The 125,148-nt window shown below is 42.3% G+C and overlaps 2 protein-coding genes across 2 annotated transcripts; one reads left to right on the forward strand and one right to left on the reverse strand.

Moving 5' to 3' along the window:
* Nucleotides 1-11,453: 11,453 nt before the first annotated feature.
* LOC130142043 (CDC42 small effector protein 2-like) lies at nt 11,454-72,318 on the reverse strand. Its single transcript, XM_056323457.1, has 5 exons — nt 71,739-72,318; nt 61,232-61,549; nt 24,102-24,203; nt 12,702-12,819; nt 11,454-12,262 (listed from the first exon to the last, which is right to left on the reverse strand). Exons 2-4 carry the CDS (start codon nt 61,283-61,285, stop codon nt 12,721-12,723), a joined length of 255 nt encoding a protein of 84 aa, XP_056179432.1. The 5' UTR covers nt 61,286-61,549; nt 71,739-72,318; the 3' UTR covers nt 11,454-12,262; nt 12,702-12,720.
* A 34,774-nt stretch (nt 72,319-107,092) lies between these two features.
* LOC130142101 (transitional endoplasmic reticulum ATPase-like) lies at nt 107,093-113,150 on the forward strand. The gene is made up of 5 exons (XM_056323552.1): nt 107,093-107,243; nt 110,049-110,383; nt 111,880-112,035; nt 112,400-112,554; nt 112,973-113,150. The coding sequence occupies exons 1-5, from the start codon at nt 107,093-107,095 to the stop codon at nt 113,076-113,078; spliced, it is 903 nt and encodes a 300-aa protein (XP_056179527.1). The 3' UTR covers nt 113,079-113,150.
* The last annotated feature ends 11,998 nt before the right edge of the window (nt 113,151-125,148 follow it).

Raw genomic sequence — 125,148 nt, forward strand, 5'->3', positions numbered from 1 at the left:
AAAGAATGTTACAGGTGGGAACAGATAACTACAGAAGAGAAACTAGGGGCGGGCTTGGTATTTAGGCAACTAACCAATAATGAGCTTAACTTTTGTAATATGTATGAGCTAATTATAACAAGGCATAAAAGATGACTGTAAGGGACAATAAACGAAGTCTGCTGATCACTCATATTGAGTGACTGTGTCTTTCTTCTGTCGCGACATGTGGGGACAGAGCGTGGCCAGGGGTTCCTTTGTATCCTGTCAGTGGACCATATTATTTAGGGCGTTTGACTATGTTTGCTCCACATATGAAAGACTTATTAAAAATGACTCAACAGTCTCACAGATCACAGAGGACACTGCGCACCTTTGATGAAACATGTAATGACCGAGTCGATCTACAGTCTGTAACAGCAAATGTCCTAGCCTCCATATTTATGCCGGGGGCAATAGCAGCATTAAATGCTAAGAATATACGAAGGTTAGTGTGCTGGGGAGAGAAACAATTTAATCTTACATCACAGATTTTAAATTCGTTATTGCTTGATGTAGATAGTGTTAGGCATGCTACGCTACAGAAAAGGGCTGCAATAGATTTTTTATTATTAGCACATGGACATGGTTGTGAGGATTTTGAAGGGATGTGTTGTATGAACCTTTCCGATCATTCCATATCGATGCACAAGAAGTTGTCACAACTGCAGGGAAACATGAAGCATATTCTTGCTGATGATAATCCCTTTGATGAATGGTTGAGAGGATTGGGGATAACAGGATGGTTAAAGACGTTATTGATGGAAGGAATACTCTTTGTTATAATCATTGTTGTAATGTTTTTAGGTTTTGGCTGTTTATTTTCTTGTTTGAAGAAAGGTTTAACATCTATTGTGAAACAGACAAGGGTTGTCCAAAAAGAAAAGGGGGATATGTAGAGGAATTTTTAAAGACCGAGGACATATGTTACCATTGTCCGGGTTGGACAACCCAGGCCTGTTAGTTAAAGCTGCAGAGCAACTTTAAATTGTCCTGGGAACACGCAGGGTGAGAAAGAAAACAAGCTATGCACAAACAAGAAGCCAGGTGCAGAGCAAGCCCTGGGAACCGTGAAATCAACACACTCTCATTGGCACACTCTGATCAGGCACCTGCAGCATGCTCACCGATCAGCAACACAGACACCTGCGTGACCAGAAACTTTTATGCAATCACCTGTGTGTAAAGTCGTGTGAGTGGTCGGTTTAAGTTATAAATATGACCTGTTTGTTTAATAAAGTGAGCACGGCATGTAGCCATATTGGTGTGATTGTCGTGACTTGGCCGACTCTCCACGGGGGACCCTCTTCAAATAACTATATAAACTATTTCTGAAACTTCTTCCTGCAAAGCCTTTATGGCATCTGCAGTGTTGCTGGCTCTCCCTTCCATTACTGCAGATATATTTATCATTCTCTTTTCCAATTCAGCAACCCTCAACCAAGGAATAAACCACTGTGGTGAAAACTTATTAAATTGATTGCTGCTTATGAAAAAGCCTTTGTTTTTAATTAGGGATTGCTTAACTTGGACAGTGAGCTTTAGGGAGCTCAAGGACAACCTTAATGAGCAGGTGGTGTTTGTCTTGAGCCCCCCGAACAAGCAAGATATGAACAGGACCATCCAGACAATAAATATTGTGTGCAGCTGTGCCATGACGGTAACTCCACCACGCTTGAGCGTCTGGCCAATATCCCTGGCATGTGTGAACCTTAAAAATCATAAGGTACTGCACGCCTGCACTTAGCCTAAACTTAAACGTTTGCATACACTAGGTGTGTAAACTATTTTTGTTTTTCACTGAGTATAAAGGCAGGCAAGCTCTGGGACTGGGCCAGAAGCCTCATCTACGGTTGAACACACCGTGTAGGAATTTTCCCAGTTACTGAGAAACTTATTTTCATAGTAGCCGCTTCTTCTGATTTCCACTTTACCTCAGAACTCCTTTTCATCCTGGTGTAATGGATCCAAGAATCAATTCCCATAAGTTTTACTGCATTATTAGTTATCAGTAATACTAAATATGGTCCTTTCCACTGCTCCTTCAAAGACTCGTCCTTCCAAGTTCAAAGATGCACTTGATCTCCAGGTGGGAAAGGATGCACCGGCATGTCCAATGGTACAGGTGCTCTCTGTTGAATATACCTGTACAATGAGGAAGGAGTCTTTCCCAAAGACAATATATTCAGTTAACACCTGATCACCAGTAACATGCATTTGGTCTTCCTTTCCTGTTAAATTTACAGCATAAGGTCTTCCGTATAATACTTTAAATGGACTCACCTTTTCCCTGACTTTTGGGGTGATTCTGATTCTTATTAAAGTGATAGGTAAAACATCTATCCTTTTTAAATTAGTTTCTTGATACAATTTAGCCAGTTGTTTCTTTAAAGATCTATTCATCCTTTCTACTTTCCCACTAGACTGGGGTCTCCGAGTTGTATGTAAATCCCATTTTATTCCTAAAAGGGCAGAAATTGTCTGTATTACTTCTGCTATAAAGTGTGGGCCTCTGTCTGATGAGATCCCACTTGGAACTCCAAATCTTGGTATAATCTCATTTAATAATCTCTTTGTTCCCTCTCTAGCTCGATTGGTCCGGTGCGGGAAAGCTTCAGGCCATCCTGAAAAGGTATCTACCAATACCAAAAGATATTTATAATTATTGCATTTTGGTAATTCAGAAAAATCAATTTGCCAATATTCTTCCAGAATATTACCTTTCTTTACCTCTCCAGGTGGAGGTCTTAATTCCACTTTAGGATTATTTTACAACATATTACTTATTGGTTTACTATTTGATCAGCATAGCTTTCCATCTTTGGCCCTACTGCGTATCTCCTAACACTTGTGATTGATTATAGCATCTGCTCCCATATGAGTTCCTTTGTGTGTCTGCTGTAGCAACTTCTGTGTTATGGGAGCTGTTACCAAACATTGTCCAGTAGATGTTACCCGCCATCTGTCTGAAGTCCTTTTACATTTTAGCATCTTAGCTAATTCATTCTCCTTTTCATTGTATTTGGGCACTTCAGTTCTCATTACATTTTGAGGAATCAAGGCTCCCATTATTGCTTCGTTGGCCGTTCTCTTTGCTGGTTCATCAGCCTTACGATTCCCTCGTATGACTTCAGTATGCCCAGGTTGGTGAGCCTTACAATTAATTCAGGCCACTTCCTTAGGTTTATGAATTGCTTCTACTAATAATTTCAATATTTCTGATCCATGCTTAATAGGTGACCCTTGTGAGGTTAAAAGTCCTCTTTCTTTCCACGTTGCCCCATGCGCATGTATCACTCCAAAGGCATATTTAGAGTCAGTATATAGATATTGGCTTGTTTATCCTGTGACAATGTCGGAGCTCTAGTCAAAGCAATTAATTCAGCTTTTTGTACTGAAGTATTTGATGGCAAGGGTTGTGATTCAATCACATCCTCCAGAGTTGCCACTGCATATCCGGATCGTCGCTCCCCATTCAGCACAAAACTGAGAGAATCTACTCCAGATTTTCCAGTCAAACATCCTTCAGATCTGGCCTATTGGAAAAGACTTGTTCAATAGTTAATATATAGTCATGCTCTAGGTTTGTATCATCAGATACCAGCAACAAAATAGCAGAATTCAAAGAGGTTGTTACCTTTAAACTGACATCGTCCAGTTCCAATAATACTGCTTGACATTGGATCATTCTACTAGGTGATAACCAGTGATGTCCTTGTTGTTCCAGCACTGAGGTCACAGCATGTGGTACAAATCAAAGTCTCTAATCCAATTTTTGCTCCCATTTTCATAGGATATTGTTTGCTTTTCTTTTGTTTGGTTGGGGTTTTTTGTTACCATTTTTGAGTTCTGTTTTAATTCTACTTTATTGGTATGGTGTTAGCTTTCCCCGGTACTTCAGTAGCCCATATCAACAGAAATACAGCATCCAGGATTTCTTAGGAGATTTCTGGTTCACTTCGTTGTTCCCCTTGCAGCAGATATAATTGCACCTTCCAGGCATTTTCCGGTGGGATATGCAACTGAATGGAATTCTCAAAACTGTTTTTGGGGCCTGTAGTTTACTAAGTAAATCCCAACCTGAGAGGTATAGGGCATTCCGACATATACAAGGATTCATGTATTAAAGTTTTACCTCCATTTTGTCATTCCATTGGTTTAAAAAATGGCCTTAATTCTCTCTTTCCAGTAACCCCAAAACCTGGAATATTAAATTTACTGAGAAGCCCCTTACAATTAGTTACTATGGAATAAGTTGCTCCTGTATCTATCAAGAAATCTATAGTTTTATTTCCCAGCTTTATTGGCACCAGGGGATCTGCTGGGGATGCCTCTAAGCTCACCCCTACTCCCTGTCAATCTGAATCTTCCATACCAATCATAAGTAGGTCTGCCTCTGGAATGGATGCAGACGAAGGGTATCCAATTAGTTGATTATTTCTTTAGACATTAATTTTTGCAATGTCCTTTTTCCTTGCAAAGCATACACTGATCTTTCCCCAGAGAGATTCTATTCCTTATTTTTCCTCTTATTCCTTGTCCTTTTCCACACCCTTGTCGTCTCAGGAAACCTCTTCCCTGAGATGAAGTTTGGGCTTGGGTAAATGTAGCTGCCAAAATTGCGGCATTTTTTTTCTTTTTCTTTCTGTTTATCCTCTTTTTTCCCTCTCTTCCCCCCCCCCCCCCCAATTCCTCTCTGTTATTATAAACCTTATAAGCAATTTCTGTCAACTAAGATATCAACATTCCAGACGTACCATCTACTTTTTGCAACTTTCTTCTTATATCTGGAGCAGACTGCCCCACAAACAAAGGAATATAAGTCATTTATCCTCTTCTTTTCCTGAGCTTTCTCCAATACCATTTTTTTTCTTTAAGCAAAAATCTCTTCCTATTATTAAGAATACTATCCTGAAACCATCAAGTGCACATTCTCTTCTTCATTTTTCGTTTTCAAACATCTTTTCCCAATACTACAAGCAGAACAACACCGAGGCAATTTCTTTTTATCCTCTATCATCATCAATACATTAGAATCAAATATCATCAATTTATATTTCCTTCTTCTTTCATAAATTCTCAAGGAAAAAAACAACCACTAAACCCACATATGGGACTTCATTTTCCTTCACATCTATAAACCACCATTAATTGCAATACTTTATTACAATTTATACTTCTGTTCTTAGGTCATTTCTCCTGATCATCTACAGGTATACAAGGGCCATCAATGATTACAATATTCTACCAATTTTTTTCTGAGTGAGGGGATCACCCCCAAACTTGCTCCAATATCTTAATATACAGCCCAATGGAGAACTCTTAAGAACACACCCCCCTTCAGTAGAATGTCCCCATGTTACAAAGTTTTCAAAATTACAGACACCCAACACTTAAACAAAATCTGGCAAACAAATCCAATAGAGACAAAATCTGGTAAACAAAATTCAAAAAAGTTTCACATTGCCAATAAAATTTCAAATTACCTATACACAAAATCTAGAAAACAATATTGAACAAAGTTTCAAATTCCAATAAAGTTTCAAATTACCAAAAACCAAAATCCAGACTCTGGGTGTATGTAAATCCATAAGTTTCAAATTCCAATAAAGTTTCAAATTACCAATACCCAAAATCCAGACTCTGGGCGTATGTAAATTCATAATAGTGTATGGATTTACACAGTTTTGCACATCAAATATCCTGGTGGGACCCTAACCTACAATACCAATAGCTCAACAATGTGTATATAATTTGAATATTCCGGGGGGACTCTAACCCACAGGGGGGACTCTAACCTACTCTCCAATACAAGTTATTTGTAAGCAACCTAATTATTTATGACCAAAGTTGTTAATATCCCAGAGACCTGTTGCAGAAACTCACCTGGTCAATGAATTGGAGAGCCTTCCCCAACATACTTCGATGCGTGCTTGGGGTCCTCACGATTCCTCTGGTCTTTCAAGATTCTGGAGAGCAAGTCCCACCTGGGTGTCGCGACGGAGGGAAGACGCAGTCACTCAATATGAGTGATCAGCAGACTTCGTTTATTGTCCCTTACAGTCACCTTTTATGCCTTGTTATAATTAACTCATACATATTACAAAAGTTAAGCTCATTATTGGTTAGTTGCCTAAATATCAAGCCCGCCCCTAGTTTCTCTTCTGTAGTTATCTGTTCCCACCTGCAACATTCTTTTCCCACCAAAATCTTCCTGTTACTGTGTAACAAGAACAGCCAAAGACAGTGTATTTTTGCTTCACTTCAGATAAGCTGAGAGCGATGTGCATTTTTGTCCAGCCAGCTGGACTATGTCTATGAGACCTTTTTCAGCTAGCCAGTTATCCACAATTCCCCCGTTTTTATTTTGGGCGACATAGGCCTGGTTGACCATTTTCAATAACAGCGTTTTAACACAGGAAAATACACAGCCAACTTATAAAATCTCAGTTCAGAAGTATAATTCCAGAAATACTTGAAAAATAAAGTTAGCTTGAAGCTTTAATTTAGATGCTCTTTCTGTTCCAGTGATATAAAAAGTTAAAAAAATTCAAAGGTAATTTTAAAGTTCTGAACATGGACTAATGCAAGCTCAAAACCCAAAAAGAAACCAAACTGATGTTTGACTAGGAATATTTGCAAATATTTTAGTGGAAAATCCCTGACCATTAACAATTTTCTGTCCAAATAACAACTGCCCTTATGCAACCAACCAGTCCATACATTTTCTAAAGAATACCTCATTGATATCAAAGAATTAACAAAGGGGAAAAATTAGTTCTAAGCTATATACATTCATAAGTGGATTTTTCAATAGTTACGTACAGATTTACACACTAAGCCATAATGGCTTGTAGGTGATACACACAAGAAGAGTACGTTGCTTATCTGTCTGAATGTCTATGCTAAATTTGACAACTATGCCACAAGCCAAGCCTACATGGGTGCTGTGTGTTATGCACGTTCCTTAACAAACAGAAGTATAATAGACATATTCCCAAGATCTAGTCCCCGAACTAATTATATTATTTTGTAGCCAATTAAGGAAAATAACACAAATGTGCATATCTACATGTGCACACACCTTTTAGTTCAGAACCGATCTGTGATAAAAGGCCTTAGCCTTATGGCATCATCGAATCTTAACGAGTACAGTAATTAAAAATGCAGTCTTACTGTAAGTGCGATTTATGCTGACATTCCCTCATGCTACACGTGAGTATTTCTCACTCAACTGCCTCAAGTTAAAATAGTAGTATTTGTTAATATGTATTAAAAAATCATTAATTCTCTACAATAGCAGTTGACTTCCATAACACTATGTAAGCAAAAGAGGCTTAAGATGGGTTTTCTGAATACTAACAATTTATTTTAGACTGTCTAAACTCAGGTCTTGAAAGATTTCACTCTGCCAGACATAGAAACACTGTTGCACTCCAGTTGTGATATCCCTTTTCCCAAGTTGTCACATGCACATCTCACTCAAGCAACATTATTGTTAAAGTTTCTCTCTGCTACATAAAAGCATATTGCACTTGTAGACTTAAAAGACAGCACCCTTACTTAGATTATTACCTTATTACCTCATAACTCTTAGGATATCTTGTATCTGTGATTTCATCACTTCAAAAATTCACCAGAAGCAGATAAAACCACAGCCTCAGACTAAACTACACCTTAAGTGCTGATTCAAATAAAGGCATTCTCTTCAGATATGCCTAATGCTTACAAATAATTTTGGCTGGTTTTGATCAAGAAACTATTATTACAATAATGATCAAAAATAATAATCCCGTTTGCAAAATGCCTTTAAGACAGCCTCCTAGTCCCAACCAATTTCCACATTCAGAATACAGCATAAATACAGAATACAGAATAAATTATCTCCATCAAGGCAAAAAGGCTTCTCTTTAAGCACAGAGATGATTGCTAGTTCAAGGCAGAAACCCAATTCTTGTAGGGGACATCTGAAGCACTTTTTTTGGTGGGTTTGTACTCAATTCCGTATTTTTCCTTGAGAAGCTTAAGCTGTTCCTCTTGTTTCAGGAGTGTCTCCAACTCTGATTTGTCGAATAGGTCCGTATTTCCCAAAGATATCATACATTTCCTCCGCTGTGATTTTATACGGCAGGTTCCGAATATAAAGGATCCGATTGACCTCTGGGGGCAGCCAGATGTCAGCTCGCTTGGCCGCTTGCATCGCCATGGCGCCGATCGGAGGGGGGGGGTGGGTGCCGCCTTGGAGAGAAACCGCGGCCGGGAAGGGGCCTGCCGGGCTGCGCGCCGCCACTCGCCGCTGCCGCGGGGGACCCGGATGCTATCCCATACGTTAATAACCCGGGTAATTCCTTTTTACAATCTATGTCCCGAACGCTCCGCTTTTCTAAAAAGCATTTGAGCGAATCGTACGTCGCTTGTCTCTCCATACCTTCGTCAGCGCTGTTGCAGCCTTTGCGAGACTTCGGCGACGCGTGGCCGGCGGGACCCTCTGTAGGTGCTCCCGGGCGCGGGGACTGTGCCCTTCCGCCTCCTGCGCTGCTTTCAGGACCGGTACCCGAATCTCCGTCGAACCGTGGCTCGCAGGTTCAGCCCTCTCTAGGGTCCCTGTTCGGGCGCCATTTGTCGCGATGGAGGTGTGAGAAACTATGGACTAGGGTATTGTTTATAAAGATTTATGTTAGGCCCAATGTAAAGGTCAGACAGCAAAAGATATAAACAGCCACAAGATACCGCTTGTGCAAGATAAGATAACCACCAGATGTCCAGGAACCGACAGAAACAGGACAAACTACCCCATATAAGGACATATGAGTGAGGGGTCAACTATGGGACAAAGGAGGAAGACTTCTTACTTCGGCCTCAACGACCACCAGAAGGCAGAAAACGACCCCCTAACAACAACCGAAGCATGCGCAGGGTACCTCCACTACCTCATGAACACGGGAGTAAAGATGTATAAAAAGGGACTGTTTGAACTGCTCAGGATGGCAGTTGGCGGAGCGCAGACTCCCCTGTCGTCCAGCGCTGTTTTTGCTCATATTCTACTTGCTATAATTAATAAAATTTTAATTGGATTATGATCCATTGTGGTCTCAATTTATAACAGAGGGAAGACACAGTCACTCAATATGAGTGATCAGCAGACTTCGTTTATTGAACCTTACAGTCACCTTTTATGCCTTTTTATAATTAGCTCATACATATTACAAAAGTTAAGCTCATTATTGGTTAGTTGCCTAAATACCAAGCCCGCCCCTTGTTTCTCTTCTGTAGTTATCTGTTTCCACCTGCAACATTCTTTTCCCACCGCAATCTTCCTGTTATTGTGTAACAAGAACAGCCAAGGACAGTGTATTTTTGCTTTACTTCAGATAAACTGAGAGCGATGTGCATTTTTGTCCAGCCAGCTGGACTATGTCTATGAGACCTTTTTCAGCTAGCCAGTTATCCACACCTGGGTTGCCAAATTCTGTTACCAAAAATCATAACCTGGAAAACTCTCCAAAGCAAATGATAGTTTAGAAAGCTGACATTGGTTTATTGCAGCACTGGGTACATGGGGGATCTTTCCTCCTAACATGCACACCAACATACTCGAGGGTACGCATTATATACAGTAGAGTATTTGCATATTCACATTACATATTCATTTCATTCACACAGAGGATTGTTTACAAGTTTCTCACTTCTAGTGCAAATTAGTGATTGCAACACCTTATCAGCTTGTCTTTTCTTGCAGCCAGAACTTTTTTCACTTGGAGACTTCTTTCTGCATAATTTACATAACAGTGTTATTATCATTATCTGTTCTTTCCCAAGATTGACTCCCTTGATTAGAAGTCCTTTCGGTCATTTAGCATGAAGTTTTAAGTAATAAATTAGTTCTTAAAGAATTAACTTTGAGAGTGTCAAACAAAAAGTACATTTGAGCAAAATACAGGAGTAGATGGTACTGTGCTTTGCACATCTATTTAATGGAGATGTACATATTGCTATGATGATGTATTTAATTGGTCTTCTGATCCCCAGAGTAAAAGAATATGAATCACTATCAAGGGTAAGCAAGGAAACACACATACTAGTTGTAGTCAAAAGTGAAGAAATCCTGTAGGAAGGTTTCCAATTTGTTTCTTAGTAAGAAAACTCTGAGATACTTGCAGAGGACTCTGGTAAACATATTAAATCAATGAAACAAAACAGCTAATAAAATTAAGGTTTAATCCCTTTGGCAACAAAAGGGTCAAGTGGAATGAAAAACTCAAGCCTGAAAATTACTTTCTTCTCACACTAACAGGTTACTCTTCAGAGAATTTTCACCACGCATTTGTCTGTAGGCTACAAGTTTTTTTCTGATGCAAATGTAACTAATGAAAAAGAAAAAGGGCAGGCCACCAACTGAAAGAAAAACATTTCATGAATCAAAGTCAATGCTTTCCTTTGAATATCTACAAGCCAGCACTGAACTGACTTTAATAAAGAATGAACACTGTACAAAAAAGTATGTCTTTTAAAAATGTCAGTTTTTTTCTGGCTATTGATCTGAAGACATGTTGAGGAATGCAAGATAGTTTTGGCAAGTAAATTTAAGCTGCAATTACTGATGACAAAGTTAAATAACTTTGTAATCATAGTATATTTAAGACTCATTGATCAAGTTGCATGAGAAATGCTGGCTCCTAAAAATGTCACTGCATTGCTATGTGTTTGTGCACCCCAGACAACTAAACATCTGATCTTGTGTCATCAAGAATCAGTACCTTTATCAGTGAAGACTATCCAACCTAACTGAATACACTGGAATACAACTTAGGGAAGGCCAGCTACCTCCGTAGCCCTTGATCTTTGTGAACTGAGGAGAAGAGTAGGTAGGTTCATAAATGTTTAAATCAGTTGGATAACTATTGCAATGTGAAATCAGGGAAAGCAGAGGGAGAGAATAAAGAGTAATTTATGAAGCAATCTTTATTTATAAACACATGGGTGTTTATGCATAAAAATTGAAACTATTAGGCTCAGTTATGCCTTAGGATAATTTTTTTCCATATAAAAATCTCAGTCAGGTTTCAAACCATCAACTTGTTTCAAACCACCAACAAGGAGAAAAAGGATGATTTACAGAGATAATTCAAAACCAGTGCAATATCAAAATACAGTTTTCACATGTGAAAGAGAAACATGCTTTGGAACCTGAGCAAAAGGCTTTTTGTCAACTTTGTAAAAAGTCACCCTGTATGTTGTTTTCACTGGCATTTGTTCTGCCAGATTATTATGTTGCTCTTAGCAACTTCCATGGCCCCTAAGTATTTAATACACAGAAACTGCTAACTACTTAGAGAGGGCTACTAAAATTTTCAGCTAATACTGCAGGCAGTCTGACATACTGCTACTGAAAATGACCATACAGCCTAAAATTAAGAAAAAATGTAAAAAAAAAAGAAGCAGCCAAACATGATTATTTTATTTTTTAAATATACTAAAACACTTCCACAATACTTAGATACTACACCAGTTTACAGTCTTGAGGTCAAGTCTTTCAAAATAAATACACTGAACATTTATAACAAATGTCTTATGAATGCAAGTTTTCTCTTTATTATTTCAAGACCAGTTGGATAAAACTTAAAATAAAAACCTAACTCTGAAGCAGATAAGATACAAGTCCTTTTTCAAAACCAGGCATGAGACATGCCACAGCTAAATTTTTCACCAACAACAGTATCATCAGTCTGCAGTAAGCAATTTAATTTTTTTCTGGCACCAAACAGGCCACCACACAAAACAGCTCCACAAAACATGTGGTCATCTGTTATGATGATTTTGTATGAAATAATAATTTGTGCTTGCAGGGAACTGGCCTTTCAAAAATGGATATGAACAATGAGAGATTAAAAATAGTAATGGACACTTACTTATTTTAAAATTACTTGACTGGAGAAAATATTTAAAGAATAAGGAGTAACAGAATGCTGTGCATTAGGTATTGATGATGGAAGCTAAGGTTGGTGCTTTAATTTGCTTTAATAAACAGCTAAAACTGATCCTAAACAGCTCTACATCCATGGTACTGGTAGGAGGCCAATGTGTGCATGTCACTGAAAGGCACAGTAGGACCAATCTCATAAATGGCATCATCAGAGCAGAACAGCAACTTTTCAGTGCAGTAATCACAAAGTGTGAACAATGAGCCATCACTTCTCTCATCATGAACATAAAGCAGTGACCAAGGTAAAAGAGGAAAATAAACCTGTAACACAAAAAACACATTAAACTGAGTTTTGAACATTTTGATAGTGATGATTTTCCTACCATAACATATTTACCACCACGCATATTTTGCTTAATTAAATGGTACTGTTGCAAAAATTATATCCTAATTATATCACAAAACTCTTTTGAAATTTGGTATACAACTAAGTTCTCTTGCAAAGATTTACCTACAATAAATTCTTGGACATAAAACAAGTTTAAGGACACCTTTGCAGTCAGGACTGAATTATTACTGTCTTGTTCATTATATAATAAAAATCAACATGCTCACATGCTATTGAATGTTGTACCCAGAAATACATTTTAATAGTGCCTCATAAGGACACAGCTGTTTATAGGGAGCTAATCACGATATGTGGCAGAATGTTCTTCCTCACTACTTTACTAGTGCCTGAAAAGCAGACAGTAATACTTACTGGAAAGGTTTCTCTAGGGTTATCCTGCCTGAGTGTCTACAAGCTGCATCTGAATGCTTGCAGATATGCCACTTCCATAGCCTCCCTTGGACTGCATTTGGTTCTGAATTGAGCTCACCTGGAGACAGAAGGGAAAGGGGGTCAGAGAAAACAAGGCAGACAAGCAGAAGTGAACTATGGATTCTTCTTGCTTTTGGTTTTATTTTTTGGTTTGTTTTTCAAGTGCACTCTCACCATTAAAGCTACATTACTTTTGCATGAGGATATACGCAGAGTAGGCTTTCTGGAATTTTCACTTCTGCAGGCAGCACAGCAGGAGAGACAGAAGAAGTGGTGCTGATGCAGAAGTTTTTCCTCTATCCCAAAGAAAACTGGCTGATTCAGGCTCTCATTGAGCTGCTTGATTAATCAAGAAAATTAATCCAATCTTATCAGTATCCATTCCACTCTACCTGACAAGCTGTATTTTAGCTTGTTATATGGAAAACATTCTTTGCCAAGCATGATAAACCAGTGAAGTTAATACCATTACATTAAAAATGCAATAATCAATTTATAAAATATCTACCTAGTAACTGAAGTGTGTCGACCACACCACTCAGCTCGGTGTCATCTGCAAACTTGTTGAGGGTGCACTCAATCCCACTATGTCATTGATGAAGATATTAAACAGTACTGGTCACAATACAGACCTCTGAGGGACACCACTTGTCACTGAGCTCCATCTGGACATTGAGCCGTTGACCACTACCCTCTGGATGCAACCATGCAGCCAATTCCTCATCCACCAAACAGTCCATCCATCAAATCCATATCTCTCCAATTTATAGAGAAGGATGTTGTGGGGGACTGTCTCAAAGGCCTTACAGAAGTCCAGGTAGATGACATCCATAGCTTTTCCCTTGTCCACTGATGTAGTCACTCCATTATAGAAGGCCACTAGGTTGGTCAGGCAAGACTTGCCCTTGGTGAAGACATGCTGGCTGTCTCGTATCACCTCCCTGTCCTCCATGTGCCTTAGCATAGTTTCTAGGAGGATCTGTTCCATGATCTTCCCAGGCACAGAGGTGAGGCTGACAGGTTGGTAGTTCCCAGGGTTCTCCTTTCTACCTGTTTTAAAAAGAGGTGCAATGTTTCTCTTTTTCCAGTCACTGGGGACTTCACCTGACTGCCGTGACTTTTCAAATATGATGGAGAGTGGCTTGGCAACTATATCAGCCAGTTCCCTCAGGACTTTGGGATGCATCTTGTCAGGCCCCATAGACTTATGTGTGTTCAGGTTCCTCAGGTGGTCATGAACCTGATCTTCTCCTACAGTGGGAGAGACTTTACTCCCCCAGTCCCTGCCTTGTGGTCCATCCACTTGAGAGGTGTGGGAAAAGAGGTTGCCAGTGAAGACTGAGGCAAAAAAGTTGTTGAGTACCTCGGCCTTCTCCTCATCTGTTGTTACAGTTTGCCAGTGTTGTTCATCAGAGGGGGTACACTTTCTTTGACCTTCCTTTTCTGGCTGACATACCTTCTTTGTGTCCCTTGCCAAGTTCAGCTTCAGCCGTGCCTTGGCCTTCCTGATCCCGTCCCTACACAACTGAGCAACATCCCTATACTTTTCCCAGGATACCTGTCCCTGCTTCCACTGCCTGTGCATTTCCTTCTTGCCTTTTAGTTTGACCAGCAGGTCTTGACTCATCCATGTTGATCTCTTGCCTTCCTTTCCTGATTTCTTACACATGGGGATTGAGAGTTCTTGCACTCTATGGAAAGCATCCTTAAAGATCTGCCAGCTCTGTTCTCCTCCCTTGTCCCTGAGGGCAGTTTCCCAGGGGGTGCTATCAACTAACTCCTTGAACAGCTGGAAGTTTGCTTTCCTAAAATTCAGGGTCCTGACTTTACTCTTCACCTGAACAATATCCCTCAGGACTGCAAACTCCACCAGTGCATGACCACTGCAGCCCAGGCTGCCTCCAATCCTGACATCACTGATTAGCTCACTTTCATTGGTGACCATCAGGTCCAGTATCGCATCCCCTCTGGTAGGGCTGTCTATTACCTGGCTTAAGAAGTTATCCTCAGTGTAGTCCAGGAGTCTCCTGGATTGCCTACAGCTCACCATGCTATTTTTCCAGCAGACATCAGGGTGGTGGATGTCCCTCAGCAGGACAAGAGCCTGCAAGTGCGATGCCTCCTGTAGCTGGAGTAAGAAGGCTTTGTCAATAGGCTCTCCTGATCAGGTGGCCTGTATTAGACACCAATCACAAGGTTCCCTTTGTTGCTTGGTCTCCAATTCTTGCCCATAAACTTTCAAGCTGCTCATGGCTATTCTTCAGAGCCGGCTCTTCACAGTCTATCCATTTCTTGATGTAGAGGGTAACCCCTCCATCCCTCCTTCCTCACCTGTCCCTTCTAAACAGCCTGTAGCCATTGATAGCTGCACTCCAGTGATGGGATTTGTCCCATGAAGTTTCAGTAGTGGCAACTAGGTCGTAGCTTTCTAGCAGCATGGTGGCTTCCAACGTCTCCTGTTTGTTGCCCATGCTGCATGCATTGGTGTAGAGGCACTTCTGGGCTGTCAGCTGTTTCATCTTCTTAGAGGAACACCCCTTAATTCCTTTGAGGTATTTCACCAGTGTTTCCCTCTTGGTTCCTATTACCTCAGGAGCCCCTGGGTCATCTCCATAAAACTTCAAGTGTACTCCAGTGTACCCAGCACGTCTTGGAGCAACACGTTGAAGGCCCTCACTAGCATCCTGTCCCTCTAACATTGGTGTGTTGTTCCACAGCTTGTCACGGGCAAGCCTGATATTATCCCTCTCCCCCTTCAAGTCTATAGTTTAAAGCTCTGTCAATGAGCCCTGCTAGCTTGTGAGCAAAGACCCTCTTCTCCCTTTAAGAAAGGTAAATCCCATCTGATGCCAGCAGCCCTGGTACCGTGTTGGCCATCCCATTATCAATAAATCCAAAATTCTGGTGGTGACACCAGCCATAGAGCCGTGTATTAATAGACTGGGTCATTCTGTTTCTTCTGCAACTGGAAGGATAGAGGAAAAAATTACCTGTGCTCCAGATTCCCTTACCAACCATCCCATGGCCCTGAAGTGTCTTTTGATTGCCCTTGGACTACACGTTGTGGTTTCATTGCCACCCACATGGAAGAGCAGTGGGTAATAGTCTGAGGGCCATACCAGGCTAAAGTTTCCTAGTGATGTCCTTAACCTGGGCCCCAGGGAGGCAGCAGACTTCCCTAAGAGGAGGGTCTGTCTGGTATATTGGACCCTCTGTTCCACTCAGAAGGGAGTCACCTACAAATACAAATATAACCCATCTTTTCTTCCTTGTGCGGGTGGTCGTGATACAGGGAGTAGACCTTTCGGACCTTGGCAACACCTCTGATAGAGATGGACCGTCATCCACATCATCCATTGACTGGTCTTCCACATCCAGAGACTCATATCTTTTGTACAGAGGCACCTGGGAAGGCTAGGTGGGCAAGGAGGGGGTTGCCTGCCGCCTCACATGCATGTTTGTGTTAATGAGTAAAGAAGTATTAGTCTAAAATGCAGAGGCTGTTGCACCTAAAATAAACTCCAGCAAATGTAAGCTTGACTGCATTAGTAGTTCAGTGGCCATCTTCTATATGAAAATTTATGTAGGATACATACAATGTCAAAAACACTGACTAAAAAGCATGTCTAACAGAATTGTGGGCTGACAAGGTGGCACTCTTTCTGAAGCACTCTCCTTTTTAGACAGTCTAAACTGCAAGAACAAGCACAATAAAATGCTTTTTTCCTTCAAAGACAGCATTGCCTTCCCTATGATGATACATAATAACAAAGGTTCTTTTCTGTTTTACGTCTAATTTAGATAGGATAAGGATTCAAGAATTTTGAAAGGGATCACACCAATTAAAGATCATACAATCTGTTATGTTGTATATCTAGCTAATTAATTTCTTCCCTCCCCTTTAAAATCAGGAAATAAGATGGTCCTTGAGAAAGTAAACAAGAGAAAACTAAGTAAATGAGAAAAACTAAGAAAAGAAGGTGATGGGAATGAGAAGGGAACGGTGCACAGAGGGTTCCTACTGTATAATTTTGCCTTTGACAAAATAGCAAGGTTCTTTACAGAGAAGGCAAACAAACCCCAAAATATTTCAGTAGTCAGAAAACTACTGTACTCAGAAGCATGAGGATATATAATAAATAACAATGCTGATGAAAAAGGTTCAGAGCAGTTCGAATTTATTCACAAATTTATATGGGAAAAAGCTAATGAAATTGCAGGAGGTCTTCCTAAGATATTCAGAAGAGAGAAGGCAGAAGTAAGTTCATGAAGTAATATAACATCCATACTATAAAGGAAGTTAAGTAGCAGAAAAACACATGAAGAGAAGCCTGTGATCTTGGAATTTACACTGTCAAGAATTAACACAGAGACTGGATGAAATATTACCACAGTGAGTCACCAAGGAAGAGGCAGGAAAATAGGCAAATATGAAAAAGTAGAGATTTGTAATTCTAAAAAGAGAGAGAAATAGATTATTTTTTGCATGCTGTCTCTTCTTATCTGGGTTCAGAAAAATCACTCTAGTCACTGATGCAGCACATTATCCAAAAGAAAAAAAAGAGAAAGAGATACAAACAGTTATGAGTGTTAAAATGAAAGAAAAAGTCCATATAGAGAGACAATAATGATTATCTACTATCTGGAGATGAGTTGGGTGTTATGCAAGGCAAAGGTGAGGGCAAGTAGGGGAAAAAGTCTGAAGTGAGAGAGTAAAGCTTCAGACAACCAACACAAGCCTCCCATGAGGCTGCTCAGCTGTGACAATGGGAAAAGTTCTCACAGGAAGAGCAGCAAACATCTAAAAAGCAAAAAGCCATGCATTTTAAAAATTTTATTAAGAACACCACTCATTTAATTATTGTAATTTAAACATAGTTTTAAATATTAATGTAATATATTTCATTAAATAGATAATTAGCTTTAATTTAATTTTATCAAGCTGAAACAGTGCTTGTCTATTTAACTTGCTTACAGATGTTTTAGTATAAATTACTTCCAATCCATAATGTTGCTTTCAGGGAAAACCTGGTACTTTCTTTGCCATGTCAGATTTCCCAGTTTTGCCCTTCCCCAATGATTACTGAGTTATGAAAGTTTTCTTCTGATCGCAGTAAGCTGTAAAAAATCAAACTAGTTTCTAGGAAGCTACAAATGACCTCACTTGCCTACACTAAAACTGACTTTTTTCTTTACAGCTCTGTTCTTTATTCTAATACCCCTGACAGAACTCTCTCTTCCCCTTTGCTAAAATCCACCATAAAGAAATGACTTCTTTAAAGGGGATTATTAAGGTCAAGAAGTATTTTTCATCCTTATCTATATGCCATTCTTTTCTTAGATTGTGTATTAATGACCTTAAAAATATATTGACATTCCACAGAAAATATGAAATAGTACAAAATAAATTTATTCTCATAAGGTCACTTTCAATATATATCTTAGTGTATTGGGTATATGTGGCAAGGTTTTGGTAGCCAGAGGGGCTGCAGGGGTGGCCTTTGTGAGAAGAGGGGCTTCCCATGCAGGGCTGCCCTGTGTCAGATACAGCCAGTTCCAGCAGGCTCCACAACAGACCCACTGCAGGCCAAAACTGAGCCTATGAGCAAAGTTAGTGATTCCTCTGTGAAAACATATTTAAGAAAGGGAAAAACCACTGGAGAGAGAGGAGGGAGGAACAAAAAGAGAAACAACAGAGGGAGCACCAAGGTCAGAGAAGGAGGAGGTGTTCCAGGCACTGGAGCAGATACTCCCTGAGCCTGTGGAGGACCCACACCAAACATGGATATTCCTGAAAGACTACAGCTTGTGGAGAACCCATGCCCAAACAGAGCTTTAAACTAGACTCAGTAGGGGAAGGGGATGGAGTTTTGAGCAACAGAGAAGAACCAGGGGCTACTGATGTGTTAGGAACCAACAAGGGAACACCTGAGAAATGCCGCAAAGGAATTGGGGCTTGAACTTCCAAAAAGGTGACACAGTTGACAGCCCAACTGAAGTGTCTCTATACCAATGCACATAGAATGGGTAACAAACAGGAGGAGTTGGAAGCCACTGTGCATCTGGAAAGCTATGGCCTAATCGCTATCACTGAAATTTGGTGGGATAACTCACATGACTGGAGCTCTGCGATCAATGGCTATAAACTCTTCAGAAGGGACAGGAAAGGAAGGAGGGGCAGGGGGTTGCCCCTTATGTAAAAAAATGGACTGACTGCACAGAGTTGCCTTCGAAAGACAGCGATGAACAGGTTGAAAGCTTATGGGTGAAAATTAGGGGCCAAGCCAACAGAGGAAACCTCATGGTTGGTGTCTACTATAGGCCATCTGATGAAGAGGAGGATGTTGATGAAGTGTTCTTACTTCAACTACCAGAAGTATCACACTCACAGGCTCTGATCCTGCTGGGGGACTTAAACCACCCTGACATCTGCTGGACAAGCAGCACAGCAAGCTGTATGCAGTCCAGGAGACTCTTGGAGTGTGAGGATAATTTTTTAATCCAGGTGATACACAGCCCAACCAGAGAAGCATTACTGGACCTGTTGCTTACCACCAAAGATGAACTATTTGGAGAGGTCAAGATTGGAGGCAGCCTGAGCTGCAGTGATCATGCCCTGGTGGAATTTGTGATCTCAAGGGATATGAGCCAGGTGAAGAGTAAAGTCAAGACCCTGAATTTTAGGAGAGCAAACTTTCAGGTGTTTAAAGAACTAGTGGATGGGACCCCCTAGGAATCTGCCTTCAGGGATAAAGGAGCAGAAGAGAGCTGGCAGCTTTTAAGGACATTTTTCTTAGAGCACGAGAGCTCTTGATTCCCATGCATAAGAAATCAGGCAAGGAAGACAGAAGGCCAGCATAGCTGAGTAAGGACCTTCTGGTCAAGCCGAAGTGCAAAAAGGAAATGCATAGGCAGTGGAAGCAGGGACACGAATTCTGGGAAGTATATAGGGATGCTGCCCAAATGTGTAGGGATGGGATCAGGAAAGTGAGTGGGACACACTCACTCACTCTAACCCGCGCCCTACATTGGGACTCACTCAATCACCCACTCTGAGTTGCTTCCTTCAGTGGGACTCACTCACTCACTCACTTTGAGCCGCTTCCTACAGTGGGACACACTCACTCACTCAATCTAACCCGCTTCCTACAGTGGGACACACTCACTAACTCTAACCTGCTTCCTACAGGGGGACTCACTCACTGACTCAAACCCGTGCCCTACAGTGGGACTTACTCAGTCACTAACTCTAACCCACTTCCTACAGTGGGACTCACTCACTCACTCTAACCCACTTCCTACAGTGGGACTCAGTCACTCACTCTAACCCGCTTCCTACAGTGGGACTCACTCAAACCCGCGCCCTACATTGGGACTCACTCACTCCCCCACTCGGAGCTGCTTCCTACATTGGGACTCACTCACACACTCACTCTAACCCGCTTCCTACAGTGGGACTCTCTCAGTCACTCACTCTAACCCGCTACCTACAGTGTGACTCACTCACTCACTGAGTCAAACCCGCGCCCTACAGTAGGACTTACTCACTCACTAACTCTAACCCACTTCTTACAGTGGGACTCACTCACTCACCCACTCTGAGTTGCTTCCTACAGTGGGACTCACTCACTCACTCACTTTGAGCCGCTTCCTACAGTGGGACTCATACACTCACTCACTCTAACCTGCGCCCTACAGTGGGACTCACTCACTCACTCTAACCCGCTTCCTACAGTGGGACTCAGTCACTCACTCACAGTAACCCGCTTCCTACAGTGGGACTCACTCGCTCAATCTAACCCGCTTCCTACAGTGAGACTCACTCACTCACTCATTCTAACCACCGCCCTACAGTGGGACTCACTCACTCACTCTAAGCCGCTTCCTACAGTGGGACTCAGTCATTCCCTCACTCTAACCTGCGCCCTGCAGTGGGACTCACTCACTCATTCTAACCCGCTTCCTACAGTGGGACTCACTCACTCACTGATTCTATCCAGTGCCCTACAGTGTGAGTCAGTCACTCACTCACTCTGACTCGCTTCCTACAGTGGGACTCAGTCACTCACTCACTCTAACCCGCTTCCTACAGTGGGACACACTCACTCACCCACTCTGAATTGGTTCTATAGTGGGACTTACTCACTTACTCTAACCCGATTCCTACAGTGGGACTCAGTCACTCACTCACTCTAAACTGCTTCCTACAGTGGGACTCACTCACTCACTCTAACCCGTTTCCTACAGTGGGATGAATTCACTCACTCTAACCCACTTCCTACAGGGGGACTCACTGACTCACTCACTATAACCCGCTTCCTAAAGTGGGACACACTCACTAACTCTAACCCGCTTCCTACAGTGGGACTCAGTCACTCACTCTAACCCGCTTCCTACAGTGGGACTCACTCACTCACTCAAACCCGCGCCCTACATTGGGACTCACTCACTCCCCCACTCGGAGCTGCTTCCTACATTGGGACTCACTCACACACTCACTCTAACCCGCTTCCTACAGTGGGACTCACTCAGTCACTCACTCTAACCTGCTACCTACAGTATGACTCACTCACTCACTGACTCAAACCCGCGCCCTACAGTAGGACTTACTCACTCACTAACTCTAACCCACTTCCTACAGTGGGACTCACTCACTCACCCACTCTGAGTTGCTTCCTACAGTGGGAATCAGTTGCAGCTGAATTTTTCAAGGGATGTGAAGAATCATAAGAAGGGCTTCTACAGGTGCATTGGTCAGAAAAAGAAGGCTAAAGAAAATGTATACCACCCTCACCTCCCTCCGATAAATAAGACAGGAGATCTAGTGACAACCAACATGGAGAAGGCTGAGGTACTCTGATTGTTTTCCTCCATTTTCACTGGCAATCACTGTTCCCACATCTCTCAAGTCCCTGAACCTTAAGGCAGGGACTGTGGAACAAAGTCCTTCCCATCGTAGGAAATGATCCAGTTTGATATCACCTGAGGAACCTGAACATACACAAGCCCGTAGGATCCAGGGTCCTGAGGGAACTGGCAGATGTAGTTGCCTTGCCACTCTCCATCATATCTGAAGTCATGGCAGTCAAGCAAAGTCTCCAGTGACTGAAGAAAAGGGAATATCATACCCATTTTTAAAAAGGAGGACCCTGGGAATGACCGACTGGTAAGCCTCACCTCCATGCCTGGTAAGATCATGGAGCAGATCCTCTTGGAAGCTATGTTGAAGCATATGGAAGACAGAGAGGTGATTGGAGACAGCCAGCATGGTTTCACCAAGGGCAAATTGTGCCTGACCAACCTAGTGGCCTTCTACGCTGGAGTGACTGCATCAGTGGACAAGAGAAGAGCTACAGATGTCATCTACCTGGACTTCTGTAAAGCCTTTGACGTGGTCCCTCACAACATTCTTGACTCCAAATTGGAGAGAGATGGATTTGATGGATGGACTATTAGGTGCATAAGGAATTGGCTGGATGGCTGCATCCAGAGAGTTAATCAATGGCTCAATGTCCAAATTGAAACTAGTAACAAGTGGTGTCCCTCAGGGGTCCATATTGGGACTGGTACTGTTTAATATATTCATTAATGATGTAGACAGTGTCCTCAACAAGTTTGCAGATGACACCAAGCTGAGTGATGCAGTTGATATGCTAGAGGGAAAGGATGCCATCCAGAGGAACCATGACATACTGGAGAAGTGGGCCTGTGCGAATCTCATGACGTTCCACAAGATCAAGTGCAAGGTCCTGCACCTGGGTCAGGGCAATCCCCAATATCAGTACAGACTAGGTGATTAATGGATTGAGAGCAGCCCTGCAGAGGACTCCCCCTCTACTCTGCTCTTGTGAGACCCCACCTGGAGTTCTACATCCAGCTCTGGGGACCTCAGCACAAGAATGAAATGGACCTCTTAGAGCGGGTCCAGAGGAGGGACACAAAAATGATCAGAGGGATGGAACACCTCTCCTATGCAGAAAGGCTGAGAGTTGGGATTCATCCTGGAGAAGAGAAGGCTCCAGGGAGACCTTATTGCAGCCTTTCAATATATAAAGGGGGCTTGTAAGAAAGATGGAGAGTCTTTTTACCAAAGCCCGTAGTGACAGGACATGGGGCAACATTTTTAAATTGAAAGAGGGTAGATTTAGATTGAACGTAAGGGGAAAAGAAATTACAATAAGAATGGTGAGACACTGGAACAGGTTGCCCAGAGAAGTTGTGGACGCCCCATCATTGGAAGTGTTCAAGGTCAGGTTGGACGGGGCTTTGAGCAACCTGGTCTAGTGAAAGATGTCCCTGCCCATGGCAGAAGGATTGGACTAGATGATCTTTGATGGTCCCTTCCAACCCAAATCATTCTATGATTCTGTGAAAAGGAAAGGGTGCAGAGAAAAACCACTATGTACTGACCATAACCCTCTCCACACACACAGAGCTCATTGGGGCAGGTCAAGGAGGAGTGAAGTTCAGCCTGGGAAAGGGAGGAGAAAACTTGTTGGTTTGATGTTTGTCTTTTTGTTTCTCACTATATGAATCTATTTTAATTGGCAATAAATTAAATTATTTTTCCCCAAGTTGAGTCTGTTTTTCTTATGACAGTAATTGGTAAGTGATTTCCTGTCTTTATGTCGACCCACAAGCTTTCTCATCCTATTTTGTCCCTCTGTCCCACTGAGGAGGGGGAGTGAGTGAGTGGCTAGGTGGGATTTTGGCTGTTGGCAAAGGCTAACCCACCACTCAGTCTCTGTTTTCCACTTTCAAAGACATAAAAATACTTATAGTTCCCATCATCTACAGGAAGCCACAAAACCCCATTTGTGACATCAGTGTTGCTTGCTCTGGAAATAATTCACATCACAAATAGTGAGAAGCTCAATAAGTACACACAATAAGAATATTTGTGTGAACTATAAACTAAGGAAAGTTACAGAGTTTTATATAAACAACATTTTAACAATATTTAAGAAATCTAATTGGAATTCTAAGATACTTTAAAAGATTTTTTTCTGAAATACTCTAGTATATTTTAATATATACTTCTATTTTAGTTCATACATGTTATTGGAATAAATTTAAGAAGTACTCTACATATACCTTGTATAATTTTAAAAAAATGTACTTTGTGTTGTCAGTAAATGTAGGAATTGTTAATATGATATTCCATAATCTTAAACGCAAGTGGTTAAGGCTTGGAATTAAGACACTAGCAGGTTGTTTTTCAGCTTTACAGAAACTCATAACTCAGTTGAGAACCACTCCTTCAACTAATTGTTTCAGCCGCAATAGTCATGTTCCCATATTGTATCAAAGATGAAATATTCGTCATCCACTCATGCTTACTGAGTTCATTCCACTGAATAGGTCTCCTGATCCTACATGAGCCGTGTGAACAAAGTTTGTTGGCTTCCCAATCATGCTTTGGTCAATCCGCCGTCGTCTTTTCTGAAAGGCATGTAAAGAAACCATCTGATTGAGATTCATTTAAAAACACATTTGACATACATGTAGAAGTTAACTGCCCATAGATAATTTCATACACCATAGGCTATTTTCATAGGAGTATGTGGGAAAATCACCTTGAGGGGGGGGATTAGAGAAAATTTGAGTCCTAATAGAAGCATAGTATTACAGAAAGCTTTTTAGGGAAATAAACAATTGCCACTTTCAGATGGTTGGCATGCACAAAATCTACATCACCACAGTTCCCTAAACCACACAACACAACCTGCTATCCTAGAGGAGCAGTGGAGGGTGGAGCAGAGTGGAGACACCACGGCCAGGCTCTGCTGTACTCCCTGCAGGATTGGGAACATGATGGTACCATACAGCCGATAAGCTGCATAGCGGCTGTAAAATATATGAGATGTCTGTTGCTGAGCCAACAACTGTGGCAAAGACCAAGCAAGAGCCTCATTATCAGTGAGAGAAGGTTGGGAACTAGGCCCCCTCAGCACTTCAAAGCCTTCTGACGAAGACATGCTAACTGCTAAAAGAAAAACTGCTGAAGAGACAAGACTCAAGGATGCTAGGGTAAAATAATTGTGGTAGTGGGAGATCGCAACCTCCTACCTCCTACTCAAATGGCCCCCCCAAAGAGAGTGAATACCCCGCTTGGGGAGCATGTGTAGGAAATTTAGAGTGAACTGTATCTTTAAATGAAAGCGAGATAACTTTACACCAATCATAATAAAGGAATGTATGACTAGAGTCACTCAAGCTCCACCTGAGAGTAAAGAGAAGCATAAAAAGGAGAAGCATAAAAAGTGAATGAATGAGGGGAACAAGTGGGGAAGACACCACTGAGAACAACTTAAGGAAAGATGCCACTGAGACTGACTCCTGGGATTGGCCGACGGGCTGAGCCTTGCTTCTCCCCCCACTGGAACGCCTTGGGTGAGACTTAAACTAAGCACTTTTTCGGGAGACTCTAGAGATATTTCTATCTCTAGAGTTACTTTTTAATATTTGTAGCCAGACTGTATTGTTTGTAACTTTTTCACACATTTTTTACTTTATAACATTTTATTTGCATTGTGCCTTTTTGCAAACAGTCACTATCGCCGGCAATCAAAGAAACCTGTATATCTCTTGCACTAATAAACCTGCACTGTTAAGTAGCTAGTCGTCACAGTTTCTCATTGAAAATGACCATACCCTAGAGCAGGGGTCCTCAAAGTTTTTAAACAGGGGGCTGGTTCACTGTCCCTCAGACACTGTCGGGGGCCGGAATATAGTTTGGAAAAAAATGAACGAATTCCTATGCACACTGTACATATTTGTTGGGGTCTGCAGTGGGTCTGCAGACAAGTTAGTTGACTTCAAAGACTTAGCCGTGTACCTTTAAGACAGCCACAAATTGTCAGGTCTGTAAACAGGGTGTGAAGAACCGGAACTTAGAACCGCAGCATACGGGCACCTACAGCAACAGCAAATAGCAAGCAAGAAGAAGGACACAAAAACCTATCAGGGTCTAACACCTGCACTGTCTAAGATATATAAATAGTTTGTATAAACAATAAAGGCCGTTTTGTCCGAACTCAGCCACGCAGACATAGTGTTTCTTTTAAGTCTGCCTCGACTTGCGTTACCACATTTGGTGACCCCGACGTGCCTATATGATCCCAGTAAAAGGTATCAAAAAGAGACCCTGAGACTGTGCCGATGCAACCCCGGTAAGGGGTGTCAGGAGCGATCCTGAGACTGTGACCAGCGGGTTGCTGGGGAGGCGGAGCCTGGTGAAGCGGAGTAGCGCAGCAAGTGGCTGCAAGATCGCGGGAGAACTGACACCGGTAAGGTGAGCCACCAGGGACAGCATGGGGACTAAGTTATCTAAAGAAGATACCATGGTGCTATCAACGTGGAAATTAGTATTAGAGAAGCGTGGAATTACTTTAGATGGGCTTCGGTTAAAAGATATATTATTGTGGGCCAAAACACATGGAGTGGAAATGTCCCCCGTGACTGCTCTTAGTGTGTGGACCTGGGACAATTTAGGATCAACACTGTCAGAAGCTCTGGAAAAAGGGGACAAAGAGGCGTCCGGGTTTTTGCCTACATGGGGACTGCTTAGACATGTTGTAGGGGGCTTCAAAAATCCGCAAGATGCAAATGGGGGCTTGCAAAATCAGCAAAATGCAAATGGGGGCTTGAAATATCAGCAAAATGCGACTGGGGGCTTGCCAAATCTACAAAATGCGAGTGGAGACTTGCAGAGTCCACAAGACGCGAGTGGGAGCTTAAAAAGTCGGCAAAATGCGAGTGGGGACTTTCAAACTCCGCAAGAAGCAAGTGGGGACTTAAAAAGTCAGTAAAATGCGAATGAGGGTACATCGTTCAAACCTCCCCTGTATCCCCCTCCAGAACACAGACAAGAGGATGAGGGGGTGGGGGAGGGGGAGAGACTGTGTCCCTTACCAGACGCCACTCCCCAATGCCCCGAATCCCCTAAATCTCTCCAACTGCATCGACTTATACTTGATACCGATTCCGAGGACGAGGACAGCAAGCAGAAACCTCGGTGGACCGATCCAGGCCCCCCTGACTCCCCCCAGCCCGCACGCCTTCCCCCCTCTGCTCCGGCCCCCCCCGCCCGCCCCCTCAGCTCCGGCCCTGCCTGCGCAGGATGGAAATGCCGAAAACCCGGATTCGGGTCCAGCTACGCCAACTTTATCAGTCACAGGCAATGAAGAAGGTGGAGGTGGTAAAAATCCAGTTTCCAGTGGTACAGTAATGACGCGTGACACTCGGCGATTTTGGCAGGCTGTAAGAGATGGGGTATTAAGAGACGGAAACTGGGATTTAGTGGAACAGATAGGCGGACCGCTCCTTGATCTTCCTACTCCTTCCACCGATGCACCGCACGCATGTCCTATTGTATTGGGAGATGCAGCTGCTGGTAATCCTCACGTTCACACACCATTTGCTTGGAAAGTAGTACAGGCCTTGCAAAAAACTGTTTCTCAGTACAGGGTGACTGTTCTGTCACGCAGAAAAGCTGTCTATACTCTACTGTATTACAGTGGTTGAAATGTATTTTACTCTTTTTTTTTTTAAAAAAAAAGGAATAAGGAATTGTAGAATTGTACGGAACAGAGACAGTGGGTTGTTTTGACATTGATAATGTGCAGTTTTGCCCTTGCTTTGAATGATGTGCAGCTGAGATCCTGCAGCAAAGAGTTAAATAACTTTAAGGGAGTATGAGAAGAAACTAGGATGAGATGGAAGTGTGTGAACAAGTAGTTTTAACCTATCACCTTTTAAATAACAAAGTCTGCGTAGTGTGTGTATTTTTAGCTGGGGGTACACATTGGTGTGAGTCTATTAATAAAGTGGCACTAACTAAAAAAAAAAACAACCCCAAAAAAACCTAAAAACAAACAAACAAAAAAACCCACAAAAAAACCCCAACACCCAAAAAGGGGGAATGAAGGGAATGACCCCAGAGGCACGATTACAGAAAGCATGAAGGTGTCTTAGTACGCATGAAAGACCCTCGTACCGGGCATTGGTCGGGACCGCATGAATTGTTAACTTGGAGGAGAGGTTATGCTTGTGTTTCTACAGATGAAGGTCCACGATGGATACCTGCTCGCTGTGTGTGGCTTGAGCTTAGCATGCCAGACCGTGGGAGCACTGCTGCCGCCAGTCAACCCAACAACCAATGTGTGGCCTCCTTACTGAATCAGTTCTTGTTTGGTGTGCCCTTCCTTGAAACTGACTTGCAGACATTGTTGCAAAAAAGTGAATGTATGCGGGGAATGAAGAATCTTACTGAAAGTCTTGATATTTTCGATAATTGATTACCTCTGTATAATGTTAGCCCAAAAGAAGTCAATATTGTTTGCACTTTGAATGTCGATACCTTGTTTGTTAGGTAGTTAAGAATGTGAGTCAAATTTGCCACCATTATATACAAAACAGAGCAACTATTGGGTTTTGTTGTTGGCTCAAGAACATGGCTGTGAGGATTTGGATGGTATGTGCTGCATGTATTTTAGGCGCCCCATTGCAGCAACATGTTACCAAAATCTGAGAAAATGTCAGCCTTTTTGGCATCCATTCACTCAATTGGCAATATTGTTTGCTTGCCGTCATGTTTGCAAGGGCCCTGCAGAACATGACAAACCTGGTACTAGCTGGTCAAAAAACAAAAAGGGGGAGTTGTTGGGGTCTGCAGTGGGTCTGCAGATAAGTTAGTTGACTTCAAAGACTTAGCCGTGTACCTTTAAGACAGCCACAGATTGTCGGGTCTGTAAACAGGATGTGAAGAACCGGAACTTAGAACCGCAGCATACGGGCACCTACAGCAACAGCAAATAGCAAGAAAGAAGGAGGACACAAAAACCTATCAGGGTCTAACACCTGCACTGTCTAAGATACATAAATAGTTTGTATAAACAATAAAGGCCATTTTTTCCGAACCCATCCATGCAGACATAGTGTTTCTTTTCAGTCTGCCTCAACTTGCGTCACCACACATATTATATTTGTAGTAGTGCACAAAAAACAAGGAAAAGAATGCAATATTTTAAATGAAGAACAATTGTAAGCAACAAAACCAAATAATATTTCAATGTGAACTATGGGCCTGCTTTTGGCTAATGAGATGGTCAATGTTAGGTTCCATATTTGTCACTGCCAGTCGTAGCAAGTGATGCAAGTGTTCATCAGTTAGTCTGGATCTGACTGGAGATTTCAGATGTTTCATTTGGGAAAAAGTCTGCTCACAGACATAGGTGCTGCCAAAGATGGTTGCAATTTGGAGTGCATGGTTCCTGAGATTATGATATGTCTCTGAGGGGAGAGACACATAGAAATTAGTAAGGCTGCTTGATTTGAATGCATCTTTCAGCGAGTCACAAGTCTGTAGCTCGGCCAATTCCATTTGGTAAATTGGATCAACAGTTTCAATGTCAACAGAAAATGGGTTCCAGAAAAGCTGCATGTCCTGTTCATGGAGACAAAGCTCTTTAAATCTAATTTGAAACTCCCTTTGCAACATTTCTAGTACATCCATACATGTTTTGTTTGGGAATGCAACTGCATTAGTCAGTAAGGACTTCCTCTAGTTAAAAGTTGCTTTGGTGTCCTGCTTCTAGCTGAGCATCTAAAGGATACAATGGAAAATACTATCATCTTTTAGGCCAGAAAGCTTGAATAGAGTGAACCACGCAGCCTGCAACCACTACAAGCCAGTATCCTGTATTTAAAAGATGAGAACAGTCATGGAGCATAATATGGATATTTCAATTTACAGTATGTTAAACAAAATGCAGTTTAATAGCTACAAAACTACTTAAGATGAATTAAAAGCTTCTCATCCTCTTAAAGTCTGTTCAATGTCCATTTCTAGTCAGCCATTAGATCTTAAGAACACCCAGACTCACACAGGAATGTACATGCCTCATCAGTGGACTCACTGCTATTGAAACACAGCCACAAATGAATCTTTATGAATCAGAGCCTGCAGCTATAAGAATACATTATGGAGCTTAGCCAGCAAATAAAAACCACTTTTAATCCTTTCCTGTACCTTTTCACTGTTGCTAAAAGCAGGTTTAAACTCCTTATTGCATCAGTATTTAACAGCCATGGGGTGGGGGGAAGCAAAACTGCTTACGGAGGAATAGCAAAACAAAATGACCTGTTCTATACATAAACTATTAGTGAATTCTCTATACCAAACTAATTTGACAGGATCAACCAAATGAAATAACCATAGCTATGAAAACATTGTCATGTCGTTTTTAAGGGCTTTCAAAGAGAAAGCATTCATGGAAATTTAGATGACTCAAATACAGAAAACTGATATATTTCATAGAGACAAATAGTTACAAAAGAATCTCTTGCCATGTCCCAACACATTAATATTTCAATCTAGAAGTCAAACTTACATATATAAAGCTAACTAATTCTTAATTTATGCATGATATAAAATAGCAAAACATATGTGACTAACTTGAGTGGAGACATCTTTTACTCAGTTTGTTTACACTGGATGAAAACTCCTAATTTAAAATGTTCAGTATTAGAAGCATCTTCACCAGGCGTAATGATTACTTCAAATACATAGTTACTATATTTACATAATATAATAATGTAAAATGCTGGGATAGTTTGTCTGTGTTGTAGTCCTCATTCTAAAGTGGGAAGAATCTCTGGAAAGTCACATGCTACTGGAAAACAGAACTCCCTCAATTAAAATACTTTAAATTGTTTCATTTTTGTAGAAGTTTAATTTAGATTTCCTTTTTTTTGTAGAATAATAGAAAGCCAAAGGCATTTGTGTGTACAAATACTACTTCCATGATCTGTTGGTTTTAATGGAGTTTTGAAATGCTGGGGTTTTGATATGCAGAGAACTAAACTCTTTCTTTGAGCAACTCAACTTATTTTCTTCTTTACTTGTTGCTAAGAATGCTGTTATAGCAGTAACAGCATTAAAATGCTGGATTTTGTGAATGCCTAAATAATTCTCCACTCATAAACTAGTGAACGAACCAGTAACCACTAGTTTGAATCACCATCGAACCTTGATTCTTATCTTAAGCAAGTTTCTAATCAGTGGCCATCTAAGCCAGTTACATCTTAGCATGTGCCCACTCTTTAAAGCAATGGAACAATATTTAAATGCTCTGCTAAACAAAGACCCCAAAGCAGTTCACTCTAAAAGCAAATAAAACTGATGCTTTTAGGTTGCAGGAGCACTCAGTTTGCATTTACATCAGTGTTTTAGCTTGGATCAGAAGCATGTTTTTGAAGGGACTTTGCCAGTCCCTGTCTATCATGCTTCAGTTTGATTTTCAGGGCAATCTTAGAGTGCATAAACTGCATTTCTTTTGTATGAAGCTGAACTGGAAGACACTCTCCTAGCTGATACACTCCAATTTCTAATGGACATTGAGGCCAGAGGACTAGATGAGCCAGTCTGAATTAAACCCTGAAACACATCTAAAGTTCACCTTGGTTCCTCAACACCAACTGTTTTACTCTACAAAACTGCTCCTGTTAAGATGTGCTACTCCTTAGTGAAAACACAGACTCATTCAGAGAACTAAAAAGACTGACTAGTGTAGGTGACTGGATATGGAGAACACTGTAAGAAGTCACCTGTTTTAGGAGGTTATAACAAGACTGGGGGAGTATACTTAGAAAGGCAACAAAACTTTTACAGATGGGACTACAAACATTATTATTCTGAAGTTGTATTTTCTGAGACCCTATACCTTAAAGAATATATGCAGCACTGTTATTCTGTAAACAATAGGAAGTGACACATAGATTGGTACTTCAATAAATTTAGTATATTTAAACTGAAAGGAGTACAAAAGCAGCACATTCATCTTTTGCTTTAGAATAAATTAATAGCACAGCTATGCTAATTTCCCTCAGTGTATCATTTGTGCCTATTCTACACTTGCAAGTCATTTGCCCAAGCTGATAAGCCCAGCTGAAATAAATTCCAGTTAGTCTTCGTCCATGCCCCAAACTCCATTTGGTAATTTACCATAAATTAACCTTAAAATATAATGCTTGTGTCAGAAATAGTGTGACCAGCAGGACTAGGGAAGTGATTGTCCCTCTGCACTCAGCACTGGTGAGGCTGCACGTCAAATATTGTATTCACTTTGGGGCCCATCACTACAAGAAAGACATTGAGGTGCTGGAGCATGTCCAAAGAAGGGCAATGAAGCTGGTGAAAGGTCTAGAGAAGAAGTTCTATGAGGAGCAGCTGAGGGAAATGGGGTTGTTTAGCCTGGAGAAAAGGAGGCTGAGGGGAGACCTTCTGTAAATACCGGGGGCCAGATTGAGGACCCTGGGGGGCCGTATCCGGCCCGCAGGCCGTAGTTTGAGGACACCTGTTCTATGGTATGGAATATCCCTTTGGCTAGTTCAGGTCAGTTGTCCTGGCTATGCTCCTTCCCAGCTCTTTGTGCACCTGCTCACTGACAGAGCATGGGAAACTGAAAATTCCTTGACTTAGTATAAACACTACTTAGCAACAACTAAAACCTCAGTGTGCTATCAATATTATTCTCATACTAAATCCAAAATACAATGTTGTACCAGCTACTAAGAAGAAAATTAACTCCATCCCAGCTGAAACCAAGACAGATGCATCTTTATTTTTTGACAGTTCTTTGTCTTTCATTCTGTCTAATTATCTGTAGCATTCTGTCATCATTTCTGCTCACCCTGCAATATCTCTATTACTCTTTATAACAGAAAAGCCAAAATAACAGATTGCTAAGACATTTCAATACAAAATTTGTAAGCCTGCCACAGACACACACATGCAGAAAAGCCAGAAAGTTACATTTATTGAGGCATAATACCTCTGCTTTACAATATTCCTTTCTCAATAAAATAATGAGAAACATATTTTGTATTTTAGCAAACAACATTGATACATAATCAGGAAAAAAAATATAAATCATGCTTTGGCACCTTAACTGATGCACAGTAAAACTAACTTCCTGAGATTCATTTTCCAGTCTTGTATAAGTGTTTCCCTTAATTTTAAGACTACTTTAAAAAAGCCATTAAATCAACCCTTAAAAGGAATGCAGATTATCGAAACCAAGGTATCCATGCTATTACATTGTAGAATTGGGTATCCCAGCAGCATATGAGGTGAAACTGGGTCACATTTATTTGCCTTTCATAAATCTATGCTGGCTGGGCCTGATGTCCCGGTTGTCCTGCACATGCCACATGATGGCACTCAGGATGATCTGCTCCATAACCTTCTCTAGCACTGAGGTCAGGCTGACACGCCTGTAGTTTCCCGGATCCTCCTTCCTGCCCTTCTTGTAGATGGGCGCAACATTGGCTAATCTCCAGTCCTCTGGGTCCTCCTTGGTTAGCCAGGACTGTCGATAAATGATGGAGAACGGCTTGGCGATCTCTTCTGCCAGCTCCCTCGGTACCCTCAGGGGGATCCCATCTGGCCCCATAGAATTGTGTGTGTCCAGGTGGAGCAGCAGGTCACTAACCGTTTCCTCCTGGACTATGGGGACTTCATTCTGCTCCTCGTCCCTGTCTTCCAGCTCAGGGAGCTGAGTACCCTGAGGGTAACTGGTGTTACTATTAAAGACTGAGACAAAGAAGTCATTAAGTCCCTCAGCCGTTTCCTCATCCTTTGTGGCAATGTCCCCCTCTGCATGCAATAAACGATGCAGATTATCCTTGGTCCTCCAGTTGTTTCTAATGTATTTGTAAACATATGTTTTGTTATCTTTTTACAACAGTGGCCAGCTTGTGTACTAGCTGGGCTTTTGTCTTTCTAATTTTGTCCCTGCATAACCTCATGACATCCTTATAGTCCTGCAGAGTTGCCTGCCCCTTCTTCCAAAGATGGCAAACTCTCCTTTTTTCCCTGAGTTCCAGTAAACCCTCTCTGTTCAGCCATGCCAGTCAGTCTTCCCTGCTGGCTCGTCTTTCATCACATGGGGATGCCCTTCTCCTGTGCCTTTAAGTCTTCCTTCTTGAAGAATGTCCAGCCTTCCTGGACCCCTTGGCTCTTCAGGACTGTCTTCCAAGGGACTCTGTTGGCCAGGATTCTAAACAGACCAAAGTCTACCCTCCTGAAGTCCAAGGCAACAGTTCTGCTGACTCCCCTCCTTACTTCTCTGAGAATCAAAAACTCTATCGTCTCGTGATCACTGTGCCCAGACAGCCTCTGACCACCACATCACCCACCAGTCCTTCTCTGTAAACAGCAGGTTCAGTGGGGCATGTCCCCTCGTTGGCTCACTCACCTGCTGTTTCAGGAAGGTCTCTTCCACACACTCCAGGAACCTCCTAGACTGTTTCCTCTCTGCTGTGTTGTATTTAAGCAGACATCTGGTAAGTTGAAGTCCCCCACGAGAACAAGGGCTAGTGATTGTGAGACTCCTCCTAGCTGCTTCTAGAATGATTCATCTGCCTCTTTATCCTAGTTGGATGGTCTATAATAGGCTCCCACCAGGATATCCATCTTGCTGGCCTTCCCCCTGATCCTTACACATAAACATTTGACCTTGTTGTTACCATCATTAAGCTCTAGGCAGTTGAAACACTCTCTAACATACAGAGCTACCCCACCACCTCTCCTTCCTAGCCTATCCCTTCTGAAGAGTTTGTAGCCATCCATTGCAACACTCCAGTCACGTGAGTCATCCCACCATATTTCTGTGATGGCGACTATGTCATAGTTTTCCTGCTGCACAATGGCTGCCAGCTTCTCCTGTTTGTTGTTCATACTTTGGGCATTGGTGTAGATGCACTTCACTTGTGCTATCAATCTTGCCTCCAACACAGGCATGCCACCGCCAGGCTCATCTCTAGTGAGCCTGGTTTTATTCCCTTCCTCCTTTGAATCTAGTTTAAAGCGCTCTCAAATGAGCCCTGCTATCTCCTGACCTATAATCCTTTTCTCCCTTTGAGACAGGTGAACCCCATCTGTTGCCAGCAGGCCTGGTGCTGTGGAAACTGACCCATGATCAAAAAACCCAAAATTCAGCCAGTGACACCAGGCCTGGAGCCAGGTATTTTCCTTGCAATTTACATACCCGCGCCTCTAGGGTCAAGATGGGTTTTCCATCCCACTTCCTCATGTTCTCTCCATAGTACCACAGATAAAACCACAGGGTACCCTGTGATGTGTACCTTCTATATATTCTCTCTTGAGCAAAAGTACACCTATTGTTAATACCTGAAGATGCGGGTCCGTACAGGTGGGGAATAGGAACTATCCTCATTGAGCTGTTGGACCAGTTTCTCCACAGCTGAGATGAGGGAGGTAGAGATATTATATTTGTATTCTTGGAGTTTGCGAGCCACTTCATCCACCATCAGTGCTGCTTTGTCTCTCCAGCTCGTTACTGCCAATGAGTTGGCATATAATGATGGTACACTCCGTACAAATTTCCACCACATGGGTCGTGTGCACTGGACTTCGTCTGGATCTGTGGGTCACTGCATGTTGTTCGGGTCATAATAAATCATCTCTAGCATGGCTAATTCCCTCAGGTACTGGATACCCTTCTCTATTGCAGTCCACTTGCCTGGGTGACATCTAACATCTTCCTTGAAGGGATACCTTTCCTTCATGCTTGACAGCAGTCGCCTCCAGAGGCTGAGGACTTGTGTCCTTCTTCCAATTGCCTTGTCAATGTCCCCTTCCCTAGAAAGTGATCCCAGCTGCTTGGCTTCCCTACCCTCCAATTCCAAACTATTAGCTCTATTATCCCAGTATCAGAGCATCCAGGTGATAATGTGCTCACCTGGATGATGGCTGAAATCTTTCTGCATATCCCACAGCTCACTCAGGGATAGGGATCGAGTGGTTACCTCTTGTTCTGACTCTTCCTCCTGTTCCTGTGATGGTCCTGCTTCGTCCTCCTTTACTAAATTAGATGTCTTCATGTCCATTCCTTCTTGTGTATAGGGGCGACTGATATTGACGCAGGTTGGTCCTCTGGTTCAGCTGCATCACCCATCGCCAGGGTTTCAACAGCTGCAGTGCCTGTCACAGAATCATAGAATGGTCAGGGTTGGAAGCGACCTCTGGAGATCATCTAGTCCAACCCCCTGCTAAAGCAGGTTCTCCTAGAGCAGGTTGCAGAATGTTTCCAGAGAAGGAGTTGCTGGAGTCTGAGTAGCCTCAGTGCTTGTCACAGGGTTTGGAATAGCTGCAAGTAGTTGCTTAACCCTAAACAAGATCTGAAGACATTCAGCAACATGCTACTTCCTAGCAATAGGATCATGCTGGTTTCAACATCCTAAGGACATTAAAAATTTTCAAAATTCTCAAACACTTCTGTGATTGGCCTGGAGGAGAAGAGACAGATCTCTCCTCCATAGGTTGGCTCTCCAAGGAAAAAAGGCAAAAAGTGTAATTTTTAATAGTCCCCATTAGATGACTCCTGAAGTACAGAGGTGATGGCAATGCTGAGTACACAGACCAGATTAGTTTCACAACCAGCAATTCTATCATATCATATCATAAGCCAGTGTTACAAAGTACAACACAATGATAACCTTAGCCCAGGCCCCAGAGATGATAAACAACAAGGAACACATACAGCAAGTAAGGTGTTACATAATGGAACTCTGAGAACAAGCGCAACAACTCTGAGAGCTAACTATTAGAGATAATTTGGTAATGGCTATAACTTCTGATAATAAGAAAGTGGAAAAAAAAAATGTTGTTCAAATTGTGAGATTGGGAGTGGATACAGGAGCGACATTTTTTTTATTAAATACCTGTAAAGGAAAAATTGGAACAAAAACAGGCCATTCCTGCAACCCCTGGATTTGAAATTTGGAAATAAGATAATTACACATGAATTTTTGTATGTACCAGAATGTCCGATACCCTTCTTAGGAAGAGATTTGTTATCCAAATTAAATGCACAAATTGTTTTTGACGAAGGAGAACTTTTCTTGAAAATACCTGAGTCAAAAACGGGAGAAATCCTGATGATACAAGCAAAAGTAAAGGAACAAGAAATTCCACCGGAGGTGGATTTGGCAGTGATCCCTACTGTATGGGAAACAAATATTCCTGGTAAATCAAAACTAGCAGAACCTGTTAAAATAGATTTGAAGGAAGGCGCAGGAACAGTGAGAATTAAACAATATCCAATCAAACCAGAAGTGAGACAGGAATTGAAGAAATTGATTGATAAATTTTTGGAGTATAAAATTTTGGAAGAATGTGAATCTGAGTATAATACTCCTATTTTACCAGTCAGAAAACCCTCGGGTGAATATAGGCTGGTGCAAGACTTGAGAGCAGTAAATCAAATAGTTAAGGATATTTATCCTGTAGTAGCAAACCCTTATACACTGTTAACAGCGTTAAGGGAGACTTATCAGTGGTTTACAGTGCTTGATTTAAAAGATGCTTTCTTTTGTATACCTTTGGGAAAGGAAAGTAGAAAACTGTTTGCTTTTGAATGGGAAAATCCTCAAACCGGGCAAAGGATGCAGCTGACATCGACTAGATTACCCCAAGGATTTAAAAACAGTCCAACTATTTTTGGAAATCGGTTAGCAAAGGAACTTGAAATCTGGAAACAGGATATATCAAGGCCTGGACATTTACTCTTACAATATGTGGATGACATACTGATTGCTACAGAAGAAAGATTTACTTGTATACAGGTGACTATCGACCTCTTGAATTTCCTGGGACTAAATAGGTATAAGGTATCCAGGAAGAAAGCCCAAATAGCCTACCAGACTGTGATATATCTCGGCTTTGAGATTTCAAAAGGACAACGACAATTAGGAAAAAATCGCAAAGAAGCTATTTGTGGTATACCTGAGCCGAGAAATATTCATGAACTCAGAGCATTTTTGGGAATGACTGGGTGGTGTCGCCTTTGGATCATGAACTATGGGCTAATAGCTAAACCGCTGTATGAGGCCCAAAAGAATTCTCCCTTTGTATGGGGCACACAACAGCAAAGGCTTTTGTAGAGTTAAAACATGCCTTAATGTCTGCACCTGCTTTGGGACTTTTGGATTTAACCAAAGATTTTCAGTTGTTTGTTCATGAAAGGCAACACCTTGCACTGGGAGTGTTAACTCAGAAGATAGGAAGCTGGAAATGACCAGTCGGGTATTTCTCTAAACAACTGGACACAGTGAGTAAAGGGTGGCCAAACTGCCTTCGAGCAGTGACAGCAACAGTGATGCTCATACAAGAAGCTCGGAAATTGACTTTGGGAAGAACAATAACAGTCTAAGTCCCACACATGGTGATAACTGTTTTAGAACAAAAGGGGGGACACTGGCTGTCTCCGAGCCAAATGATGAAGTACCAGGTAGTACTGACTGAACAAGATGATGTGATTCTAAAGACAACTAACCTGGTAAATCCTGCAGTGTTTTTAAGTTCCATACAGGAAGAAGGACAACTGGAACATGACTGCTTGGCTACCATCGAGTATGTTTACTCCAGTCATGAAGACTTGAAGGATGTACCATTGGAGCGATCAGACTGGGAATTGTATACTGATGGAAGCAGCTTTATGGAACAAGGAGTCCGATACGTTGGATATGCGGTAACAACAGAGACTACAGTTATAGAAGCAGGAGCATTGGCGAGTACCACATCAGCCCAAAAAGCGGAACTCCTCGCTTTAATTCGAGCCTTAGAACTAAGCAAAGACAAGAAAGTAAATATCTGGACTGATTCAAAATATGCCTTTGGGGTAGTGTATGTCCATGGAGCTTTGTGGAAAGAGAGGGGGTTATTGTCCTCTCAAGGATCAAACATTAAGCATCAAACAGTAATTTTACGATTATTGCAAGCAGTTCAAAAGCCAGACCAAGTAGCAATCATGCACTGTAAAGCACACCAGATTGGGAATACAAAAATAATAGCTGGGAATAATTTAGCTGATAAAACAGCAAAAAAAAAAAGGTAGCAAAGAAACAAGCATTGCAAATGGCAATAATTCCTTCTAAAACAGTAACCCTTCCTAGGGAAAAAACGAGATATTCAGAGGAAGATGACAAATCGGGTCAGTTATTAAATGCTAAGAAAAACTTAGCTGGATGGTGGGTAACTCCTAATGGACAGGTAGTAATTCCACCTCTTTTGATGAGAGAGATAATTCAAATGAGACACCAAGAATGTCACTGGGGGGCAGAAGCCTTAGTAACATCTTTACGAAAGCAAGTAATATCAGTTAAGATGTTGGTGTTGCGACGGAGGGAAGACACAGTCGCTCAATATGAGTGATCAGCAGACTTCCTTTATTGTCTCTTACAGTCACCTTTTATGCCTTCTTATAATTAGCTCATACATATTACAAAAGTTAAGCTCATTATTGGTTAGTTGCCTAAATACCAAGCCCACCCCTAGTTTCTCTTCTGTAGTTTTCTGTTCCCACCTGCAACATTCTTTTCCCACCAAAATCTTCCTGTTATTGTGTAACAAGGACAGCCAAAGACAGTGTATTTTGCTTTACTTCAGATAAGCTGAGAGCGATGTGCATTTTTGTCCAGCCAGCTGGACTATGTCTATGTGACCCTTTTCAGCTAGCCAGTTATCCACATGTTGGGAATAGCTAAAATAGTAACTGCAAAGTGTGAGGTATGTTTGAAAAATAATCCAGTGATTAAGAAAAAGGTTCAAATGGGTAGACTGAAATCTGGTACAGAACCTGGAGATTATTGGCAAGTAGATTTTTCAGAGCTGCCTAGACAAAATGGGTACCAGTACATCCTGGTAGGGGTTGATACTTTTACAGGATGGCCAGAAGCCCTTCCCTGTCGCACCACACAAGCAAAAAGAGGTTGTGAAGTGGTTATTACAAGAAATAATTCCGAGATTTGGAGTTCCTATTGGAATTTCCTCTGACAGAGGTCCACACTTTGTTGCTGAAGTAGTCCAAAGTGTTAGCAAAGTATTGGGTATTAATTGGGACTTACATGCGTCTTGGAGACCACAATCTAGTGGGAAAGCGGAAAGGATGAATCAAACTTTGAAACGACAAATAAGTAAAATTTGTCAAGAAACCAGTCTAAAGTGGCCTCAGGCACTTCCATTGGCATTATTATGAATCAGGGTACAGCCAAAGAGTGGAACCTCAGTCAGTCCTTATGAATTATTATATGGAAAAACATATGAGTCTCCAGAACCAAATCTAAACATACATGTAAAAGGAAAACAAGATGTGTATAACTATTTGCTTTTTCTAAGGAAAACTTTGGCTGCAATTTGGAGTGCAGTAATTTGGAATAGACCTTTATTCCAGGAAAATTCAGTGCATGATTTCCAACCAGGAGACTATGTCTATGTGAAGACCTGGACCTCCGAAATTTTGCAGGAACGTTGGAAAAGACCTTTCCAAGTACTGTTAACCTCTTTTACAGCTATCAAGATAGCAGAATCAGATGCTTGGATACATTATACTCGAGTGAAGAAAGCACCTACTCCATGGAAGATTGTCAATCGTGACCCAGAGACTTTAAAATTGACACTGAAACATGTCTAATTTTTATATTGGATTTTATTTTGGTCGGTAGTGTTGGTGGGATCATGGGCTGACTTGGTGGACAGGAACAAAAGACAAGTAGAAACAGAACAAGTGATTGACATTCCCAAACAAATGGCTGAGGAAAATATGATGGTAGGATTGACTAAAGAATTTGCCAATTTACAAAATGTCACGCAGATCACTGCTTGTTTGCCAATACCGAGGGCAGTAGGTGAATCTATTCCATGGGGAATTTTAACTATGAATCTGACCAATCTGGAACATAAAAATGAGACCACCTATTGTGAACAAAGGCCAGTAACTCAATGGTATGAACAAGTAAAGGTTATTAGAAAACAGTGGAAGTCGCCAGGTAAAGAAACAGATTGTAAAAAACTATTGAATTATGATTTTATAACAGGATCCCGACCTAGTGCCATAGCTCGAGTTCTTCTTCCTGGGGGTCCAAATCCCTAGTTAGGATGGTGTTCCTATGATGAACAATTTAAAACCAATGTGAGTAGAAGTGTCATGGAATGGAAGTGTAACAAAACTGGCCAAGGTACCCAATTAGTAGAACAATGGGACTCTATATGGTCTATGTCCATATCTTCCCATTTTCAGTATATGGCAGGAACTTCTTGGTGTTTTACCTGGGATGGAAAGGTTTTTTCAGTATTACCCTGGGTTAATGATAGATCAACTTCATCGGGAGAGAAGGAAAATAAAATAGTGCCATGGTGGAAATGTGAAAAAGTGTATGATTGCAGTAATGCAGACTTAGTAATCCAAGTAATTCCTCCGTTGGCCGCTGCCTTAAAATATGGTTGTTTCTGTCGAGGTCTTAAGAATACTCTCAATTTAACCAGCACTTTTACAGTTAGAAAAGGAACTTTGTTTAGTTGCAGAAAAACTACTATTCGAAGTCCAGGACATTTAGTTTGGGCATTAAGTGATGGAACCTGGACCACACATTTACCATTAGATGGTAAGGTGAAACAAATTACTTTAGGCATGCCAACATTGTGTCCAGTTTGGAAGAAATCACCATTTAGAGGATCCTTAGAGAATTTAGAATTGAAACGAATAAAGAGATCTGAGATAAATGATGATATTTGGAATGAACCATCTACAGGAGTGAAAATTGGCTGGGCACTTGAATCACTTTTAAATCCTATAGCTTCATATAGAAACAGAGCATGGCTCTATCAGTTAACTGGTCAAGTGGAAAAATTAGCAAACGTTACCAAAAAGGGGTTTAAGGAATTGAATATACAATTGCAGGCAACCACCAGAATGACTTTACAAAATAGAATGGCATTAGATATGCTCCTACTTAAAGAACATGGAGTATGTGGATATCTCAAGGATAAGCTGGACCACTGTTGTATCCACATTCCAAATGTTACACAAGATGTGGAACATGATTTGGATTTATTAGATAAAACTGAAAAAGAAACAGAATCAATTCAAGAAGATATGTCAGAAGACTGGTTAGGGAAAGTTTTTAACAAATTAGGATGGAATTTGAGCTCTTGGATACAATCTATAATTAAAACTTTGTTTCTGTTACTAATTGTCTTTTTGATGATCATGCTAGTATATGCATGTTTGAAGAAACAGTTTACCAATAGAATTGCAGTCAATCGTATGATTATGAGAGAAGTACCAACTATTCCACCAAGGTATAGTCCATCACCAAATTATGTTGAAACAAAAGATATATGAATAATGTGAAAGTATTGAAATAATGATTTTCAACACTTTCAAAGGGGGGAAATGTTATCGATTTGTTAATAAGTTAAGATTGATTGACTTTATTTGATTTTATAAAATTATTTTATAAAATTGAAATATAGAAGGATAAGAAATATTTTTAATGAAACTTATAGTTGCACAGTAAAAGCTGCTATGAGATCTTCTGTACATCCTGTACCAAGGCTAGAAGAATGGGATAGAACCCTTGTTAAAACCTAGGTATTAACTTTAGGGTTTGAAAGGTTTCTTTGTATTTGACCAGTCTTCTGTATGTAGAAGGTGTATTGAAATGTCAGAATATAAGATGAATGGAAACCGGGGAGGGTAGACTGGAACAGCTTGTAGTTACCTGCCAAGAAATCGTGAACTTTAGTAAAAGGTAATTCCGGCAGGGGGAGATCGCGACCACCGACTCATATACCACCTACCCAAATCGTACCCCAGACCCATTTCTAGACCTTTCTAAGCTTTACTGCGCAGAATCGGATATAGGAGGAGAGTATGTTAATGATTTACGGGAAATATTATGATTATGCATGAATACTTAATGAATATGCATGAATACGTTCTATATATGGTGTCTGATTTTGAGACTTGGTGTGCGTTGATCGTGAGAGGACTCGCTCACGCACCCGGCCGTCAATAAAGAAGTGTCTGCTTATCTACATCACATTGGTGTCGATAAGTTCTTCATTCCGAGATTTCGGTAACACTAAGTCCTTAGCCACTCCTCATAGGACATGCCTTCCAGCCCTTTCACCAGGTTTTTTGCCCTCCTCTGGATGCATTCAAGTATCTTCACATCCTTCTTAAATTGTGGGGCCCAGAACTGAACACAATACTCAAGGTGAGGCCACACCAATGTAAATGCAGCAGGATAATCACCTCTTTTGACTGGCTCTTTATACTGTGTTTGATGCACCCCAGGATGCGGTTTGCCCTCTTGGCTGCCACAGCACTCTGCTGACTCATATTGAGCCTGTTGTCAACCAGCACCCCCAGATCCCTTTCTGCAGGGCTGCTCTCCAATCACTCCTCTCCCAATTTATACTTGTGCCCGGCATTACTCCGTCCTAGGTGCAGAATCCAGCATTTGGACTTGTTAAATTTCATCCCATTAATCATAGCCCAATGTTCCAATCTATCTAGATCCCTCTACAAGGCCTCTTGTCCTTCAAGAGAGTCAACAGCACCTTCCAGTTTGGTATCGACAGCAAACTTGCTAACGGTGCATTCAACTCCTGCATTCAGATCATTGATAAATATATTGAACAGAACTGGCCCTAGAATTGAGTCCTGAGGAACACCACTGGGGACTGGTTGCCAGCCAGATGTAGCTTCATTCACTATAACCCTTTGAGCCTTGCCGTTCAGCCAGTTCTTCACCCAGTGCACCATGTACCTGCTCATTTCACAGTTGGACAACTTGTCCAGAAGGATGCTGTGAGGGATGCATGAGAAGACAAGCATGCAACACAATTTAGGAACAGATGGTCCAGTAGATATTTTTAGGGCTGCTTAGATACTGAGCCCACATGTAGCACAAACTTATTTGTTCAGTTTTACACTTCTAAATACAGTCTGGGTGAAAAGTAATCAGGAACAGTAGCAACAGCTCCTTACTTCTTCATTAGCTGCACAAAGATACAGAAGTTTTAAGGACAAAATCTCAGATATTTTCATTATTCAGAATTCACCACCAGTCTTGAAGTAGCATCTAAAATATATGACACATTCATTTTCAGAGGCACTTTTGGCTGCTCATAATGTTAAGAAAGTCTTTCTGCCTTCTTTTCCATCTCTTTGACAAGGCTATAACCTGTTTTGCAGGTCTTCTGCAAAATATAACAAGCAGTCATTACATAAGGAACAACACTGAGAAGCATTCAACATTGTTATCACTGCTTGTTCTTCAAATGGTGTGCACCTCTGCAATTACTGCTTCATGATCAGTTCTTCACAGAGCATTCTTTACAGTTTTAACTGGAATCTGATAATGGCATGTGATGGGTTGACCCTGACCAGCAACTAAGCACCCACCAGCCACTCGCTCACTCACCCCACCAGGGGGATGGGGGAGACAATGGAAAAAGCAAAAGAGAGAAAAAAATCCTCATGGATCAAGATAAAGACAGTTTAATAAGTGAAGAGCAAAAAAAAGGAAAAAAACCAAATGATGCAAAGTCAATCTCTCACCATGTCCTACAATCAGACCAATGCCAGGCTGTTTGGTGTCTGAGCAATGGCAACCTTGTAAAGACTACCCCCCCAGTAAAGACTGATCATAAGATTATATGGCATGGAATATCTCTTTGGTCAATTTGGGTCAGCTGTCCTGGCTGTGTCCCTTCCCAGCTTCTTGCCTACTTACTGCAGGGGCAGAGTGAGAAACAGAGGCAGCCTTGATGATGTGCAAGCACTGTTTGGCAATAGCTAAAACATCGGTGTGTTATCAACACTGTTTAGCCACAAATGCAAAGCACAGCACCATATGGGTTGATATGAAGAAAGTGAACTCCATCCCAGACAGACCCAGTACATAGCACTAACCAAATATAGGGGAAATGATGGGAATCCAGAAGAATGAAGCATGGAAATCTGCTGGCTTAAGAAGTTCAGAATTTCTGTAGTTTTCAGTTACTACAAGGGAGGGGGGAGAATGATGCAATAAAACCATTGTGCTATATTTGTGTAGGATGCTATATGATAAACTAAATAAAAGTACAAAAATGCAGCAAGTACACTGATTTTCCAGGGAAGTATCTTAAGTAGTCATGACAGAGCATCATGACAACTCTCTATGTGAATATAGTTATTTCATTATCCTTACAGCAAACACACTAATCTAACATGTCTGGGAAGACATCCTCAGACTAGACTTGCTTTTCCTATTTCTTTGGAGGGCCTGAATTTCCTCCATTAGTTCAAAGTTAAATTTTCAACTCAGACATAAAGAAAGCAAAGTGCAAAGGAAATAAGTACTCAGTCATGATTCCATACCATGTTATAGCAGCAGTCATTAAGCTATTCCTGACCAATATTTTCCCCACACAGCATGCAATTAATAAGTCTGTGGAATACAAATAAGTTCTTCCCCACGCCAGCAACAGAAATGGATTCAATTTCAACAGCAATAGTCTGTCTTAACAAAACTTCAACATCACTGAAAAAGAAACCTCAAGTACCAGTTTAGTTCAGCTAATGAGCTAAATTCATTTCCTGTTCCACAAGTTTCATGTCTTTCCATGGTTTAGTAACAAGTTTTAACAAATTATGAACTCAACAGATAGAACTAATCTATAAGTAACTGATTACTGTGATGGCAGAATTTCTATTGTGTAAATGTCTCCTATTTGCATACTTTTATGGACACCATTCTCTCAATCTAATTCTGAAGTTGCATCCACTGGAGAAATGCAGGAAGTTTAGTGGATTTCCTAGTATGTCAGATCTACTGGTCTTGCCAGAATAAACCTATATTCAAGAGCTTCTTAAGAAAGATGGAATAGGAAAAGACGGTTCTTTAGTAATCATCAAAAGAAAAAGCTTGGCATTGGAACAGGAAGCACCACAGAGATCGCAAACTCCTCCAGGTCCTTGCACTACTGGTAATTTCAAGGCAACTGCTTCCAAGTTCCATGAATGTAGTTAGCTTCTATAAAAGACAGCCAGCATCAGTTATTTGCTACAGATTTACAATCACAAGCAGTTAAAAAAATAAATCAGAGAATGAAGAAGAGAAAAAACAATAAACAGAATGGAACAAAACAAGTCTTCTAAAGCATCGCAGACTGGGAATTTGCAAACTGGATGCATAATAATGTGTATATTATTTATAGTAAATATTTTTCCTTGTACTTTTCAGAATATGTAACCACGTAAAACCTAAAAAGATAGGCAGACAACTCTATTTTCCCCATCAACTAGAGCTATGGACACAGAACTCAATCATAATCACTGATAGAAAAACTTCTATTGTTCCTAAATTTAAAAAATAAAACTATGCTAAAATAAAAAACCCACGTTCCTCCATGTTTTATAGCCTGAATGTCAGATACCTTGTTACCAACAGATAGGTCTCCAGAGCTTTCTTGCAGCAATGCCAATAAAACAAGTTAATTTTGAACAGATGGTTCATCAACATGACAACTGCCAAATTCTGATCTTATAAGATGATTTTACGAGATCCCTGTACCACACTGTCATCAAACTATGCCACTCAGAAGCATGCTTCCACAATCAAGGCACAGAATATGCATCTGTCTCTTCCCAGATTTCCTGTATGGTCTCTGTGCCTCACCTCCAACTACAAACACTTCTCTGTTTCATTGAAACTCCCCAAAGTTCTTGGTATAAAGTGCCCAAAGATTCATGGACACAGGATATAGAGTAGCCTTCTACAACTACTGTCCAAGTCATTTAGGTCTACGTACTTCTCCATCGCTTCAAAATTTTACACTAAGGACAACTGCATACCATATCAAAATAATTTAGGACAAGAAGAAATGAATCAATGTGAAATGTCTCACTTTAATGGGAAGAATCTGAATTTTCTAATATGGAATTACTAAAAGACAGGTTATCATTTTATAGTTGCCCTATAGAGAGCTTCCTAGGGCCTCTTTCACTCCAAATGTTTGGAAATAGTGCATTAGAAACAATTTTGAAAATGAAAATGCTGTGGTGCTCCTTTTCACATCTTTCCTTCTCTCTGGTGTTCACTTCATATCCCTCTCTTTACTGCCTTGCTGAATGTATACCCACACATACCCCAGTCCAAAAAAGTTTCATCCTTCCAGATAACTGATATCTGCATCCCACAACATACTTATAAGGATCACTCCCTATCATTGATCCTTTTCTAGAAATTTTTAAACATCCATCTAAGTTTTAAAGTGGTAATTGTAACATATTGTACTAAAAATTCAAGAAAACTTTAAGCTCAATTTATAATTCTAGTGTGTCTTTAAAGCTGATGTACAAGCATATAAATTTCCCCATTAAGAACATGACAGAGGGGTTTTGTTTTCCAGCTACAAATCTAAAAGAGTAAAAAAGTTGAAAGACATACATTATCATCAAGACTCTCAATATTCCCTCTTTGGAATCATTAAGGAAAAAAGTTTTGAGAAACTCACTCTCAGGTATCTACCTTTCTGCCTTTCCCAGTTCTGTTTCACTGCAGGTTTCATTTTCAGATGACTCTTCTTTGAGCTGAGACTGCATAATTATAGGACACAGTTGTTTAAGAAATTGAAATAAGTAAATTTGCATAAACACAATCTGAAACAGATATGGTTGGTTGTTAACCTGGGGAACAGTAACAGCATAAACTGCACCACATTTAGTGCTTCCTGCAGCATTTCTTCCCTTAAGCATTACAAACATAAACATCTGCAGAGTTTGGTGACAAAACCAATTGTTAGTAATATTCACCCCTATACTGCCTGCAGAGCCAACATAGCTAAAAGTCTAAGTCGATTTCTATTCCTTCTTGAGAGCAGCCCTGCAGAGAAGGACTTGGGGGTACTGGTGGGTGAAAAGCTGGACATGAGCCAGCAGGTCAAGGGAGGTGATTCTGCCTCTCTACTCTACTCTGGTGAGACCCCACCTGGAGTACTTTGTCCAGCTCTGGGGCCCCCAACATAAGAAGGACATGAACCTGTTGGAGCAGGTCCAGAGGAGGAATGATCAGAGGGCTGGAGTACCTCTCCTATGAGGAAAGGCTGAGAGAGTTGAGGTTGTTCAGCCTGGAGGAGACAAGGCTCGAGGGAGACCTTATAGCAGCCTTTCAATACTTAAAGGGGGCTTATAAGAAAGATGGGGACAGACATTTTAGTAGGGACTGTAGCCACAGGACAAGAGGTAATGGTTTTAAACTAAAACAGGGTAGATTCAGACTAGATATAAGGAAGACATTTTTTACAATGAGGGTGGTGAAACACTGGCATAGGTTGCCCAGAGAGGTGGTAGATGCCCCATCCCTGGAAACATTCAAGGTCAGGCTGGATGGGGCTCTGAGCAACCTGATCTATTTGAAGATGTCCCTGCTTATTGCAGGGGAGGTTGGATTAGATGACCTTTAAAGGTTCCTTCCAACCCAAACTGTTCCATGATTCTCTGACTAAATTATTTACTAAATCCCAATGAGATGAAGCAAGGGATTAATAGCAGAAAACATACTGTACCAATGTGGGAAAAAGATCGTGCTTGAACTCTCTGAATGCAGACTGAATTTTTAGCCCTGGCAACTGGAAGTTTTACTCATTTTAAAAAGTTTTTCCTTGTAAAATGTAATCATCTGACGTACATTTTATGGAGCAACAAAATACTATATGGTAAAAGATTTTAAGGTTGTATTACACAGTAAACTTCAAAGGAAAAGTTTTATCTGTCTGATTACATAAAAATTAGGAGGACAAAAAGACAAAAAAAAATCTCATTTGTTTTATAATTCTTTTTTCCACTGAGAAATAATATGACCTCACTAATTCTAGAACATAAGTGTAATCATTTTGGATGGGATAGAGTTCATTTTCTTCATAGTAGCTTGTATGGTGCTGGTTTGGATTTGTGCTGAAAGCAGTGTTGTTAATACAGGAATGTTTTAGCTATTGCTGAAGAGTGCTTACACAGTGTCAAGATCTTCTGTTTCTCATGCTACCCCACCAGCAAGTAGGCTGGAGGGGCACAAGAAGTTGGGAGAGGATGTTACAGATTTGCTAATAAGTTAAGATTGATTGACTTTATTTGAAAGATTATTTGATTTTATAAAATTATTTTATAGAATAGAAATATAGAAGGATAAGAAATATATTTTAATGAAACTTATAATTGCACAGTAAAAGCTGCTATGAGATCCTCTGTACATCCTGTACCAAGGCCAGAAGAATGGGCTAGAATCATTGTTAAAACTTAGGTATTAACTTCAGGGTTTGAAAGGTTTCTTTGTATTTGACCAGTCTTCTGTATGTAGAAGGTGTATTGAAATGTCAGAATATAAGATGAATGGAAACCGGGGAGAGTCGACTGGAATAGCTTGTGGCTACCTGCCAAGAAACTGTGAACTTTAGTAAAAGGTAATTCCGGCAGGGGGAGATCGCGACCACCGACTCATATACCACCTACCCAAATCGTACCCCAGACCCATTTCTAGACCTTTCTAAGCTTTACTGCGCAGAATCAGATATAGGAGGAGAATATATTAATGATTTATGGGAAATATCATGGTTATGCATGAATACTTAATGAATATGTATGAATAAGTTCTATATATGGTGTCTGATTTTGAGACCTGGTGTGCGCTGATCGTGAGAGGACTTGCTCACGCACCCGGCCGTCAATAAAGAAGTGTCTGCTTATCTACATCACATTGGTGTCGATAAGTTCTTCATTCCGAGATTTCGGTAACAAGGACACAGCTGGGACACTGACTCCAACTGACCAAAGGGATATTCCATACCATATGACATCATGCTCAGCAATAAAAGCTGGAGGAAAGGAGTGCTCATGGCTATGGCATCTGTCTTCCCAAGTAACCGTTATGTGTGATGGGGCCCTGCTTTCCTGGGGATGGCTGAACACCTGCCTGCCCATGGGAAGTAGTGAATGAATTCCTTGTTTTGCTTTACCTGCGCATGCAGCTGTTGGTTTACTTATTAAATGTCTGTATCTCAACCCACAAATTTTTGCATTTTTACCCTTCCAATTCTCTTCCCCATCCCACGGGGAGGGGGGGGGGGAGTGATCAGCTGTGTGGTGCTTAGCTGCCTATCAGGGCTAACCCACAACAATAAGTTACTATATATTTTAAGATATCCTAAGTACTTGGCCACTTTTCCTATTCTTTAAAATAATATGGTTCAGATAGTGTGAAGAGAAGGGCTTACATCAAACAGACTAAATAGAAATAAATATTTAAACCAGTGCAAATTTCAAGGGCAGAGAGTGTGCAAGAGAGAGTGAGAGATCTAAATACTGCAGAAGATCATTTTTGTGAAATGAAGCCTGATACTAGCAGCATACAAGGAGACCAGATGTGCTGTCTTCAAAGGATAATTAAGAGGCTCTCATATTTGTAAAACAGTACTGCAGATTTTACAGTGAACTAATTTCACATAAGTATTATGCACTTCAGAAATTTCTTTTTGTATTTTAATACATCTCCTAAGTCTAATCAGCTTTTCCATATCTAAACTACTTACCTGATGTCAATTTAAAAAAATAAGATGGTTTTCTTATACAGTTATCATTTAATTTAAAATCTAGCTAGAACAAGTGTTTGCCAAAACATTTAATCTGCACTACATTCAATAAAAAGTCATGGTGCTTATACAAATGCCCCACGAACACCTACTTATCAATGTCCAAGAGCTCTATATTTTACAGTATTCTGTAGTACTTTTCCTTGGAGGATGTCAAAGCAGTTAACAGCATCCTGGGCAAGCATTAATCCAAGTAAAATAATCCAGAAGTCAATCAGTTTTTGAAGAAAAAAAAAAATCCAAACCAAAAAATCAGCACCCTCCCCAAAACAAGATGAAAAAAGAGTTTTCCTTCTTTCTCACTATCTTTTGCACCTTTGCTCAGTTTCCTTCTCTGTCTCTCCCCTAACACTCCAACTTTCTCACTGTCTCTCTGCAGGAGGGGGCCTGGAAATCAGGACCATAAGTACCAATCAGTTAGCTGAAAGGGATGTGCTCCAGCTTGTAGGTCACAAACCCTGGGAGGACAAGGAATGTGAATAGATAACAATCAACAGGATGAGTCATGCCGAGAAAAGATAAGGGAATGAAGAACAGATGGAGCCAAGGAGAAGTAATGCCTTGCTGTTAATCGATGACTGTAAAAACTTACTTAAAGTGTCCTTTGTTTGTAGTTAACCAACCAGGGATTGCCTAGTATGTAATGCTTAGCTTAAAGAACCAATCTGTTTAAAGCGCGCAGCTTCTGAAAACATATATAAACTCGTGCTTCTGTATAATAAATCGACATTTGCTTGCATCAAGCAGGGTCCTTTCTCTTCATTCGCTGCAAAGTGGTGACCTCGACGTGATCTGGTTAAGGATCCGACATGAAGGGCTCTCGAATCGCCTGAGCGACTTGCAGCGAATCCCACAGAACTTTGAATGGACAGCTGAAAGGGAGCGGGAGCCAGCCGGCCTGAAATCCCTCCGGAGTTGAGGTGAGCTGTGGGAAATCCGAAAAGGGGAATCGGGCTTCATCCCCAGAAAGAGATGTATATGGACTCATAAAGGGTCCTCTGGTCAGATTCGGGAGTCCGTGCCTCAATCTCCTCAAATGGTGACCCCTATGGTGGTGTTCCGAAGCCTTGGAAGAATAAGGATGGAACTGGTCGATAAAAAAGACAGCTCGTGGAAGAGGGCTGCGTTCCAGAGGAGATGCCTTGGCTGAACGATCGTCTTGCTGGCTGGATCAGGCAGACAACCTAAACCCCGAGGATAACACCTGTATGCATCTGATATGGAGAAATAGTGTGAAATGGGGACAATGGACATCGATCGTGATTGTATATGTCTGCTCAAGGAATGTGGGTATGGTGACTGGTCATGGGTGTGGTGTATGGTCACATAGTCACACAGCTTTGAGGAGACACCTACCCTTCTTCCTCTAACAAAGGGGCTATTTATAAAAAGGATGAGAAAAGGATGAGAGACATTCCAATGTTATCTAGAGGGAGGGAGTGCTAAGTCTTCTTGCTGGAGAAGATCAGATGGTCACAAGGACATGAATCACCTACAAACCTGCAAGACCACCACATTCCAGGCAAAGGACTGATAAGCTAATTAACATACGAAGCCAGAGTAAGCAGGTTTAGGTAATGAATATGTATAGGCGTTAATTGAATATTCATTTGTTTTATTGTATAAATGTGAGATGGTTCGTCACTTCGGGCATGCACGCTTGTGGAGGAGCGATCCCCCGTACATCTGCGCGCAATAAACATACCTACTTTATAACTTTCGAGTTATAGAGTCTAATTCCGTACGTCATTTTGGCGAGCCAGCCAGGAGTATTTCTGCTCAGCTGAGGGACCAGCTGCGGAGCGGACGCTCCTAGGCGCGCCCCGGGAGATTTCCTCGGAGGAGCCTCCTCTTCTCAGCTGTTCACCCGGGAGCAGAAGAGAAACCCCTGGATCCACGGATAACACGGTATGTTTAGTAACGGGGCGGCTGGTGAGACGCACGGAGACGTCCGGCGCGCAGCGTAGTCCCCAGGAGGAAAGGTACCTTGGGAGGGGGTTTGCTGACCAAGGGGTGGCCGCTAGCGATCTTGAGGGCAGACCGAGCAAACCCGAGGTTACTGCCACTCCTAAAAGCCCGGAGGCCTCGTGACGGAAAGCGGGGGGCGGGACGGAATAAGGTGGAATCTCACAGTAACAAGAGGGACCTCAGAGCAAAAGTGAAAGAGAAACTTTTGCGTCGAAAAAAAAAAAAAAAGAAGAAAAAAAAAGAAAAAAGGGGGAAGCTAAAAACTTCCTTTAGGTTGTCTTAAGAATTGGGGAATTCCTAGAATGTAACAACTGAAATAGCGCTCTGTGTCTTGTTTGTTCTATGTGTTGTCTTGTTACATGTTTAAAACTTGGAGTTATGAAATGTATGTTGAAAAATAATAATATTCTGGTAATTCTAGGCAAATAGCGGAAAAATTAACACTCTGCTTAAGATCAGGAAAAACTAGAATCTGTTGTTTGTTTTTTTGGCAATTGTTCATTGAAATGCATACTTTGTGAACTGTTAGTGTTCCTAAGAGTTTGTACATAAGTGCACGGTACCGTATAACATACTGCTTGTGTGACTGAGGGCTGCCCGGAGAGTGTGAATGGTGTGATTGAGATGCACATTTTGATTTTCCGTGTATAGCTTAATTATTTTGACTGAGTGTGAGTGCAAGAGTGCTTGAGACGCGTGTTTGAGTGCAAAACGAGTAAGGAGCTCTATCCGCATTTCCGACCTTGGGTGGCTAAGGCGGCCGGAGAAAACCAAAGTAATTAAAATTGCAAAATAGGAAATGGAAGGAGTAAGCCCTGTGAAAAATCGCCCTTGGGTTGTATATTAAAACATTGGAGTGATATTTTAGGACATGGTGGTACCGAAAATAGAAGGAAATTGGTTAAATATTGTAATCAGTGGTGGCCTTTGTATAAATTGGGGAGTGATGCGAAATGGCCTCAGGAGGGAGGAACATTAGATTATAACACTCTCCTGCAATTAATGTTGTTTCTGAGAAGAGAGGGAAAATGGGATGAAGTATCATATGCAGACATGTTCTTCGTCCTCCGGGACAAACCTGAGTGGCAAAAGGACTGTGGAGTAGTACCCCCTCGGGATCCTATGGTACTAGCACTAGAAAGAGTGCGGGATTAACATCACCTGATCTTTGATTATGGCTCTAGAAAAGGATGGGAAAAAAAAACCTGAGACCCAAACTAGAAAGATGTTCTTGTTGAAAATTTTGTGTTAAAAAGCTCAGGTTGCGGTTCCTTCTGTGGAGCAACCAGAATGAAACACGTTGTAAGATAAAAACTTGTACTAATGTATGTAAAACCTGAGGGGGGTGGGGGGTGGGGGTGGGTGGAGAATCAAAGACCTTGTGAAAGTGTTAAAGTATTGGGGTGAGTTTGTACAAACCCCCGCACCCCCTCGAAGGTGCGACTGAATCATGCTGGGATGCATGGCAGAGTGTTTGCTATTTGCCTGCGAAGGCATGATATGTAAGAACACAGACTTAAAGCAACAAGGAGCAGATTTGCATTCAGGGTAAGAAAGAGTTAAAACAGAAGTGCTGTTGCACAGGCAGGCTTGTGTAACCTGCAGAGCAGGAAGAGCATCTCCTGCCCCGAAACCTTCTGATGGTGAGGAGGAGGGGGTTGCTGTTGCTGACGATTGAGCAGAAGGACCTGACAATGTCACCCCAATTGCTGCAGCATTTGCAGTACAACAGGACCGATAACGGCCCCTTTAGGAGGGTAGGCAACGGGTCTGAGGAGAATAAAGGTGAATCTTTGATGGGAAATTTAGATGTTTGAAAGTTGGTTATGAAAGATTTGTCAGGATGATCTAATAGGACTAGATAAAGGTTCGAGTTACTAGGTAACCGTGATATAGAAAAGTTGATAGAAGGAACAGGGAACGTGTACAGAAGGTAAGAGAAGAAGAGCTGGGTCGTGCTAAACTGGTAGAGGAGATGAGGCAGAGACAGGAGGAATGTCAGGCAGAAGTGAAAGAGTGAATCCCTCTCCTATGGGATCGGATCACTGTGCATATTGTAGGGAAAGTGGGCACCGGAAGCAAGAACGCCCTAAGCTAAAGAACCATCAAGGGGTTCTGGTGAACTAGGGACTAGGAAAAATGAAGTGGAATTTTAGTGAATACAAAACCAACTTATTTGTTAAACTTCAGTAAAAAAAAATAAATAAATTTGTTACAGTTGTGGTAGCTGCCGGCCACCAGGAAAACATCCTGAAACCTTTAAAGTACAAACTAAGAAAACAAATAAGAATGCCAAATTCACCAAAATCTTTGTTGGGATGAGATGTATTAGAACATCTAGACGTTTAAAGAAGGAGAAATGAAACTAAAAGTTTAAAATGATCAAGTAATTGAAATATTGAGCTTATCTTTAATTCAACAGAAAAGAGGAAAAGAGGACTTCCCTGAAGTAAAAGAAATTTTTAACCAGGTGTATCTGAAAATAAATTCCAGGAAAGGTGAAAAATGCTTTACCTGTTACAGTAAAAATGATAAGGGGGAGGCTTGCCCAGTTCAGATATAACAATATCCCTTGGTCAGCAAGGCTGTGGGGGATATTGGCAGAAAAAGTGAAATAAAATACACTCTCTAGTAGTTCTACTAATGTAAATCTGTGTGTTTTGCCATGACAGTGACTTGTTATGGGATGTGCAGATGAAACTCTGCATTGACAACGAAGTACAAGGAATAAGATTGGTCAGGTGCCTCCTACCATAGTCAAGGGCAAGACTGGGTTGGCCTCTGTGTTTGCCACCAAGGAGAATCTTGAGCTCCGCTGTTGGCTGCAACCCAGTAGGCGTTGAGCAGTGGGAACATATGCCATGCCAGACCCTGATGTGAGGAATGGCCCCCTCTGTTATAAGAGGGTCATCCAGGAAGGAAGAACATAAGGTGGCCCATTGAGGCACTGATTTGGAAATTGGAAACCGCCTGGCCGACCATGAGGCCAGACGAGTAACAGAGGAGGTAGGAAAGGAGGAATTATCCTTTATACCAGACGATAAAATCCAAACTGTAAGTACAGTTCAGGAGCCAAACTATTCTAAAGAAAACTTAAAGGTAATTCAGGACACGAATGATAAAATAAAAATAAATAAGTGGACTTATTTAAGGGATGGTCGTATAGTGGTACCATCCAATTTAATATGGACCACAGCCCTATTATTAATAAGACGCATTGGGGAGCTGATACTTTACATAAAAGTCTAAATCAGAAATTGATAGGGCAAAACTTGTATACTGTAATAAAACAGGTGACTCAGCAATGTGAAATGTGTTTACGCAATAATCCCAATACAGCAAATAAAATAAAACTAGGGAACATTAGTAGAGGACATTATCCAGGACAACAGTGGCAAGCTGATTTTCCGAACTCCCAAGAAAAGGGGGGTACCAATATTTATTAGATATGTCTGATACGTTTTCAGGTTGGCCAATACCTTTCCTTGTTGAACAAATAAAGCAAGAGAGGTAACGAAGGGATTATTAAATGAAATTATCCCCCGCTTTGGGGTTCTGGCAACAATCTCTTCCAATAGAGACTCACACTTTTTTGCCAAAATAGTACAAGTGAGTACAGTATTGGGAATTACATACTCCTTATTACTTCAATGTTCTGTTTGGTGCTGTCGAAGAATGATCAGAGAGCATAATGATAGTTTTTAGAACAGGGGGGATTGAATAATGAGCTACGTTCAATGAGTGATGAATGGTATACTACTTTTTTAGAAAATGATGTGCTTATATATAATTATCCAAAGTTGGGAGGTGTTCAAGGACCCTTATTGTCAACATGATGAATACACCAAGACCCTTAGTGTCAGCACCACGGATGTACTAGACACAAGGTCCTTGGATTCGTTATCTTTATAAGGGCCATCTGGTCCTAAGTTTCTGTTGTGTATATAACGCTACCTAAACAAGGAATTTGAATCATGCTCATTAGTCTATCGAGGAACAGAGTCTGTGCAGAAACAAGAAGGTAAAAAAGGTTCACTGGAAGAAGACTCCTGATCTTCATCCTGAAGACCCCCAGACGACCACTCCTCAAGGACATTGGGCAGGAGCGAAATATGTAAATGAATTCCCAGAATTGTAATGAATATGTAAATGATTTCCTGATGGAAACCATAATTGGTGGGATACTCTCTTTGGCTGGTCACCTTCTGCAACAGGAATTCTTAACACTATGGTACACCCCATTGTGATCTTATTGATCAGTTTAGGAATTTCCTTAATACTAACCATTATGTTATATTTGTGGGTTTGGAGAATGTTTAAAAGGGTAACACTTATGTATGATGCTTTATATCATTCGGGAAGACTGCTTAAGTAAAAGAATTTACTTAGTTTGATAGAAAAGGGGGGATTGATATGGAGAAATAGTGTGAAATGGGGACAATGGACATCGATCGTGATTGTATATGTCTGCTCAAGGAATGTGGGTATGGTGACTGGTCATGGGTGTGGTGTATGGTCACATAGTCACACAGCTTTGAGGAGACACCTACCCTTCTTCCTCTAACAAAGGGGCTATTTATAAAAAGGATGAGAAAAGGATGAGAGACATTCCAATGTTATCTAGAGGGAGGGAGTGCTAAGTCTCCTTGCTGGAGAAGATCAGATGGTCACAAGGACGTGAATCACCTACAAACCTGCAAGACCACCACATTCCAAAACAAAGGACTGATAAGCTAATTAACATAGGAAGCGAGAGTAAGCGGGTTTAGGTAAGGAATATGTATAGGTGTTAATTGAATATTCATTTGTTTTATTGTATAAATGTGAGATGGTTCGTCACTTCGGGCATGCACGCTTGTGGTGGAGCGATCCCCCGTGCATCTGCGCGCAATAAACATACCTACTTTATAACTTTCGAGTTACAGTTTAATTCCGTACGTCAATATATATATATATATATATATATATAAAAAAAGGGAATGACCCCAGAGGCACGTTCAGAGAAAGTATGAAGCATGCTATGTTTTGAACTTTTTGACTGAACCAGTTCTTGTTTGGTGTGCCCTTCCTTGAAACTGACTTGCAGACATTGTTGCAAAAAAGTGAATGTATGTGGGGAATGAAGAATCTTACTGAAAGCCTTGATATTTGGGATAATTGATTACCTCTGTATAATGTTAATCCAAAAAAAGTTGATATTGTTTGCAATTTGAATGTTGATAATTGTCTTTATGTAGATGCTAATGTAGTAGGAGGCTATGATGGGAAGGTGCGCTTATCCGGAGTAACTGCAGGGAAAGCATTAGAGTTAAATCACCTTCTTTGTTAGGCAGTTAAGAATGCGAGTCAAAAATTGCCACTGCTTTTTGTTGTTGGCTCAAGGACATGGCTATGAGGATTTTGATGGTATGTGCTGAATGGATTTTACGCGCCCCATTGCAGCAACATGTTATCAAAATCTGAGAAAATGTCAGCCTTTTTGGCATCCATTCACTCAATTGGCAGTATTGTTTGTTTGCTATTGCCTTGGTTGCCATCATGTTTGCAAGGGCCCTGCAGAACATGGCAAACCTGGTACTAGCTGTTCAAAAACAAAAAGGAGAAATTGGAGAATTGTATGGAACAGAGACAGTGGGTTGTTTTGACATTGATAATGTGCAGCTTTGGCCTTGCTTTGACGATGTGCAGCTGCGATCCTGCAGCAAAGAGGTAAATAACTTTGAGGGAGTATGAGAAGAAAAACTAGGATGAGACAGAAACAAAGGAGGAATGTGATCTCACCTCTAGAAGATAAGGAAACAGCATGAACAGTAGAGAGTAGCCTATAGTGAACAGCACTATGGAAAGTGTTGCATGAATTTGACTGATCACTCAAACTCTATTCATAAGCAGCTTGCTGACTTGAGAAAAAATGTACAGGGTATAAAGACTGAGAACGGGTTAACGGACTGGCTTTCAAGCCTTGGGTTAGGGGGCTGGTTACAAAATATAATCAAAGGAGCACTGATGGTATTGACAGTATTGTTGGTTTTAGTATTATGTGTTCCTTGTTTGTTTCAATGCTTACAACGAGAACGCATGTTTAAAACAAACTGGATTTCGATTGCTCAAAAACAAGAAGGGGGAGATGCAGGAGGGGGCCTGGAAATCAGGACCATAAGTACCAATCAGTTAGCTGAAAGGGATGTGCTCCAGCTTGTAGGCCACAAACCCCGGGAGGACAAGGAATGTGAATAGATAACAATCAACAGGATGAGTCATGCCGAGAAAAGATAAGGGAACTGGTGGAGCCAAGGAGAGGTAACACCTTGCTGTTAATTGATGACTGTAAAAACTTAGTGTCCTTTGTTTGTAGTTAACCACCAATCAGAGATTGCCTAGTATGTAATGCTTAGCTTAAAGAACCAATCTGTTTAAAGCGCGCAGCTTCTGAAAACATATATAAACTCGTGCTTCTGTATAATAAATCGACATTTGCTTGCATCAAGCTACGTCCCGTCTCTTCATTTGCCACATCTCTCCACCTGTCTCCATCTCTGAATTTTGTCTCACTCCATTTCCCTGTTTATCTCTGTGCGCCCCCCCCCATCTGTCTGTCTCTCAGTCATTCAGTCTCTTAGTTTCTCTCAGTCTGAGCAAGAACACTGAGCATAATCTGTGGCACTTGCTCTCTTCCTCCATATCTATCTTTCTCTGGCTCACTCACACTCACTTGCTCTCACTGTCTCGCACTCACTGTCGCCTGCCATCCCATGCCTGCTCCCATAATCTTGCACTTGTTCTCACACATGCTAATGACACCTTGCACTCATTTTCTCTCTCACCTGCTTGCACTTACTTGCAGTTGCACTGTCTCACAGTTGTGACTGTCACACTCTTGCTGCCTCACTCTTGTTCCATCTAGTGATCACTAGCTTTCTCTCCATGTCTCATGCTCACTTAAGTGTGCTCATCACACTCACTGTTTTGACAAATCATGCTCACTCCTACAGTCTCATACTTGCTCACTGTCTCTCACTTGTGCTCACCTCCTCTTGCATGCTGTCTCACACTTGCTGTCTCATGTTCGCGCTCTCTCTCTCACCCTCTCTTACTCAGTCTTGCACTTGCCATCTCACTCAATTTCACTCTCTTGCCCCTGGTGACTCGCAGTCATTCTGTCTCACAACTGCTGTCTCACTTGCTTTTGCTGTCTAACATTCCCTCTCTTCCTCTTTTGCTTGCACTCTTTTTCTGCCTCTTCTTGCCCGCTGCCTCCTGGTCTCTTGCTCTCGCTGCCTCGCTCTTTCTCATTACTCAGCCCCCCTCCCTCACTCTCCAGTACGTGCTCATTTTCTTCTCTCATTCCAGCTTGTCTTCTCACATTCATCGCCTTTCTTTCTCCCTCATTCTCTTCTTTGTGCTCTCCTTGTTCCTCTCCCTTCTGCATTCATCACCTAGCACTTGTCACCCCATGCTCACCTCCTCATGTTCACCTCTTCCCCTCAGTCCATCTCCTCACACTCACCTCCTTGCCCCCTCGCCCCTTGGTCTTGTTTGGTTTCTCATCCCCACTCAGCTCACCCCTGTTGCTTGCCTCCTTGCCCCGGCTCACCCCCTTGCCCACCTCCTTGCCCACTCGCTTCACTTCTCACCTGCCTCCTTGCTCCCAATCACCTCCTTTCCCACTTGCCCCTGTTTAACCCCTCACCGCCCTCCTGATCCCCTCACCCCTCGTGCCCCTCTGCTCCCTTGTGATTGTCTCCTAATTCTCACTTACCCCCTTGCTTCTTTGCCCTTTCTCTCTTGTTCGCCATCTCCCTCTCACCCTCACTCTCTTGCTTACCCTCACCTTCCTTCTCACCCTCCCTTGCCCTCTTGCCCACCTGCACCCTCCTACTCACCCTCCCGCCCACCCTCATGCCCTCCCTCTCCCTTACTCTCACTTGTCCTTGCCCTCCTGCTCACTTGCACCCTCTCACCCTCCCGCTCACTTACTTGCTCGCCCACTCACCCCATTCACTGTCAATCTCTTGCCCCCACTCTCTCATCCCCTTGCTCCCATCCTCCCTCTCACACTCCCAATCTCTTGGTTGCACTTGCTCCCTCCCCCACTCTTGATCTCACACAACCATACCCTCTTCCCACCGCATGCTCACTCTCCTGCTCACTCTTGGTCTCACTCGCTCGTAATCGCTCACCTGTGCTCCCCTGCTTGTGCACTTGCACTCTCTCCTGCTCTCACTTCTGCTTCAGCTCGTTCTCTAGCTCTCACTCTCTCATGCCCTTGCTTGCTTGCCCTCACAAGCACCCACGCTTTCTCTTGTGCTCCCATTCCCCCTGTTTGCACTCACAGGCTCATTCCCCTGTGCTCCCTCCTCCTTGTTCCCTCTCTCACTCACTCCCACTCACTCTCACCTGCTCACTCACTCTTGCCTGCTCTCTGACTTGTGCTCCTTCCCTCCCGCCTGCCACTGCTCTCTCATCTGTCTGCCTCCTTGTTCTGCCACTGTCCCTCTTGCCCGCCCTCTCTAACTTCATTTAAATGAATTCTATGAAATGCAGAGGAGAATAGATTTTATCCTATATCTCTTAACAGAAATATTTCCTTCCTTCACCACTGTCCAACCACATAAGAAAATAAGCCTTAAACAGTATCAGACATCATGACATTTCCAGATTTCCACCTGCTTTTTGGCAGATGTTAGAGCAACAGTTTAGGTCCTCCTCACTCTCACCCTCCCCTTCACCTTCCTTTCTCCCTCTCTACAGTGCAAACATATAAAGGCTCTTTTCAAAGACTTCAGACAGATTTATGATTAAAGATAGGAAAATCTCTACAAAAGTCTAGACCAGACTCTTCTTTCACAGCTAAACCAAGATGATAGTTAATTTCTTAATTCTCACTAGGCTTAGTCCAACAGCACTAATTTAAGAAGCTAAAACAAAAAAAAACAAAAAAAAGAAAAATTGAACAATGTATTGAATTAATACACAAAACAGTTCTAATACTCATACTTACAGGCTGAGGCTGTTCTGCAATACAACAGTTGAAACACAACCAGAACTCACTCATTGTTTACAGTCTGAAGTGCAAACACAGATGAAATGCAGGACTCAATCTCTGCAAAAGTGTCTCCAGGTAGCAAGTTCTTTAAATAGATTTATTTATAATGGTTCCAGTGTGAAAAGTTTCTCTGTTGAGCTTTTTTCCAAAGAAAAGTCAGTTCCAGGATAAACAGGTTGAAGATAATTTATTTTGGAGTCTTCTTTCAGAAGACTGGTCCAAGCACCACATAAGTGTTACATGTGCTTCTTTGATCCCTAGCGTTATGTGAACCTGAAAAGAAAGAAGCATATTACATCAGAAAGAAAGATACAGAATCTCATACTCACAGACAGCCACCCACACCAGTGATTCCTTGATAATATTTTGAACTACAGAGTGGAGAGACAAGAGCAAACAAGCCACGCACATTTCTTTTTTTAAGAGACATCTCTTAAAAGCACAGGAGCAGGCAATTCCAGTGTCAGAAGTCAAGCAAGCAGGGCAGGCCAGCTTGGCTGAGCAGGGATCTTCTTCTAGAACTTAGGTAGAAAAGGAAAGTGTATAGACACTGGAAGCAAGGGCAGGCAACATGGGAGGACTACAGAGATGCTGTTCACCACTGTAGGGAGAAAATTAGTGCAGCCAAAGCTCAACTACAGTTCAAGCTGGCCAGCACTGTGAAGGACAACAAAAAGGGCTTTTAAAAATATGATAATATCAAAAAGACTATCAGAGATCACATTGGTCTGTTACTTGATGAGGTCAGTCACCTCATAAACAGGGATGTAGACAAAGAAGAAACATTTAATGCCTTCTTCACCTCTGTCTTTAACACCGATGATGAGTCCTGAGACCCCTGAAGCCCTGTGTTGAAACACCGTGACTGGGGGGATGATAAACTCCCAGCCCACTCTGAACTTGTTCGAGACATTGCTCCAGTTGGATGCACATAAGTCTATGGGGCCCGAAGGGATTCATCCCAGGATACTGAAAGAGCTGGCTGATTACTGTGACTACTTGAATTCCTGTGACAGGCACTGCAGCTACTCAAACCCCAGCAACAGGCACTGCAGCTACATCAGTCCCCACAACAAGCACTGTAGTTATTCAAACTTTGGAAACAGGTACTGCACCTACTCAAAACCCAGTGACTGGCACTACTACTCCAACCTTAGTGATGGGTGATGCAGCTGAACCAGAGGACCAACCTGTGTTGATATCAGTTGCCCCTATACACAAGAAGAAATGGACACAAAAAACATCTCGTTTAGTAAAGGAGGAAGCAGGACCATCACAGGAACAAGAGTAAGCGGCAGTGTTGCGACGGAGGGAAGACACAGTCACTCAATATGAGTGATCAGCAGACTTCGTTTATTGTCTCTTACAGTCACCTTTTATGCCTTCTTATAATTAGCTCATACATATTACAAAAGTTAAGCTCATTATTGGTTAGTTGCCTAAATACCAAGCCCGCCCCTTGTTTCTCTTCTGTAGTTATCTGTTCCCACCTGCAACATTCTTTTCCCACCGAAATCTTCCTGTTATTGTGTAACAAGGACAGCCAAGGACAGTGTATTTTTGCTTTACTTCAGATAAGCTGAGAGCGATGTGCATTTTTGTCCAGCCAGCTGGACTATGTCTATGTGACCCTTTTCAGCTAGCCAGTTATCCACACGGCAGAAAAAGAGGGAACGACTCAATCCCTATCCCTGAGTGAGCTGTGGGATATGCGGAAAGATTTCAGCTGTTGTCCAGGTGAGACTGCTCCGAGGCTGGGATAATGGGGCTAATAGTTTGGAATTAGAGGGTAGGGAAGCCAAGCAGCTGGAATTTCTTTCTAGGGAAGGGGACATTGACAAGGCAACTGGAAGAGGAACACAGGTCACCGGCCTCTGGAGACAACTCCTGTCAAACATGAAAGACAGGTATCCTTACAAAGAAGATGTTATATGACGCCCAGGCAAGTGGTCTGCAACAGAGAGAGGTATCCAGTACCTGAGGGAATTAGACATGCTAGAGGTGACTTACTATGACATGAACAAAACACAGATACCCATAGAAGTCCAATGCACATGACCCATGTGAAAGACATTTGTATGGAGCACACCATCATATGCCAACTCATTAGCAGTAGATGAGATGGAGATGAAGCGGCACTGATGGTGAAGTGGCTCACCAACTCTGAGAATATGAAGACAATCTCTCTTCCTCCCTTGTCTCAGCTGTGGAGAAATTGGTCCAGCAACTCGACAAGGATAGATCCTAATCCCCACTGCTACATTTCAGCTATTAACAACAGGTGTACTTTTGCTCCAGAGAGAATATATAGAAGGTACACACCACAGGGTACCCTGTGGTTTTTTATCTGTGGTACTATGGAGAGGACATGAGGAAGTGGGATGGAAAACCTAATTCAACCCAAGAGACACGGGTAAGTGAATTGCAAAGAAAAACAAAACCAGGAGTTATTCCAGGAAAGCTGCTGCTCCAGTCTCCAGTGGGCAGTTTCCCAGAGAGAGTGGGAGAGCTGACCTTACTCCTGATCCTATGGAAAGGAAATCTAATCTGTTTTTACAAGAATAAGTAGAGAATCCTATGACCAGGACTAGAGAGGCCCTGCCTCCAGCCAGGTGGAGGAGAGGAACAACCAGGTTTACTGGATTGTGTGGATCCGATGGCCTGGCACATTAGTTCCACAGGAGGATAAAGCTCTATTAGACACCAGTGCACAGTGTACCCTAATGCCATCAAGCTATAAAGAGGCAGAACCCATTAGTATTTCTGGAGTGACGGGGGGAACCCAACAGCTAACTGTATTGGAGCCTGAAATAAGCCTGACTGGGAATGAGCGGCAAAAGCACCCCATTGTGACTGGCCCAGAGGCTCCATGTATCCTTGGCATAGGCTGTCATCTCAGGAGAGGGTATTTCAAAGAACCAGAAGGGTACTGGTGGTCTTGCGGTATAGCTGCCTTGGAGATGGAGGAAACTGAGCAGCTCTCTACCTTTCCTGGTCTCTTGGAGGATCCTTCTGTTATGGGGTTGCTGAAGGTCGAAGAAGAACAAGTACTGTGCCGATCACTACCACAGTGGTGCACTGGCAGCAATATTGCACGAAACAAGACTCAGGGATTCCCATCCATAAGCTGATTCACTGACTGGAGAGTCAAGGAGTGATCAGCAGGACCCCCTCACCCTTTAACAGCCCCATATGGCCAGTGCAAAAGTCTAATGGAGAATGGAGACTAACAGTAGACTATTGTGGCCTGAAATAATTCACACCATCGCTGAGTGCTGCCGTGCCAGACATGCTAGAACTTCAATATGAACTGCAAACAAAGGCAGCCAAGTGATATGCCACCACTGATATCGCAAATGCATTTTTCTCAATCCTTTTGGCTGTGGAGTGCAGACTACAGGTCGCTTTCACTTGGAGGGGCATCCGATACACCTGGAATCGACTGCCCCAGGGGTGGAAACAGCCCTGCCATCTGCCATGGACTGATCCAGGCTGCACTGGAGAAGGGTGAAGCTCTGGAACAGCTGCAATACATTGATGACATCACCATGTGGGGCAATGCAACAGCAGAAACTTTTAAGAAAAGGAAGAAAATAGTCCAAATCCTTCTGAAAGACAGTTTTGCCATAAAAGAAAGTAAGGTCAAGGGACCGGCACAGGAGACCAAGTTTTTGGGAATAAAATGTCAAGGTGGATGTCGAGAAATCCCAGTGGATGCGATCAACAAAATAACAGCAACATCTCCACCAATTAATAAGAAAGAAACAAAGGCTTTCTTAGACATTTGGAGAATGCACATTCCAAACTACAGTCTGATTATAAGCTCTCTCTGTCAAGTCACCCAGAAGAAGAAAGATTTTAAATGGGGCCCTGAGCAATGACAAGCCTTTGAACAGATAAAACAGGTGATAGTTCAAGCAGTAGTGCTTGGGCCAGTCTGGACAGGGCAAGATGTAAAAACTGTGCTCTACACTACAGCCAGGGAGAATGGCCTTACCTGGAGCCTCTGACAGAAAGCACCAGGGGAATCTCGAGGTCGACCCTTGGGCTTTTGGAGTTGGGGATACAGAGGATCCAAGGCCCACTATATTCCAACTGAAAAAGAGATATTGGCAGCTTATGAAAGGGTTTGAGCTGCTTTGGAAGTGATTGGTACTGAAGCGCAGCTCCTCCTGGCACCCCAGTTACCAGTGCTGGGCTGGATGTTTAAAGGGAGGGTCTTCTCTACACATCACGCAACTGATGATACATGGAGCAAGTGGGTCACACTGATCACACAGTGACCTTGAATAGGAAATCCCAGTCATCCAGGAATCTTGGAAGTGATCACGGACTGGCCAGAAGGCAAAGATTTCAGATTGTCACCACATAAGGTGATGCATGCTGAAGAGGCCCTACTATATAATAAATTGGCAGAAAATGAACAGCAATATGCCTTGTTTACTGATGGGTCCTGTCATATTGTAGGAAAGCATCGGAGGTGGAAGGCGGCTGTATGGAGCCCCCCCTATGACAAGTCACAGAAACTGCTGAAGGAGAAGGTGAATCGAGCCAGTTTGCAGAGGTGAAAGCAGCTGGCTTTAGACATTGCTGAACAACTAAAATGGCCAATACTTTGCCTCTATACTGACTCATGGATGGTGGCAAATGCCCTGTGGGGGTGGTTGCAGTTGTGGAAGCAGAGTAACAGGCAGCACAGAGGTAAACCCATTTGGGCTGTCGCATTGTGGCAAGATATTGCTACTTGGGTGGAGAACCCGGTTGTAAAGGTACATCACATAGATGCTCACATACCCAAGAGTCGGGCCACTAAAGAACATCAAAAGAAACAGCAGATAGATCAGGCTGCTATGATTAAGGTAGCACAGGAGGACCTGGACTGGCAACATAAGGGTGAATTACTTATAGCGTGATGGGCCCATGACACTTCAGGCCATCAAGGAAGAGGTGCAACCTATAGATGGGCTTGTGATCGAGAGGTGGACTTAACCATGGACAGTATCACACAGGTCATTCATGAATGTGAAGCATGTGCTGCAATTAAGCAAGCCATGTGGTTAAAGCCTCTCTGGTATGGAGGACGATGGCTGAAATATAAATATGGGGAGGCCTGGCAGACTGACTATATCACACTTCCATAAACCTTCCAAGACAAGCACCATGTGCTTAAAATGGTGGAAGCAACCATTGTATTCTGGGCAGTGGCATGAGGCACAGTTTATGTTTCAAGCCATCTGGTGGTTGCTTCAACTATTGCCTTCCATCATGTGCCTCTTCATCTCTCCAAGTCATCAGGAGTTTTGGCATGTGTCAGAAATTAGGCTACAAATGACAGAAGCGTAAGGATCTTTTCTGATTCTTAAAATATTACAGTTTTTATGTTGTATTGTTGCTATTATTTTGGGTAGTTAATTTTTGCTGCATACATGTGCTGTGTGAATAGTTTTTACGTCAAACTTTTTAAACTGGGGGGAAAAAGTTTGCGTATACTTATATGGTTTTTTTGTAGTGGTTTCACACTAGCCAAGACTCTTCTAAATTAAGTCTGTGGTAAATCAACAGTATTAAATTAACTTAAGAACACATTTTCTTTTGTTTGTTTGTTTTCTTCTGCTTTTCTTTGTTATTTCTAGCAGGGAGATGAAAGACACAGTTGTTAAAAAAGAACAGCATCAGAAACATTCTGGCATCAGCTTTTAGAGAGTTAGAAATTGTTTTACTCTCAAATCTTCAGCAACTTTATCTTTTGAAAAAAACCCACCACCAAACACCAAAGCAACCCATGCTTCATTTACAACACAATATTTAAATAAAAGAACCAGTAAACATGCAAAGAGTTTTTAAACTGCAGATGTTGTAAAAGTTTGTTTACTTCCAGATTTGCTGCCTCTAGATGCTAACAAAGGAATGTGCAGATTTTGCTGCTACTAGATGGTGAGATGTAGCCATGGAAAGGCAAGACAAACCTTTATGTCTGAGTGAAACATATTTCATACATTTGTATCTTAAATACTCTGTATGTCTCTGTAATACTCTCTATGGATAACATCACATGTTATTTTACAGCACTATTGGGAGATCAGATTAAGCCCATGTATCAGCAAGTGCTTGTACTAGTGATACGAACTACTCTGAATTCTTGCTTAATAGATTTAAAGAATCATTTTTAGATGGGGGGGAGGGGGAGAAAAGAAAAAATAAGTTTGTAGTATTACACGTCAGACCACAAGAGGCCATCTCAGAATGCCCTTAGTGAATAAAAAGAGGAATAGGTGGCTGATTTGACTTCTCTCAACTGATGCCCCAAAACAAAAACCACAGACTACTACATTGGAAAAAACAATGCAACTTACTGACTAATGAATGTAATTTATCAGAACATCACCCTGCTTTGGCAGCAAGAAAGAGCTATGAAATTTTATAAAGTGGGTTTTTTAGCTTTTTTTCTTTTACTGCAGTTTGAAAAGGAATAAACTGTAATTAGATTTATCTAGTACTATCAGCGATGATAGAAATGGTTATTTTAAGAAATGAGCTGATGATAGGCAGAAATAGACTATGTAAATGAAAGAAGATGAGAAGATGCCTAATAGAAGAAAAAGAATCTTTCCTTTTGGGAAGGATGGAGGGAAAAAATAACACAAGATTAAGTTAGTTATTCTGTTATGCAGTGCTTCCAGTTTTCTATAGTGAAAGTCTGGGATTAATTGAAACTTCAAGATTGGACTTGTTTTAGTAAATGTTGTATAGTGAATTTCTGTTGGTCAGCTGAGTTGCATTCACTGACTGCGTGTATGTGGTTAGCTGATGGCAAATGCAAGGTAATGTGAATTTTTCTAGGCTACAGTGAAAGACAGCTACATTGAGTTGAATCACTTCTGTTAGTGGCCAAGATTAAGTCAGGACACCTCAGACTGATAGCAATACAGTGTCATCTTGCTTCCATGTAATTCAGATGTCATCATAGCATAACAACATTCAGAAAAACTGGTAGAAAAAAACCAATAATGTTTCCTTATGACTAATTTGCTATATTTTCTTTCTAGTGAAAATAAAATGACATACCACTGGTAAATTCAGCCAATTAATGTGCTTTTAATGAAATACTTGAATACTTGAAGACACATCACTTCTGTAGTACTGAAATTTTGGATGATGGGTATTAGTTAAAAGAATTTCAGTTTGAAATCAATGTTAGAACATTTAATGGTAGAATTCTACTTTGTATTTAGAGCAACAGCAGAATGTTAGTTTCATGTGTTGGTAACTGAATTAATAATTTCTTTTTTTGTATAATACTTTTATTTTCCTTTCAGTGCTTTGTATCCTACTTGCATTCAGTTTACTTAATGAAGAATAAGGAAGTATTTGATGTTTTCAAATTGCCTCTAGCAGAATATGACCTGTAAGTATGCTCAACAGAAAGGATGGTATGGAAATTGAAACTGTATAGTGAGAAGTTTTGCAGTGTATAATAGCTTTAAATAGCTGTTCAGACTATGTAAACACAGAATTGGACAGTCTTGTAATGTATTTACAGTTTCATGCTTATGCTGTGCTTTTGCATATTTTCAAAGACTTATTCTAAACAGAAACAATGTGTAAAAACAATACATCTCTATAAAGAGATATAACTCTTATAAAAGAAGATAAATTTGCTATATACAATAGAAGACAAAAGTTGTGATCTAAAAGGATACTGAACAAACAACAGAATTTATTTTCAGATTCAACCTTCAGCCTCATAGCTAAATGTCAACCATTTAAGTGTATTATTTAAAAAATAATGGAATATATAAAGAGGATACATTGCAGTTTTGAAAGCTAAGGAATGTTGGATATGTACCTCTCTTCCTAAGGGAGGCCTGGTAACACCCCTGTATGGGGTGGCCTCCCAAAACTGGAATTCTCTAGATGGCAAACGGCCTACATGGCCAGACTTTTGGAAAAAGCCAGGCAATGGTAAAGGATACTGTCTATATGATGACAAAACGTATAAGTTGGGTCCTAGATTTGATTTACAAATATTAAACCTAACCACCACAGTATTTATGAAAAGTGATAATAACTGCCATTGGAAAGCTCGAAGTAAAACAGGAGGACCATGCCCTGGGAATCCAGGGCAAAACACTTGATCACAATCTGATGGATGGAATGATTATTGGATAAATAAGACTACCATCTATGTAGGAAATTGGAACGTGGATCAAATTAGAAACATAACAGTAATAGATTTTTGTAATAATACCCAATTACAAGGTCACAATCCATCAGGACAAGATGCTAATTGGGCTTATGGCTGGTATAAAGCAGGGAGATTCTTAGGAGCAAATTTAACTGCAACACATGGACCTTGCAAACTTCCCCAAGGTTATTGGTGGTTATGTGGGGATGGATTTAGCAGGAAACAACTTCCCCCAGGATGGTCAGGTATGTGTACCATAGGATACTTAACCACCCAAGATCGAATTTATAACCAAATGTCTCCACCTCCAGGAATCTATCATAATGTCTGGAGACGTGTTAAGAGAAGTGAAAACCCCATTGTTGTGAGACATACTGGATACCACAGTTTTGTTAGGGGGTTTATCCCATGGTTAGGAGTTAGTAAATTAGAAAAGACTGTAGTAAACATGTCTGCAGAAATTGAACAAATGTTTAATCTAACGACAGATGCAATCAGCTGATTGAACCAGAAAGTAAAATCTTTGAGTAAGGTGGTAATTCAAAACAGAATGGCCCTAGACTTAATTACCTTAAAGGAAGGAGGAGTATGTATGATAATAAATCAAAGTTGTTATGTATACATAGACCAAAGTAATCAAATTGAAACAGACATCCATAAGATATGGAACAAGGTTCAGATTTTGCATGAAATTACTAAATACAATTTCTCATGCAGTTTTGAAGCTATATGGAACAAACTGACTTCGTGGTTACCTAATTTAGAATGGTTAAAGCATGCTTTTGTTATAATACTTATTATAGTAGTTTTAGGAATATTAATATGTATATTACTTCAACGTTTTGTTTGGTGCTGTCAAAGAATGATCATAAGATATGATGATTTTCTGTATTTGTAAAAGAATTTACAATAGCTGTTAGAAAAGGGGGGAATGAACAGTGAATGCTGTACCACTTATGTAAAGGATGACGCACCTATGTTTAGTTAAAAGTCAGGAGATGTCCAAGGACCCTTATTGCCACATGACGGATGCACAGACTGCTAAGTCCTTGGGTTGGTTATCTTTAGAAGGGACATTTGGTCTTAGATTCCTGTTGTACATGCAACGTGGCGAAGATGGAGACTTTAAACATGGCCGCTGAGGAATAGAGTCTGCGTAGAGACAACTCCTCAAGGACATTGCGCAGGCACGAGATATGTAAATGAATTCTCAGAATTGTAATGAATATGTAAACAATTTCTTGGAAAACTAATGAATAGGTATGAGTAGCCTGTATAAAGGGGGGACTGAAAAGTCCCCTCGGTGTGCATGACTTTGGTGGAGCGATCCCCCATGCACCCGGCGCTGCTGAATAAAGATAACCTCCGCTTGCCTGTATATTGCTGACTGATTCTTCAAATCAGTTTAATTTTCAGCGTGATTGAGACATTGCTCCTTGGACATAAATTACATTTCAAAAGATTCACTGTGCTTGGTAAAGATGAAACATTTATGCGCTGGACTGAGCTGCGTCTATTTTACTATGTCTATTTTTGTACATTTATGTGAACCATTACACATTTTGTATGGGAGGGAAATGAATTCTGGTAGGTTGACTTTACAGATGACAACTATCCGAGATTATTTTAAAATGTGAAGTTTTAAGATAATCTCATGTGACATAGGGTAGTGAAACGGGAGCGGGAGCAGGAGGCGAGTGGGGTGGGTAGGAGGCGGGGGATTACTTTTGGTTTTAAGAGTGTCCTAAGAGAACAGTTTTTAAAACGACTCAACAGTATTGCTCACCGCACTGCTGACAAAGACCCTACCTGTTCTGAGGGTAGGTACCCCTGCAAGGAGGCTGTTCTCATAACGCCTCACCTGGGCCTCGGCCGCTCCGCCGTCGCTCCTCGCCCAGCCCAGCCGCAGGGCTAAGGCCTTGTAGTACGGAAGATACCAGTGGGCTCATCGGTAAAGAGCTGCCGCCTGCAGGCTGGGGACTCCACGGGGAGAGATTGCCAGGGCTGCCCCCCTGCTTCGCTCCGCGGGCGGGGAGCCGGCAGAAACCCAAGCCCCCCGGTCCAAGGGAAAAGGGAGTGCCCAGTTCTGGTGCCCGAGGCACAGCCCGACTCGCCGCCGGCCGCAGGTACCTGCTTCACACCCCCCGGCCCAATCCAGCCCCAGTGGTACCCCTGATGGCAGGCAGGCCTCTCCTCGGGCTCACGGGGGAAGGAGGGGGTGGTAAAACCGCCGACTGGGCTGACGGGGCAACCCAAATCCCTGTCCCGGTTACTCACCACTGTCCGCAGTGGCAGCCTCTCTTTGTCCGCTTCTCCTCAGCACCTTCTTCCCCTCCTTTCGGGAGTCCCGTGCCCCCTCCCCACGGCGCTTGGGACCCCTCCAAGAGGAGGACGGAGACAAAATCAATGGAGGAAACTGGCGACGACCGGGCGGTCATACGCAACGGGCAGGAACGGCGCTAGTGTGTCTTCGCCCTCCCGGCCGACTCCCCTGCCGCAGCTAAGCTCCGTACACTGTCTGCTGCCGCCGGCGAAGCGCCTTCCCTCCGCGGCACGGCGAGCCCAGCCGGGAGGGTCTGGGAGGAGGTAAAAATGGCGACCTCAGTGGCGCTAGTGCAGCGATGGGAACGGATCCACCAGGCCGGTTCGCTCCACGCTACCACCTGGGCTCATCAGCACGACGAAGAAGATAAGAAACAAAGGAGACTAATCAACTAAAGCAGTTGTTTTAGTCTGTCAGCCTTTATATACAACCCGCTCCTCTGCTGCCGCACTTTCAAACCGGCGCCGGACATGGCCGCAGCGCCAGGGCCCGGCGAGGCAGCCGCCGGCACCGCAGCACCCTCTGGCGCCGCGCGCGGCACCGCCGGGGCGCTGCACGAGCCCCGCTGGGGGCAGCCGGATGGGGTGGCCTAGGGTATATAGTCGTTTCTGCGGCCCCTTGCTGCCAGCCTGGGGCGGTGAGTTGGGTCAGGGAGCGGCGGTGGGTCAGCCAGTGGGAGCAGGCCTGGCAGGTCCACCTTAGCTATGCTCAGTTATGTGGGGTATGTTCCTCCTACACAGCTCTCATCACCACAGGCCCTGGTCAGCAAGGCACTCCTAGAGCTTCCTCGCATCTGCCTCATCCTGTTTTCTGAAATCATCTTAATAGGGCACTTGAGCCATCTGGGAAATAAGACTTCAGCTGGTGCCATGCATGGGTGGTCCTGGGGACAAACTCTCCCTGTCTACCAGAGAGCTTTCCGTGTCCAGCCAGGAGAATCCTTCTCCCTAAGTAGGATTCCTCTCCTTTCAGGTCCATAAAGTTAGGGAGCTGGGTAAAGCCAGCATTCCAGATTCCTCCTGAAGTCAATTGAGAGAAAAGAATCTGGAGGAAGGAGAGGAGGGAGTCATCTTACCTGCTCAGATGCTCACCTTTGCTTTGTCAGGAAATTGCACATCACAGGACAGTTAGCATAAAAAACAGTTAATTCTGTTCTGGCATTCATAAGGCCTTGAGAGACATGTGAAATACATTAATGAGAATTGATATGATCCAGGTCAGACCTTCAAGAAAAGAAAAATGATGACAAAATGCTCTGGCATGTGATCTCAGGCTATTTACAGCAGCAAACCCTCTCTGTAAGTTGACAACCTTTCCTACCTTACTTATTCCCCTTATAGGATTATGATTTCAGTCTATGGCAGCAATACAAGCCTGACTTAGAATGATTAGGGCTCCTGTTGACTTCTCCACACCCATAGCTCTTACTGATTCAAAATAGGTATTGCACCACTATGTTACCGTAAAAGTCAGCAGAGAAACTCTAAGACTCATTTTGGAGTTTTAGAAAGCAGGCATTCTTTGTTGCAGCGCTGGGCACACATGCAAATAGTTTCACAAAGCTGAGTGCACCCATCGCCCGAAATCACATAGGTTATATAGTGTTTGAGTTATACATATTCATTAAACCATTTCCATATTCATTATATTTCCCAGAATCATCATATATAGGCTAATATATGCTAATACACTCTGCACACGCATCATGAAATAAGTCGGTGATCATTTAGGGGTCTCTAGCAGTGATCCATAGTCATCTTCACCATGTCTACTCGTTGACCTCAGGGTCCAGGCATGCTCACAAGGGGTCTTCTAGGGAGTTGTACAATTATGTCAGTCTTGAGCTGGTTTGTTCTAATTTGTAGCCTTGTCCTTGTTCCTGTTATCTCTAAGAGCAACCCTCGATTCTCTTATTTATTACTTTCTTATCTTCAAACCTCCTTTTCTCACCACAGAAGGCCACAGCTGCACATTCCAAAAATGTTATATTGACCTATTTTTTATTCTAACAAAAGGTTAGTAAAGCAAAAAAAAAAATATTTTAGGCTACACTGACTCTTGAACAGACCTTATTCCACTCCATTAGACTGGACCATATATTGTCCTTAAAAAAGAAGAAAAAAGGTTTCACTTTGCCACTAAAAGTGGCAAGCATGACTCAAACATGAAATCTGACCAACGTGCAAGATCAGATCTTCCCCACTGAGTGGCAAGGAACTGGTAGCAGCTATACCCAGAGACACCTCGGTTCTCTTGTGTTCCAGTTCTCCAAATTAAAAGAAGCTGCCGTCCTCCTCCATCTCACCTGTGTGCTAGTTGCCCTTCTTTTACAGATTATGTGTGGTTCAGCTGCATTGGTAAAAATGGAATATGTTGCAGTGTTGAAGAGTTTCCACTAAGCTGAACTCGGACAGTATCATAGAGACACAGAGACGGATTATAGAGTAGAAAGTTTCCTTGTCTATACCTAAATCAGCAAACTGTTATAAAACAGTCTGAAAAGTATAAAAATTATTAAAAAACTTTTGGTCTCTGTTTTTAGTGTATATGAATATGCCTGATATTTAGGCTTATTAACAATATGGGTTTCATGTCTTTAATAAAAGCTGTATCAACTGACAAATACAATGCATAAGACTGTGCTCCTGCAATGACTTCAATTGATTTTCCTTGCTCTCTTGCCTTTTTTTTTTATATTTTTACAGACTTCTTTTATGATTTTGGACATTTTTCTTAGAGGCCTTTAAGCCACTGAGGTACCAGATGTTATTTCTGAATTACCTTCTGAAGGACCATGTGAGGGGTGTTTGAATCAGGTCACAGATCTAGTCACTCATCTTCCCTTTTACAGATCCAGCCACTGAAAACCACCAGTCCCAGCACTATACCCTACTCATGGTGTTTCACTTGCACATGATTAGATGATGGAGTGTCATTATCTGATGAATACAAAGAACTGTTGCAAATATTGTTACCATTTTATTTAAGCTTCTAATTATTATTAATGAACTATACTTCACAAGAATCCTGTCATGTAGAGAAAATATTATCTCCACTTTCAAGATGAGAAATTGCTGTATAAAGAGGCAATATACCTTGCCTCAGGTCATACACGTAGTACATTATAAACCCAGAAATTTAATCCAGAATTTGAGTGCGGATCTAGTGTGGTGGGTTGACCTTGGCTCACTGCCAGTCCTCCCTCCCCCTCCTCAACAGAACAGGGGAGAAAAAAAGATGGACAAGCTTGTAGGTTGAGATAATGGCAGTTTAATAACAAAATCAAAGGCCATGTGTGGAAGCAAAGCAAAAAAGAGGAAATTTAGTCTCTACTTCCCAGCAGCAGGCAATGTCCAGCCACTTCCTGGGAAGCAAGGCCTCAGTACACATAGCACTTTAACCACCAGTGCCCTCCCCTGTCCCCTGCTTTCTCTCAGCTCTTATTGCTGAGCATGACATCATATGGTATGGAATATCTTTGGTCAGTTGGGGTCAGCTGTCCCAGCTGTGTCCCCTCCCAACCTCTTGCCCACCCCCAGCCTACTGGCCTTTGGGGGTGGAGGTGATGGAGAGAAAGCCCTGAGGCAGCCAAAACATTGGCGCATTATCAACACTGTTCCAGCCACAAATGCAAAGCACAGCACTATAAGGGCTGCTACGAAGAAAGTTAACTCCATCCCAGCCAGACCCAGTACATCCACTCAGTCTAACCACAAGCTCATTTTCTTTATTAAAAAAGATCACTCCTGAACAATGGGAGAAGGAGCAAAGTATTACTGAAGAAAAAAATGCCAACAGATATTCTGTTGAGGAACAGCTCATGCAGAAAACTATAGTTCAATGGAGATCTTGTGAGTAGGCATATTTACACAGAAAACTTTCTACAGAAATATCCTCCTGTTTTGTTAACTGTATAGACCAAGAAGGGGGAGGACAAGCATGCAATATGTCACTTCAATATTGTGCATCTAAGACGTGACATAAGTAAGAACTTCCAGCTCTTATTGGCCAAATTTCATGCAGGAGCATGTGAATTATAGGAACATCACAGGAATCTTAGGCCAAACCTGCTGACATGTTAACAATCCCCATAAACTCAATACATGTGGACAGTGCTTTGTGTAGCAAGATTTTGGTACCAGGAGGGCTGCAGGGCAAGATACCAGAAGCTGCCCCCATGTCAGACAGAACCAGTGCCAGCTGGCTCCAAGACAGACCCACTGCTGGCCAAAGCTGAGACAATCAGTGACAGTGGTAGCACCTATATGATAACATATTTAAGAAGGGGAAAAAACTGCTGCATAACAGAAGCCAGAAGAGAGGAATGAGAATATGCGAGAGAAACAACTCTGCAGACATCAAAGTCAGTGAAGAATGAGGGGGAGGAGGTGCCCCAGGCAACAGAGCAGATTCCCCTGCAGCCCGTGGTGAAGACCATGGCGAGACAGGCTGTCCCCCTGCAGCCCATGGAGGTTAACAGTGGAACATCCATCTGCAGCCTGTGGAGGATCCCACGCCAGAGCAGGTGGATGTGCTCAAAGGAGGCTGTGACACCATGGAGAGCCCATGCTCATGGAGCAAGTCTTCTGGCAGGACTTGTGGCCCCATGGGGACCCACACTGGAGAAGTTCATGGAGAACTGCCTTCTGTGGGAGGGACCCCACAGTGGAGCAGGGGAAGAGTGTGAGGAGGGAGTGGCAGAGAGTGGCTGCAACCCATATTCCCTGTCCCCCTGTGCCATTTGGAGGGAGGAGGTAAAGAAACCAGGAATGAAGCTGAGCCTGGGAGGGAGGGGTGAAGGGAAGGTGTTTTAATATTTGCTTTTATTTCTCATTATCCTGCTCTGATTTGACTGGCAATAAATTACATTTCCTCAACTTGAGTCTGTTTTGCCTGTATAATAATTGATGAGTGATCTCTCTCTGTCCTTATCTCGACCCATGAGCCTTTTGTCATACTTTCTCTCCCCTGTCCAGTTGAGGAGGGGGAAGTGATAGAGCAGCCTGGTGAGCACTTGGCATCCAGCCAAGGTTAACCCACCACACCACATTAGGAGTACCACTGTATTTTCTTAAAGAGTTGTGGCATTTTTATCATATCCTGTTATGACACATGATTTGAGCTACTCCCCACAGCAATTCCTCTCACAGAACAAGGATGTGTCAGGTGTGTTCATACACAGCTGTTGTCTCTAAAATGCGAGTCTGTTCCCAGTGTGCAACAAGCCAGTCTTACACACTGAGACAAGATATTGTTCTACTACAGAGTTGCACAAGTCTGGATGCTAGCAAACAAAGCTAGCATACTGCAGTACAAAGTTACAAACATTATATGCAAAATCTTATCACACTTTCCCTGCCCAGAGGGCAGGTCTTTATTGACTACGCATTTGCATATCCATTACCTAACTTATCTTACTACCATGCATGCTCTCTGAGGAAGGGTCTTTTAGTGGGCCTGGGTCTTTCCCTTAGGGGGTGTGATTTTTAGAATTATAATAAGGATAGTTCACTTCTAGGGCAAGGCTAAAGACCATAAGAGCTGACTAACCTGAGTTTAACATGAACAAGGTAGTCTAAGTGTGCATGGCTTACATCATGAAGATAGGATGTTCTTTGTTTTGTCTCTCCCAAAGTTGACTCCCTTGATTGGAAGCCCCTTCATTCGTCATTCTTGACAACTCTAGAAGGTCAGCTTGACCTAAACTCTATGCAAATGTAGTTAAGCACTAAATCAGAGTTCAAGAATCTGGGGGTTTTAGACAATTTCCCTCTTTGGGACTTATTTATATATATCCTTATATCAAGTATGTCCCGCTCTCTCTGAACTCCTCTCAGCTGTAGCAATATAACATTGTAATGTAACATACAGGCATACAAATATAACAATCACAAGTACAATAATTACAATTAACTACTTAATCCATAGGCATAAATCAGGAAACCAGGACATTAGCCAATTCCAAACTTCTTGAAAACCATAAGAGGTATCATCTTTCTGGATCTCATGCAAGATTTAAGTATGCTTCCAAATCTCTTCTAAATCAGTAGTAACTCTCCCAGACTGATCCACATAAATACAACAACTAGTATTAATTACGGTGCAAACTCCACCTTGTAAGGCTAATAGCATATCCAAGGCCATGAGATTTTTAAGGCTACCTTTCCTGCTTCCAAAACTACTTCTTGTAAAGCTAATATAGTGTCAGCAGTCCAATTTTCAATTATTTCTAATTCTGCTTATATGTTTAATATTACTTTTTCTCATTCACTGACTCCTAACCATGGAATAAACCATCTGACAAATGAGTGGAAACCAGTATTTCTTTCCACAAGGGGGTTATCAATACTTTGTTTATGCACCTTCACATAGACAAGAATTTTTGAATGCAGTCTTAACTTCTCAATAATAGTTATATTTGGGACTAATGCACCTAAAGTAAAAGTTTCTCTCCAATTAGAGGGTAGGGATTTCCTAGCTTTGTCTTCACATAACCAAATCTAGCCCTTTCCTGCAGGTACAGGTCCATAAGCATAATTTTGACCTTTTGCCGTTCCTACACCTATAATTTTTGTACATGACTTATTTCTTTAGAAAGATGGCTTCATTCATACAATCTGCCTTTCATAATCCTTTTGGAGGGTTACACCGTTGGATATACTGTGCTCCTAGATCTACTCTGGGAATATCCACGTTCCATTCTTGCAGGTCTATCTTTGGATCTCTTTGAAAGGAAGTATTTTCCAAAAAATGATTCCAGTATATGTTAACAGGAAGGGGTATTCCCCTTATTTGAATATTCTGGGAAATGTGTACATACCCAACAATTGGTCTTATTGACTACCCGCATGGTTTTCCAGATCATCACAAAGTGTCTGTTTTGAGTCTATGGGTTCTTCTGATTCCACCGAATTTGAAAATTTATCATACGACATAACAGGCAAAATCCTATACATCTGTAAAACATGTTTAACAAAGCATCTACAAAGAAATCATGCTAGTATTAAAGAGACAATTAACAAACTCAACACCAGGGGTCCTCAAACTACGGCCCGCGGTCCGGATACAGCCCCCCAGGGTCCTCAACCCGGTCCCCGGTATTTACAGACCCCCCCGCCCCCTCCCCCCATCTCCTCTGCCGGGCAAGCTCAGTCGGCAGCCTCTGCACTGCGAGGTCCAGCCAACTCGGGCGAATCGCCAGAGCCCCGGCGCGGCAAAGTCCCTTCAGTCCCCTCTAGCCACCCTGTCCGGACTGCGCGGCCGGGCTGAGGAGGGGGGCGGTGGCATCAGCGAGGGGGGCAGCTCCCCCGTCTCTCCCTCCCTCCAGCTCCCAGGCAGGACAAGCAAGCCAGCACCAGTGGGAAGCGCGCGTACCATCATGTCAAAAAAAAGAACAATTGACTCCGAGTGCGGGGTGTTCCAAGAAAGTGGACTTCTGATTATTTTTCCACGGAGTACAAAGAGCGAGCTGTTTGTCTGATATGCCAGAATTCAGTGTCTGTGTCAAAGGAATACAATTTGCGTTGACACTACGAAACTCAACATAAAGGTAAATATGATTCTTTGGTCGGACAAGTGAGAAAAGATAAAATATTAAGACTGAAACATGGATTGACAACTCAGCAAAATACATTTGTGAAGCAAAAGCAGCTCAATATGTCATCACTTCGAGCAAGCTATCAAGTTGCCAAGCTCGTAGCGCGCACTGGCAGAGCATTCACAGAGGGAGAATTTGTTAAAGAATGCCTTCTTTCTGTGGCCAAAGAGATGTGTCCAGAGAAGGCGGATTTATTTAGTACAGTGAGGCTTTCAGGACCTGCAATTACACGAAGGACTGAAGAAATGGGGGAAAATTTGAATCTGCAGTTGCAAAACTCCTCAAAAAAACTTTGCTGTTTCTCATTGGCACTCGACGAAAGCAATGATGTTCGTGATTCTGCACAACTTCTAATTTTCATTCGTGGGACAAATGATCGTTTCGAAGTCACAGAGGAGCTTGCTGCACTGAAAAGCACCAAAGGAACAACTACAGGAGAGGATATCCATGAGAAAGTTTGCCAAACTATGAACGATTTGGAGCTGGACTGGGGTAAACTATTCAGTGTGACACCTGGTGGTGCTCCTAGCGTGGTGGGGTCCATGAAAGGAGTGGTTGCACACATTAACAAAGAGATGGACAAACGCAGCCATTCACATCCAATAGCCATACACCGCATCATCCACCAACAAGCCCTGTGTTGTAAATCACTGAAGCTGGACTCTGTCATGAAAATTGTGCTTTCTTGTGTTAACTGCATTAGATCTCACACACTAAACCACAGTGTCAGGAATTTCTGTCTGAGCTAAATGTTGCCTATGAAGATATTCTGTACCACACAGAAGTCCATTGGCTGAGTCGAGGGAGAGTTTTGAAACGATTTTATGACTTACTTCCACAGGTTTATGATTTTGTGCTTTCTAAAAACAAAGAAGTACCAGAGCTCAAAGATGCAGAACGGAAATGGCACCTTGCGTTTCTGACAGATGTAACAGAGCTACTCAACAATTTCAGTGTCCAGCTTCAAGGAAAGGGGAAGCTCATCTGTGATATGTATTCACATGTGAAAGCATTTCAAGTCAAATTAGACCTGCTCATTAACCAAGTAAAGGAGGAAAACTTCTGCCATCTCCCCACAACTCAAAACCTGTCTGCAGAAAAACCAGCAGCTACATTCCCAAACAAAACGTGTATGGATGTACTAGAAATGTTGCAAAAGGAGTTTCAAATTAGATTTAAAGAGCTTCGTCTCCATGAACAGGACATGCAGCTTTTCCGGAACCCATTTTCTGTTGACATTGAAACTGTTGATCCGATTTACCAAATGGAATTGGCCGAGCTACAGACTTGTGACTCGCTGAAAGATGCATTCAAATCAAGCAGCCTTACTAATTTCTATGCGTCTCTCCCCTCAGAGACATCTCATAATCTCAGGAACCATGCACTCCAAATTGCAACCATCTTTGGCAGCACCTATGTCTGTGAGCAGACTTTTTCCCAAATGAAACATCTGAAATCTCCAGTCAGATCCAGACTAACTGATGAACACTTGCATCACTTGCTACGACTGGCAGTGACAAATATGGAACCTAACATTGACCATCTCATTAGCCAAAAGCAGGCTTATAGTTCACATTGAAATATTTGGTTTTGTTGCTTACAATTCTTCTTCATTTAAAACACTGCATTCTTTTCCCTGTTTTTGTGCACTACTACAAATAAAAATATGTGCAGTGTGCATAGGAATTCATTCATTTTTTTCCAAACTATAGTCTGGCCCATGACAGTGTCTGAGGGACAGTGAACCAGTCCCCAGTTTGAAAGGTTTGAGGACCCCTGCACTAGAACATCCAAGCAACAGTGCACTCAATTTACTGCCAATAGGTCTCACAGCATTCAGTGGGACCTTATGTACTTTATCATCCTCTATTGTGATGGTGGCTGCTGTGGTAACATGCAATCTGGCGCTCCCTGAATTTCAGGCTGTGAGGTGGCTACATAAGCCTGGAATTGTTGTGGAGGATTCATTTGTATCATCATATGTTTCCTCCCCCCATTTCCCTGCTTTTTGTTGCCACCTGCAAGTAAATGTCCTTGAGTGTTAGATTTAGATCTGCAGTATTTTGCAAAATGCCCTGGTTTGTTACATCAACCACATACCAAACCAGAGCCATCAGCCTTTCCAGGCCTCAATCTCTTTAGACAGTCCTTCTTTAGGTGACCTTCTTGCCCACACGTGTAACAGCAGACAACCCTGACTGCATCAGCAAAGGTCTTTGCCAGATGCTCCATTTGGAAGGCAGTGGTTCCCACCTTCCCACATACATCCATTAATTCTATTAAAGTGGGATTACAATTCACCATGCCTGCAACCACCTTTCTACAATCCTTATTCACATTGTCCTTAGCTAATTGAAGTAACAATGCTTCCTTCGCTGCCCCATTCTGTATTTGCTTGTCCAAGGACTCTCTCAGCCTATCCAGGAATGACACGTACCCCTCACTTGGGCCTTGTTTTATTGTGGTACATGATTATTGTGGAGCACCATGATCCAGGACCTGCAATAAAGCTTGTAGAGCCAATTCTTTTCCCTGCTGCAGGACTAAATGATGTAAGTGAGCTTGTAACTGAGGAGAGTTAACTGGAGCCTCCCCCATCAATTGTGGAACCCCTGCCCCAAAACATGGATCATCCTGGGGTATTCTAAATTCATCAATGATTGCTCGTTTGCCAAGCACCTTCAATTTGACTCAAACATTGACATTTGCATAGGGGTCAAAATAATTTGCACAATCGTATGGCAATCATGAGCAGTAAGCTCTGCTGTGAAAATACTACATAACAATGATAGAGCATAGGGTGAGCCTATTCCATACTGTATACAGGTTGATCTTAACTCTTTTATCACTCCCCAGTTGAAAGGTCCCCACTTCGGGGGGGGGGGGGGGGGGGGGGGGGGGCGGGGGGCACAGGGCATTATCATCCCTTCAAAGCACTGGGCAGGTTAACACCCTGCCCCCCATGGCAGTTGCAAGCATCGATATCCCCTTCCATGAGTGCTTGCTCCCACATCTTTTTCCAGAATTTGGCAGGATCTGGTCCCGATGCTGTAATTTGGACTGGTTGTTGAACATGACCTGAGGTCTCCTCCAATAAACCTATCACAGATGGCTCGGGATCATAGCTAGGCAACAGGACAATGACCGGATCTCCCTGCCACCCCAAAGGGAACTGACTCCGCCCACTTGACCTGGCATCGCTCTGCTCCTCCTGCTGGCCCCGACTTCGTGAATCGGGTGATGACAGAGAATCCGATGGCACCAAAGGTACCTTATTGGGCATCATCTCTGCAACCAGGGATGTGGCTGCTTCAACTGCAGCCTTTGTCTCCCTGTCCACTTCTGATTGTTCTAGTAAATCCAAGACCAATCTCCACGTTGTCAATGACGCTGTAGCAATTTTGTGCCCTCTTGTGGCAGCCCCCAAAAATAGCAATCCAGCACTTTGCCATATCTGAATGCTGGAGACATTTTTTACCCTAACTGGCAAATCATTCCTTTTACACTACCCTAGCAGACTTCTAATTGCCATCTCATCATACTTTATGCCTCTATTTTCAAATATGTCTATTAGCATTTTTAATATAGGGTTTGTCTCTCTGTCCACTTCTGATTGTCCTAACAAATCTATGATCAATCTCCATGTTGTTAACAAATCTGTGGCAATTTTGTCTCCCCTCAAGGCCTCCCAAAAAAGTACCTTTCCAATGCTTTGTCATGTCTGAATGCTGAAAGCCTTTTTCACTGTAACTGGCAAATCATACTTTTTACACCACACTAACAGAATTCTTATTGTTGTTTTATCATATTTTACACCTTTTTTCAAATACATCCATAAGCATTGCAAATATATAATTTGTCTCCCTGTCCACTCTTAATTGTTCTTAGTAAGTCTAAGACTAACCTCCATGCCGTTAGCAACATTGTTGCAACTTCATCTCCCCTCAAGGCAGCCTCAAAGTATTTTTCCAGCATTTTGCTGTGTCTGAACACACAAGACATTTTTCAGCATAACTAGCACATCACTTACTTTGCACCAGCCTAGTAAAGTTCTTATTGCCTTCTTGTTATACTTCATGCTTTTTTTTTTAAAATATATCTATAAGCACTGTTAACATAGAATTTTCTTCTTCTGCACCCATATCAGTTAGCCCCCATCTACATTGGGCATCAAAAGCTGCAACTCGAGTTAAAATAGACAACAAATACTGCAATACACCCATATCAATTAGTTGTCAACAGCTCACCTCCCACAGTGTCTGTTATGGGTCACAGGTTCTCCTGCTTGTCTCAGCTACATTGGGTATCAGTTGGTGCAGTCCAACTCAGCCTCACATGGGGCACCAATCACTGCAGCACAAAGAAACTAATAAGCTACAAGGCTTTTACCATCAATCAGATTCTACCATCCACACTGCTTCACCTTCCTCTAGAGACCAGATCACACTACCCCTCCTCTGTACAACCACCTCTCCTCTAATCCTCAGGGCTATTTAACCACTTAGTGGGAACAAGCTACAGCTGCACATCATCCATGTCAATCAACCCACTGCCTCTGAGGCAAGGCCATAGCTGCATATTATCAATGCTAATCAACCCACTGCCTTCATTCCTCTACAGGTCTTCACCTGGGCAAGGGTCTTCTTGACCTGTGGGTGTGTGTTTTAGTATTATAATGAAGGTAGTTCAATTTGGGACACCTTAAAAGGCAGTTTTGTTGCCAAGTTGGATGGCCAGGTATCTACCTTGCCAAGTTGTCCAATAACTCAACCTATACACAATAGAACCCAGGTGCTCTGGTTATGGTTCAGAGAATAAGGACTTCAAGTAACACAGACTCAAATGACAAGTAGCACAACAAGCCATTCATCACTGGTTAATAAGTGTTAACAAAACGCTAACATAGAGGCTGGCTTCTTAAAATCAAGATGTTCCTATAGTTAACTGTTTCACAAATATACACAAAATATAGAAAGATTCAGTAAAACTTTAAGACAATTTGCAACAGTAGTGCCTCTGGGATAACATATTAAATAAGGGGGGGAAAAATATCTGTGCAACACAAATTGCAGCAGAAGAGAGGAGTGAGACTATGGGAGAGCAACAAATCTGTAGACACCAAGGTCAATGAAGAAGGGGGAAGGAGGAGGTGCTCCAGGTGCTAAAGCAGAGATTACCATGTCCTCATTTCAGCTGAGATAGAGTTATCTTCTTAGTAGCTAGTACAGTGCTGTGTTTTGGCTTTGATGTGAAAACAATGTTGATAGCACACTGATGTTTTTAGTTGTTGCTGGGTAATGTTTATACTAAGTCAAGGACTTTTCAGTTTCTCAGGCCTTGCCAGTGAGAAGGCTGGAGGGGCACAAGGAATTTGGAGGGGACACAGCCAGAACAGCTGACCCAAACTAGCCAAAGAGGTATTCCATACCATGGGATGTCATGCTTGGTATATATACCTGAGGGGTTGGCTGGGGTAGGCAGATTGTTGCTCAGGGACTGGCTGGGCATTGGTCAGTGGGTGGTGAGCAGTTGCATTGTGTATCATGTGTTTCTTTCTTCCTGTCCATTTGGATTTATTCCCCCCCATTATAACTATTGTTGATGTGCAGAATCAGACTCCATAATCTTATCAGATTGTAAAGTAGGTATGTTTATTCAGCACTGGGCAGCACAGAGGGTAATCCCACCAAAGCTGTGTATGCCTGAGGAAACAACTTGCCTCAATTTGTACAATTAAATGTTGCATATACATAAGATTTCCAAATATGCCTATACATATTCATAATTTAGCCCTGCTTCATATTAAAATTAGTTCCAAAAAGTAATTTCCATAAGTCCCTCCCAACTGTGCTTGTGTGGTGCCTCTTGGTGGGGGTCGTGGGGATGAAGGCTTGGTAGTCTCCCTCGCTCTGAACTTTTTACCTTCTCTCTTCGCACAAACTCAGTTGTTCCTTGTTTTTTTGTCCAAACTATAGAGTTGGTTTTAGCTAGTTCTCATCACGAACTGTCTTTCAGGAGGAACTATAGACTCCTTGCTTCAGTTAATTTATACAATGGTTAGTAAAACAAAGCATTATTTATCAACAACAATCTAGGTAATCATTAAGCAATTAGATCTACTAAAATTTCTTTAACCCCTTCCCTCATTATTGTCATCATTATTATTATTATTTAATTTTTATTGTTTCAATTATTAAATTGTTTTTATCTCAACCCTTGAGTTTTACATTCCTTTCCAACTCTCCTCCCCATCCCTCTGGATGAGGGGAAAGTGAGCAAGTGGCTGCGTGGTATTTAATTACCAGCTTGGGTTAAACCATGACACCCTGCAGCCTGTGGTGAAGACCATGGTGAGACAGGCTGTTCCCCTGAAGCCCATGGGGGTTAATGGTGGAGCAGATATCCACCTGTAGCCTGTGGAGGATCCCATGTCAGAGCAGGTAGATGCCCGAAGGAAGCTGTGAACCTGTGGGAAGCTCATGCTGAAGCAGGCTCCTGGCAGGACCTGTGATACCATGGGAGAGGAGCCTATGCTGGACCAGGTTTGCTGGCAGAAATTGTGACACTGTGGAGGACCCAGGCTGGAGCAGTCTGTTCTTGAAGGACTGCATCCTGTGGGAGGGACCCCATGCTGGAGCAGGGGAAGAGTGTGAGGAGGAAGGAGCAGCAGAAGCAATGTTTGATGAAATGACTGCAACCCCCATTCCCAATACCCCTGTACTGCTCGGTGGAAGGAGGTAGAGGATTTGGGGGTGAAGTTGAGCCCGGGAAGAAGGGAGGGGTGGGAGGAAGGTGTTTTTACGTTTTGATTTTTAGTTCTTATTTTCCTACTCTGATGTGAATGGTAAAATTAAACTAATTTCCCCAAGTGGAGTCTGTTTTGCCCATGACAGTAATTGGTGAGTGATCTCCCTGTCCTTATCTTGACTCACGAGCCTTTTGTTATATTTTTCTCTCCCCTGTCCAATTGAGCAGAGAGTGATAGAATGGCTTTGGTGGACACCTGGCATCCAGTCAAGGTCAACCCACCATAAAGATAGAGCGCATGGTCTGCTCTTGAAAGCATATTAACACTGCATTTGTGTTTTAGGGGGAAGAGGAAAATTTGTCAAATTGCTGATCGTGAAAATGTATTTTGAACACTCCACTTTTAGCACTGCATTTCTTTTTTAAAAGTATTAATTAAACTGTATCCTTTCATTCTTTTAATTTCTGCCGCAGCTTGTCCATGGCACTTTATTGGCCTCTGTGCAAGGTTGTAGATTTTGTTGTAGCATGGTGAGTGACCAGCTTGTAAGTCACGTGCTAGATTTAGTTAGGATGTAATATTTTGGCTGTCTGCTCAGGCACTTCCTGTGTCTGCATCCTTCTGATTTGCAAGCATGTGTTAAAGGTGAGCTCGAATCTGCAGATGTTCAGAATACCCAAGTTCCCTTTAACTGAATACAAGGATGTTCCTGTTTAGGAGGTTTGAGTAATTTGTTGTCTGAACCTTGCAAGAATTTGACATGCTCAATTTTAATTCTCTGGCTGCTGTATGGTGCACCCAGTCAGTGTTGCCTAAACTCTTGTATTGCTGACCTCTGATTTAGTGTTTAACTATATGTTAAACAAGTATGTACACAATATTTAGGTAAAGCTGATCCATCCTCTCAAGTCATCAAAACTGATGAATGAAAGGACTTCTGATCAAGGGAGCCAGCCTTGGGAAACAAAGAACAGATAATAAGAACACTGTTATCTAAATTATGCAGAAAGGTGTCTCCAAGTGAGAAAGTTCTTGCCCCAAGAGGAGACAAGCTGATAAGGTGTTGCAATCCTCAGAAAATCAGTTGAAAGTAGGACAAAGGTAATTGTGGTAATGGGAGAGCCTGACCTCCAACTCAAATAGCCACCAACCCCCCTTCTCAAAAAAAAAAAAAAAAAAAAAAAAAAGAGAGCGCAAATCCTGCTTGGAAAGCATGCGTAATTGGTAAAAAAATTCAGTAGTGCTATCTGAGGATGTGCTCTAATTTGCATTAGAAGCAAAAAACTTGTAACCAATCCTGTGCGTGAATGAAAATGATTATGTACTATGAATATGAAGGTACTCTACTGTATATAATGTGTACCCTCGAGTAACTTGGTGTGCATGTTAGGAGGAAAAATCCCCCATGCACCCAGTGATGCAATAAACCGATGTCAGCTTTCTAAACTATCATTGGGTTTGGAGAGTTTTCCTGGTTACAATTTTCAGTAACACTAGTGGAAAAAAAATAATTGTTTGGACTGATTGAAAAAATGTGTTACCAGTGATACTAGAAGTTTAATGTATAACCTTAGTATATGTAAAGCCTTAGTATAATTATTAGACTGTAACCAAGAAGTCCTTGTAGCAGTATAATTATTAGATTGTTATCAAGAAGACCTGGTATTGTATGAATGAGATTTATGGTCTGACTTGAAAGGAACATCTAGGATGAAAGAAAAGAACTGATTGAATCTCATGGAAACCTAGCAGGTTTTGCCAAGAAAACATCGTAAGAGGACTAAGATGACCAGGTCATGAGGTATCTAGAAATGGATTTGGGTCTGTGGTCACAAAAGCCGCCCTTTGACTCAATTCAGAAGAAAACTACACATGTGCAAAAGAAGGAGGATCTAATGTAAATGAATTCTGGGAAATAATCAAATATGTATGGCATTTTGGGGAAACAATGCATATATGTGATTATACAGAATATAAAGAACATGTATTTGAGGATAAGGTGAGCACATTAGGAGGAGATATCCTCTGTGCTCCCAGCACTGTAATAACATCTGCTTTCTGAACTTCAAAACAAGTCTTAGAAAGTTTCTTTCACCAATCTTTCAGTAACAAGTGGATAGCAAGAATTTCTCTGTAAAACTGAGTTTAATACTCTAAGTTCTGCTGTTGTTTTTCCACCTTCTCACAATGAATCTGGACCTTTTTTGCAGTCTCTAGCTTGTATTTTTTTCTTTCCTAGTCTTTAGGAGTGAGTCTGACTCTCCAGCCTCATGTAATTGACAGCTGTAGAGCCTCTGGAATGCTGTTGTGTTTGTGATGTGTTGGTGTGTATGAGGCAGGCTTTCTTTTTTTCTTTTTGTTTTTTGGTTTGTTGGGTTTTTTTTCAAATTGCAGGCAAGACTTCAAAATTTCTTTTTTCTTTCTTCTTGTCTCTCTATTTAGAGTAGTACTAAAATGGTGAGAGATTCCCAAAGAAAAATCTCTGGATGAATTGAATGTTTACATAAATTGTCATTGTTTTTGTATTTGTCTGTCTAATTTGCATCTGGTTATTTCAGTGCAGCCTGTCTGCTTTCTAATAGCTGTTATAAGTGTTCCTTGAATTGAGGTGCAGTAGGTGTGTCTCTGATATGCCAGAATCTGTATTGTTTTGTTGGGTTTTATTAATGATTAAATGAATCTTTGCTTGCACAGTAAGAGCAGGTGCATCTCTATGTATCTGTATAATGCAGTGCTTGCACATGGCAATGCAAAATTCTAGGTCTCACTTTCCATTCTTATTTTTTGTTGTTTTCATTCCCTCCCCGTTGTCCTTCACATGGTGTTGCAGTGGTATAGGAAGATTATGGTTTAGCATAGTTCAATATTTGCCTCTGAATGGGTGGGCTTTCTGTGCTGCCTGGTTTGAGAGCAGCCATTTAATACTGAATGAAATTTAACATTTTCAGTTAGTTTAAAAATTCAGCTTTCCCAAAGCTCAGAAATGCCTGTGGAGTAAATAAGAGTGACTCAGGAAATCTCTCATCTAGATCTTTGATTTATTTTGTTTTCAGTTTTTCACTTTGTGTCAATACAGAAGCAACTGTATCTCTAAAACTTGGTATTGCTGAGTGCTCTAGAGAATGGTTTCCTTTTCTGATACACAGACATTTTTAAAAATGTACTTTCACATTGCTTGATTTTGGCCTGTTGTCCTGCCCCCAGAGTATCAATGAGCTTTCAGTCTTTGCAATAGCGTGAGTAATTAACTGTTAATGCATTAGGTGTCTTCAGAGCTTTATTGCTCCTTGGTGTCCTTTCTTGAATATTTAGGAGTTCTAGAGAGACAGAACAAGCAGGTGTGTGTACAAGTTTCCCCAGAAAAGCTAACCTCTTGTGCCTTTCCAAAGCCATGGTCCCTGTTGTGATTTAACCCCAGCCAGCAACCAAGCACCACTCAGCCACTCGCTCACTCCCCCTCACCCAGAGGGATGGGGAGGAGAATCGGAAAGGGATGTAAAACTCAAGGGTTGAGATTTAATAGGTAAAGCAAAAGCCGCGCACAGAAGCAAAACAAAGCAAGGAATTCATTCACCGCTTTCCATGGGCAGGCAGGTGTTTGGCCATCCCCAGGACAGCAGGGCTCCATCATGCATAATGGTTACTTGGGAAGACAAACACCATAATGCCAAATGTCCCCCCCTGTTGGGGTCTGCAGCGGGTCTGCAGACAAGTTAGTTGACTTCAAAGACTTAGCCGTGTACCTTTAAGACAGCCACAAATTGTCAGGTCTGTAAACAGGATGTGAAGAACCGGAACTTAGAACCGCAGCATACGGGCACCTACAGCAACAGCAAATAGCAAGCAAGAAGAAGGACACAAAAACCTATCAGGGTCTAACACCTGCACTGTCTAAGATATATAAATAGTTTGTATAAACAATAAAGGCCATTTTGTCCGAACCCAGCCACGCAGACATAGTGTTTCTTTTAAGTCCGCCTCGACTTGCGTCACCACATGTGAGGGGGAGGGAAAATGTTATAATTAGTTTTGGGTAATCTCATGAATATGTATGTGTTTTCTGGGAAATTTGTTTAATATGTACATGTGTACTGCATAAAAAGAGCTACCTGAGAGAAGGATGCTATGCACGTTAGGTGGAGCAATCCCCTGTGAATCCAGCGCTGCAATAAAGAATGCCTGCTTCTTAATGCTACATTGGTGTTAAGGAGTTTCTTATTCCCGATTTCGGTGACAATAGTATAAGAAAAAATTAGTCTAATGCTCTATTTCAACTTCTGATAACTGAATTTGACCTGTTTCAGAGTTGTATATTTCAACATGTTATAATTGCAGGATAAACAATATTTTCCAGCTCCCATTTTTACATTTTGAAAAGCAGAAAGATAAATACTCAGACTTTTTCCTTATGTTTTATTATTTCCAGTATATGAAATGAGAACAAACAAGTAATTTCAGATTTGATGGTATTTATCAGTAAAAGATAAAACTAGTTTGAAAAATATGGTTTTACAGTTATGTTTTGCAGGATGAGCCAACAACAGGGATGGATCCCAAAGCACGGCATTTCCTATGGAACTGTGCTCTGAGCATCATCAAGGAAGGGGGATCAGTGGTGATCACATCTCACAGGCATGTAGCAACTTGACTGTGTTGTTACCCCTGCCATTGCATTTACTGGGATCACATATTGAAGTCAGCTCAGCTGCTCTGCTTTTCAGTGCTGCTTTCAGGGCTAATGAGGTTACTTCTGTTTACAGTATGGAAGAAAGTGAAGCCCTGTGCACTTGAATGGCAATAATGGTCAATGGACGGTTCAAGTGTCTAGGCAGTGTCCAACATCTAAAAAATAGGTAATTACTTTCTTTTTGCTTATGCTACACATTTTTCTGCATTTTTAGGGAGCTACAAACAGTCTTACTTCCACATGCATCTTTTCTGTTGCTCTTCTGGCTGCAAGAAATGGTGCTGGTTTTTAAGTTATATTTTTTTTCAAAGACACTTATCTAAACTCCTGTGTTGGCTCTCTTGCTTACAGCTTTGGAGATGTCTACACCATGGTGGTATGAATTGCAGGGGCAAACCCTCACCTGAAGCTTTCTGAGGAATTCTTTGGGCTTGCCTTCCCTGGAAGTATCCTGAAGGAAAAACATTGGAATATATTGCAGTACCAGCTTTCCTTTTCACCATCTTCTCTGGCCAGAATATTTAGTATCCTTGCCCAGAATAAAAAGAGACTCCACATTGAAGACTACTCTGTTTCTCAGGCTACATTGACCAAGTAAGTGTCTAGAAGCCTATGTGCCAAAATCCACTGACTTATTGGTCCTACTTTACAAAAGCACTTCAGCAAATTAATGAGGCTAAACTTTATGGCTAAGCAAAGAGATCATTTAGGTCTGAGCAGGTAAGCTAACATCTTTTTAAGAATTTTTTTGTGATGTGCTCTTAACCTACATGACTGAGCCTAAGAGAAACACTTTTGTGGGAGAAGGGACAGTCTGGTAGGAAATGCAGTGTTCTGGGAGAGCACTCAAACTGGGTCTTGACCTTATCATGGAGGAGGGAATCAGTGTACATGGAGGCAGATGCATTGTGGGAAGCGTTTGCTCATCTTGATACAAAAATTATTTACTTTAAGAAAGAAAAAGAGGGAAAAAATGTAAATATCTATAGTGAAAAACAAGAAAGAATTTGAAAACTAGAGGATGTTAGTTAAAGCCTTACAAACAGACAACAGTAGTGCTGCTTCCTCTTTTTTGTAAACCAAATCATTACTGTTATGATATTTCAGCATTAAGCTTCAGTATCTTCTTGGCAGAAATTGCAGCACTGATTTTTGGGTTGCTATAATTTCTGGTGTTTAGTATAAATAATTATAAAAAATGTAATAAGATTTGCCACCTATTAGGTGCCATCTATTAGGAAAATACTCATGTAAACAGAGGTGTGTAAGTGTGCTTTGAAAAACAAAACATGAGGAGGATTTTAAGCTGGGTAGGGGAGGTTCTGCCACAGCTACCCATCCTTCTTTAAGAATATCCTGTATATTGCTATAGTAAGCCAAGGCCTGGCTACAGCCTGTTCTTTGGTATTTTTGCATTAGTGTTAGCAGAATGGGGACATTTACAACTCATCATCTACAACTGAAGTTTTGTATTTAAGGAGGGAGTGTGTAAAGGACCCCACTTTGCTCTACCCCTTTATCTTACTCAGCTTCATGGCTTTTAACCACTGAAAATGAGTATGTAAACCTATTTTTTGTGCGTGTTTGACCACACAACTTATATTTAATTTTCCTTTGAGAATTCTGGTCTTCTGTCAGATATAGTGTCTGTTCAAATTTGTGGTGGATTTTAATCCCAACACTTTAGGAAGTTACTTTTTTTTTTTTTTTTTTTTTTTTTTTTTGAGAGAATTTGTCCTAAAGAAATTTAGGTTTGCCTACAGATTCTATTTTTAGAGTTTTGTTATTCTTTGTCATCCTTCCTACTCCATATCACATTCACAGTTTACAATTAAAAGAATTTTTTAAGTGTCCAGGTTATTTATTCAACACAGGATCTGAAAATCAGTATGGATTCTTTGGTAACTGTCTCTTACCTGCAGGTCAGATAGTGTCATTTCTTACCTGGGTAAGGACATTGTCTACAGATTTTCTGTTTAATTTTTGTGTGTCTTATTCTGTTACTTTTATTGGAGTTCTTTGGGTGCAGACTGAAGGTGATAATGCCCTAGTGATCTAATGCCAGTAGAAGCCATTATTTAACATAAGATCAGAAAATTACTTACCTAAACTCTCTTTGATCTGTTCAGGGTCTTTTCAGCTGTGGCAGATGTGTTTTTAAGAAATATAGCAACCAAAGCGAAAATATAAAAACATGTTTCTTAAATCTGAATTAAGACCTATATGCAAAAGGAACAGGTCTGATCAAGGAGATGCAATCTTGATTCTGTAGAGAAGAAATAGAAGAGACTCATCAGATTTCTCTCTTCTTTCTTAAGAGGTTTAAAGTTTGCAAACTATTTCAGAAATCTAAAACTACAGTACTTTCTGATGTTTAATTGCAAGGTTCATTATCTGTCCTTGTCCATCTGTCATCTGCAATAGGAGTATCCTGGTTTCAGCTGGGATGGAGTTAACTTTCTTCTTAGTAACTAGTACAGTGCTGTGTTTTGGCTATGATGTGAGAACAACATTGATAGCACACTGATGCTTTTGGTTGTTGCTGGGTGATGTTCATCCTAAGTCAAGGACTTTTCAGTTTCTTGGGCCCTGCCAGCGAGAGGGCTGGAGGGGCACAGGAAATTGGGAGGGGACACAGCCAGGACAAGGTGACCCAAGCTAGCCAAAGAGGTATTCCATACCATATGATGTCATGCTGGGTATATAAACTGGGGGAAGAAGGAGGAAGGGGGGGACATTTGGCATTATGGCATTTGTCTTCCCAAGTAACTGTTACGTGTGATGGAGCCCTGCTTTCCTGGGGATGGCTGAACACCTGCCTGCCCATGGAAAGTAGTGAATGAATTCCTTGCTTTGCTTGTGTGCGCAGCTTTTGCTTTACCTATTAAATTGTTCTTATCTCAACCCTTGAGTTTTACATTCTTTTCCGATTCTTCTCCCTATCCCTCTGGGTGAGGGGGAGTGAGTGAGCAGCTGTGTGGTGCTTGGTTGCCAGCCAGGGTTAAACCACGACAAGGAAAAAGACATCCATTGTGCAAATCTATTCATGGAAGACTCTTGATACCAGGTTATATTCTGGCTATTTTATCTCTCTACCAAGACTTCCTTTAATGAGATGACCCCAAAGGCTATTACAGTTCATCTAGACTAACATGTTTCTTCCTGTTTCTTCTTTATTCTGTGTGGGCTTTTTTGAATTGTTTCAATCTACTGTCCAGTAATTAACCTACAGCAGTGTTCAGGGAACAGGAAGGTGTGGAAGAGTAATATTTTTTTTTTTTTAGTTGAAAACATGGCTTTAGTTTGTCATGTGTTATAATTATTTTTTTCTTGATCCTTTGGGGTAATATTCCCTTTTACTCTCTGTGCTTTGAAGGACACAACTACTATGCTTTGCCACAACATGCTAGGTAATAAGGCTTATGGAAGACAGCTTCTTGAAGAGTGTCCTTAAGAGACCCATGGAGTTGTGCTTATTACAAATAAAAATATTTCAGCATCACCAAGAGTCTTTAATTAAAATGAAATCTGCCTTTGTTAGGCACATAGCAAAAGGTAGTCTTTACCATAAATAAAATCACTCAAAATAGCACAAAAATTACTCACTTTCTGAAATATTTACCCTGGTTCACAGAGCAAATTTGCCTTGGTTGAAGAATTCATACTGTCCTTCCTGACTGCATACTTTTACTTATGAGACCATCCTTCCCACTTAGAATTTTATATAAGCTGTAATGAATATATCTGAATGTTACAGTCTCAAGTGCTTAAATATTTTTTTTTAACATGGACCAATTTTTTGCAGCTGACAGCTTTGAAACTTTCTGACTTCATCTTGAAATATACTTATTTCTACTTGGCTAGACTGCAGTAGCACACTCACTAATTGCTTATAACATTACTTACACAAAGACCCTCAAAACTCTTTTTGTTATTTGTAGTTAGATAGGAATTCTGCCCCCACATAGAAGCTGATTGCATGTCTGAGCTGGTAGTGTAATCAGGACTTCTGAGAGATCATGCCTCTTTTTTTTTTTTTTTTTTGAACAATAACATTTCCACTGAGATTTTGTTCTGTTTGCTATACTAAAAATAAATTAATAAATAAGAAAAGATATTTCCTTCTTACACTGCAATTTTACTGAAAACTGCCAATCAGAAAATAGTTCCCACTTCTTTTTTACTGAAGGCATGTATTCTGTTCATAACTTCTATTGTTTGACTATTATAGGGAATGTTGTAAAAGATACCCATTATCTTGCTGTGCTGTACAACAATGTTGTGTAATATGTCTCTAAAAATAATGATGTTCACTAATGGGGTGTGTGTCTGTAACACAAAGAAATAAAATAATTTTTTTCAAGAAACAAAGATTAATTACTCCTTTCAGAGTAGATAGCACCGTGTATTTAACATGGACAAAGGAAAAAGTAAAATAATTCTTTAGCTTTAGCTTAAACTACACAAAAGAAGGCTACTGCTTATCATCTTTTAAACATTTCTTTAGTCATTCTAGTCATCCTGTATTAGTCAGTAAAATTGTGGATGCTACAGAACTAATTCCAGACAATAACTAATGTTAAAATGTATAATTTCAGCTTAAAAATTAATTGATTTAAATTAGATTTTACTGCAAGTTATTAGAGTCCCAAACTGTCAGTTATGGCAATCACACACAGTTCCACACTCAGAGGTTTTTTGGTCTCATATGCTTGCTCTCTCATACACATTTGCAAGCTGTAACAAGTAAAAAACTCCACCCTTTATAGAGACTAAAATATTAGGAATGAAATGCATAAAAGGTAACTGCTGGCAAGTAAAATAAGAGTTTCTGTTAAGGTGCTGTTTTTACAGACAGTTGCTTATGTGTAGTTCAGAAAGGGGTGGAATCCTTTCCACGCAGCTTAGTTGTAATTTGTTGAATTCACAAGACACACTCTCTCTCTCTTTTTTTTTTTTTTTTTGAGGGGGAAGGTGGGGGGAGTTAACTTGCTGTTTCACAAGTCAGCTGTAATCTGGTCAACAGTGAGTTATACTGACAGCATGAGTTCAGAAGCTGATAAATTCAAGGAAGATATGATTTTAACTATTTTTAAAGGTCTTCATTAAAGGAAAAATGCATGCTAGCATCTGATTTCAAGAGCCAGAAAACATGAGAGTTTCTGCTCAGTTTAGCTTTCAGCCATTCAAAGGGGAGGAAAAATGCCTTGGAGAAATCATCACAATGACTTTCTATAGATTTCACTGGAAAAGAAATCACTGAAGTGTTGGCACCAGGGGTAGCTGTCTGTCTCAGAAATGGTAATTTACTAGCAGGTGAAGGAATAATAAATGGAAGAAACAGTGTTTCAAAACACTGATAGTAGAATATTGAAATAAGATGGTTTGGTTTGTGGGTTTTTGTTGTGGTTTTTTTGTTGTTTTTTTTTAACTTGGTAGTCCTGTGTTTTTTAACAAAAGAGGAAGTTGTATGAGGGAGAAGTGAAAGGCTGATATTTGGGGAATGAGCTTGATGAGGTTTACTTCCCTTTCAGAATGATTGTGTGTATATTTGTGTTTAAATCAAGAATAGTGCGCCAAAGCTTTACTGCTTCTAGAGTGGAACATGTGGACTAGCTGGAAGTGTTCCAACAAAAATACAGTTATTCACTAGTGTTGATTTGTGTGTGTGTGTACAAGTCAGGGAGTAGGATAGTAGAGAGTGAGTGGGGAAGGATGAAGTAATTTCCTGAAAGACTGTATATACAAAAGACCATTTATAGAGAAGAGAAAACAGGGCAATAGTGGGTCTGTAAATTGGATTTCTTAGAAGAGAATTGATGTTTTATGGTTATGAATAGACCCTAGGGTGACTCAAAAATACAGAGATACAGTATAGCCCAGAAAAGAAAAAAAAAATATTATCAAGTAATAAGGAAGCCTAAGCATTTTGCATTTGGTGAAAACAAGAAATTTTCAGAATATTTCAAATGTCTTTCCCTTCACACTCTTACAGTTTCCCCCATTTGAAGAGTAACAGTACTATAGACCTGTATATGCTTATTTACATAAGAGTATTTTGTCGATTTGCAGAAAAGCAGGTTTGGATTGAATCAAACATAATGCTAAAAATGCTGCTAGAACTTGCTTTTTTATTATTATTCCTGCATTTTTATAAGAATTATAAATATATTTTCTGTTTTCTTTTTTCTTCTCATTGAATGAACAGATAAGCTAAAAGACAGTGTTTCTTCTTTACCCAAGAAGATTCTGTAGGGCTGATTTATTGAAAAGCAGAACTGAAAAAATATTTCTCCATAGAAACTGTTTGCAAAAGAGAAAATGTGAATAAGAATATAGCAATGTGAGTGTTCTCCCACAGTTGAACAATAGGACAGATCAGCATGCATGCTATAGCATGAAAGATCCTATGGTTTATATACAGGAAGTTCTAGACAATTTTATAAAGTTGGCTATATTTGAAATATGAATTTGTTTCTTTAAAGAAACCTCTTACATTCTTAGCTGACTTACATTCTTAATATTATTGTCTTACTGTACAATTGGTTTTCTTTCTTTTGATATAATTTGAGATGCCAGTATCTTCATACCAAAAAGCATATTTGGAGCAGGTGGCTGAGAGAGGAAAGAAGAAGGGATAACTTTTTGATTGGTTATTTTTAGCTGGGAAAATATTTAGGTTTTGCTGTGCTGTAATTTTAACAGATTTGAGTGGAAAATAAAAAGTCACCATTATGGGAAGATGAGTTACAGATATTGCTGAGGTTTTTCAGTCACTGTCCTGGTTTCAACTGGGATGGAGTTAACTTTCTTCTTAGTAGTTAGTACAGTGCTGTGTTTTGGCTATGATGTGAGAACAATGTTGATAGCACACTGATGTTTTTTAGTTGTTGCTGGGTAATGTTTATACTAAATCAAGGACTTTTCAGTTTCTTGGGCCCTGCCAGCGAGAAGGCTGGAGGGGCACAGGAAATTGGGAGGGGACACAGCCAGGACAGGTGACCCGAACTAGCCAAAGAGGTATTCCATACCATATGATATCATGCTGAGTATATAAACTGGGGGAAGAAGGAGGAAGGGGGGGACATTTGGCATTATGGCATTTGTCTTCCCGAGTAACTGTTACGCGTGATGGAGCCCTGCTTTCCTGGGGATGGCTGAACACCTGCCTGCCCATGGGAAGTGCTGAATGAATTCCTTGTTTTGCTTTGCTTTCATGTGTGGTGTTTGCTTTACCTATTAAATTGTTCTTATCTCAACCCTGGAATTTACATTCCTTTCCGATTCTCCTCCCCATCCTTCTGGGTGAGGGGGAGTGAGCAAGCAGCTGTGTGGTGCTTGGTTGCCAGCCAGGGTTAAGCCATGACATGGCATAAGAGTAAGGCACACCCTGCAGCCTGACACCTGGATAGAAGCATGTTCCCATCTGAGTTCTCTCTGGGTAGCTGTGTCAGTTGTGGTGGGTGCAGAGTTTAGAGAGGGCATGGCTTTCTGCTGGGTGGATGCCATTGCTCCCTGGTCAAGCTGGCAGAGCTACATTGCCCTTCTGCACAAACTGCTGTGCAAACTGCCACGCCACGCCCTGTTTGCCTCCTCTGTTCCAGGCACTCCCAATTGCTAGCGCTCTCTAGGGGCTTCTTTTATACATGCCCCGGCCCTGCCAAGATCTCGTCAGCCACTGTCGCAGGACTTGTGGGCTCCCTGAGGTTTCTCTGTTTCAGGAAGACCCCCTGTACACTGCGCTAGAGTGCTCAGCTGCAGCACTAGAGCTGCTTGCCTCTATTCCATCAAGAATGCTTTTTGTGTAAAGAAAATTGATACTTGACAAACTGATTCTGAGGCTCGGACTCTTAATACTGTGTCATGGTTTAACCCCAGCTGGTAATTAAGTACCATGCAGCTGTGCAGCCGCTTGCTCATTCCCCCCTCACCCAGAGGGATGGGGAGGAGAATTGGAAAGGAATGTAAACCTCCAGGGTTGAGATAAAAACAATTAATAATTGAAATAGAATAAAAAGGAAAGAACAATAATAATAACAACAGTTGGGGGGGGGGGGGGGGAGGAGAATAAAAGCTAAAGGGAAATGAAGAAGGAAAACAAGTGATGCACAATACAACTGCTCACCACCCACTGACCGATGCCCAGCCAGTCCTGGAGCAACGATCGGCCTGCCCCAGCCAATTCCCCCCCCCCCCCCCCCCCCCCGTTTATATACCAAGCATGACATCCCATGGTATGGAATACCCCTTTGGCTAGTTCAGGTCACCTGTCCTGGCTGTGTCCCCTCCCAATTTCCCACACCCCTCCAGCCTTCTCGCTGGCAAGGCCTGAGAAACTGAAAAGTCCTTGACTTAGTGTAAACATTACCCAGCAACAACTAAAATCATCAGTGTGCTATCAACATCGTTCTCACACCAAAGCCAAACCACAGCGCTGCACCAGCTACTAAAAAAATTAAATCTATCCCAGCTGAAATCAAGACACACTGAGAACATACAATCTCTTTACAGAGCTTACCAAAGCAGGTGGTTGATTTTTAGATGTTTGTAAAATATTTATTTTGCCGAATACTGTATATTTCAAGGCCAAAGGTAGCGATAAAAGTACAGTAAATAATCTGCTACATGCTGAAGAGTGAAAGAAGGAGAAAACCATAGGAAAAATATTATTGGAATGTTGTTTGTAAGGAGAAAAGCAAAGACAGAATGTTTTCATTTTGCTTAAAACAGAGATGCTCAGATGGCTGATACCTGCATCACTGGGCAGAGGCAAGTGAATAGATATATGAGGACTTCTGAAATTTAGTTGCAATTTCCAGATTCAACTCTAGAACCATATGATGGAAGATCAGTCTGAATGAAAGAGAGGATTGAGAGCACAGTAATAGCACTGAATGTCATGTGCATTTTGACAATTATCTGATGCTGAAGTTCACAATAGGTCATTTTTAGCTACCTTATGCAAGGGAATTGCAACATTTGGAGAATATTGTGATGTCTATAAAAGTGGATTTAACAGATAAATATATATTGTTTTTTGAAATCTACAAAACAAGATTAGAGCCCATAGGTTTTACTGCTATATAAATGAACTATACTCATTGTTGCAATGAAACCCAAAAATCCAGGTCAGTTTTGAATTATGAACTACCAAAGATTTTTCTCTTAATCATTTTGTTTTATAATTAACTGAATAAAGGTATATTCTTTGACATTAAATCTAAATAATTTATATTAATAGGAATTGTAAGTAAAAATGGATTGCTAGAAGAGAATCTTTGCTTAACTGTATTTTGTACTATTTTTGGATATGGGGTATGCAGCAATGCATCTGGGCTTTTCAGTTTCTGTCTTTGATCTCTGCATGGTCTATATAAGAATGCTGACATGAAAAATGAATTATTTTTTTTTCCTCAGTCCCATTTCTTAGTAACTTTTGAACAATTTTTGTATTAATCTGTATACCTCAATGCTACTTATGTATGCTGTATGTATGGCATCAATCTGCACTACATTTGAAGATTGCAATAACTGTCATGATATAGACTAGAATATAAATAACCCTGGCCCATTTTCTTGTAACTACTTGTGCCCTGGATGAAACAAAGAGCATGGTAAAATCAAGAAACAGATTAATCTATTACTACATGGCATAATTTCAATCTTGTGTGGCATAGTAGGCATTGTCATATACCAGAGAAAGTACCAAATAGTTTCAGGCTATTATCTGACTTGCTTGCTGTGATCTGAAGGAAGTTCTTAATCCTGTCACATTAAAAATGTATCATGAATATACCTTTTTAAGTACATGTTAAAGTTTTTGTAATATCAACAACAGATATGAGGGTTTGTAATACATAGCCTATGAAACAGTAGATAATATATTACAATTCAGAAGCAGTAAGAGCCTGCATTGCATCTTTCTAATAATTTAAGTTCCACATTTCACAGAAGGGAGAATCATGTGGCTCCAGTGAAGATTTTTTTATTGTATAGATACATTCTTTGCTGCAGATGAAGAAAATTAAGAGATTACTAAGGTTATAAATACAAAGTTCTATACATCAAAACAGTGCTTAACAATTAGGTATTATTTAGATATTATATTAGGATTTATTTATTTCTATAGGTTATTAGAATTCAAGATTAATATGACAAGCTAAAGGAAAAGTATATACTTTTAATATGGGAAAGAAGGGGGGGGAAAGAAAGAAGTTTATAAAAGAAGAGCAAGAAATAATTATTATTAACTGGATATTGTAATTCTATACCATATTTGTATAGGGAAAGAGCATTGCCAGAGGTGCAAAATAGTGGGAGTAGAAGGAAAAGCAGTAAGTAAATACCTTAATGAGGAAGGAGCAATAGAAAATTTGGAGAAAACAAGGTCAGGAGACCCAGGCAAGTAAAAAACGTTAATTTTTTTTTAATGTGGTTTGGAGGATTGCATGTTTAATGAAGCAAGATATAGGAAACCAGTAAAGGAATTTGAGGACAAGGATAAAACACCACATGGTTCTTAATATAGCTGTTGGAACTACATCTAGATGTAAGCACTTGCAGCACTTGGTAAGACTGTGGGAGACGGTACAACTCGAGATAAATGGCACTGTCCCATGACCTTGAAGGATCAGTGCATCCTGTTCCTCCCTTCACTGTTCACATGGGAAACCTACATTAGAGATTATTTGGACATGCCACAGGGCCAGCCGAGGGTTGTACTACTGGCATCCACAAAGCCATGAATCCAAAGCTGATTGGCTCTAGTAACCATTGTGTTGTGAAATTGCTTGGAGGGGGGGAATTACAGATCTAATATTAGAACAATATTATTATACTGTGTTAGTATATATACTATATATACACATATATACGTATATAATGTATATACTAGTGTATATAACAATAATATTATAATTTGTTAGTATATAAGGTGTTCATTTAAGCAATAAAATTATTCTGATTGAGCAGATTGGGGTCTATGAAATTATTCACCACATAAGACCACTGATTTCAGGTTGTAGAGGGATTTTTAAAGGACCGAGGACATATGTTACCATTGTCCGGGTTGGACAACCCAGGCCTGTTAGTTGAAGCTGCACAGCAGCTTTAAATTGTCCTGGGAACAAGCAGTGTGAGAAAGAAAACAAGCTATGCACAAACAAGAAGCCAGGTGCAGAGCAAGTCATGGGAACCATGGAATCAACACACTCTCATTGGCACACTCTGATCAGGCACCTGCAGCATGCTCACCGATCAGCAACACAGATGCCCGTGTGACCAGAAACTTTTATGCAATCACCTGGGTGTAAAGTCATGTGAGCGGTCGGTTTAAGTTATAATTATGACCTGTTTGTTTAATAAAGTGAGCACGGCATGTAGCCATATTGGTGTGATTGTTGTGACTTGGCTGACTCTCCACGGGGGACCCTCTTCAGTTAAACCATAAGATTCTTGTAGTAACTTTGCATCTTTCCCCTCAAAAATTGAAATAACAGTTTTATTTATTTTCCTTAAAAATTCAGGATATCCTTTAAAATAACCTTTCTATGAATGGTTTAGATGTCACAGAATTCACATGTTCCATGTTTGGGAGTCAACGCTGAGGAGTTGTCTTCTACAGAACACTTCACTAGTCTTCATACCCCACAAGTTTGGCAATCTCTTCCTTGTGCAGTTGGAGTAGATGGGGAAGCTAAGTGGTAATTTAAGCAGAGGCCATGGGATAAGCATTTGCTGTAGCTGGTAGGTTACTTGTTAGAGTTTTAGTGATTCTCTCAGGTTAATCATTTAGCTGTGATTGTTGGGTCGAATGATGGATTACTTTAAGAAAATTCCATGTATGTAATTATAATAACACAATCAAAGCTATTAATCCATAGTAGACTGCAAGACTAACATGTTCAGTTGCAAATGAGATACAGTCCCTTGAGCTACCTGGAAAATATAGAGATAATTATAGATTAATTTAGGCTGCAAGGAAACTTTGGAGAGTGGAGCCAGCTTTGAAGTTAGATCCAATTTCATACTTAGATAAGGTTGCTTAGGATTTGTCCAGTCAAATTGTTGATATCTTCAAGAATGGTGATCCTAGAGCTTCTCTAGCAACATGTTCCAATATTTGACTGCCTTCACTGTGAAGAATTTTTTTCCTTACATCTAACCAGAATTTCACTTGCTGTAGCTTGTGTCTATTGCCTCTTGTTCTTTTCACTTCCAAGAAAAGCTTGACTGTCTTTATAACCACTCAGTAAGTTAAATATCAGTTAAGGTCCTCTTTGGGCTGAACAATCCTAGCATTCTCAGCCTGTCCTCTGTATCATGTGCTCCAGCTCCCTAATCACTTGGTGGCTCTCTGCTTCTGGAAGCAGAAGTTATCTTGTTTAGCAAGGGAGGAAGAAGCTCCTCCTGAGAGGGAGCAGGAAGAAAAATCAGAAAAAGCAGCCTGTTCTGCAGTACAGCAGCCACAAGAAAAGGAGAGGGAAGAGACAGAAATCCTAAATGAGGTAGAAACCACCTGGTCCCTGCTGCAATGGAGAGATGGGATGCTGCTTGATGCAAGCAAATGTCAATTTATTACACACAATCATGAGTTTATATATAGTTATCGGAGGCTGTGCACTTTAAACAGATTGGTTCTTTAAGCTAAGCATTACATACTAGGCAATCCCTGATTGGTTAACTACAAACAAAGGACACTTTAAGTAAGTTTTTACAGTCATCAATTAACAGCAACGTGTTAGTTACTTCTCCTTAGCCCATCTGTTCCTCATTCCCTTATCTTTTCTCAGCATGACTCATCCTGTCGGTTGTTATCTGTTCACATTCCTTGTCCTCCCAGGGCTTGTGGCCATCCTCCCAAGGTTTTATGGCCATCAAGCTCCAACACATCCCTTTCAGCTAACTGATTGTTACTTATGGTCCTGCTTTCCAGGCCCCCTCCTGCAGTTCCCTATCTCTGAGTGAGCAGCAAGATATGCAGAAAGATTATGTCTGTCATTCAGGTGAGCAAATTATCACCTGGTTGCTCTGATGCTGGGATACTGGGGCCAACAGTCAAGAATTAGAGGGGAAGCAAGCCTGGCAGATGGGATCCCTCGCTGGGGAATTGACAGAGGGGTTGGAAGAGGGGCAACAATCCACAGCCTCTGGAGGCAGCTCCTGTCAAGCATGAAATAAAAGTATCCTGTCAAGGATAGGTAAACTACCAAGGCAAGTGGACTACCATTGAGGAAGACATCCAGTATCTGAGGGAATTAGTGGTGAAGGTGTTCTACAGCAACCTGGGCAACAATCAGTTCTCCAAAGTTCTGAATGAAATCCAGCGCATGTGGTCCATGTGATGGAAGTTTGTATGGAACATGCTAATGTACACTAGCACCCTGGATTGGACAGACATTGAAGCATCAACTGTGCATAGAATGGCCTGTCAGCTCTGGCAGTTTGAGGAGAATCTCTCTTCCTCCCCAAACCTGCAGGCCTGCATTTCAGCTGTGGAGAAACTGTCCTAACAGATCCACAGACTCAAAGAGAATAACTCTTCCTCCTCGCCCATATAGGCTGTTGTCTTAGCTATCGAGTGCCATATGGAGTTGGCCTTTTCCTCCTCAAGGAAAAGGGAACCATGGGCACATACTATGTGCTACTCTGGTTCTGTCTTTGGAACCACAGGGAGGACATGAGGAAATAGGACAGTGTACCTACTTTGAACCTAGAAGCTCATGTACATGAATTGCAAGGGAAAACAGTGACCAAAAAGGTTCCATCCAGGAAGATTACTGCTCCAGTTCCTGTTGAGCAATTTCCCAGATGCAGTAGAAGGGCTGATCCTGATGAAGAAACTTCTGCTTTGCAATTACAAGAGTCAGGTAATGAATGCTCTGACCACAAATAGAGGGTCTTTGCCTCCAGCCAGTCAGAGGAAAGTGACAACCAGATTTACTGGACTCTTGTCGATTCAATGGCCTGGCACACTGGGTCCACAGGAGTATAAGGCTCTGGTGGACATCAGTGCACAGTGTACACTAATGCCATCAGGGTACAAGGAGGTGGAATCCATCTGGATTTCTGGAGTGACAGGGAGATCCCAACAGTTGTCTGTGTTGTAGGCTGTGGTAAGCCTATGTATTGGGTTTGCATGGCAAGGCTTTGGTAGCAGGGGGGCTACAGGGATGGTTTCTGTGAAAAGCAGCTAGAAGCTTCCCCTATGTCCGATAGAACCAATGCCAGCTGGCTCCAAGACAGACCCACCACTGGCCAAGGCTGAGCCAATCAGCAATGGTGGTAGTGCCTCTGTCATAACATATTTAAGAAGTGGGAAAAAACCCTCCTGCAGAGCAGCAGCCTGAGAGGAGTGAGAATATGTGAGAACAACTCTGCAGACACCAAGGTCAGTGCAGAAGGAGGGCGAGGAGGTGCTCCAGGCATCAGAGCAGAGATTCCTCTGCAGCCTGTGGTGAAGACAGGTGAGACAGGCTGTCCCCCTACAGCCCATGGAGGTTAATGGTGGAGCAGGTATCCACCTGCAGCCCATGGAGGACCCCACACTGGAGCAGGTGGATGCCTGAAAGAGGTTGTGACCCCATGGAGAGCCCATGCTGGAGCAGGTTTGCTAGCAGGACTTGTGACCCTGTGGGGGACGCATGCTGGAGCAGTCTGTTCCTGGACTGCACCCCGTGGAAGGGACCCATGCCGGAGCAGTGTGTGAAGAACTACAGCCCATGGGAAGGACTTGTGTTGGAGTAGTTCATGGAGAACTGTCTCCCATGGGAGGGACCCCATGCTGGAGCAGGGGAAGAGTGTACGGAGGAAGGAGCGGCAGAAACAACGTGTGATGAACTGACCATAACCCCCATTCCCTGTTCCCCTGTGCCACCCAGAGGGAGGAGGTAGAGAAATTGGGAATTAAGTTAAGCCCAGGAAGAAGCAAGGGGTGGGGGGGAAGGTGTTTTTTTTTCTGATTTGAATGGTAATAAATTAAACTAATTTTTCCCAAGTGGAGTCTGTTTTGCCCATGAAAGTAAATTGCTGAGTGATCTGTCCCTGTCCTTATGTTGACCCATGAGCCTTTCATTATATTTTCTCCCCCTTGTCCAGTTGAGGAATGGAAGCGATAGAGCAGTTTGGTGGGTACCTGGTGGCCAGCCAAAGTCAACCCACCATAGCTTTTGCTTAGCTTTTGCTTTTCTGGCTATGCCCTGTGCCTGGTCAGCGCAGTCTGTCCTATCTTCTTATTAAATTGCTTTTTAACTCTTTCTTGGGTGAGAGGCTCTCGGGGCGGGGGGGGGGGGGGGGATCTGAGTGCCGGCAACTAGGGTCAGACCATGCGTTGGAGAGGCCATGTGTCCTTGGTGTCAGCAACTGGAGTGAGTGCAGGTGTGCAAGTGAGTGTGTGATCACTAGCAAAGATCAAGTTGGAAAAACTGGTGAATAGGTGAAGTGGCCTGGGAGGAAGGGGTATAGTGGGTCTTCCTTAGAGACAGTTCTGGGTGTGAGACTGCCTATGTATTTCTAAGGGTGAGAGCACAGAGGGGTTGGCTATTGGACCAGGGGAGTCCTGGTAAACTCTGGGTGTGAGAATGCCTGTACATCTCTAAGGGTGAGAGCACAGGGGGGGAATCAGCTGTTGGGATCCAGAAAGTCCTGGCCAGCTGTATGTGTGTAAGGTCTGTACCAGCAACTGGAGTGGGCTGCAGCCTCAGGGGTTAGTATGTCCAGGTGCCAGCAACTGCAGAGACTGAGATCCAGGGGCCAGCCACTGAGCAGGCTGAGTATCTAAGACCAGTTGCTGGAGGCATGCACCTTGTACATATGTATATATATATTCTCACTAGTGGACCTCCATCCTGTCCAGCCAGAGAAGGGAGCAGGAAAGCCATTGGTGCTGTCCATGTTTGTGTGAGTGCTCTGAGTGTCTGTGATCTGTGTGGCTGGTCATATGTATCTGTATATCTGTATATCTGTAGTGTATATGTGTGCTTTTAGTGTGTGCCTGCTGGGAATACATTTTCATTGTTGCTACTGGTTGGACTTGGGCACATAGAGCGGTGGCAACCTTGCCTCTCTCACGCTGTTGGATCCAGTGTGATATATTTTACTCTAACAGTTGGTACAGCTCCTCTTAGCACCTCACATGCCTGTGATGTGCCAGATGTTCAAAGGAAAGGTCCCTTCTACACATCATGTGACTGACGCTATGTAGAGTAAGTGGGTAGCATTGATCACACAATGGGCTTGAATGAGGAAATCCAAGCACCAAGGAATAGGGGAAAAGATCATGGACTGGTCAGAAGGGAGAAATTTTGGAGCATCGCCCAAAGAGTTGGCTTGTGCTGAAGAGACCCCACTACAAAATAAACTACCAGAAAATGAGAAGCAATATGCTCTGTTTACTGATGGATACTGTTGTATTGTGGGAACCATTGGAGGTAGAAACCTGCTGTATGGAGTCCCACATGAAAAGGTGCAGAGACTTTTGAAGGAATGGCCTCAAGTTGCACCAGGGGAGGTTTAGATTGGTCAGTGGAAGACGGCTATATTCAAAACCTCAGGCACTTCTAAAGTGCTATGACTGACATCATGTGTGGGTACCATCAGTTGTAGTCCGTTCTTCCCTTCAGTGGGAGGGTGTCATGGTTTAACCCTGGCCGGCAACCAAGCACCATGCAGCCACTCACTGACTCCCCACACAGTGGGATGGGGGAGAGAATTGGCAGAGTAAAAGTGAGAAAACTTGTGGGTTGAGATAAAGACAGCTTAATAGGTAAAGCAAAAGCCGAGCAAGCAAAACAAGAAATTAATTCACTACTTCCCATGGGCAGGCAGGTGTTCAGCCATCCCCAGGAAAGCAGGGCTCCATCACGCGTAACGGTTACTTGGGAAGACAAATGCCATAATGCCAAATGTTCCCTTCCTTCCTTCTTCTTCCCCCAGTTTATATACTCAGCATGACGTCATATGATATGGAATACCCCTTTGGCTAGTTCGAGTCAACTTTCTTGGCTGTGTCCCCTCCAGCCCTCTTGCTGGCAGGGCCCAAGAAACGGAAAGGTCCTTGACTTAGTATGAACATTACCTAGCAATGACCAAAATCCAGCAAACAATATCCAACAAAGTTTCAAATTACCAATACCCAAAATACAGATGCCAGACATCCCCATAATAGCATACAGATTTACACAGTTGTGCACTTCAAATATCCCGGTGGGACCCTAGCCCACCAGTGGAACTCTAACCCACAATGCCAATAGATTAACAATGTGTATTTAATTTGGATATTCCGGTGGCACTCTGACCCATGATTTGAAGAATCAGTCAGCAATATGCAGGCGAGCGGAGGTTATCTTTATTCAGCAGCACTGGGTGCATGGGGGATCGCTCCACCAAAGTCATGCACACCGAGGGGACTTTTCAGTCCCCTCTTTATACAAGCCACTCATACCTATTCATTAGTTTTCCAAGAAATTGTTTACATATTCATTACAATTCTGAGAATTCATTTACATATCTCGTGCCTGCGCAATGTCCTTGAGGAGTTGTCTCTATGCAGACTCTATTCCTCAGCGGCCATGTTTAAAGTCTCCATCTTCGCCACGTTGCATGTACAACAGGAATCTAAGACCAAATGTCCCTTCTAAAGATAACCAACCCAAGGACTTAGCAGTCTGTGCATCCGTCATGTGGCAATGAGGGTCCTTGGACATCTCCTGACTTTTAACTAAACATAGGTGCGTCATCCTTTACATAAGTGGTACAGCATTCACTATTCACCCACTGGGGGGACTCTAACGCACTCTCCAATATGACTTATTTGTAAGCAACCTAAGTATTTATTACCAATGTTATTAATATTCCAGAGTGCTGTTGCAGAAACTTACCCGGCCAGGCAATCCGAGGGCCTTCCCAAAAATACTCCAGTGCACACTTAGAGTCCTCATGATTCCTCTGGTTCGTCAAGATTCCAGAGAGCAAGTCCCATCTGGTTCACAAAATTTTGTTACAAAAAAAATGAGCACTCTCATTGTGAAGAAAATTTATTCTTTTTCTAACTGGAATTTTCTTTGCAGCCATTTGTGCTTGTGGTCTCTTATCCTTTCGCTCTGCATCTTGAAGAAGGATCTGGCTCCCTTTTCCTTATAATTACCCTTTAGGTAGCTGAACCATTTGATGTATCTCGCCTACTGATAATTGAGTGCCTAAACCAATTGACATCCCCAGATCTTGCAGGGAGAATTCTGGTCCAGGAAAATTGACTCCAGCTTTCCCTCTAGGCATTGGAGTTACCACCCTTCTGCTTGGTTCACAATGCTCCTAGCTTTGGGGAAATATAGCTTGTTGTTCAGGAGAATTTAATTGAGGGTTTGCGTGGCAAGAGTCTGTTCTGGAGCAGCTCCTCCAAGGTTTTTGTTGTGGCAGCAGTGCTCTGGCACTCCTCTAAGCTGCTTTAATTGTAGGGTAGGCTTAGTGTGAAATCGGTGTGCTTCTCACGATATCAAAAATTGGAGTTTCTGAGCCCCCTTGCTTTCTAACACTCCTTGCTGAGGCAGGAGGCTAGGTGAGGCTGGGCCAGGATTCCAAGATAAAACTCAATAATGACAGAGTCGTTAAGCAGGTATTTCTTTATTTGCGGTGCCGGGTGCATAGGGGATCGCTCCTCCTAGTATGTACCCCCAGCTCCAGTTCTCACTATTTTTATGCTACAATCTAATATGCATATATATATATATGCATTAACATTTCCTGGAAAACTAATACATATTCAAACTGTTTCCCCGAAATGTTTTACATATTTTTCCACCTCCTCATGCACACGTACTGCCACCTTGAGGGTCTTCTCAGAGGGCCTTCTGATGAAGGCTCAAAGTCTTTGTCCACATAAACTTTCAACCTGGGGTCTCTTGTACATGCGCAGTTCATTTCTACTGATTTTAAAACTTCTTATCCTAGTGTTCTGGAACACACCATCCTGTTCTCTAGCTAAAGAAAACTTTTATCTTCCTTTGCAGTGCTTGTTTACCATTGTCCAAGGTTATTTATGACATACCCTTATGGTTTTACATCCCCTAGTCTAAACTTCCAGACCACAATTATGTAGCAACTAGGTATTACCCTACCTTTTACATATGTTAGCACATTGTACAAAGGTTAGTGAACCCCTGTCAGCTCACAAAGTTGACCAGTCTTTTATTCTTTTAACCCTTACATATCGCTCACCTGGTGGTATTAACATGGAGTAATTGTTCCCATTTACTTTTTGCAGGCCCGCCAAGCAGCCCCTTGTGTGCTCTTTTTTGATGAGCTAGACTCCATTGCAAAGGCTCGAGGTGGGAATATCGGAGATGGTGGTGGTGCTGCAGATCGTGTCATCAACCAGATCCTGACAGAGATGGATGGCATGTCCACCAAGAAAAACGTCTTCATCATTGGTGCCACCAACAGGCCAGACATCATTGACCCAGCCATCTTGCGCCCTGGCCGCCTGGATCAACTCATCTACATCCCCCTGCCTGATGAGAAGTCCCGGGTTGCTATTCTTAAGGCCAACCTGAGGAAATCACCAGTTGCCAAGGTAGGATCCGCACCCTGACTGTGTCTGACTTGGGTTTGCTGTGTGCTGCACATGTTCCTCGCAAGCTGGTAATAGAGCAGAGGGCTGGTAACTGCTCCACACAGTACAGAGCTGGGAAGCCTTCAGTTCCTGAAGGATGGAAATGAAGAGGTAGGGGGAGGCTTGAGCTCTGAGACTAGGTATCAAGAAAGCTAGGTGTTGGTGTGTAAGCACAGCAGGTCTTTATCGCATAGTAGAGTTCTGCCCACAGTGTGGGAATAGGAAGGCATGTTATGGCAAGGTGGAAAAAATTCTTGTACTCTGAAAGAAAAGTAAATGTAGAAAACAGGGGTGGGAAATGGAAATTGAAGAGGAACTATTGCAGTTAATTGTTGCTGAACTCTCATAGGCAAGAGCGATGTCCCTTGCCTGAGGAGCAGGCAATAATGCAACTGATAGCTAATCAGAGAAAAGCAGATGTGAAGTGAGAGCTCAAGTTATTTTATGCCAAGCTTACCTTTTTAGGTGCTGTTGGGAAGGAAAGCTTCAAAGGAGGTTGCAGTACTACTCCCTCAGTTGAGGGGGAGGAGGAGGTTGGTTGTCTTGGTCTGCCTGTGCCCCATCTCCATTTCCAGTCTGACTGTTTCATTTGACTCCTCATGTTGAGACCTGAACAAATCATATCCTAAATCCACAAGTCAACCTTCCTCTTCTTGAGGGTGAACAGTGCAGAGGTACTCTCCCCATCTACTCTGCTCTTGTGAGACCCCACCTGGAGTACTGTGTTCAGCTCTGGGGCCCCCAAAGTAAGAAGGATATGGACCTGTTGGAGCAAGTCCAGAGGAGGGCCGTGAAGATGATCAGAGGGCTGGAGCACCTCCCACATGAGGACAGGCTGAGAGAGCTGGGGTTATTTAGCCTGGAGAAGAGAAGGTTCCAAGGAGGACTTGAAGTACTGGAAGGCCACTATAAGGGGGCCTACAGGAAAGATGGGGAGAGACTCCTTACAAGGGCATGTAGTGATAGGACCAAGGGGTAATGGCTTTAAACTGAAAGAGGGTAGATTTAGATGAGATATTAGGAAGAAATTCTTTACTGTGAGGGTGGTGAGACACTGGCACAGGTTGCCCAGAGAAGTTGTGGATGCCCCCTCCCTGGACTTGAACACACAAGGCCAGGTTGGATGTGGCTTTGAGCAATCTGGTCTAATGGAAGATGTTGCTGCCCATGGCAGGGGGGTTGGAACTAGATGAGCTTTAAGGTCCCTTCCAACCCAAACTATTCTGTGATTAACAGCTGCTTCGCAGGGTCTTGCTGGTTGTGTGGGGAGTGTGGCCTGCCTTTATATGTGGTTAACTTTTCCCAAAAACGAGAACCTTAAAGGCTCATCTCTTCAAAAATTGGCCCAAGTTTTAAGGCAGTACCTTGATACCATGGGATCTAAAGACACCTCTTTGTCACCTGAGGGTGTAAAGGACAGGCCTCTCTTGGTTGGTTGGTTTGTTTGTTTTCACTAGGATGTCGACCTGGATTTCCTAGCTAAGATGACCAATGGCTTTTCGGGGGCTGACCTGACAGAAATTTGCCAGCGTGCCTGCAAACTGGCCATCCGTGAGTCTATTGAGAGTGAGATCAGGCGAGAACGAGAGAGGCAGACCAATCCTTCCGCCATGGTGAGTAGGGCACTCCTGAGCTTTCCCCACTCGTGAGACAGGCAGCCCACCTCATCCCGTGGGTGAGGCAGGATGCATTCCTCTCCATAATCCTTGGATGGGGATGATTGGGCTCTCATCACAGAGTATGGAGCTTGGAGCTCTTTGTTCTCATTTTGTGGGAGAACAAGGCCCTCCTGGGGTGCCTTATTGTCAGCATTGCTCAGAAGGCCCCTGCTGCAGCTGTGACTAAGTCTACCAGTGTCCCTCTCCAGCCCCTACTTGGGCAGGTATTGGAGCATACTGGCTGGAGGGAGGCTGTGGGTGGTTGTTGGGCCGTGGAGCTTGTGCATGCAGCTCACCTGGGCCCTCTGTCCTGCTACAGGAAGTGGAGGAGGATGACCCAGTTCCTGAGATACGCAGGGATCACTTTGAGGAGGCCATGCGCTTTGCTCGACGCTCTGTCAGTGACAATGACATCAGGAAATACGAGATGTTTGCGCAGACTCTACAGCAGAGCCGTGGCTTTGGCAGTTTCAGGTAACTGTGGGGGAGTGGGACAAGGGTGGTGTGGCTCAGCCAGCCCCAGAACAGAGCACTGAGGCAGCTTTCTGCTGGATTCTGGATAAAAAAAATTCCCTCATCCACATTTTTCCATTCTCCCCAGTGTGTACGGTAGCCAGCTGAGTATGTGGCAGGCGTAGGCTGTGCTGCAGCTCAGTTGTAGCTGCTCTGTTTAGTGCTCCTGAAGTCCCATCAACCTTCTTTTCCTTTAACATGAGCAACATCTATCAGCCATATAAGCCTTATGTGTGACCTGCCGTAAGGCTTCATCCCCTTTCTCCTCCCTGTCGTACTTGGCACCAGGGTATTGGTATGGAGGGAGGAGATCATGCTGAGCTATGAGGAGTATTTTGAACAGTGTCTCTTCTCTCCCCTTCTGCACCACTGCATGCAGGTTCCCATCAGGTAACCAGGGTGGTGCTGGTCCGAGCCAAGGCACAGGAGGTGGCAGCGGGGGCAACGTGTACAGTGAAGACAATGACGATGATCTCTACGGTTAACTCACTATCCTCTGTGGACCAAAGTCCACATCAGACCGTGTTGTACAGGAAAAAAATCCAGTGTTCAGTGGACTCTGCTTCTTCATTCCTCAATCAGAACAGTGTAGCTGTACGTCAGACTTTTTCTGTGGGGAATCACTTGGGAGGCAGACAGTGAATTAACGAGGAGGGGAACTGACTTAATTTCTGAGAAATCTCTGTTCTAGTTTGTGGCAGAATCAGCAGCTTTAGCAAAGAGTACAATGTTAGCCTGTATTAAAAAAAATATCCCACAGTAATAATAATAATAAAAAAAATTGCTGTTGTCATTTAACCCCAGCCAGAAACTAAAGTAATGCACGGCTGCTCGCTCACTCCTCCGCTCCTCAGAGGGATGGAGAGGAGAATTGGAAAGGAATGTAAAATTGAGAGTTGAGATAAGAACAATTTAAGAATTGAAATAAAATAAAAAACAGTAACAGTTGTAAAGGAAAAGAGGCAGAAGGGGAGAGGAATGAAAGGCAAAGGGGGAGGGGGGGAAACAATGTGATGCACAATACTGACTGATGCTGAGCCAGTCCCCGAGCAGCGAGTGGCAGGACATGGCTGACTCCCCCAGGTTTATATGCTGAGCAGCCCAACCATGGTGCATGCAGGATGGGGGATAGTAGCAATGAGCCCCCCCTTCATTGTCCCATCTCCAGCTGTACCACCCCACCATTCACAGACCTTCCTCGGCTGGGCCCCGCTCCTGCTGCCTGTGTCCTGAGAGCCCCATGGGGAGGCAGAGCCCCGATGGAATTCCCCTGGTGCTGGTGAGGGTGAGACCCTTTACTGGTCCTGCTGCCTGCACCCAGGCCAGGGCAAGCACAGCCCCAGCATCTCCCCTTGCAACACACCCCAAGGAGGTATATTCTGCAACCCCAAGTGCTGTTGCAGAAACTTACCCGGCCAGGCAATCCGAGGGCCTTCCCAAAAATACTCCAGTTCACACTTAGAGTCCTCATGATTCCTCTGGTTCGTCAAGATTCCAGAGAGCAAGTCCCATCTGGTTCACAAAATATTGTTACAAGAAACAATAACCAGGAAAACTCTCCAAACCCAATGATAGTTTAGAAAGCTGACATTGGTTTATTGCATCACTGGGTGCATGGGGGATTTTTCCTCCTAACATGCACACCAAGTTACTCGAGGGTACACATTATATACAGTAGAGTACCTGCATATTCATAGTACATAATCATTTTCATTCACGCACAGGATTGGTTACAAGTATCTTGCTTCTAATGCAAATTAGTATGCATCCTCAGATAGTACTACTGAAGTTTTTTTTACCAATTACGCATGCTCCCCAAGCGAGGTTTTACCCCCCTTTCGGGGGGGCTATTTGAGTTAGAGGTCGAGTTCTCCCACTACCACAATTACCTTTGTCCTACTTTCAACTGATTTTCTGAGGATTAAAACACCTTATCAGCTTGTCTCCTCTTGAGGCCAGAACTTTGTCACTTGAAGACATCTTTCTGCATAAATTAGATAACGGTGTTCTTATTATTTGTTCTTTGTTTCCGAAGGTTGACTCCCTTGATCAGAAGTCCTTTCATTCATCAGTTTTGAGGACTTGAGAGGGTGGGTCATTTAACGACTTGAGAGGGTGAGTCAGCTTGACCTAAACTTTGTGCAGATACTTGTTTAACATATAGTTAAACACTAAATCAGAGGTCAGTAATTTGGGAGTTTAGGCAACAGGTTGACTGTGGCATGTGAAGGCACAGACCCCAAGTCAGTGAATAAGTGAGATTGTTTACTGCATACATGAGTGCTGTTATATACAATCACTTTTCTACCCAAGTTCTGCCCTGGAATGTGCCTACGTGCAGCAGAGCACCTGGGAATTTGTCTATGTGTAGCAAAGCAGTTGCTCATTACAAGCTGCTCACATGCTTGTGGATTCACTGCCAAATTTGGCCGCTTATCTGTACGCTAACAGTTCTGCCAATTCAGCCTTGTTTCTCTACAAGGTCAACTTATTTTCGTCCCTTAGGATTCCCCCTTTTTTGTTTGTTAAATTGGATAAGGTTAAGGCTCTGTGAATTTGAACCGTCATAGCTTGATGGACAGCCCTTTGTATCATGGCTCGCATCAGGTTCATCAAACACGGTAGACATATAACAATGGCCAAAAACCTTAGTAATATAACAAACCCACACATCAATACTTTTTGTATCCAAGGACCTAATCCTAGGGTCCAATCCCAACCTTCAAAAGGATTCCATCTGGAATCTTCCTTCAACTTATATGTCAAGTCATGTAGCTGTTTCAAACTTTGATGAATTGACACTGAATTATCACTCAAATTCATACAGCACATTCCATCAAACTCCTCACATCCATGCCCATGAGCTAATAACAGAAAATCAATCACAGCTCCATTTTGCAAAGTGGCATGTCGCGCTGATTCTACATCAATCAATAATTTTGCAAGGGCCAAACTAGTCACATTAGTCTGTTTGCATTATTCTGTCTTGTTCTCTGGCTCATCATTGGTAGGAGGTCCGTTATCAGCTGGTCGAAGCTGAGTGGGGATCCACCGAGGCCCTTGATCTGTAGAGCATACAAGCATACCCTTTTCCCCATGTTAATTCTACTGGAATGCTCCATTGGTTAGTTTCTGGGTCTTTGTAGCGGACCCAGGGCAGTTGCCACCAAGCAGGACAAGAGAAATGTTTATGCACAGTGCTATGGTCAGAAGAGCGGTTTAAAAAATTGATCACATATAGAGCTTTCCACAGTTGTTCCTGTGGTGAAGTACCTAGGCTATTCCTCCTTTTTTGTTTCTGCAGCATGTCTTTAAGAGACCGATGAGTTTGTTCAACAATAGCCTGTCCAGTGGGCAAGTGGGGAATGCCCGTCACGTGAGTAATGCCCTAATTTTGCAAAAACAGGCTCATGCGTTGCGCTATATATGCTGGGCCATTGTCGGTTTTAATTTGAGCAGGGACTACCATGGTAGCAAAACAAGCAAGCCAATGATGGCAAGCATCATGGCTTTTCTCCCCGGTGTGACTGGTGGCAAAAACATAGTGTGAAAAAGTGTCAACCAAAGCATGAACATATTTAAGATTCCCAAACAAGGGAATATGTGTGATATCAGTTTGCCAAATTTCTCAGGCTTGGAGGCCACAAGGATTAACACTGGGATAAAGGGGTAAAGGGCTGAAGTTTTGAAAGTTGGGACAGGCCCTCACAATCTCCTGGGCCTGTTCTTGTGTCAGGTGATACAAATGTTGTAGCGCCTCAGCATTTTGGTGAAAAAAGTTGTGTGAAAGCTTAGCCTGTTGATAAGCACTGAGGGTAACAACAGCCTCAGTAAAGAAGTCTGCCACATTATTGCCTTCAACAATGGGACCAGACAATGAGGTGTGTGACCGCACATGCAAAACAAAACAGTCATGACAGCAATGCTCCAATAGGAACAAAAGATGTTTCAACAAAACAACTTTTGGTTAGAAACCATTTTTAAAAATGAACATTCCAATCTATGCACTATCCTTACAACATAAAGAATCTGCAACTAGGTTTAAAGGTTGTTGTCTGAACAATGTGAAGGCACGAACAGCTGCAGCTAACTCCACTATTTGTGTAGAGCCAGTAACAAAGATAACATCTGAGTCCCAGTACCCTTGCTCATTTTTCCATGATACAACAGCCTTTCCCAAAGGTCCTGAGCCATCGATGAAAACAGTCAGGGCATTTGGGATAGGTACATGAGAAAAATGCATTTTCAATTGTAAGGGCAAATCAGTTAAAGAGTGAAGCAATTTATGTCGAGGAATAGAAAAGGCAATGGTTCCACTAAAGTCAGCCAGAGCAGACTGCAGTGAGAGGCTTTGCTTAACCCAAAAATCAAAGTCCTGTTTGGCCAAGGGTATAAAAATGGTGGCTGGGTCATGGGCCATAAGTTCCTGCAGACGATGTTGACCCTTTTGAATGAGGAGCACCAACATGTCAATAAGATTTGTCACTGTTTCGTAAAAAGAGTGAGGAAAAACGATCCACCCCAAAATCCTTAATGGATCCTGGTGTTCAGCTGCCCATTGAAACAAAAGAGCATGAGGCTGAAATTCATTATAAATCAAAACCAATAAAACAGACAAAGTTAATATAATGCAATGACTCTGATCCTCCTGTATGTTATTGGATATGGTTTGCAAAGCCCTTTTGGCCTCGAAGGTGAGTGTACGTGGCGACAACAAATTAGAGTCTCCTTTTAACAGGCTAAGAAAAGGTGCCAGGTCTTCTGTAATTATTCCCAGATATGGTCGCACCCAGTTGATGGTACCCAGTAACTTTTGCAGGTCATTGAGGGTCTTGACATTTGTAGCAAGGTGTAGAAGTTGAGGAAGAATATCTGTCTCAATTTTCCATCCAAGATATCTCCATAGCGCTTGAGTTTGGACCTTTTCCTCTGCTATACAGAGGCTGGCGTTGCTTAATGATCATCTTAGGTCCATCACGGCTTGAGTGACCAATGAGGAGGATGATGCCGATACTAAAATGTCATCCATATAGTGGTAGATGAAAACCTGCGGGTACCTTTTGCGAACAGGACTGATAGCCTGCGCTACAACATTTGACACATGGTGGGGCTGTTTAACATGCCTTGTGGCAACACAGCCCAGTGAAAACGCATGGTGGGTTCCTGATGATTAATTGCTGGTACCCTAAATGCAAACCGAGGTGCATCGTCAGGATGTAATGGCATGGCGAAGAAACTGTCTTTAAGATCAATCACTATAAGTGACCAGGAGTCTGGCAGCATAGCAGGAGAGGGGATGCTGGGTTGTAAAGCTCCCATAGGCTCAATCACTGCATTGATAGCTCGCAAGTCATGTAGAAGTTGCCACTTGCCACTCTTTTTTTGGTATTACAAAGACAGGAGTATTCCACGGGCTAGTGGAGGGTACAATACAGCCTGCTTTGAGTTGCTCCTGCACCAGTTCATGCAATTTGTGCAGCCTTTCTGTGCGCAAGGGCCACTGTTCCACCCACACTGGTGTATCTGTTTTCCAGGTGAGTTTAATCGTTGGCTGCACCTCAGTGGTCCTTAGGACAAATTTGTCTTCAAGGTAACCCCCCCATTCGCTCAACAAATAACATCCCCACAGGGTGCAGGGGACTTTCATGACATATGGAGTGATATGTCCTCGTTGTCCTTTGGGGCTGAGCACTAAAACTGGTCAGGTGCTTTGTTTAGGCAGCTGTATTCCCCCAACACCTACTGTTGCTGATGTGGGTCTTTCGAAGGCCACTCTTTCGTCCAGTCTGATTGCAAAACTACCAAAACATCAGCGCCAGTGTCCACTAGGCCTGAAAAATGTCTTCCCTCTATATAACATGTTAATAATGGTTGGTCATGAGCAATTTGGTGTGCCCACATAATATGTGGAAGGTTGGTGATGCCAAACCCACCTTGTCTTTTGCCTCTCCCTTTTGGACCCACATTTGAAAATAATACAAGCTGAGCTATTTTTTCTCCCTTTTGAATATGACACGGAGGGGATGGGGTCCAAGCCATAATTTTTATTTCACCAATGTAATCATTGTCAATCACTCCAGGAAGTATAAACAGCCCTGAGCGAGTTACTGAAGAGCATCCCAACAAAAGCGCATTACAGTCATTCCCTAAGGGACCTCAGACTCTGGTTGGGAGCAAATGCACAGCGCTATCAGTGATTAAGATTGACTGAGAGATGGCCAAGTCCAGTCTGGCAGTGGGTTGTGTGGGTCCCAAAATACTGGTAATGCCATTGTCTTTCTGAACCTTCCTTCTGTCTGCAGTGCCTGGCAGCTCTGCTCCCTGGAGCCTGTTTTCTGCCCAGCTCTCTTCCTTTGTTTTTACATTTTGTTTTTACTCGTGAGTGAGTGATGCAGGTGACTGTAACCTCTCAAGAACTTCACAGAATCACAGAATGGTCAGGGTTGGAAGGGACCTCTGGAGATCATCTAGTCCAACCCCCCTGTTATCGATTTGTTAATAAGATTGATTGACTTTATTTGCTTGATTAATTGATTTTATAAAATCATTTTATAAAATTGAAAAATAGAAGGATAAGAAATATTTTTAATGAAACTTAAGCACAGTAAAAGCTGCTATGAGATCTTCTGTACATCCTGTACCAAGGCTAGAAGAAGGGGCTAGAACCATTGTTAAAACTTAGGTAATAACTTTAGGGTTTGAAAGGTTTCTTTGTATTTGACCAGTCTTCTGTATGTAGAAGTGTATTGAAATGTCAGAATATGAGATTAATGGAAACCGGGGAGAGTCGACTGGAACAGCTTGTAGTTACCTGCCAAGAAATTGTGAACTTTAGTAAAAGGTAATTCCGGCAGGGGGAGATCGCAACCACCGACTCATATACCACCTACCCAAATCGTACCCCAGACCCATTTCTAGACCTTTCTAAGCTCTACTGCGCAGAATCGGATATAGGAGGAGAATATGTTAATGATTTACAGGAAATATCATGGTTATGCATGAATACTTAATGAATATGTATGAATAAGTTCTATATATGGTGTCTGATTTTGAGACCTGGCGTGTGTTGATCGTGAGAGGACTCGCTCACGCACCCGGCCGTCAATAAAGAAGTGTCTGCTTATCTACATCACATTAGTGTTGATAAGTTCTTCATTCCGAGATTTCGGTAACACCCTTGATAAAGCAAGTTCACCTAGATCAGGTTGCACACAGTCATGTCCAGGCAGGCTTTGAATGTTTCCAGAGAAGAACTTGGTCTCACAGAGTTTGAGGTTTGCTTTAAAAAATATTTTCTTTGACTGGGAAGTTTCCTTGCAAATCTTCATCCTCCCTTTTCTCCTCTCTTTTGTAGTCCCACTTGGCCTCGTGAATGTCTAGCTACCATTTAACATGTTTTCCCCCCTGTTTCTGTCAGTGTCCTCAGCTGGTTATGAATCCTGAATGAAGAGCAGCTGAGCTCGCGTGCTCTGCATTTCAGAGAGATTTTTCAGGACTGGACAGTGTTTCATAGTCATACTCTCCTGTGTTGTGGCCTGGACAACTCCCCCAGCTCAGCAGTGTGATGGTAGAACAATACTTGGATTGGAAGCTTCCAAAGGAGTCCTGTGTGCTGCAAAAAGTGCAGTTAGTGGTTCAGCTGGAAGTGCTTTTTAGTAATGAATCCGTGTCCCAGGCCAGGGCTGATGTCAACCCTATGATTCTTGTTGGAAGTGAGCAAAGATGCAAAGTCCTTTATGCAAGAGCTGAGGCGATAATCCAGATCTCCTGGCCTCAATCCACTTGTGGCAATTGCATTCTTCCTGGGGATTATTTTTAACCTGTCCCTGTTGGATGCATCACTGTCACTTCCTGTGCTGTGGCAGTACTGTTACCGAAATCTCGGAATGAAAAATTTATCAACACCAATGCGATGTAGATAAGCAGACACTTCTTTATTGACGGTGGGGTGCGTGAGTGAGTCCTCTCACGATCAACGTACACCAAGCTTCAAAATCATACAACTCATATAGAAGTTATTCATACATATTCATTAAGTATTCATGCATAAACATAGCATTTCCCGAAAATCATTAACATACTCTCGCTTCATATGTTAATTAGCTTATCAGTCCTTCGCGCTTGCGCAAATTCTTCCAAGAATTGTGGGCAGGGGTCTCCGGGACGTGGGCAGTGGTCTTTGGGAGGAAGGCCATATGTCTTCCTCATGGTGTACTTCTCACTCTTTGCCTGAAATGTGATGGTCTTGCAAGTTTGCAGTGTTCTTATCAGTCTGAGCTAATTTATGTCCTTGTCGACCATCTCTTTCTTCTTATTATTTCTTTTAGTCGCTCCCTCTAGATAACTTAGAAACAGGCCCCTTGTTAGAGAAAGTTAGAGAAAGAGAAACAGACTCCTCCTTTCATTAGTTATTTCATTAATTATTTCTTTCAAACTACGGTTACATGACCTAATTACTATACCTACATTCTTTGAGTAAATATATTTACACTTAACTTATTGTCCCTATTCCATAAAATTTCTTTGTATCAATTATTAAAGTTCATGATTTCTTGGCAGGTAACTACAAGTTGTTTCATTTGGTTGCTCTCAGTTCTTGGCCTTGGTACAGGGCTGTACAGAGGATTTCATAGCAGCTTTTGTTGTGCAACTACAAGTTTCATTAAAATATATTTCTTATTCCTCTATATTTCTATTAAAATGATTTTATAAAATCAAATAAAGTTAATTAATTCTAACCATTAGCAAATCTGTAACAGTACTTCAGCCATGTCTGAAGCAATTCTTATCACTGCTCAGGCTGAGAGTCTTTTGAGAGCCTCCTCTGAAAGGTAGTGTGGTAGAGCAGGGAATTGGTGGAGGGTTTTAAATATATGTTTATTTACATATATACATGCTACACTTATTGGGGCTTGTTCTGCTTGTAAGTTCTCCAAAAATAGTTCTGGTGACTAGCAGGCACAGCTGGTAGATCTTTCAGGGGGACCTCTCCTGGGATACCAGTGCAGGTTGACCTGCTAGCTGTGTAGGTGCAGGTGACATTAAGCAGAAACATTCTGGATGCCTTCACAGTTGTTTTAAGGACTGGTGTACCAATAAGCTAGTGTGGGGGTGCCTCCCCATCATGATGTAAAGGCTGTGCTTCTGGAGGACTGGCCACATGGCTGATCAGTTGCCCACAGCTCGCTCTGTGCTGTTGCTGCAGCTCTGGTCAGAGCTGTCTTGCACTGCTGGTGGTACTGCAGGATGGTAGCCTGTGTGGGAGGGCAAAACGGAGAGTGGGGACTGCCCCTAAGCAGCTTTTGCTGATCATGCCTATGGCTGGGGGAATGTTGGACCTGGTTTTGGGGAGTGATATTGTCCTGGTTTTCAGGACCTGCTGGGCATGAGGACCTAGCCCCCACACAGTGCAATCTCTAGTAGTCTGTAATTACAGCACTAGGAGCCTGGGGAGGAGTCTTAAACAATGTCTTTGTGATGGTTTTGGCAGACCTCCCAGAGATTTCTATTAAGCAGGTGTCATTTTCCTCTTTCACTGTAGCCTGGGAAATGCTACAGATTTGGCTCGGTCTGTTTGGATTGTTCAGAGCAGTGTCTCCTCAGCAGTGGAGTTTGGCCCTTCTTGCCTTGGCTCTGTGTTCCTGTGGGGTGGTTTAGTGGGTGGCCTGTGGAGGCTACAGCCAGAGCCTGTTCTTGCAGCTAAACCATATGCCAGTGCACCCACTCGAGTACTGGTAAAGCCTGTGTGGTGGAGCAATGTATAGCTGCAGTGGGTGGAGAAGAACAAAGCTGAGGGTGCAGAAATTACTTCCCACTGAAATCTAGGGAAGGGGGACAGTGGTAGCAACCATAGCAGCCCTCTCTGGGGAACCAACTGTGTATCCACCTGGAGTCATGCAGGAAACAAGGGTCATAACTGGAACCCTAAGAGGGAGGGTTGTAGTTAGAGGAGTGACCTCAGCACTGGTAAAATACATGGTGGGATCTTTGAGGTTCTGGGGTGCTTGAGGTCCCTCAGTTCTGTCCATATGCCACAAACTTGCTTGGCTTGGATGAGCAATTACTGCCTGCCCAAGGTTTGTAAGGTCATCTTGTGTGGGCATGGTATTTCCTAGCTGAGCTGAACATGTATCTGTGTGCTTGTTTTTCCAGGTGACCCAACATAGCTGAAACAAGCAACCCCAAGACCACGCTGCGTGTGCTGACAGCTGAGAGCTGCATTTCCCATCTGCTTCAGCCTTACACCAAGGTTAGCACCTATTCAATCATTAGTGCTTTCTTGTCCTTCACCAGGGCTGTGTGAAGAAGCTGGGGAACCTCATCCTCTCCTTCCCTTGGCCCATAGGGACAGCTCTGTGGGGTAGGTGTTGCCCAAGCAAGATGTTCCTGCAGGCTCAGACTTGCTGGATGTTCCTGCTTCCCACCTTGCTGGCAATGTGGTGAACGCAGCCTGGGTATGTATGACTGGTGCTGTTAAGACCGTTGAACCCTGCATGCAGTCATCAGGAGCTGCTTGCTGCACTTGTCCTTCTGCGCACTGGCAGTATTGAACAGCATTTCCCAGCTGCTGGTCTCTGCTGCTCGCTGTCCTTCACCTGAACAGAGCTGAGAATTCACCCAGAGCTTGTGGCAGATGCGATCCTGATTTTTATCACAGAATCACAGAATGGTCAGGGTTGGAAGGGACCTCTGGAGATCATCTAGTCCAACCCCCCTGCTAAAGCAGGTTCACCTAGAGCAGGTTGCACAGAATCATGTCCAGGCAGGTTTTGAATGTCTCCAGAGAAGGAGATTTCACAGACTCTCTGGGCAGCCTGTTCCACTGCTCTGTCACCCTCAAAGTAAAGAAGTTCTTTCTCGTATTCAGATGGAATTTCCTGTGTTGCAGTTTGTGCCCATTGCCCCTTGTCCTGTTGCTGAGCACCACTGAAAAGAACCTGGCCCTGTCCTCTTGACATTTGCCCTTAAGATATTTGTAGACATTGATAAGATCCCCTCTCAGTCTGACCCAGGCTAAACAGGCCCAGCTCCCACAGCCTTACCACATACGGGAGATGCTCCAGTCCCCTCATCATCTTCGTAGCCCTCTGCTGGATCCTCTCCAGTAGTTCCCTGTCTCTCTTGAACTGGGGAGCCCAGAACTGGACACAGATATACTCCAGATGCAGCCTCACCAGGGCAGAGTATCACCTCCCTTGACCTGCTGGCCACACTCCTAATGCACCCCAGGATCCCGTTGGCCTTCTTGGCCACAAGGGCGGACTGGTGGCTCATGGTCAACTTGCTGTCCACCAGAACTCCCAGGTGCTTCTCTGCAGAGCTGCCTTCCAGCAGGTCAGCCCCAGCCTGTACTGGTGTGTGGGGTTGTGATGAGCGAGGGGAAGCACGCAGCCGACTCAATATGAGTGATAAAGCAAGCTTCGATTTATTACGGCGCGATTATGTCTTATATACAGTTCCAGTTAATTATGCCTACTAGTCATCTGCTGATTGGCTAAGCTCTAAAGGGTTACATTTTCATACGTCCTCCTACTTGCGGTTTCTGCGGATAGCTAGCTACATTTTTTTTTTTTTTCCTCTCTTGTCTACGCGAATTCCTCAAAGTTATTTACAACATTAGGCACAAGGTCAGTGTTTTTCTCAGCTTCCTTATCAGCATGCCTCAGTATAGCTGCAAGGCCTGCTTCAGCTAACTTACGCTAACTTTGTTTCACAAAGATCTTTAAGGGAGTCATGGCCATGATCACACAGCCATTCTGCAACATTTCCCCCTTTTTCTCTTTGCGCAAGCAAAACTTGTGCAGTTACACGCTCGAGTAATTTCTGAATACAAGAGAGAGCACAGCTTAAACATACGAGTGCAATGATAACAATTATTACTATAAGCAACACACTTTACAACAGCCCTTTTAAACTACCAGGAGACCGCCCTAATAATAGAGCACCATAGCTTTGTCCATTAATTATCAGAGGTCCTCGGACACGAGTTGCGATTTTTTGTGGTCGGTTGTCAATTAATGTTGTATCTACTGCTGTTGTCAGGTCCAGGCCGAGGCTCCTTCGGGTGGCGGGTTGTAACACGGTGTCTGCCGATAAGAGTTGGTCATGTCTTCTGGAGGGGGTGTCGTGAAGGTGACAGGAGTCGCGATTGGGGTTGACGCGCTGCGGCTCCTCGCGCTCAGTTTCTCGTTTCCCATCTGCCGACAGACGTTGGTGCTGTGGGTCCCTCGCTGACAATTTTGGCACCACAGTTGACGTTGTCGACATCGGTCACGGGTATGTCCTGGCTTCCCGCATCGATAGCAGGGGAAGTCTCGGCGCGTGGTGGTCGCTGGCTTTGGGGGCGCGGTAGCCCCAGGGGGGCACAGAGGAGCAAGCGCTGCAAAAGCCTGACTTTGGGCTTGCACTAAATCTCTCCCTACTGCTTGGATTGCTTCCACTAGCAAGGCTTGCTGACCTACTGGCACCCAACTCATTCGCTCTAGCATTGTTTCTACAGAAGAATCTAAGGGCAGGGTTACTAAAATGCCTTTGGTGTAACTGTTACTATTCTCC

The sequence above is a fragment of the Falco biarmicus genome, chromosome W (genome assembly GCF_023638135.1).
Source record: "Falco biarmicus isolate bFalBia1 chromosome W, bFalBia1.pri, whole genome shotgun sequence".
Taxonomy (NCBI): Eukaryota; Metazoa; Chordata; class Aves; order Falconiformes; family Falconidae; genus Falco; species Falco biarmicus.

What these genes read in the sequence shown, in the direction of transcription:
- LOC130142043 (XM_056323457.1), bottom strand. Translation starts at nt 61,285, where the DNA reads ATGAGTGAGTTCTGGTTGTGTTTCAACTGTTGTATTGCAGAACAGCCT. An exon ending in TTGCAGAACAGCCTCAGCCT is followed by an intron (nt 24,204 to 61,231) that starts GTAAGTATGAGT and finishes CATGCCTTTCAG; the next exon opens with AAAAGACGACGGCGGATTGA. An exon ending in TATTCAGTGGAATGAACTCA is followed by an intron (nt 12,820 to 24,101) that starts GTAAGCATGAGT and finishes TTCTGTCTCCAG; the next exon opens with GTGAGCTCAATTCAGAACCA.
- LOC130142101 (XM_056323552.1), top strand. Translation starts at nt 107,093, where the DNA reads ATGGACTGGTCAGAAGGGAGAAATTTTGGAGCATCGCCCAAAGAGTTG. An exon ending in GGAAATCACCAGTTGCCAAG is followed by an intron (nt 110,384 to 111,879) that starts GTAGGATCCGCA and finishes TGTTTTCACTAG; the next exon opens with GATGTCGACCTGGATTTCCT. An exon ending in AGACCAATCCTTCCGCCATG is followed by an intron (nt 112,036 to 112,399) that starts GTGAGTAGGGCA and finishes GTCCTGCTACAG; the next exon opens with GAAGTGGAGGAGGATGACCC.